Source organism: Dysidea avara, chromosome 8 (genome assembly GCF_963678975.1).
Source record: "Dysidea avara chromosome 8, odDysAvar1.4, whole genome shotgun sequence".
NCBI lineage: Eukaryota > Metazoa > Porifera > Demospongiae > Dictyoceratida > Dysideidae > Dysidea > Dysidea avara.
This window is the reverse complement of record NC_089279.1, coordinates 4,213,971-4,358,149: the sequence shown is the minus strand read 5'-3', so window position 1 is coordinate 4,358,149 and position 144,179 is coordinate 4,213,971. Positions and strand designations below refer to the sequence as shown.

At 38.3% G+C, this 144,179-nt stretch overlaps 3 protein-coding genes and 2 long non-coding RNA genes across 7 annotated transcripts; 2 read left to right on the top strand and 3 right to left on the bottom strand.

The window, feature by feature from the left end:
- Nucleotides 1-36,864: 36,864 nt before the first annotated feature.
- On the bottom strand, nucleotides 36,865-37,689 carry LOC136263840 (uncharacterized). Its single transcript, XM_066058466.1, has one exon. The coding sequence runs from the start codon at nucleotides 37,687-37,689 to the stop codon at nucleotides 36,865-36,867; it is 825 nt and encodes a 274-aa protein (XP_065914538.1).
- Nucleotides 37,690-51,392: 13,703 nt separating this feature from the next.
- On the bottom strand, nucleotides 51,393-54,935 carry LOC136264245 (uncharacterized). Its single transcript, XM_066058959.1, has 7 exons — nucleotides 54,904-54,935; nucleotides 53,591-54,786; nucleotides 53,361-53,534; nucleotides 53,118-53,306; nucleotides 52,865-52,997; nucleotides 51,964-52,811; nucleotides 51,393-51,905 (listed from the first exon to the last, which is right to left on the bottom strand). Exons 2-7 carry the CDS (start codon nucleotides 54,707-54,709, stop codon nucleotides 51,408-51,410), a joined length of 2,961 nt encoding a protein of 986 aa, XP_065915031.1. The 5' UTR covers nucleotides 54,710-54,786; nucleotides 54,904-54,935; the 3' UTR covers nucleotides 51,393-51,407.
- Nucleotides 54,936-54,943: 8 nt separating this feature from the next.
- Nucleotides 54,944-56,192, bottom strand: LOC136264244 (uncharacterized). 2 transcript variants are annotated; one of them, XR_010705018.1, is made up of 4 exons: nucleotides 56,052-56,192; nucleotides 55,321-55,552; nucleotides 55,084-55,269; nucleotides 54,944-55,023 (listed from the first exon to the last, which is right to left on the bottom strand). It is a non-coding gene; the product is annotated as an uncharacterized lncRNA (long non-coding RNA). The 2 variants fall into 2 exon arrangements; XR_010705017.1 differs by lacking the exon at nucleotides 56,052-56,192 and having other exon boundaries at nucleotides 55,321-56,035.
- A 1,121-nt stretch (nucleotides 56,193-57,313) lies between these two features.
- On the top strand, nucleotides 57,314-131,056 carry LOC136265225 (uncharacterized). Of its 2 annotated transcripts, XM_066060080.1 has the most exons (13): nucleotides 67,467-67,692; nucleotides 69,072-69,194; nucleotides 69,248-69,320; nucleotides 69,370-69,479; nucleotides 69,921-69,980; nucleotides 70,040-70,237; nucleotides 100,221-100,271; nucleotides 100,321-100,374; nucleotides 101,539-101,587; nucleotides 112,246-113,941; nucleotides 128,898-129,244; nucleotides 130,157-130,213; nucleotides 130,469-131,056. In XM_066060080.1, exons 1-13 carry the CDS (start codon nucleotides 67,582-67,584, stop codon nucleotides 130,750-130,752), a joined length of 3,213 nt encoding a protein of 1,070 aa, XP_065916152.1. In that variant the 5' UTR covers nucleotides 67,467-67,581; the 3' UTR covers nucleotides 130,753-131,056. The 2 variants fall into 2 exon arrangements, with proteins under 2 accessions (XP_065916153.1, XP_065916152.1); XM_066060081.1 differs by lacking the exons at nucleotides 67,467-67,692; nucleotides 69,248-69,320 and adding an exon at nucleotides 57,314-57,358 and having other exon boundaries at nucleotides 130,469-131,054.
- A 6,337-nt stretch (nucleotides 131,057-137,393) lies between these two features.
- LOC136264173 (uncharacterized) lies at nucleotides 137,394-139,859 on the top strand. The gene is made up of 3 exons (XR_010704993.1): nucleotides 137,394-138,309; nucleotides 138,364-138,555; nucleotides 139,071-139,859. It is a non-coding gene; the product is annotated as an uncharacterized lncRNA (long non-coding RNA).
- Nucleotides 139,860-144,179: the final 4,320 nt, after the last annotated feature.

Below are 144,179 nucleotides of genomic sequence, written 5' to 3'. Positions count from 1 at the left end.
TTTCTTAGTTTCTGGTGTTGAAGTTCATACTGTACCGACAAAAATAAGTATTTAGCAGCTGGGCAACCAGTATAATACTATAGGTTATCAGAAGTTTGCTAAATGCCTATCTCATTTGAAACATTTAACAATTCAACCGATTACGAATGCAGTAAGTGTACCAGCAGTGGTACGGTAAGACCAATGAACTTGTTCATGCACAAAATGCTGGAGTGTCGAATATAAAACATAGATAGGCATGAAGTATTGTAGTGGCTCTTTTTGTACTGTAATTTGTACTCACATATCCACTGAGGGAACACAGGTCATGTGTAAATGAATAAGTGACTTATGCAGTCAACCCCTAAACGACCTGTACTATAATCTAAACTTTATTTGCTAGCAAATCTAAATCTATACATAAATATTATTTAAATTATCAACATACCTGCATATATTAAAAGTGACACTTGCATCCATTGTCGACACATTTCCAATGTTGGGTCAATGAGGAGAAGTTCTACATAATTACATACGTATATGCATAGTAGTGAAACATACACTTACATACATGCACAGAAAGTATAGCATATTAATTGTGTACATAAAAGTAGCCCTTTGAACATGATATCAGATTATTGGATACAACAATCTGTACTACTTAGGTCCTTCAAGTCCATTGTAAACTAATCCTTTTTGGCAAGCACATGTTTGGAACTTTCTTACCACCTATATGTAGTTGCATTACACACTACATGCAGGATTTTGAAAACTAAAAGCAAAGCAAAAGCATTATACTGATACCCTTCCATTCAAAACTTAAACTGAAACCTGTCTTAGTTGCCATTTGTTCTCACTTTAAAGGCCAACTTAAAAGAATATGCTTAGTACAGATGCCAATCCACCTGTCTAAAACAGCAAAGGCAAAAATTAGCCTGTTTACATACAAACAGGTTCCATTGCTAGGCTTGGGGTGAAGTACATTGGTACTTGTCTTGAGTGCACTTAAGCACACCCTTTAGAGTACAATGAAGCCCTTTCATATATGTGCATATACATGTGAAATGCAGAAGCTGACATTGGAATTAATGGTCAAAGTGCAATAAGGTCTGACCTTAGTCCCTTTACTTCTGAGGCAAGTACACAAAAAATTAGGAATTTTCAACTAGAGTAGGGACCATAGCACATCGATAAAAAGTAGCACAGTAGGGCTATAGGCTTTAATATCATGCACTATTCCAGCTTGTTTCAGTACTATTTATTGATGTGCGATGGTCCCTACTCTAGTACAAAGCAATGTCGAACAGTGAAAAAATCCAGCCCGTAGCTTTAGCCATTATCAAGTTACGTTTGTCTGAAGGCATCAATCAGTCAGTTACTCAGTGAAAATTCTGTTAATAATTTTAAAATTCCGTAGCAACTTGTTGAAAGTGTTTCGGGTTGATCTGAAGAATTGTTTGGGCCTAACCAATACTACTTTATCGTCATTATCAGTTGCTACATGCTTATGGTGAACATAATATTCCTGGTTATGCAGTCAGGGAAACCTCAGTATGCTATGTCAATGCAAATATTTTATCATACCAGCACAACCACTCTCAATCTACTAACTTCTTTGTACATAACGAGCCAAAGGTACACAAAAGTACAATGAATAGTTGCATTCTTTACAAGGATCAAAGCATGCTAAGAATGTCAAGGATATTCCATTGAATAGACAATAAAATTGGCTTCCTGCATGTATAGTGTTGGCCTTCGTTAAAACCCGGAACGGACCGGACCGGACCTGAATTTTATTGTTGAGGAGCGCGTATCCAACTAAAATAAATTTCGGTGCGCTTGCAAGGGATACAGGAAGTGGACTATGTTCTTCATTTGCACTCAGGGCACGATTGTCTACTGATATCCAGAGTGGCTGATGGTGATTTCGAAGCAAATATAGTCATATACTGGTATTTATACAAGTTTGCGAAGCGGAAACGTAGCGTATTACAACTAGGACTGGATACTCTCACGTAGCTAACAATGGTGGCGAGATACAAGCTAGCTACTGTAAGACTGGTCACAAATCATATACCTGGACTGATCTACATACCGTACGCAAGGAAATTTATACGTGAGAGAATTTGACGAATCGGGTTTGATTAGTCAAAATTTCCTTGCGTACGGTATGTATACAGATCAGTCCAGTTAGCTATATTATCTGACCAGTCTTGGCTAGCTTGTATCTCACCACTATTGTTAGCTACGGTGAGAGTATCCAGTCCTTGTAATACTTGTAATACGCTACGTTTCCGCTTCGCAAACTTGTATATATACCAGTATACGACTATATTTGCTTCGAAATCACCATCAGCCACTCTGGATATCAGTAGACAATCGTTCCCTGAGTGCAAATGAAGAACAGAGTCCACGTCCTGTATCCCTTGCAAGCGCACCGAAATTTATTTTAGTTGGATACGCGCTCCTCAACAATAAAATTCTGGTCCGGTCCGGTCCGTTCCGGGTTTTAACGAAGGCCGTATAGTGTTTGCTGATTAAGCTACCTGTATTTAACACTCTCTTTTTATCTCATATCAACACCTTCCCCAGACTGAACTCCTGCTACTATCCAAGGAATTTCAACAATGGGGATGTATTCTGTGTCCAGCATGAATGCAATAAAAAAATAAGATAGGTCCTTGTTCCCATACCAGCATACCCATGGTCTAAGTCTTCAGACTCTTGTCTGAAAGACCACTTCATACCAGGGGATCTTTCTCTTCTATCAGTCTAACCCATTAATAGTGTAGGTCTTGCTAGGGCTCCTATACTGTGCATCCAGTGCATAGTACCACTGAGTCGAGAGGGGCGCTTACACGCCCCTCTATACTGTATCTATGCTATTACGCTACTAAAATACTGAGTGAGATGCTATCATTTCATTTACAGTAGTTAGCTTATCGTGAAGCAGCCGGATAAAAACAACAACAAAACAAAACAACATACCTTCAACCGGTTCAGCACCACTACGCGAATTATCCACGGCTTCCACGCCAACAACCTCTGCATCATTACATCTTTGTCCCTCACCTCGCCGAGCTAAACCCAAATTAGCTCACGTGCACCTTAATTGCATTAACTAGCGGCGCCAATCTTTTGAAGGTGGAGCCATACTAGTGTCAAACGAGGTGTCAACCAAGGTTTAGTCTTTATTTCAAAGTTCTGCTGCTTAATAAAGCCACTCACTCACTCACTCACTCACTCACTCACTCACTCACTCACTCACTCACTCACTCACTCACTCACTCACTCACTCACTCACTCACTCACTCACTCACTCACTCACTCACTCACTCACTCACTCACTCACTCACTCACTCACTCACTCACTCACTCACTCACTCACTCCTCTCACTCACACACACTCACTTTTATTTATTTTTAAATTTCACATTAATTTTTGTTTAGCTACAGTCACCCCTTACTGTTGATAGATTACAGTTCTACTGTAAGCTCTAAAAAAATTTACAGTTTCACAAGTTTACCATTTGCTATGCTAGCAATATTCATGAACAAAAGCCCCTCAGATGTGTTGCTACAGGTTAGCCCACTCCAAATAAATTCTCTGTTTCACGTACTGGACTCAAACATATTTGCATGTGGGTGGGCAGTCCATTTCCATTATAAGATTGGCAGCTTTTCAAGCCATTAGTTACCTGGCACAATCATAGAAAAAGAACTGCATAAAAGCATGTTTAAGCTTGTTCCTTCCTTTTTTAGGCTGCAAAAATAGCAGAAATGTGAAGTTTGTACCAACTTGATAGTACTGCTGACACGTGAGCTGATATGGTTTCAAGTGAGCCTGTCAGTATGCAATAATAACCGGATAATAATGGAAGAATACGGAATAATGGAATATTTAGAGCTGACAGTAACTAGATGCAAATTTATTTGGAGTCACCTTACAGTGTTACCACGAACTCAAAAATTTTACAACTTCATGTTTGCTACTTGGTACAGTAGTAATGATCATGTACACAAATGTGTAGCTACAGGCAACAGTTGTATAGCTGCAAACTTACAACTTCACATTTATTTATCGTTCACTACGCTAGCAACGGTTATACACATACGCCCTCTCAAATGTGTTACAGTGCTATCATCAACTCAACAATTTCTTTACATTCTATATTAAGGCCACTTCAACTAAATCTTTTGTTTCTCGGGCCCGACCGACCCTGTATTTTTCAGCATAAAATAATTATGTTAATCACGTGATCACCTTGCAAAGAGTGATAACGCCACGAAGGAGTTGCAAATTTATCTTTAAGCTCTCAAAAAGTAAATATCTCAACATATAGCTGCCTACTCACAAGTGATACAGCAACCGTAATGTAGCTTAGCCACCGTTTGACTTGTAATATCACTCTTCAGCTAGCAAAATGGCCTATTTTTATTTTTATTTTACCGACTTTTATTTGGCTGAATTTCGCCCGAGAAACAAAAGATTTAGTTGAAGTGGCCTAAATTTGCTATGCTAACCATGGTTACGTACGCACCTCCCTCACATGTGCAGCTTTTGGCTACTGTGTTACCACTAACTCAAAGAATTTGTAATTAAATTTTAATATTTTCCATTTGCTAAACTGACAATGGTGCACCCTATAATCTGTTGCTTTAGGCAACAGTGTTATTGCTTACAGCGTTGAAACCGGGTCGGGTCATCCGGGTCACATTTTCTCCGGGTCATCCGGGTCTGACCCGGTTTACAATTTATCCGGGTCTGACCCGGATTGGATCACGTGAGAAACGAAATTGTTCGTTTGACGACGTGGAACTTATAAACGCTATCGCGTAGCTCTTTCGTGAGCCACGCCCACTTATCGCATTACCAACATACGCTCAGCCACGCTCATTTGTTAGTAAGTGTAGTAATGTATGTAGCACGAAATTGAGGGTATCTATGGTGAGGGGTAGCTATTGTCAGTAGGTGAAGACCTTTTTTTTATTATTATTATTATTATTATTTACTCAACACGAATCGAACGCTCAAAATGTAGACTCGTTCGCTCACTCGAGACTAGCCGAAACACGTCTCGGCTTTAATTAATCCGGGTCACATCCGGGTCAAATCCGGGTCAGCAGTAGTGACCCGGTTTCAACGTTGATTGCTTACTTACAGTTGCACATTTTCCACTTGCTACACTAGCAATCATTATATCTCCATTAAATGTGTTGCAGCTATGAGGTGCGCTGCTTTTACTACTGTATTACTGCTAACTCAAAGAATTGAAAATTTGCCATTTGCTAAACTAATAACGGTCACATACATAATATGCACCTTAATGTTGCTATGGGCAATAGTGTTACTCACACCTCCCTCACATGTACTACTTTTAACTTAATTAATACCACTAACTCATGATGAACAAGAATTTTAATTTGCCATTTGCTAAACTAACAGTGGTCACATACATATTCACCCTAAAATCTGTTGCTATGGCAACAGTGTTATTGCTAACTTGAAAATCTTGCAATTTCATATTTGTCATTTGCTGCACTAGCAATGTTCATGTACACATTCCCCCTCAAATGTGTTGCTATAGGCTACAGTGTTACTGGTAACTAAAAACAGCCCTCACTATTTCACATTTGCTATTTGCCACACTAACAATGGTCACGCACACATTTCCCTCACATATGTTGCTTTGGCTACATTGTTACTGCTAAATTTTATTTGTGATTTGCTAAGCTAACAATGATCACATACATTCATTGTTAGTTCAGCAGATGACAAAAAATAATATTAAATTGAAAAATTCTTTGATCATGTGTTAGTGGTAACAATGTAGCCAAAAACAACACATGTGAGGGAGGTATGTATACGACTATGTGACTATTGACAATAATGTGAAATAGTAAAAGCTTTGTTGATTTGGAGGTAATAGATCATAGCCAACACATTTGAGGGGGGATGTGTGCATTACTAGTGTAGTAAATGGAAAAGGTGAAATTGTGTAACACTGTAGCACATTTGAGGGGGCATGTGTATGTATCCATTGCTAGAGGTGCATATACGTGACCACTGTGCCAAAAGCAACACATGTGAGGGAGGTGTGTATGTGACCATTGCTATGGCAAATATAAACAAATGCGAAAATAATTTATTTTATTATTATTATTAGTACTTTACAGTGACCAGCACTGAAGGTCTGACAGCAACTTGTGCTGCAAAATGCAGCCTCAGATTACCTAACCTAATTGCAAGGACTCAGACTTAAACAATAACTTATAGCAAATTGTAAGGTTTTTGAGTTAGAAATAACATTGTAGCCTATAGCAACACAAATAAGGGGACGTGTGTAATGGAACGGTTCTCCACCTTTTAAACACACTTTATGTAACAACTTTAAACAGGCTGTAGGACTAGGTGACCTACAGACCTTCAGCACTTGTGCCTTATAAATTAAAGTAACCATTGTTATGTTAGCAACTGGCAAATGTGAAATCATATTTTTTAATTAGCAGTCATATTTGAGGGGGCATGTGTAAGTGAACATCGCTAGTACTGCAAATTTTCATTAGCAGTAACACTGTTGTCATAGCATCAGATTTTAGGGTACATATGTATATGTCACCATTGTTAATCATGACAAAATATCAAATTGATAATTCGTTGATCATGAGTTAGTGGTAACACTGTATTTAAAAATAGCACTTGTGAGGGAGGTGTGTATGTGACCATTAAAATCAATGTGAAATTGTAAAAAAATTTATTGAGCTGGAACACATTTGAGGGGGTTACATGTATACATAACCATTGCTAGTGTGTATAGTAAATAATGAAATTGTGTAACACTGTAGTAGTGTTGTTTAGTTCTAAGGAACTAGAACTAAATCTAGTTTTAGTACAGCAATTTAATTCTAGTTCTAGTACACTAGAACTAAACTAAAATTGTGGTCTATTTTAGTTCTAAAACTAAAACTAGACTAAAATTCTTTCAATTTTTGATTCAAAAACTAGAACTAAACCAAAACCATTAAAACTTTTAGCTCAAGAACTAGAACTAATTGAAAGGTTTCTCAAGCAATCCTACATAAAAAGGTATTGTGCACTATATAAACCACTTAACACTTTTCTTTGAAGATGGTGATGCCTGCAAATGCTACTATAAAACATTGTTATTCAGCATTAATTCTGCTGATTTAGGTTATTTAAGCATTCTATATAGAGCTTCTGTTCATTTGTGCACGATGGCAAGTGGAAGTTGTGCTGAACCAGGTGGAAGGCCTAAGTCAAGTGGAGTGTGGAACCACTTCAGGCATGATAAGATCAAGGACAAAAGTGCGTGTACTGTGAAAAGTACTGATAGTTTGATTTGTGGTATATAAAGAATTTAAAGGACAATATTCTATAAACTTGAAGAAGCATTTGAAGACATGCCATACTGATGCTTATAAACATTTTGAAGCAGCTGAAATTGAGAAGACAAAGGGAGAGGTTCTTCTAGCCATTTGAAACAGTCCTTCTTGCCAATATGTAGTTTAGGATCTAAATTGTACAACCCTAATAACTGAAACAGTCCTCCTTGCCAATACGTAGTTTAGAATCTAAATTGTACAACCCTAATAACAATAAACATAAGGCTATTATACATTTCATCTTGCAATCTTTATAGGTGCTAACAATGTACCACTGAATTTAGTAGGTAACAGCAAATTCCGTGTAATAATTGAAGAATTGAATTCTCGGTACAGTTTGCTTCATTGATATAAAATGGGAAATAAAATTGAAAATTCTATCAAAACACCAAATCTAAAGTTTCTGGAAGTCTAGGGGGTGCTACCAAGGTTAGTATAGGTGAAGATATCTAACACTAAAACTAACACTAACTATAATTAAACTAATACTAACTAAAATTACAAAAATATGGGGTACCAGAACTAACACTAACTAAAACTGTGGTGGAATTGGGGTACTAGAACTAAAACTAACTAAAACTGTAGTGGACTATGGGTACAAGAACTAGAACTAAACTAAAATGAATTTGCTGTACTAAAACAACACTACACTGTAGCACATTTCAGAAGGAGTGTGTGCATAACCATTACCAGTGAAAAAAGTTACAAATGTGAAATAATCAAGTTATCAGTAACACTGTTGTCTGTAGCAACAGTATTTTAGAGTGCATACATGCTGTTTAGCTAATCACAAATAGCAATTAGTGATTTCTTTAATTTAGCGGTAACATTTAATGTAGCCAAAGCAACACATGTGAGGGAGGAGTGTACATGACCATTGTTAGTGTGGTAAATACATAGAAAATGTGAAAATGTAAGGTTTTTGAGTTAGCAGTAACACTGTATCCTATAGCTACACATTTGAAGGGGCATGAGTGCGTAACCATTGTTTTGTTATTGAAACTGTAAAATTTTAATTAGCAGTCACATTTGAGAGAGCATGTGTACATCAACATTGCTAGTGTAGTAAATGGCAAATGCAAAATTGCAAGTTAGCAGTAGCATTATTGCCATAGCAACAGATTTTAGAGCACATAATATGTATGTGATCATTGTTAGTATAGCAAATAGCAAACTAGCATAATTAATCTGAAATTATAAAAATTTTGTTCAGTTGGAGGTAATACTGTAATGCATTTGAGAGGTATAATATGTGCATAACCATTGCTAGTGAGTAGTAACTGGCAAATGCCAAATTTGTGTAACATTGTAACACATTTCAAGGGATGTGTGTGCATGATGCAAATGTGAAATTGTATTTTTTTTTAAGTTAGCAGTAAAACTGTTGCTATAGTAACAGTACTTAGTAGTGCTGAAAAAATTATTCAGTTTTTTGACTATTCAGTCAGAATGACACTATTCAATTCATTAACACTCTATTCAAATAATTGTTAGCACTTCGTACACTGTATTCAGATGGAAACCCACTTAAGATTGTGAATGAAGTGATGTTTCTATGCTTTAAAAATTCTATTTTAGAAAAGACACTGTTAGAAATAGTGCTTAGGCTTTAGCTACCTTGCTTCATAATAAAAGGTTTCAGTACTTATTCAATAGAAGTATAAGCTTAAAGAATAATTGAATATTTGGTCATTTGTTCACAACTATTCAAATAGTAAAAATTGCTATTCGTTTCAGCACTAGTGTTTAGGGTGCATATAATATATAATGTATGCACACTAAAATCTATTGCTATTGGCAACAGTGTTACTGCTAACTTGAAAAAATTTACAACTTCATGTTTGCCACCTGCTCAAATGTGCTACAGTGTTACTGCTAATTCAAAAAAATTGCAATTAAATATTTGTCATTTGCTACCATAACAATGGTTACATACACATGCCCCATACATGTGTTGCTATAGGCTGCAGTGTAACACACCCACCCTCAAATATTTAATGTGTTGCTATAGGTTACAGTGTAACACACCCACCCTCAAATATTTAATGTGTTGCTATAGGTTACAGTGTAACACACCCACCCTCAAATATTTAATGTGTTGCTATAGGCTGCAGTGTTACTGCTAATACCATAACAATGATTGCATAATCACGCCCCCTCAAATATACCATAACAATGGTTATGTACATGTACATGCCTCCCTCATTTTTGAGGGGGCATGTTTATGTAACCATTGTTATAGTAAATAGCAACATTTTTTACACTAACAATGGTCACATACATACCTCTCTCGCATGTGTTGCTGTGCACGTGGCTACAGTTCGAAGGTCCATTTAACATGGGTGACTGATGTGACCAATGTATCACACTACCTGTTGGTCAGGCCATTATGTGTGTGCATGTTGGTCAGGCCATTTCTGTTGTTCAGGCCATTATATCCCTGTCTAGATCTGGTACAAGAGAAGGCTAGGATTAAAAACAAAGATACAATAGTGATCTGACTCAAGTGTAAGCACTGAGCAGAATACGTCTGCCGGTACTGGGGATGCATCAGGAAGTGAAATTAGTTGGACTAGCTAGTTATCATTCCAGCGCTATCCAATGGTCACGTATCATATATCTGTTGCATAAGAAACAGTGTTACTGCTAACTAGCAAAAAGTTGTAATTACATATTTGCAACTTGCTCCACTAGCAATGGCTATGTATACGCCCCCTCTACAGTGTTACACAATTAATTTTCACATTTTGCCATTTACTACACTAACAACAGTTATGTACATATGTTCCCTCAAATGTGCTGCTATAATAGTGTTACCTCAACTCAATAGCTTTTTTTTTACAATTCACATTAGTTTTGCTATTTGCCATGCTAGCTAACAATGGCCACATACACAATGGCCACGTACACAATGGCCACGTACACAATTTCCTCACATATGCTGCTTTTAAGTACAGTGTTAATTCGTGATCAAAATTTATATTTGCCATTGGCTAAGAGCGATCATATGCATTTGTGTTCTAAACTCTGTTGCTATGTGCAACAGTGTTACTGCTATATGTAACTCAACATGCAACAATGGTGACTTACACATGTCCATTGTTATAACGGGTGTGCTATTCTACGCTATAGCTAGCATCTCTCTCTCTCTCACGCACACACACACACACTCACACACACGCACGCACGCATACACGTACGTACGTACGCATGCACACACACACACAGAGCACCTGTGTAGTGCACAGGTGTCCCAGTATTGGTTCACTGCTAGTATGGCAGCAGTGAAAGTTTTGCTTGCTTTGTACTTTTGCTCGAGGGTGCATAGGAGTCAGCTCAGGAAAATCCTCCTGGGGCAGGACTAGGAGGCTGTACCATGTCCCTCATGGACTCTGTGTGACACACACACACACACACACACACACACACACACACACACACACACACACACACACACACACACACACACGTACGCACGCACGCCCTCTCCAATGTGTTGCTATAGTAATAAAATAATTATCATGAGTTGACATCTCCTTTGACGCTAGTATGGCTGCACTCTGTATTATAGAAATATACGGGCGCTTCCAGATTATATTGTAATCTGGCACCATAGCACAATCTATGCTGGCACAAGGGGTAGTCACTTCTATACTTCCGGTTGAAACACTTGCGACTGGGATCAAAACTTTTGATCGTTAAAAAACCCTCTTGATGTCTTGATTGCTTTCTAAATCTTGCCTTGATCCTTTGATTTCCGCTCCACGCTTATATATATATATATATAAAGAACTTTGCGTGGGAGTATCAAAGCAAAATAGTGTTCTATATTCGCCATAAAGGCACAAGTGTTCTATATTGGGCAGTTATAGAACACTTTGGGCAGTTATAGAACACTTTAGTAGACCACAGTTCTTTATCAGGTAGTTATAGAACTGCTAGGTCTATTTTGTAGGCTGATAGCCTACTTCGAGTGAGTAATCACTCATTTTGGTCAGTACAACCAATCAACCAAGCCAGTGTAGGCTGATAGCCTGACTGTGCTGGCTGACCAGTCAACCCAACCAGTAAGATGAAAACCACTGGATTTTATTTATAGACACACTTGAAGATTTCGATGATGGTTTCTTGTGGTCAGCAGCAGTGAACGTTCTTAGTACGTTTTGCTCACATAAACGGACGAGTCCTAGGAATATCACGGAAATATGCTTATTAATATACCACAATCAAAAGCTTTACGTATTGAGAAGACGGACTAGACTCACAAAACGACTAATGAAGGCGTAGCACAGTGCAACGCAGGCGAAACACAGGCGCAATGCTTATTCTCCGATGATAACACCCCTCCATGAGTTTCTAATTGTTTCGTGTGTCTTGTGTGTACCTCAAGTTGACAGTTCTCTATACCAGATAAAGCACTGCCTTTCGCTCGTGCTATACGTGAAATATAGCACTCAAAGAGTGGTATATTTCCCGTATAGCACTCGCGGCAGTGCTTTATCTAGTACATATATATATTTGTTAATGTACAAACTCAATCATGAGTATATTCGTACATATGTAGTTAGCTACTTATTTACAAATTTATATAATTGTGAAATAAATCAAGAGATGGAGCTTGGATAATATGATCGTCTAGTTGGTTCCATAATTTTATTGTAAAAGGAAAGAAGGAGTTCATATAAGCATCTACCCTTGTTGGCAACTGCAGAAATCTTTTTCTTGATCCTTGATGTTAACCACAAATTAAGCCACGACCAGCGTCACCAGCCTGCAATTTAGTAATCGCTGTGTGACAGTGGACCATCCTGATGTTCTGCTTTACCCGTCTGAAGAACTAGTGTGTTTTATTGCAACTATACGTTTATCCTGGATTTGAATAGTAAGGCTGCATGCTCTTGTAGATTTAGTTTAAGAAGCTGCGATGCCAATTCAGTCCTCGTACCGTGGCGCGTTCTACCTCTTGGCCTGGACATTTAGAAAAAGAAAGTTGCAATTGCAGTGACTGAGATTTTAAAGATAGGCGGTATTACAACTAGCAAAAGGTCAGGCTCACTTGTGTATCTCAGTATACCTATAATAATCCTATATAGCTAGCTATATAGGCTATACAGTTAATTGACATGCATCATATTCTATATATTTGAATCAGTCGTTAGAATATCATAGCTACACTTGTTGACTTTGCTGTTTACTGAGTGTAGCTAATTATATTGGCTGAGTTGTATACCTGTACAGTTTTACTCATGAACACTGTAGCAGAGCAATTGCATGTGTGCCATGCATGCATGTATATGTTCCCTTTATAGTATTTGTATAGGGTCAGAATACTCCATGTGCCCTTCAGCTCATGATAGTGTAAGCTACAGATACCATGCTATGGATGTCATAGTTATACTGTTGAAGGTCCGCAAGATCGCCTTGGTGATATGTGTGAAATTTTAAACAAGTGTGACATTATCTATGAAGCTATAGAGCTATTAATTTCATTGTAGTTGTAGCTATTTTACCTATAATTTACAATTGGGGATGATAATTTCATCATACTAATGCCATACACACTGACAAATATACACTGACAAGTATATAATCACCTGCAGTGTCTGGAGTTAAGACACGTTCGGATGTGATTGTAGTAACACCAATAATAGATTGCTTATACCAATATTACATAAAAGCGTATAATTCAGAACTGTGCATGCACACTTACTATAAGGGGATAATGGTATACAGGTTGAATTGTTTATCACCAAGGATTTCAATAATATTATTATTCTGCAGAAAAAGAAAATGTTAAAAGCAGGAGGGAGACCATTTAAACAAAACGAGCACATAGGTGTACGTTTGCTAATATAGCATAATTATTTCACTTGCTCAGATGCCAGAGATGCATGTTACTATGTTTTGGATAGCAAGGTAGATCAACTCTCGACTATGGTTATTTAAAGAGTGCTAGGATGGTATTGTCATGACAAATGCCTATTAATGCAGCGAAATGCATTCAGGCTACTTATCTGTTTCAATTGTATAGCTATAAAGTAATTGCCAATAAGTAGACACATGATAATTTTGTCCGGGTTATTTTGTGAACAGTTTTGCACTGTATATAGCTAATACCTTACTCCCTATAGTGACCTCATGCTGTACGTACAACACAAAGTTTCAACTATGAAAAGAAAGTGAATGAACTACACATACCACCTTATAATGTTTATCTGTGAGTGTCCTGACTTTACAATTTTCTCAAGACATGCAAATTTGAAAAAATTGAGCACTTATCATGTTCTTTTCTGTCAAAGTATTTAACTGGGTACATAGCGGCTGCACATACACAATACATTTCTGATAAATAATTAGCTATTGCACCCTAGGAAACAATGTGTGAAGGCGCTGTGCATCACTGTTTGACTGTTTATTAGCTTCATAAATTGTTGTGGTTTTGTTTCTCCTGCTTTTAGGAGGTTTCTCTCCAAGGTTTCTCTCATGAATTTGATTGCTCTACTTTGATATTCAAAGTGCAGAAGTATGTATAGACTAAATTTTATAGTTAGCTACACTGCAAACACAACTTCAGGTAACTTTATATGTAATGTGGTTCAGTTAGAGGTGGTTAATCAGCTTCATAAGTTGTTGTGGTTTTGTTCCTCCTGCTTTTAGAAGGTTTCCCTCTTGCTTTTAGGAGGTTTCTCTCATGAATTTGATTGTTCTACACTTGTTATTTAAACAGTGGAAGTATATAGACTTTTTCTAGCTCGCTGCACTGCAAACACAACTTTAGGTAACTTTATAATGTAATGTAGTTCAGTTAGGTGGTTAATCAGCTTCATAAGTTGTTGTGGTTTTGTTCCTCCTGAGGTTTCCCTCCTGCTTTTAGGAGGTTTCTCTCATGAATTTGATTTATCTACACTTGTTATTTAAAGAGTGGAAGTATAGACCTTTTCTAGCTAGCTGCACTGCAAACACAACTTTGTAATGTAATTCAGTTAGGTGGTTAATCAGCTTCATAAGTTGTTGTGGTTTTGTTCCTCCTGCTTTTAGGGGGTTTTCCTCCTGCTTTTAGGAGGTTTCTCTCATGAATTTGATTGATCTACACTTGTTATTTAAAGAGTGGAAGTATAGAACTTTTCTAGCTAGCTGCACTGCAAACACAACTTTAGGTAACTTTATATGTAATGTAGTTCAGTTAGGTGGTTTATCAGATTCATAAGTTGTTGTGGTTTTGTTCCTCCTACTTTTAGGGGGCTTCTTATCTGTTGTAAAATCTGTTCTGGTAAATCTTGCAGAATGATGTTGAAATCTGTCAAAATCAGTGAAACCAAGCAAAATCATTCAATCTGTACACCAATATGATGACCTCGCTTACATAGTTATACATTGTAAATGAAAATTAATCATTGAGTGTATGCCTGCAATATATATACTCTTGTCAAATTAGAAGGTAATACGCATAGGATCCTGACTGTCTTTTAGTAATTTTTTTTAAAACAAGGAACTAGTCATTTCTGTATATCTCTGAGCCCATCATAAACATAGTTTTGTCCATTCCACCTTATCAATATGTAAAGTAGTTTCCTTGATAAAATAATGGTGTGTCCAGCCAGCTGGTATATGTTTTGTTGTAGAGAGTTGACATCAAAAGGCAACAGCCAACCAATTTTTTAATGAAACATGATTTCTGAGAAAATAAATTTCCTCAGCACTCATAAAAGTTTGTTGTTGATCCAGATTCAATATCTTCTGAGCTATATTAAGTGCTGCTGGTGCATCCAGGGGAGGAATACATTGAAATTTTGCACCACAGTATCCAAACGGAATCGCATCTCCAGGATAAGGAAAATGTTGCTGTAATTGCTGTTCAAATGTGTAGTGTGTGGTACTCAGCCGTGTAGTTTGCTGTTCTCAGCAGCTTCCATGAAGGAAGTCAATGCTTCTTGTAGGTCTCCAATACTTTCAATAGTGATATATGACTATGTATAGGTAAACATTTATTTCACTTGAGGTAAAGAGTAATGGCCATACTGTTGAAATTCATGAATATATTTCATTTAGCTTACACCAATCACTGTTACTACTTATACCTACACAAAATTGATGAAGTATACTACATGAGCAAGAATGTGGCTGGTACTTCGTTCCCTATCAACTCTACTGTGACTAGTCAGGCACCTTGAAGGCAACACAGAACTAAAAATGCAGAAAATCTTTGATTAAAGTGCCTCAAGGGGTGAAATAGATTAGCTAGCTTCATGTTTTGAGGATTTCCACATCATATATATTGAAAAGTACATTGATACCAGCACTCATTGATACGATATTGCAGTGAGCTACTTTGTAATTATTCCGGTGCTTAAATTGACATGAGAATGTGCTGCATGATACAGTTTTCATTATATACAAACAATTACTGGGATTTAATTATATTCATGTTATGTCTAAGGTTTCCCTCCTAGTTTTAGAAGGTTTCCCTCCATCCTGGTTTCAAAAGGGTATAGCTATAGCCCGCGTGTATACTGAGTTTATAGCTAAATAGACAAAGATGTTGTTGCTGCTTTGTATTTATTTGGGCCCAGAACGAATCATAAAATGAATTCACTCAGCATGCATATACACACCATGCAGCACATAATATATATAACAACTGGTACAATTATATTAATGTTTTTCTTAGGAGTTCTCCTCCTATAAGTGATCTGCTAAATCTGCCAGGTAGAGTATAATTGCAAAATCCTTTGAAGTGAAAAATCAACACCTAGAAAGATTTTGAAATCTGCATGTGCACCTATAGCTACAATGCTAAGCTTCTGACCCCTTGGCTAGGGAATAGACCAAGGCTCAGTATAAACAGTTCATGTATCTATATGAATAACTGTACACTGTATATCATAGGTTTTAGCTATGCACCTCACAATAGAGCAATTAGCTAACAGCTATATAGCAGATTCAGTGCAATACCAAGAGTTAATAATAGTGGTTACTGAAAACTGAAAGGCTCTTGAAAGCGATGGTTGCTTAACTGGAGCTGAGTAGACCTTCGATAGCTACTCTCGGATAGCTACGTACATCGTGAACCTAAAGCCGACAGTGACTGATTAAATGACTGTATGCAGCAGATACATGTATGGCACAACCAAACAAGCAAAATGGCTATTCGTTTACAGCTAGCTGTCTAAGCTAGCCAATTTTCATGCTGACTGTGTCTGTATGATTAGCTATGCTTATTCCACTACTCCACGAGTATAGCTACTGTGTAATGTTGGAAGAGTTAAATCTCCAAAGTTTATGAACGCATCCTTTTTTTAGGTGCAGCAAAACTATCACCCTTTCCATATAGCCACGGGTATAGGGTATAGGGTATAGGATAATCGCATATATAATAGCTAGCTGATCTCGTGAGACAAGTGCCCACGTACAGGGTACAAGCATAGCAGCGTATAGCTAGTGTGAGCACTAGATCTTACTTATCTATATAGTGACTAGTGTTAGTCATGAACAATACTGCCTAGTTAATAAAGAAATATGATTCCTAGCTTCCAGCATAGATAGTATATTCTCCGTACCGGTACGGAGAATATACTATCTATGCTTCCAGTTATATACTGAATTCCTCAAGGCTGGGCCTTGATCGTCATTTCAATTATAAGGTCTTGATCTCTTGAAATCCGTTGATTTGTCTTCTTGATCCCTTGATAGCAACAAAATTCTGGCTTTGATCCTTTGATTGCATTTTGATCCCGGTCGCAAGTGTTTCTACCGGAAGTATAGGAGTGACTACCCCTTGCGGCAAATGAGAATTTGCGTGAGGCGAGCAAAAGAGCTGGGCGAAAGGACCAACGTTCCTACCAGATGTAGTGGAGCACAGTGGTATATTTTCAACGTGATCAACTAACTGGAAAGAAGCGCGCGTAGTCACTGCCCACAAATCGCCAGCCGGGACGCCGACTCGAGATTCGCCAAAGTTTCCGGGACCGGCTTGTTGTGAACTACTGTAAGGTATGTGACTCGATAAGGTAACTACTGCATTATGTAAGCGAAATTATATCGCCTCAGTTTGTAATAGCTTATTAAGTTTACACGTTTCACTTTGTGAAGACCATTAAGTTTGAAATGGTCATGATGTAATGGGAACTGACGCCGGATGATGACACCTCTTATTATGAATTGCATCCATTCTGGCTGCATAAATCCTAATGTTGGGTAGCAGCATGAAATCAGTCTAAAGAACAGTCCATCCAGCTCTGGTAGCTATAGCTAGGTGTCAATTTGAGCTGAAAATATAGTGTTAAATATCAGTATAGCTTAATCAGCAAACATAGGAAGCCAATTTTATTGTCTGTCTCAGTAGTTAGAGGATACATCCTTGACATTCTAGCATGCTGTGATCCTTGCAAGGATGACCATTCAGTGCTTGAAATAGTGGTCAGACATCTGACATTTTCTGACCAAAATTGGTGTATGTCTGAACATGTTCTATTTTGGTTGGACATCATGCCGGTCCAACAAAAATTTACTCAGACAAATAATTTTTCATGGTAAAAGTATTCAATGTCTGAACAAGTTTTACAGATGTCTGATCAAAAATAGTTTAGTTTAGGTGCTATGTCCTAGCATTTTTGTCTGCTTATTTCAAGCACTGCTATTCACTTGACTGTTGTATACCGTTTGGCTGCTTGTATATGCACAAAGAAGTTAGTATTGGAAACACCGAGTAGTAGTATATTTTCCTGACTGTGTTATTGGAGAATAGACAATCAGGAATTTGACCAGCATGATACTGTATATTTCTTGTTATGCACAACAAACAGTTTATAAAATATGTTACTTAACTTTTGATATCAATAGTGTGTATTTAATGTTTAGTCCCCACTATATACAGTAGTCAGTAGCAAAATGGGATATTTTGAATCACCGTACCTGCTAGATTTGTGCATAAAGATTGTACATATCCACAGAGCTTGCATGAGTTTAGTTGTTGGACAGACGAATATGTAATTGCAGTAATAAACAGAGGCATCAGAATAAAGTTAACACAGTATTATCAAGAGTTTATAATGTGTTAGGAAGAGTATCGAACTTCACTATACGCAATGAAAAATGAGCCCATAAGGTAGTCTGCATACCTTTGTGTCCTCTCGTAAATCTGACCGCTGTTGATTGCCCAGATTTAACACCTTTGTTTGGTCAGGTAGTTTACATTGAATCCCTATGGCTAAAACCCCATCTAGATGTGTCACTTTCACTATCACAACTGTCGATGCATGGACATGGAATGTGCATGCAATGCCGACCATGCTCACACATGTGAAGTCAATATCTATGGCTTTCAAGGTTAGTTGGCTGCGTTTTTCTCTTTGTACTGAGTTCATCAGTGCATTGTGTCATACTTGTACAATGTTCTTTCACTCTAGCTTCAGTCTCTCAACGTGTATGCGCACGCCCATGTACTTATAATTAGTCACCAATCAATGCAAATCACCGAGTTATTTGAACGATGCCATAGGACTTTATACAAAAATAGGCGCTTGTCAAATTCCGTCCCATCCATGATGAAACCTTCAACTGAGCTGTCACACTTTGAACACATGGACGTTGAGCCAATACCACCAGTGGTAGAAGCTTCGGCTGTACAGTAGCTTCCACTTCAAGGCAATCATGTAGCTTACGGGCTCATATTTCACAGGGTATAGCTTAGTTCGATACTCTCCCTACACCATTATAAATTCTTGGTATTATGGAGATGCTTTTTAGCAGCGTCTAGCTATATCATTAAACCAACACTTGTCAGGTTACTGACTAGCACCTTGTACATATGTACAGTGTCATGGCCCAAAATAACCTCCAAATAGCATGGTAGCATGCTCCTAGACTGAGCCTTACCACTTTCACTTATACTCTGATAAACATGTAACTATGTTAACTACTGCATAGCCATAAGTTATGCTGAGTAACAAGCTGTACTACTAAGTATTCACTGTAAAAAAATTTGGAGTGAATTTCACTACTTATTTCACTGATTTCTGCCACAATGCTCACTATTTTTGTGTAGTGACGTTCACTACTTTTTGTAGTGACGTTCACTACTTTTTGTAGTGACCCTCACTACATAGTAGTGAACGTCACTACATGGTAGTGATAGTCACTACAAAAGGAGTATTTAAGCAGATCATGTATGCTGTGGTATTATCTTGTCACTGCAATTATTAAAAATTATCCAGGTTGCTTTGCCATTTTAAGTTACTCTTATGTTAAAATATTTGTTTTTTTAAACAGTTACTCTTCTTCATGTTATGCAAGATCCTGTGGTGTGCAATATACCTAGGTACAGAAGTTCTATACATGTAAATATATATAAATAAGCTTGGAGCTCTGATGTCATATTCTAAGGGTTATAGTGCATGCTATCATAAGTAAATTAATAAGTTGTAACAACTGACCTTTACACTACGTTTGATGGGAATCGTCCGGGTTTACCATTGTGACTTAAGAGATCCTTTTCCTAGTAGGCTATCAGCCTGCAAAACAGACCTGCTGCTGTTTGTATTAAAATATAGCCAGATAGTGTAGCTTTACTGATGGAAAATTTCATACAGTTATACACAATGACAGAAAAATTATGAAATTTCAAAGGTCAAAAATTGGGTCAAAGTTTGTCTGTGAAAAGGTACTATAGCCTTATAGTATCTATGACATCACGGCCAGCTACCGCAAAACAATCTTCATTTCTGTTCACAGAATAAAATCTCTCCTGGCCCCACATCTCCTTTTAACATGATACCCCCACAGATAACGCTTTGTTAAGCCATGAAACACTTTATGCAACATCAGGTAGCGAGATTTATCACGAGATAGTTTAATAATTATTGATTGTGGTTTCTATTTTTTATTACTTGTTGAAATCCTTAATATTACGTCTGGGTGATTGTATTCAAAAGCGGTGTAGTATTGACATTGACCATCCCTCCTGGATAATGTAGGCAATCATAATATATAGCGCTGCGGCCAAGTGAGTGTTGTGGTATAAAGGTATCGTCAGCTCCGCCTCAAGGTGTTCCTGTTGGTCCCTGTGTAGAAAGAAATTCATAAAATAAGCAGTAAACGGATCGCAAATAACATAGCCATGAAGCGTGCAGACTGTATTAGGGATAGATCCCTAAACATTCGACAATAGCACCAGGTTGGTACATTTTTTCCTAATTGTTCGGCCAGACACGAACGGAATTAATTTATTTCTGCCAAATTTTTAGGGAATCTACGGTATATATATAGCAATGATATGGGAAATAAATTACAGGTGTTAAAATAATTCATCATGCACAAATAAGCATAGAATGCATATAACTACAGTACATATGTGACTGACTGAGCAAAAAATTATTGCTTTTGCAAAAACAAATGCTCAAGAAACGTTATGAAATAAGCTGGGTAATAAATGTGTGAATAATATTATCTTGCTGTACAATTGCTTTGACGCACGATCAAATCAATAAAAACTATGTCATTACGGATTTTCCTAGTAGAAATAAAGTTTACCCATAGTCATAGGATTTTCTTTGTCCTCTTCTTTTTCCATAGAGGAGCTTCTTTATCTACAAAGAGGAGTACAGGGAAAGCACCATACCTTGGTGGATTGGACAATTCATGGTGAGCAAATTAAGTTAATCCCATTATCGTAGCATGTTTTAGCCGTGAGTCATCTATTCTAATACTGTGGCATGTATGTACATGTAGTAGGCTGTAAGTTACTGTGATGTTGGTCACTGACATCTTCATGACACACTACAGAAAGAAATAAAATAAAATTATGAAAATATCATTTAGATGTCTATAGTACAGTGTGGTCTACTGTAGTGTGTGTGTGTGCGTGTGTGTGTAGTTTGTGAATAAACAGTAATGATTGGAGCCCAGCCCACCTGTATGATTAGTAGCTTTGACTTGACAGTCTACGTATAGCATGGGAATTTGTTAGTATTAATAAGGATTAGTGGAATAATGGAATAAGCAAATCTTATTCTTTTCAAATTTTACAGACAGTCATACACTCTATACCAAATAAATTTTGTTTAAAGTGGAAGTTACCTCACAATTTCTGGTTTGAAGGATAGTTTTATAATTGTTGTAAAAACATTTGGAGAGCTATGCTAAAACAATCATCATTACATTGTAGACCAGCTCTTCCTCTATCTACATGCTCCTTTGTATGGCCAGTGACTTTATAGAGTCAATTGTAAGAGCATGCGAAAATACTTTCGGTGTCAGTTTATGTAAAATGTGTTGCATACTATTGTGAAATAAATCTAGAATCTATTCTTTAGCAGCATAAGCAGGGTGAAATCAACACAACTTTAGCCTATGCCAGCCTGAAACACAGCTGGATTTTGAAGTCCTTTTGGCCACCGCGAGGGGACATAAAACCTGCTGTGACATCAATAGGCAATGCAAACAATTCTTTTTCTTGACATGCAGCCCTGCTACAAATACCACTCACTTGTTTTACACAACTACAGAAATCTCCCTCACTAGTGTACAAGACAAAATTGATGCAGAAAGTTGTACTAACACTTTAGCATACCATACTACATCCACAAACAATGTATGCTGCCAAAGTTATGTGTGAAGTACTGGAATCCTGTAAACAAAGGTTCTAAACTACTCTACTTACTTTAGTGAATGTCTTCTGGAATAATACTTACACAACAGTAACAAATTACTTCTTGTTACAACTTACAAGGCAATGGCCTTAGTATGAGCAACTGCTACTTTAGTCATGTTTTTACTAATCACATGATGCAATAAACGAATTTTTGTAGTGGGACATATGGCTTAGTTTGCAAGGCTTCAAAACCATGATTTCGAGGTATCTGCCACCTTTAACAGTTCTGCATGGCATGCAATTGCAATGGACAAACAGCAGGTAGGTGAGCATTATTAAGAAAAGCCACAATAACCAACCATGTTTGGCCTAGTTAACTTGGCTGATTCTGAGCCTCTTTTAATATAATACATTTTAGCATTAATATTGTTACAAAACTAAGACCTAATTTTTGTAAACTAGACGGCCTTCACGTGCATCTGACTGAATCAAAATGTATGGTAGTAGCGTTTAAATAGGGATTGCCTTGAAAATTTTGTGTGCTGCCCAAAATTCCACCTTTAAAAATTGCCCTAGAGACATTTTACACAATAAAAACCACCTTTACGGAATAGTACTAGTCCATATAATCATTAATATAACAAAACACTTACAGGTAACCGAATATAGAATTTTTTTAAAAACCACCAAAACTCGAATTTTAGTCTTACTACCTCACTCACCAGGAGCGAATGCAGAGTTTGGAAAGAAAGGGGGCACCTTGCTGAAAAAAGTTGAAGAGCAGAAAAAAAAAGGTCACAACAATAATAGCTAGTTATCCTTTACCAAATATATTATATCACGTATGCTATGTAAAATAAAATCCTATTTATAGCTTCATAAGTAAGCTGCACTGCCTCATGAACATTGTGACTGCTTTATTAGAGCAATTGACTGCTCTATTAGAGTATCTCAATCTTGTATGCAATTTCTTGAGGGGGGGGATTTGGGGCGGGGAATTTGCCCCAAATGCCCCATCCTGAATCCACCATTGCTCACTAACCACAGTCGCAAGGATAGAGGCCAAATGAAGCAGTACAAAGACACCATTTTATGCCACAATAACAAACTCACTAGTGGGATGTGCCTGGGTTCCAACAAATATAGGCCCTCTGCGCCTTTTCTTTTATCTTCAATCAGGCTGCTTGTCTTATTCTTTATCCAATGAAACCATATTGAGACATTAATTTCCGTACCAACACATTCTTTCAGCAACATATATAGACGTCACAAAATTATTTCAGAGGTGGATTTCAGAAGTGCTTTAGTCCTGGCTACTATAAGACTAGATATGTGCAAGCATAGTGCAAGTTCGCGATTGGGATCACGTTTGCAATAGGTTTGTGACCACGTCCTTCAATTAAAGATCTAAGTAGACTAGTAGCGATAGAGTACAGAGATCACACCTCTTAACAATCTAGCGGTTTACTTAACAGTAAACAAAATGACCTCATCCCTTATTGGTCTAGCTAGCTGCATACCTCTTGGCTGACTCGAGATATACTAGTATGATATTCTAATAGAACAGTCACAAGTTACTTTGCAGCTGGCTGTGCTACAACAAAACTAAACAAACTAGTACTTTTTTAAATTGTAAATTTAAAAATGAAGTAAGGATCTATGCAACAAAAAGTGGTGAAACAAGGGATGAATGATAGTATTACAGCATAGCTCAGTGGGAAAGTCCCTACTTTGGCACATTAGCTATATATAACAATTATTTTGCTCAATGCCAAAGTAAGGATTTTCCCACTGAGCTATGCTGTAATACCATCATTCATCTCTTGTTTCACTAATTTTTGTTGCATAGATCCCTACTTCATTTTTAAATTTACAATTAAAAAAAAAGTACTAGTGTATTTAGAGTTGCACTGTCAAAGTTGTGTTTGTCTTTATAATGAATTTCAGAACTCTTTAGGTTGGTTTGCAACTATATCGATTAATCACAATAATTGTATTGCCATATGATAGTTATCACGGCAGTAAATCCAAATGATAAGATACATAATGTAGCACTGATTTTACTTATTTTCCATGAATACGGGTAAAGGCACGTCCTGTATACCCGAATGTATATATGTCATCCCTAAATACAGCAAAATTCAATCTCAGAAAACAATTAGAATACATGATGGAATAAACAAATGAATGCTTTAATTGTTCGAGTAATTCTGGCGAGGTAAGAATGTCTAATATTGGTGCTCATGATAATCACAAGCTATTATCATATCACGATAGTGAACCACTGCGATACGATTATCACACTATCGATATTATTGCACATCACTAGAATCAAGGAGTATAGATCAACAAGTTTACTTGAGCAAAGTAGGATGGTTGTTTGTGTGCTCATCCTATTCAATACTTGCCCAGGTGCTGTTTTCCATTGCTGTTACATGCCATGCAGAGCTGTTACAGGGAAAATCTATACATATATAAAGCTGAAAAGCCATCCATCTGTCTGTCTGTCATGCATTCCATGGCATCCAACGAGTATCTTACCAATCACTGCAAGAGTCAGTGCAGTTTTAACATCAAAGAAAGTACTCATCATCTTAGAATTGTATCGTTTTAAAATGGAGTTTCCAACTGCTGTCATTCGTCGTTTACAGCACATTGAATGCAAGGGTGTAACCTAAATCTTGCTGAAATTCTTTCTGTAAACCGCATGCAACCGCAGCTTTTATTCAACTTAAGCTGGTCTTTATAAACAATTTATAGGCTTTGACCACATTTGGTCAAAGCAGTAGAGTGCCAAATTAGCGAGTGTTCAGTTGTCAGATCGAAGCTTGGTGAAAGCAATGTCTCTTTGTTTTCTTTTTACCTGACCTTTTTGGTTACAAGTTTTTTTTTCTTACAACCTTTTAGTTACAATGTAATCATATCTGCTGGTTAGAGATCGATATCTTCCGTCTTGACTGAGATATTCCCATTCAAAAATTTTCTCCCCATAGTTTCCCATACAAATTTTACGAACTACCACACTACAGCGGCCATTTTTATGTCTGTGACGTAATTTCGGATAAGGCTCATAATGTGATACAGAAAGAGCCTCTTGTCACTGAAATTTCAAAAGCATCTCTGAAATTTCAGAAAGGGTCTCTGAAATTTCAGAACAATTTAAGAATTTATATCTGCAGAAATTTCAGAAAGGGTCTCTGAAATTTCAGAAGGGGCTTCTTATTTCAGAACAATTGTGAGAAAGTTTCTGAAATGTCTCTGGTCTTTGAAATTTCAGGACAATAGAAAGCATCAGTGAAATTTCAGAAGTGTTTCTGAAATTTCAGAACAGTCGCATGAAAACATTTCTGAAACTTCAGAAGAGGTATTTCTGAACACTTTAAGAAGGCATCTCTAGTCTCTGAAATCTCTGAAATTTCAGAATGTCTTATGAAAGCATCTCTGAAATTTCAGAAAGTCTCTGACGTCTGAAATTTCAGAATGCCTGAAGAAAGCATCACTGAAATTTCAGAAAGGGTCTGCAAAGTTTTAAAATGGTCTCAACATTATTATATTTGAAACTTTGGCTGTTAGTGTCATCTGTTCACCATTATTATGTCCCACAGGTGGAACTTGGAAAAAGGAAAAGCAGTGACACAGGTTCTACTAAAAAATCTAAAAAGCAAGCATCGATACAAGAACCAGCAGTAATTGCTTACCAACCAGGCCAGTTTGTGGCTATGTGCTGTGAGAAATACAAAAAAAGAATACAAGCCACAAATAGCAAAAATAAATGGAACTGCAGGAAATGTGAATATAACATGGCTTGATGGAACCTATGACTCAAACTGAAAAGTTTGGAAGACTGGAGGAAGAATCATAAAAGACACAGTTCCCATACGCGCCATTTTGACACAAGTGGAGTTTTCAAGTGACATGTGTATATCAAAGAAACTTAAAATCAGAACTGAACAAAAAATACTCTTCCACTGAGTATGTGTAATCTATTTGCTGCTAATATTAACATTTTATTTATGCTGTTTTTGCAATTGGTAAATATTTTACATAAAGAAAGACCTAAATTTGCAACACTAAGATAATTGCAAATAACTATCAAGACTCACGGTAGTGAGTCGCGCGGCCAGTAAAGCAGAAACGCGCGCCGCAGACAATAAATGACGCGACCACTACGTGAGGATTTTACAACGAACGTTGTCAAATTCGGCCTTCCTGTAATCCACCCGTCACTTAGAGCAGCTCATGTATTTTCGACCCCCATGAGTTTTCGGACGCGATATTTCCTAGAAGAGCAATGAGAGCCGATCATTTATGGCACTATTATGAAGACCTATCACTATAACCTCCATGTATAAAATTTGAAAGGATTTGGTTATATCGTGTGGCTGCAGTGACCTTCGAAAGCCACTGTCCAAAAAAATGGATGCTCGGACAAAGTAACGTTCGCTCGGACTCCTCCATCTCTACCCTTCCCATGCAACTTATATACTATTGTGTGGTAGTGATTGGTAGAGCTATCCTTGAGCTATCCCGTGATATAAGCAGATTAGATATTTATCAGCTACAGTTGCAGCTATCGCCTTTTTCCGAGACGTGGTAACTTGACGAATCGTCGGACACAAAATTGCAATTATAATCCCGGACATAGCAACTTATTGCGATTACTTTGGCATTTTTTGAGTTTAAGTATAGTACTAGCTAAGAAACATTTGAAAACAGCTATTTAGGCACCTGTAGAGTGATTTTTTTATCAATTCGAGATGGAAATAGTAGCTACCTCATATAGCTACAATACATTAGGCCTAGAATAGCTACATAAAAATGCTCAAACTTAGAATAATTTATATATTTGAACTTACTTGAGACAAGGGAGGTAAGAAATAAACTACAACAATGCACAGAAGGTCGCCACTGCTTTATCGCCTTAGTGACTGTTCTATTAGAATATATTAATTTAACGCAGTTTTTAAACTGGTTTTCGCACTAATTCACCCTTAGATAGTCTGCATATGCATAAAATTATACTATAGATGCAATTAACGAAATTTAATTAATATAGCATTTAATATACTCTAATAGAACAGTCACTAAGGCTATAAAGCAGTGGTGACCTCCTGTGTATTGTTGTGATTTATTTCTTACCTTCCTTGTCTCAAGTAAGTTCAAATATATAAAATTATTAAGTTTGAGCAATTTTATGTAGCTATTCTAGACCTAATGTATTGTAGCTAAATGAGGTAGCTACTATTTCCATCTCGAATTGATAAAAAATCACTCTACACAGGTGCCTAAATAGCTGTTTTCAAATGTTTCTTAGCTAGTACTATACTTAAACTCAAAAAATGCCAAAGTAATCGCAATAAGTTGCTGTGTCCGGAATTATAATTGCAATTTTGTGTCCGACGATTCGTCAAGTTACCACGCCTGGGGAAAAGGCGATAGCTGCAACTGTAGCTGATAAAAATCTAATCTGCTTATATCACGGGATAGCTCAAGGATAGCTCTACCAATCACTACCACACAATAGCATATAAGTTGCATGGGAAGGGTAGAGATGGAGGAGTCCGAACGAACGTTACTTTGTCCGAGCATCCATTTTTTTGGACAGTGGCTTTCGAAGGTCGCTGCAACCACACGATATAACCAAATCCTTTCAAATTTTATACATGGAGGTTATAGTGATAGGTCTTCATAATAGTGCCATAAATGATCGGCTCTCATTGTTCTTCTAGGAAATATCGCGTCCGAACACTCATGGGGGTCGAAAATACATGAGCTGCTCTACGCTATCCCTCTGAAACTCTGGAGTTGAACTCATCGTGTCACTAGTAACTACCACACAAGCAGTGAAGCAAATCCATGCCGATTGTTTCGTGATCGAGGTTGCCGACATCAAAGGGGAAGTTTCATTTTTTTTTTTTTTTAATCGCATGCGGTTAGACGCAACCGCAGGTGTATGCCTTGCGTTCCTTTGTGCATTCCGAACATTGATCGCCCTGTTATCGCTTCAGTATTCACTCAATCACCTCAAGATTCACATCATCGATTTCACCATACATGATTACCCTACAGTCGTGATTTCAGCACCAAACGAAGTTTCAGTCGTCCTCAGTCGACCTAGAGGCCAAATACAAATCCCAGATTGTTGTTTTCCGCAATACTCGCTTGGCATGTAGGGCAATGTGTCTTTAAACTGTTCTGAAAGTTTCGTTCAGATTGAAACATTTGTTTTCGAGAATGGCTAGCTAGTTTGAAATTTGAATTTAGTCGCCCCCACGTCATTTGCTCTCTAAGAATTTTACTCGGAATTTAAAGAATGACGCAGAGCACAACTGCGGTCACTGGGTATTGATGAACTGGCGCTCTATGTAGTTAATCAGTACATATAGCCACCAAGAAGTGTGCTGCCATAGATTATAGTCCATAGATATAATCTATGGTGCTGCATACCATCCTTCGTTTTGAAATTAGTCGCCCCCACATAATTTGTCCTCTAAGGGCGCGGCTTAAAGAATGACACAAGAGTACAACTGCGGTTACCAGTTGTTGACACAGGCTGTGAGTAATTAGCACATGTAGCTAGCTTAAAAGGAAGTGTGCAAAATCGCCTAATACAACTGTCACCATGCATTATTGCATTTTATAGCACCCCCACACAAAATTACACATGTAATTACAACATACAGAGGAGACACATGAATACCAAACACTTTTTACAACAATAATGTAAGAATTGTACAATAATGACGGTAATATAACTGCTATGCAAATGTTTTCCAGTGGCCCGCCATGGTAGCAAGTCTCACACAACGGCATGTATATTCATCCAAACACAATGGGAGTAACGAGTAAGTATGATGACAACAAGTTGGTATGACTCCATTTGTAGAATCCAGATGAGTGGGTGTGGCTCCAGTATGTCTAAACAGTTAACAAACATTCCTGTTATAAATACATGCTAGAGTTGCAATATAATAGTATAGTATTTAAATGCAATAATACATAGTCTCCATTGCATCACTATCAAACGACACTAAGTGGAGGATATTGTTGCATCTCTAGTATGTACACTCTATCAGTACAACCTATCTTAATGGCCACTAGTATAGAAAGACAACCACTCTCGAAAAGCCAATTCCAATTGAGAATTTATACACTGTTACCTGCTGAATGAGTGAAGGTGGTAATAAACAAGTTCCACTGTAATTTATACACGTGATCTGATCCTGTATATTCTGTCAGTGGATGAGATCCACTTGGCCAGGACAAAATGTGACTCAAGTGCCCTGGATGATCCATACTCAACCAACTTATGACCCAGTGGCACAATGGAACTGACTATTTATAGAGAATACAATTATATTTATTTCTAAGATGTGTGGATGTGTGGACACATTACAACACATTACATGTACATACAAGACATGCTACGTACTGTTTTAGCATTTCAAGTCACCACATTATACACGTACCAGTCAACAATGCTTCATAGTGCCCATCAGTAAACCTGAAGAAAAGTTACGAAAAATAAAAATTCACATAAGTACAATGAAACCTCATTAATATGGCAGGCTGTGGGACCAAAAAATTTGGCCTGAATAACAAGGTGGCCTTATTAATGAGGTCATAAGTAATGCTTAGCTATATTTGGGACCTACTAGAGGTGGCCAATATAATGAGGTGGTCTTGTTAAAGAGGTGGCCACTAAGTGAGGTTTCACTGTACATATAGTTCACAATATTGTGAACAATATTAATGGTTAACAATATACACTGAAACTTGCAGGTCACTTCTTGTGGAAGATTGCTCTCTACACAAAATGACACATTCAGAGATTGTATTTAGATGGATGATACAGTAACGCATTGTGACTTCAATACTCGTGATGTGTCACTGCTAGGCAGCAACCATATACACGGCACTGCCACATCGCACTCGCTCGCACACACAATTTTGTTAAAGATTTTACAAATTGATAATTAAGGGGTGTGGCAACTAGCTGTTTCGCTCGCAAGACTGTGTGGCAGCTGTTTCCCTTCTGTACAAGTGGCCACCAAGACAAGTCCACTGTGGATGAAAGCCAGGCATTAGATATTTGGTATTTCATGTGTTGAAGACATTCCAGGGCTTCTGGTAGTCTCAAATCTCACCACAGTTTAACTCAGGCAGTGTTGTGGTCACCACTAAACTACTGGAATGCTGTGTTATGTTCATCTTATGCTTGGCTACTATATTGTAGAACTGAAATGGATACTCTGAAAAATATATCCTATGGATAATGACTTCATCACTTTCTTCATCAGGAGCTTATAAGGACCAATAGTGAAACTTTTTACACTTGGGGCTGACAGTCAACTGCCTATGTCTGAAGCAGTGCTTTTGGTGCTCTAACAGATTGGCTGCCCCCTTGCTGCCAGCACTCACTGTCTCATACGCTGTCATACACTAAATCCATCTCTGTAGCCAGTTAGAACAGCATGCTTCTTACTTTTTTTTAAGGCCGCATAATGCAGCCACCTCTTTAAAAGGCAAGGTTAGAAAATTTTGTCCCTACGGCCTGAATAATGACCAGTTTTCACTGTACTATTAGTGATTAGTGATCATGGGGGATTATTTATTAAGATACTAAGATATACAAACGCTACAACCTCTAAATAGGCATTCCAGTATCCGAGAATTTTTAATAAAAAAATTCTCCGTATATTCCCCAATAGAACCCTGGCACAAAAAGACAACTCGTGTTGAACTTGGGATTGCTCCGTCGTCCGAGCTCCAATGAGGGTGAAAATCGCTGTGGGGTTTGTCCACACGCTGATCATCATGAAAATCTTAGTTTTATCGTGCGCGTTACATATAAGTAAGTTTTGTGTTGTTTTGTAATCTTTTCAAGCCTTGTAATATATGTAGAATACTTTAAAATTTAAAAAAACGTACGGTCGGGTGGAAGGTAGTCACTGGTGCTTACTTTAAAGTGCGTAGTTACTTCGCTTGGGTTAGCGATTTTCAGCTCCAGAGCAATTTTCTGATGGTTGTGTCATCAGCTCAAAAGTATAAACCACTTCAAAGTCGGCATAACAATGCCATAATTGAAACCACAACTCCACCTTAAGTATTGTTGCATCATTGTGGCACCTCCACTTTAGTTGTTTACCTTTATAAGTTGTTAACTTGATGTTTTTACCAACTTGAGATAGCCACTTGCCTATGGGCATACACCATTGTATTGAGAAGTGTGCAGTAGGTGAAACATATTTGCTCACCACAAAGCATACAAAGATCGCTGAGATCCAATAAGACCTGAAGTTACTCTCATTACATGTACAAACTTGCAGCTAGAAGCAACTGCAGTTTCAAGATAGTCCAGATTGCTAAATGGCTTCCTGATTCAATTGTGCCATCTTCCCCTGTAAAATGTATGGGGAGCCCTGGAGAAAAAATGTACCTTTTTTCAGTTTTTAAGCACTGTGCATGCCAAAGTAGCTAATTCCAACCCAACAAACTATATATTTCTGAGATCGGCAATCAATACTCTATCTATTGAGCATATAAAAAGCCGGTTTTTCCAAAATTAATTTTTAATATCAGTCTGGAATGCCTACTCTAAATATAGCAGTAAATTTTTTACCCTGGTCCAATGTCTCGTAATAATCGTGACTTCGTGAGAGACTCTACTGTGACAAATACATGTTTATCATGATATGTGCTAATCGCCTTTTTACAATTAAGTTTTACAACACAAATACATGTATAGTTAAACTCACCAATTGCGACTAAATCCCTTCAACACGAAAAGACAAGTAATGAGACAACCTTGGAGACAACAGCCACACAAGCCTATTCTGGTGCGTTTATTTAGTAGTAATATAAATTTTAAAGGCGTTTATTTACAACAGGACATAATTACGCGCCCCTCTATTGTCTCTGTACATACTTGCCTTTTCTTTACTATTCTCATTTCATTTCACAAGATCTCTTGGCAGGGGCGTAGCTTCTTCACTTGAATTAGTCAATGCTTGAAGTAGATCGAGATACTCTAATAGAACAGTCATATTTCTACAAGTGCCATATTTTTATATTGTAAAGTCTGTAAGTAGCTAGTAATTTAAACTATACAATCCGATGCTAAGCAGAAGTTGTAACTATGCTAAATATTGATTGCTGTGTTACAGCTGTTTTGTGACTGCTCTAATAGAGTATCTTGATCGTTTCAATGCAGTACAAGATGAAAGGCAAAGTGTTGTTAAGGGTTTACTAGTTAAAATGGGTGTTAGTTGATTGCAGTTGCATGCCACTAACAGGGCCGTCCAGAGAAATTAGAGGGCCCAGGGAAAAGAGTTAAAGAGGGGCCCAGGGGCAAGGAAGGGTCTAGATCCTGACTGCTCTATTAGAGTATATCGATCTTTCTTTAAACAGGTATTCAAGTGGCCCCTTTCGGGCTGTGGTAGGGGGCAAAATACCCCAGTTACCCCCAATGTGGGCGGCCCTGGCCACTAAAATTACAGTTATATTTTAATATTCTGTCACTGTAATCTGGGGTTTCTGTCAAAACCATGGAAACTCACCTACTGTTATCAACAGTGCATTGCTTATTCTAACAAAAAGTATTGAAATCCCATCCAAAAACAGCTTATAGCTGTAAAAAAAGTGCGCGTCCAAGTAAAGCAGAGTTAACAGCGACAAAAAGTAATGATATCATAATGCGGCCATGTGCGAGGTGTGCAAGTTGTAAAATTTCTATTAGCTAATCAGATAATACAATGTTATTGTTAAAGTGTTAATGAGAACTATGTGATGCTGCTAGTTTTTAAGTGTGTGAGCATCTTCATAAATGCCACATAAATTTAATTCTCAATAAAGCAATGTGTATAGATTCTCTGATAGTAATAAATAGTTTGAGTTTGGCCGCCTTTCCTGTATACAGCAATGCTATGAACAAAGGAAAGGTGGCCAAACTCAAACTATTTATTACTATCAGAGAATCTATACACATTGCTTTATTGAGAATTAAATTTATGTGGCATTTATGAAGATGCTCACACACTTAAAAACTAGCAGCATCACATAGTTCTCATTAACACTTTAACAATAACATTGTATTATCTGATTAGCTAATATTAATTTTACAACTTGCACACCTCGCACATGGCCGCATTATGATATCATTACTTTTTGTCGCTGTTAACTCTGCTTTACTTGGACGCACACTTTTTTTACAGCTATAAGCTGTTTTTGGATGGGATAAAATATACATGTAAGATAGGTGAGGAGTGCGCCCATTAAAATTAGATTTCTATCTCCTCTCTCGATAATCTATGATACATGTAGACAGTATAGTAGACACAATAGATGTGATTAAATTGTATATTTAGTTAGAATGGGATAGTATTAACTGCATGGCTGCCTGGTTTTTAGAAGTAGCATAACATCAATTTGTTCAGGGTCAGTTGCTACACCCATGCTTTGACACTATGTGATCCACGTATGCCAGTTCATGTCACATTTTCTGGTTTCACCCTGAGGTGAGCTTGCTTAAGCTTTTGTAGGATTTCTTCAAAGTGTCTACCTACCACAATAACATCAGCTAAATAAACTAAGCATTGCTGCCATTGTACTCCAAATCCACAAGGTGTTGGAATGTTGCCGGTGCATTACATAGCCCAAAAGGCATCACCTTAAATTCAAATAAGCTTTGTTGTGTGGTAAACGCAGTCTTCTCTCTGTTGCTTCAGTTATTTCCACTTGCCAATACCCACTTAATAGATCCAACATTGAGGCATATCAGGACAGTGATAGTGTGTCATGTGACCAAGGAAAGCCAATGCGTTCGGGTGTGCAACAGACTAGTGTGTATTTTACAGGAAGCAAGAATACGCGATTTTCATGCATTTGTACCTCAGTAACCGCTACACAGAAAGAGCCCTTTTTTTGTGAAACATCCTTTGGAGTGGGACATCGTCCACACAAAGTTTGAGCTAAATCAACCCAGCCATCTTTGAGAAAAGTAATCTTATTTTTTTGCCATTAATTCCATTTTCGCATCACCTACAAAAAATGCTATAACTCATGCAAGACTTATTGAATTCTTTTCCAATTTGAGAGTATATAAAGAGGATATTATAGTGCATACATCTTCCATTTGTGTATACATTGGTAGAAGTGAAACAAAGTTACAAGTGACTTTCAAAATTGCAAGTGTGATTTAGTCATGCCTATAGGGTAAACTACTAACAGAAACAACTTAAGAATCATTATGCAGATAGGCTAACTGTTGTAGCGTGGACGTTTTGTAACTTGAAAGTGCTGAGGGTATTGCAAAAACCAAACATGTGAAACAAGCGCAATTGAGATACTCTAATAGAACAGTCACTGAGAAGCAGAAAATGTACATGAAAAAGGTTATTGTTCAGGGTTCGAATCAGGGACCTCCATACCTATATAAATGCTCATACCTTTACCACTCTACCGCTGCTGCCAGTTGCTCATCTCACTTTAATTTCTACCTTATATAGTTCACTGCACTAGAACATAATTTCATAGATCTATCCATGGAACATTCGATGTGCATTGTATTAGAAGTGCTCAGAAAAGTGCACTCTATTAGAGTGCTATATACTACAAAAAAAAGTGTTTAAATAAACAGTCAGGCCACATACTAAACATGTATATAACAGCTATGCAATCAAAATACTCTAACAGAGTAGTCGGATTTGCTATTATTTGTTGTCATGCCTACCAGCTAAACCACTTATGCAAGCTAGTTGAATTTCCATATGTCAAGTAACTATCAAGGTACAAACCTTCAGTAATGTAATGGAAGTCTGTTTAATTACCAGTGAGTTACACCATGAAAACCAACCACCATACAAGCAATGTGCCAACATGTTTTGAGATACCCTTATACATGCGACGTTCAGCAGCTAGCTAAAACAAAGTTTCAAAATATATTCTAAAATCCAGTTCTTCTGTTTACTTGTAGGAAAAAAGATAGACAGAAGCCAGCTAGCATAGCCATATATACAAATACAAAAATAAATGATATCTAATCCAACTGTGAAAAAGGGTGCGGCCTTCCAAAAATAGACTAGTATGAAAAAGATGTGATATCAAAGGTGGTGTCCAAGAAATGGTTGCAATGATACATTAATTTGTAGTGCTACAAATTAAAGGAAAGTATATTGCAGCTATTTCTTGGCCATCACCTTTTGATATCACAACCTTTTCATACTATAGTATGTTCACTTTGAGCTGAATGCTCAAGAACATCTAATAACTTATGGATGCAATTGCACATGATCTTGAAATTTGGCTCATTTGTAGTACTGCTTGACTTGCTAAAAATATTTCAAAATCTTGTTGTTCAAATGTTTGACATAACATTTACGACCAATCAAAATTTTTACAACACATTTCCCATGGGGAAGTCATATAAGTACAGTGTCCATTGCAGTCCTTTCCCGAACTTGTAATGCAGCCAAACCACACGTGTCTGTTGTTAACACCTTTGCTGTTACCAATAATCATCTGGTTGGCTGAAATGTTAACTCTGTTGAGAAAAATCCACTTTTATTTTTTAGCTGTTTTTCAGTCAACATGAACATACTATAGTTTATTATTAAGAGACCACACCCATACCTAGCCGTACCCTTTTTCACAATTGGGCTGTTTTGGATTAGAGTCTTGTGCCCAGCCAGTGCACACTAGTAGCACAAACTTGACTGCACTAGCATACTCAGTGCTACTGCCGTAACCTCATAATACAGTAGCTAATGAAAAGACAATGCATACTGTGCTAGTTAGCTAGTTACCTACAAAATAAGAAATTCTGACAAGTAAATAGTTCTGAGTTAAAAGTTCAGTGTTTGTGCATTTACTGTTTCAGCCAAGACTGTAAGAATCACACATGCAGTTTTGCCACTACGTATATTGTAATGGTAAGAATAGAGATATGTAACTAATAGTTTGTGCAGAGTTGGTATTGTATCCACTGGGTATACCACACTAAGATGTCAATGTGTGTGAGTGATTATAGCTTCTCACAAACAATATAATGGCACCCACAAACTAGTGTAGTGCTGAGCGATAATATCGATATTTCAATACTCACGATCAAAAAATCGTTATCGCGATATGATAATTACAGCTTATTATCGCGATATTGCTGTAAGATTAGATGTAATTGATGTGAGGATCCCATGATAATTTGTGGTGGAGACGGATTCCAAGGTAATTGTGTTCTAATACTGTAGCCAGTGGAATGTCGGACATTTTGTATGTGAAAGTACTCTTGTTATGGTGTGTTGTTATCTGTAAAATTTTACATTTGTAGATGTTGAATTCCATCATCCAGTCAGTTGCCCATCTTGTCAGTGAGTTTAAATCATCTTGAAGTATTTTATGGTCTTGTGGTGTTTTAATGGTTTTGTAAATAAGGATATCATCTGCAAAAAGACGGATTTCACTTTGGATGTTGGCAATGATGTCATTGATATAAATCAAGAATAGAACTGGTCCAAGAACAGACCCTTGGGGAACACCAGATGTTACATCACAAGTGGATGATTTAGAACCTTCTACTATAACTTGCTGTGTGCGACCATGAAGAAAGGATTCAAGCCAGTGTAATATATTCCCTCTTATTCCATAGTGGCTTAGTTTGTAGAGGAGTCTTGAGTGAGATACTTTATCAAAAGCTTTAGAAAAATCTAGTATTGCAGCATCAACTTGTAAATTTGTGTCTATTTGTTTGGCAATGTCGTTGATGGTGATAAATAATTGTGACTCACAAGAGTGCTTAGACCTAAATCCGAACTGTCTGTCAGAAAGAATATTTTGATCTTCCAGATGCTTCATTATTTGACTTACTATAATGTGTTCCATTGATTTGCATATTACTGATGTTAATGAGATGGGGCGATAGTTTTTGGGTCAGATTTTTGGCCTTTCTTGAATATTGGACTGACATAGGCACGTTTCCATTGGGATGGTACAGTTCCAGTTTCTAGCGATTGTTTAAATATGTGAGTAAGCATAGGAGAAATTTCAGCTGCTGTTGTCTTTAGTACAAGTGGATGTATGGAGTCTGGACCAGGAGATTTTGATGGATCACAGTTGGTTAGAATGTTGTAAACTCCTTGTTCAGTGATTTCAAATGCTGGTAGAGATGGATGTAATGAAGGACCTTTGTCAGGAATGGTACTGCTGTTGTCATCAGTTGTGAATACAGATTTGAAATGATCATTTAAAACAGTTGCCTTTTCAATTGGGTGTATTAAAGCATTGCCATTTTCGGGATGTATCAATGTACCAATGCCATTGTTATCTTGCTTACGGGTTTTCAGGTAGTGCCAAAGAGATTTTCTGTTGTGTGATGATGATACAAGATTTGTCACATATGTTTTGTGCTGGTGTTTAAGTTTAAAGTTTACCCCTTTCTGCAGCAATTTGTATTCGGACCAATCAGTGTCACGATGATAGCGCCTGGCTCGATTATACAGTCTTTGCTTCTTTCGGATTAGCCATTTCAAAGTGTTAGACATCCATGGTAAGTGAGTTCTAGTACTTGATGTTTTGGTAGGAGTGTGGTCTTCAATAATTTGCTGAAGATTCTGCATAAAAAAGGTCCAGTTTTCCTCCAAGCTTGGAGATGACATGCGATTTGCTCGTTTCGTTTTGAACAAACCCTGGCACAGATCTAACCAAAACCATGATAGCATCACAGACATGTTAACCAGTCTTGAATGGCCTACACTTCAAAACAGAAGAACAATTGCTAGACTCACCTACCTATTCAAGATTGTCAGGAACTTACTAGCAATACCTGATCATTGCTTACCGTCACCAACTCCAGTGTCCTCCACCTGTGCTCAACATCCTCTCAAGCTAACTCAATTGCAAACAAGAGTTGATGTACAAATACTCCTTCCTCCCTCGAACAATTATTCAATGGAACTCCCTTCAAATTCCTAACATCGACACAATAGATCTTGAAACATTTAAGAACACTGTAAGTAATATAATATAATATGTGATTGTAATGCTCATTAGCGTGTTGCCCCTAGTGGGCTTTGCTACTTAACAATAATAATAATAATAACAAAGTCATTACCAATTAAGACGTATAATCGGAAAAAAAGTCGATTCACGGACACTCACCGTCTACAAATCAGACTTACATCCAATCAACAGTTTTATGTGTTCACTTTGTAGGTGAACTCATCTACTTTCTAAATATCCCCAGTTTATTTAATCAAATTCTTTCAATCACGAATTACAAATCAAATAAAATGAGACATCACTGGAGTAATAATCGATACGGACGTAAATGGTGTTTGTGAAAGTATACGGTACACATTTCCCGTAAACGTATCTCAAATAGCGTATACTTAACCAAGTTTCCGTATACTTAAATTTATGGTGCGATTATTACTCCAGTGACGTCTCATTTTATTTGATTTGTAATTCGTGATTAAAAGAATTTGATTAGGGGATATTTAGAAAGTAGATGAGTTCACCTACAAAATGAACACATAAAACTGTTGATTGGATGTAGACTAAGTAACAGATAAAATAATTGAGAATATGGGACATAACACACGTACATACTGAAAACTACACCATACTACTACTTATTACCTAACTATATACTTATTACTACCTACGTACTTAACTTAACCAATGTCAAAGTCAGGAAGTTCGTCCTCAGCAGTAAGCGAATACTGGCGGAGTATCATTTTTGCATTGTACCTCCACAAAGTCACAGACAGTTGCTGGAGAAGTTGGCGCCTAGCAAACTTTCGAGGTAAACCGTTTCTAACAGTTGTTCTGTCAGCTATGGATCCTAAAATTGATAGGGCATATGGTGACCAAACACCAAAGGTCTCACATACAAGAGGGATAAAATCTCCTCCATTATCATTCACAATGTCCTGGTATTGGTTGTCCTTAGCTATCTCACCAACAGCAGCGGCCACCCCAGCCTGAGAAGAAGCAGAAGATATGACAGCAGACTGAGTGGTACTCCTGACGGAGAGATCAAAATAGGCAGGACGACCAAGATGAAAGTCAGGGTGGTATATGTCACCAGGATGAGATTGGTCAGATGAACTGCCTTGCTCCCTAAGAACACCAGGGTGATCTTGGAGCAAGGCATGGTGTACAACAGACACTAAAGCATTATGATGCTGGATCCTCAAGAGACCATGGGAGCACCCCAGCAGATGATCACCAAACTGGTCAATGACAGATAGACAAGTACAGAGTGGTAAAGAAGGGAACAAAGGAATGCCAAGCCACAAACGTAAAGCTATAGTAAAAATCGTGAGGAGGAATAGCTAGACCCAAAGCAGGCTGTGGAAGTGCTTTAAGCCAACCACTGCTGGTGCCAGAAGAATGTGATAAAGCACGCAGACGTGCTTGATCACGAATAGTGGAACTGCTTACAAGCTGTTTAAAAAGTGAATCATCTAAAATGGCTTGAAGGTCAGTTTGAGAGGAGTTATGCAACACAGAAACAGACATACCTTCGAAGAAAGCGAGGGAACAATCCTCCCTGGGAAATGGCATAAAAACATCAAAAGTTTCCACTAAACGCGACACTAAAATACAGGCAGAATTACAGGACCCCATAAATGCAGGAGCAGCAGAACGCTCAGATTCACGTAGGCCCAAGCCTCCTAACCTAAATGGCAAGGTGGCTTGTGTCCAACTACTATCAGAAATTCCACAACACAAGATTCTACTAAGGCATTCTCGCAACCTAAGGTCAAAATGTGAGGGAAAGGAGCCCAAAGAGGAAGATGGCACACAACGTAAAAGGTGAGTGACCTTGCAAACACTAAGACAGCTCCTAAGCAGATGCAACTCTACTTGAGGGTCCTCGAGGTCAACCAATTTATCCTGAATTGCAACTATTTTATCAAATTGAACAGATAAAAAGGCATCGTAAAACTGTGGAGGTCCCCAAATAGGAGATCCAAGAAGCTCCAAACCACTGTTCTTGGGGTTGATACGCTTGATGGCAGGATGAAAGTTAGGAAAAGAACTGTCACCAGAAGGCCAGTATAGTTCACACTTGGATAGGTTGATGTAAAGACCAAAACTGGGACCCGACTCAGTAAAATGTGAAAGTAATGCGTGAAGACACCTATAAATGTGCCATCATCTAAATACCACAGGTTAAGAAGACATGTTTCACTAAAAGAGATGGAACGAAGAAATTGCACTAACATGCTATTATTACATAATTTGTGATGCCTATAAACTAACTATATACTATACCTACAATTATGTTTATCTACTTGTGATACTAGCATGCATGCGTCTATTTGTCATGACTGTGCATGCACTATGCCTCCAGTGTAGCTACCTACTACGCGCGAGACGAATAGTGTGGCATGCATGTATAGCCATAGCTGGCTATGTGCGTCATGCATGCATAGCAGTATATATATAGCTTATTTTAACAAGACCAAAAGAAGTAAATAGCTGGAACTATTCGTTATATCTACGTGTTATAAAAAGCTAGAAAACGAAGAATTATGGCAAGATTACGTGGTTGTGCTATATTTCAGATTTCAAAATTCCAGAGATTTCACAGATTTCAATTAAGATTTCGAAAGTGTTGTACGAGATTTCGAAACAGTTGGTGACCCCTCGAACAAATCACCCTGTAGGAAGATCAGCTAGAAGAAGTTACCTTGTAGATAGTTCAGCTACAAACAATTCACCCTGTAGAGAGATCAGCTAGAAGAAGTCACCTTGTAGAGAGTGTTCAGTTACAAAGAAACAATCATGTAGAGAGTTCTGTAATAAATATATGTATGATATATGGGTCATTCCATGTCAAATCACCAAGGAATTGTAGAGTCACCTCTTGGATTTTGATGAAACTTGGTGTGTTTGTAGTACCTATGGTGCTCATCACCCATACCAATTTTTAGCCTCATACGCCACATAGTTTCTGATTTATGACCACAAATATTTTGAATATTTCATGAAAAATTGGTTCGTCTTGAGTTACAAAATCAACTGTATCTCACCACTGTGTAATCAGTGATTAAAGACTGTTAATTGATCTTTCAAGTAATCCATAAACTATGGGATATCAATTTAATTAAGGTTCAAAATGGCTCCATTAAAAACTTTATTCCTTAATATTTCAAAAAGTGCTGTTTCAAATTCTTAGAATTTTTTAGTAAATAATTGGGTTATGGTCTATTGTTGGTAAAATTTTTGTGGTGGGGCTACAATGGGTTCAAGAGATATAATTAAATACGTTGTAATATGTAGTGGAATTTTGTAGTCTATTGTTGCTATATGGGAGTGTACACCTCTCATAACCACTCCTGATAAGGCCATGCCAACTTTGTCTTACACAATGAAGGTGTACAAGTACAGTGCAGCCTGTATTAGTGACCACCTCTATTGAAAGACCACCTTTGTGCTTCAATTTATTTAGTTGGATTTACTGTATGGGTAATTCCATATCAGTTCACCAAAGTTTTGCACATGACGCCCTCAGAATTGGACAAAACTCATTGTTTGGGTAGCACGAGTGGTCATATGTGTCCCTTCACCCATTATATTTCCTGTATGGCTTCCCAGAAATGGTTTATTAAGTATTCTATTTTTGCTGTACTTGTGACCATTCAAAGCATCATAACCTTGGTGTTTTTAAAATAAATTGTACCACTTTAAAGCTCAAAAGAATAAGCTTTCGTTAGGTAGCTATATTTAATTTGATGAAGTTGATAATTAGCCATGTCTCCTAATCTTTGACCTTTGCTCTACCAAAAATGCTGATTAGAATTTTTTTTCTGGATACTTGTCAGACATTCACCAATTAGTTGCAAAAGTTTCAGCAGGTGGTCTCTATGGGATTATCAGATAGGTACATATATATATAACTAGCGGTGCTTACGGTATTATAGCAGATATCCCATGTAGTATTGCATACCTTGAAGCCCATTCTGCTGATTTAGGTTTGCAGACACACAAGACTCTTTGATTCAACTGCAAGTTAAATTTATGCATACATAAACAAGTTTTGACAAAGGCATGTAATACAAGTTTGTTACTGTGGTGATACAGTGTGATGCTGTTTGGTAGCAAAAGTCATTTCGTTTTTGTCAGAGTACACACGACCACTTCTTGTCCTTGGGTCTATGAGAGTTAGAATGTCATCCATTGGTATAGTGTGGATATTCTGGGGCTCTGGGTACTTGAACGAGTTTGATGGACTGTGTATGTGGATGCAGAAACGTCAGTTTCACTTCCTTAGTGTCACTGCAAACTTCAAGCACACAAGCTTACCACTGATTCTTTTCATATCAACAAGTGACAAATCCAGCAATTGATTCTGGTGAAACTCTCTCTTTCCTGAAAACATCAGGTTATAAGTAAAATTTTATTTCCACTGTGCTATCTGAAATTGGCACAAAAGAGTACAGTTTTCTGGTACCAGGGATTGTACGTGAGAGTTGAAAGCAATATCCCTGTTCTCTCGAATAATCTTCATACCCAAGGTAAGCAGCAGGTATGTTGCTGCATGCTCAATCAAACAACTGACGTGGTGTCATGAGCTGGTCATTGTACTGCCTTTGCAAGCTATATAAGCTGGCTGCATTTAAAAACTATACAACTAAATAAATTGCAGTGGTCTTTCAATACATGTGGTCACTAGTACAGGTTGCACTGTACTTGGACACCTTCATTGTGTAAGACAAAGTTGGCATGGTCTTATCAGGAGTGGTTATTAGAGGTGTACAGTACACTCCCATATAGCAATAATAGACTACAAAATTCCACTACATACCACAACATATTTAATTATATCTGTTGAACCCATTGTGGCCCCACCACAAAAATTTTGCCAACAATAGATCATAACTCAATTATTATTTACTAAAAAATTCAAAGAATTTGAAGCAGCACTTTTTGAAATATTGAGGATTGAAGATTTTAATGGAGCCTTTTTGAACCTTAATTAAATTGATATCCCATAGTTTATGGATTACTTGAAAGATCAATTAACAGTCTTCAATCACTGAAAATTTTATTTTAAAATATTAACACAGTGGTGAGCTACAGTTGATTTTGTAACTCAAGACGAACCAATTTTTCCTCAAAATATTTGTGGTCATAAATCGGAAACTATGTGGTGTATGAGGCTAAAAATTGGTATGAGTAATGAGCATTATAGGTATTACAAACACACCAATATGGCTGGCTTTGGGGTATACAAATACAAAAAGAAGTGAAATCTAATCCAAAACAGCCAAGCTGTAAAAAAAGAGTGCGGCCCTCAAAAAGGCTATGGTGAAAAAAGATGTGAAATCCAAGGTGGCGGCCAAGAAATGGCTGTGATGGTAGGTTAATGGTAAAAATTTTAATAACGACAATTCAGATGAATTTTGTGCCAAGATCAAACGGCACCAAAATTCACCTGAATTGTCATTATTAAAATTTTTACCATTAACCTACCATCACAGCCATTTCTTGGCCGCCACCTTGGATTTCACATCTTTTTTCACCATAGCCTTTTTGAGGGCCGCACTCTTTTTTTACAGCTTGGCTGTTTTGGATTAGATATATTTTACACCATGCAATTACATTATGATATAGAAATTGCCTATAGTCTGCACATTCACTCTAGGTTTGCTAGCTCTATAGTAATGTTTGTAAATAGCAACGAGTATGCAGTGTTAAAGAATTGCTTCGCAATGTACACACTTTCAACAAGAAAGCAACTTTTCCAAACATACTTAATATAACAACTTTAAACAGGCTGTAGGACCAGGTATCTTACAGACCTTCAGCACTTGTGCTGTAATGCCTAATTTTAAAAGATAGACTACAGTTAACTGTATGCATCTCTTTTTTTAATATGCAAGGCAAGACATGGAGAGGAGAGCCCTAGCTTCAAGTGTGGTGTACTACCCTATGAAATCACTTTTAGTGGTTGAAAAAGGTGAAAAAATGTGTTTGAGCAAATTTTATGTGAGTCCAGTAGTCCAGTCCAGTAATCCAGTCTAGTGAATGGATACACCCCCGACTAGACATTGGGTGACCTGCGGTTCGAATCCTGGGGTAGGAGGGATTTTTTTTCCTTTCTTTGTCCCTTTTTTGTTACACCTTATAGTGTTAGCTAGGTCACTGTTCAGGGGCGGATCTAGGGGGTGAGCTTTGGGGGCTGAAGCCCCCCCTTCACTTTTAGGTTTTACTTGATCAATATGCTGAGGATTATAATGAAATTTTGTCTAGCATAATTATATGATCACTAATAATACAAATACTCATAAACCCACCTTATAAACATCTTTCCGAGGCATTATTAGTGGATTTATGCTGAAGGTTATGCAACAAGGATCCGGATCAGCATTGGAGGTGTACAAGATCGAAATACTCTAATAGAACAGTCAGTGTAAGCATAAAAGTTGGTTTTGTTATGGAATTTTTCCAAATCTGCCTGTGCCTATACATACAATGAAGTGCATTGGTCTGTTTAAAAGGCTTGATTCATCTACTTGTGTAGTTATTACCGGTACCGGTATACTTAATTCAGGTACACAATTTCCATTGAAAATGCTCTCAGATTCAATCTCATATCATTCAAATTTCAAAATTTTCCAGTTGCAACATTATTATTCTATCATGCATGCAATTGTGAAATATGTGCTTGGTTGTTTGAACCTACCCAAACCTTTCCATTAGCAAATGCTGCAGAGAACCATATATATATCTAAAGGCAGTATATAAAATATCTACAGGCAGAAATATGCATTTTATGTGGAAATTGCAGTATTTTAGCATCTATTTTTCAAAAATTTCCTGGGGGGGCATGCCCCCAGACCCCCCTAGTTCCAGCATGCTAGAAAGTGTGCAAAGCCATAGATAATATATACCTTACCCGGGATTGGAAACGGAGGCAATCAACACCTATCAACAAGTTCACTCAGCGTTGTAGTATCGCGAGTTTAGTGTAACGTAATTCCGTAATTCAGTCCGTGTTTTATAAAATGGCGAATGCTGGAACTCGTAAAAGAACTCGTGCTAGAAAGAAGAGCTCGAAGCGGAAGAGCGGAGAATCCGATGGAAATGACGATGCTGGTTCGTTGTCATTATAGCTAACAATAAACAACCAGCGCTGGTAGCAAAATTTGGGCATTTTTACAGCTTAAACATTCAATCACTGATGTGCCTGGCCTGGCCTTGTTTGTGTGCAAGTTATGTTGATGTAGCCATTCATTAGCTATACCCATAGATAATATATACCTTACTATGCTATACCATACCTGTCTTTTTCTTTCAATGCAGGTCCCAAAGCAAAAGATGCTTTTGTGGAAGCACTCAGAAGCGTATTGAGTGATGATTCATTTAAAATAATGTCCTCAGAAGCAATTGAAGCAAGAAAGGCAGCACAGATTCTGTTGGACTGGTGTCTTGATGCTGCCAACAATAACTGTTTTACAACATTTGTTTTGAAATTGTCAGAAGACCTGAAACAGGCAATGAGCTCTTGTAAGAAGAAATCATGCAATCGTGAGAAACTTTGGAGAAACTTTTTTCTGTTGCGCTCTTCAGAGAAATTTCGAGAGGACTGGGTAAATTTTTTGGACTCCGCTAATGTGGCTGCTACACCTATCCTGTATCAGCATTTAACTGATATTTTGTTCAGGGGATACATTGGTGATCATGTGACAGGGTGTACAGCTGAAACCAAGGTTGATCCAGCACCAGCTGTAACAAAACGCGAAGGCAATGCTCTTCGTTATGCTGCCGGCTATGTTTGTAGACATTTACGTAAGAAAATCGAACGCAGTAAACATGAGCTTAAGGAAGAGATGGTATTGTGCCTGATGGCTTTAACAAAGGACACACCCGAAGAACATAGTGAATGTGGCAGTTCTGAAGAATGGACATTAGCACTAGATAGAGGTGGGCTATGGTATGTTAAAGAAACAACATTTATATTGTTTATTGCAATAGAAGAAGAAGTGAGAGAATGCCTAAAAATGTTACTTGGTAGCAACCCAGCAGCTGGAAAAAAAGAGGAGATTGTTGAAAAAGTTATCTCCAGTGATGATGTTGAATTTTATTGGCTGATTTCCACTGCAGATTTCGAGATTGGTGAGAAGGAGGTACATAGTGCACTTCTTAAGGAAATAGTGCAGCTTTATGTGACTATCCGTGGATTTTCATATGCGAGCTTTTGGATGGAGAAATTTAAGCAGTCAGCAAAAAAGAGTACACAGCGGTCAAAAAGCTTACGTAGAGACTTGTATGATAGCAGCTTATAGTATATTATATTATTAACATTTGCAATGCTATGCATAACACAACTTTATTTTGTGATTACAACAACACAGTAAATGATACAAGCAAAATCTAATCAAAAACAGCCAAGCTGTAAAAAGTGTGCGGCCCTCAGAAAGGCTATGGTGAAAAACGATGTGAAATCCAAGGTGGCGGCCAAGAAATGGCTGTGATGGTAGGTTAATGGTAAAAATTTTAATAACGACAATTCAGGTGAACTTTTGTGCCACTAAATTCACTTGAATTGTCGTTATTAAAATTTTTACCATTAACCTACCATCACAGCCATTTCTTGGCCGCCACCTTGGATTTCACATCTTTTTTCACCATAGCCTTTCTGAGGGCCGCACACTTTTTTTACAGCTTGGCTGTTTTTGATTAGATTTCATTTCTTTTTGTATTTGTATACCCCAAAGCCGGCCTATGGCTGGTTTTGGGGCTTTTTTAACCCATGTGTTTTTTTTCTTTACTACAGGAAGAAGAAAAGAACTTAAAGAAGAATTTTAGTACTTCAATTATTTTTGATTTTATTAGTAATTATACAAATATATACATATATTTATTACATGCCCATTATGCCCCACAGGATATTTTTTGCAGCTGATCTCTCTACTGGGTGACTTGAAATGTAGCTGAACTATATACAGGATGGTTTCTTTGTAGCTGAACTCTCTACAAGGTAACCTCTTCTAGCTGGTCTCCCTACAAGGTATTTTGTTTCTAGCTGAACTCTTTACAGGTGATTTGTTTGCAGCTAAACTCTCTACATGGTGGTGTCTTTGTAGCCGAACTCTCTACATGATGGTTTCTTTGTAGCTGAACTCTCTATAAGGTGACTTCGTCTAGCTGAACTCTCTACAGGGTGATTTTTTTGTAGCTGAACTCTCTACAGGGTGATTTGTTTGCAGCTGAAGTGTCTACATGATGGTTTCTTTGTAGCTGAACTCTCTACAAGGTGACTTCGTCCAGCTGATCTCTCTACTGGGTGGTTTGTTTCTAGCTGAACTCTCTACAGGTGATTTGTTTGCAGTTAAACTCTCTACATGGTGGTGTCTTTGTAGCTGAACTCCCTACATGATGGTTTCTTTGTAGCTGAACTCTCTACAAGGTAACTTCTTCTCTACAGGGCGATTTGTTGTAGTTGAATTCTCTACAAGGTGGTTTGTATGAGGCTGAACTCTCTACATGGCAGTTTCTTTGTAGCTGAACTCTCTACAGAGTGATTTGTTTGCAGCTGAACTCTCTACATGGTGGTGTCTGTGTAACTGAACACTCTACAAGGTGACATCTTCTAGCTGATCTTTCTACAGGGTGAATGGTTGTAGCTGAACTCTCTATATGATGGTTTCTTTGTAACTGAACTCTCTACAAGGTAACTTCTTCTAGCTGATCTTTCTACTGGGTGATTTGTTTGCAGCTGAACTCTCTACATGGTGGTTTCTTTGTTGCTGAACTCTCTACAAGGTGAACTCTCTACAAGGTGAATTCTTCTACCTGATCTCTCTACAGGGTAATTTGTTTGTAACTGAACTCTGTACAAGTGCGTTTTTGTGGGTGATCTCACTGCAGGTTGATTTGTTTGCAGCTGAACTCACTAAAAGGTGATTTTGCTTGTAGCTGAACTCCTTGCATTGTATCTAGTTTCTAGCTGATCTCTCTACAGGGTGATTTGTTTGTAGCTGATCTCTCTACAAGTTGATTTGTGTGTAGCTGATCTCTCTGCAGGTTGATTAATTTGCAGCCGATCTCTCTACAAGGTAATTTGTTTGTAGCTGAACTGTCTATAAAGTGATTTATTTGTAGCTGATCTCTCTGCAGGTTGATTTGTTATAGCTGAACTCTCTACAGGGTGATTTACTTGTAGCTGAACTCCTTACATTGTGTCTAGTTTCTAGCTGATCTCTCTACAGGGTGATTTGTTTGTAGCTGATCTCTCTACAAGTTGATTTGTGTGTAGCTGATCTTTCTACAGGTTGATTTGTTTGTAGCGGATCTCTCTACAGGGTAATTTGTTTGTAGCTGAACTCTGTACAAGGTGCTTTTTTATAGGTAATCTCACTGCAGGTTGATTTGTTTGTAGCTGAACTCACTAAAGGGTGATTTGCTTGTAGCTGAACTCCTTACATTGTGTCTAGTTTCTAGCTGATCTCTCTACAGGGTGATTTGTTTGCAGCTGAACTCTCTATAAGGTGATTTGTTTGCAGCTGAACTCTCTACATGGTGGTTTCTTTGTTGCTGAACTCTCTACAGGGTGTTTTGCTTGTAGCTGAACTCTCTACAGGGTGATTTGTTTCTAGCTTATCTCTCTACAGGTTGATTTGTGTGTAACTGATCTCTCTACAAGCTGATTTGTTTGTAGCTGAATTCTCTGCAAAGTGTTTTGTTTGTAGCTGACCTCTCTTCAGGGTGATTTGTTTCTAGCTGATCTCTCTACAGGGTGATTTTTTTGTAGCTGACCTCTCTTCAGGGTGATTTGTTTCTAGCTGATCTCTCTACAGGGTGATTTTTTGTAGCTGACCTCTCTTCAGGGTGATTTGTTTCTAGCTGATTGCTCTGCAGGTTGATTTGCTTGTAGATGAACTCTCTACAGGGTAACTTGCTTGTAGCTGAACTCCTTACTTTGTGTCTAGTTTGTAGCTGATCTCTCTACAGGGTGATTTGTTTGTAGCTGAACTCCTTACATTGTGTGTAGTTTCTAGCTGATCTCTCTACAGGGTGATTTGTTTGATCTCTATGCAAGTTGATTTGTGTGTAGCTGATCTCTCTGCAGGGTGATTTGTTTGTAGCCGATCTCTCTACAAGGTAATTTGTTTGTAGCTGAACTATCTATAAGGTGATTTGTATGTAGCTAATCTCTCTGCAGATTGATTTGTTTTAGCTGAACTCTGATTTGTTTTTAGCTTATCTCTGTACAGGTTGATTTGTGTGTAACTGATCTCTCTACAAGCTGATTTGTTTGTAGCTGATCACTCTGCAGGTTGATTTGTTTCTAGATGATCTCTCTACAGGTTGATTTGTTTGTTGCTGATCGCTCTAAAGGTTGATTTGTTTGTAGCTGAACTCTCTGCAAAGTGTTTTGTTTGTAGTTGATTTCTCTACAAGGTGATTTTTTGTAGCTGACCTCTCTTCAGGGTGATTTGTTTCTAGCTGATATCTCTACAGGGTGATTTTTTGTAGCTGACCTCTCTTCAGGGTAATTTGTTTCTAGCTGATCGCTCTACAGGTTGGTTTGTTTGTAGCTGAACTCTCTACAGGGTGATTTGCTTGTAGCTGAACTCCTTACATTGTGTCTAGTTTCTAGCTGATCTCTCTACAGGGTGATTTGTTTGTAGCTGATCTCTATACAAGTTGAATTGTGTGTAGCTGATCTCTCTGCAGGTTGATTTGTTTGTAGCCGATCTCTCTACAGGTAATCTGTTTGTAGCTGAACTGTCTATAAGGTGATTTGTTTGTAGCTGATCTCTCTGCAGGTTGATTTGTTTTAGCTGAACTCTCTACAGGGTGATTTGTTTGTAGCTGAACTCCTTACATTGTGTGTAGTTTCTAGCTGATCTCTCTACAGGGTGATTTGTTTGTAGCTGATCTCTCTACAAGTTGATTTGTGTGTAGCTGATCTCTCTGCAGGTTGATTTGTTTGTAGCCGATCTCTCTACAGGTAATCTGTTTGTAGCTGAACTCTCTATAAGGTGATTTGTTTGTAGCTGATCTCTCTGCAGGTTGATTTGTTTTAGCTGAACTCTCTACAGGATGATTGCTTGTAGCTGAACTCCTTACATTGTGTCTAGTTTCTAGCTGATGTCTCTACAGGGTGATTTTTGTAGCTGAACTCTCTACAGGGTGATTTGTTTCTAGCTGATCTCTCTACAGGTAGATTTGTGTTGATTTGTTCATTGCTGATCGCTCTAAAGGTTGATTTGTTGCAGCTGAACACCCTGCAAAGTGTTTTGTTTGTAGCTGATCACTCTAAAGGGTAATTTGTTTGTAGCTGAACTCTCTCCACAGTGACTTTTGTGTAGCTGAATTCTGTGTAACTGAATTCTCTAGAGAGTGACTTAATTGTAGCTGAATTCTCTACACAGTGCATGACTTGTTTATAGCTGAACTTTCTTCAGTGTGACTTGTAATGTTCTGAATCTCTATAGTGATATATTTGCTTAACTCTCCACATGGTGACTGTCTTCTTGCTGAACTGTCTATAAGATTAACTGTTTGCAGCTGAACTCCCTACAGAATAACTTGTGATGTAATAAATTCTATAATGGAATAAATAAATTAGCCGAATGCTCTATTAAGGTGACTGTTCTATTAGAGTATCTCGATCTCGCATTTGCTACACGGAGTTGGCTTTCGAATCATAACTCAGTGGTTTGTAATTCGATTCTTCTGTACTACTGCAAGGACTTTCTATGAAGATTATTCCAGCTATACACCGATTTTCAGCTCATTGCTCTAAGCGGTTTGCCTAGTAGGCGTGAAAACTAATACTTTTTTATTCATAAAAATCGATCGCGTAATTGTGACACAGGTTGGGTTTTGTGTCATATCTCCGTGGTCTTTATCTTGATTCCTTTCAAACCACCAAAAGGCACTCCTACGATGGTTACTCCATCTACATAGCAATTTTCAACTCATTCCATGAAGCGGTTTACCCTGTAGGCGTGACAACAAATCGATCTTGTTTTACGCGAATAATCGGTCATAACTCCTGAACCATTCATCGGATTTGTACCAAATTTGATGCTAGGATTCGCCGTTGGATTCCCTTTCTGTGTGCCAAATTTCAAGGCGATCGGAGTACGCGTTTGCTTGTTATAGCAATTTTTGCAAGTGTGCGAAAAGACGAAGAAGAAAAAAAAAAACGAAGAAAAAAAACGAAACTTTGGCAGCTCGTATCTCGGAAATGGCTGGAGCGATTTCCTTCAAATTTGGAATGTAGACTCCCTTGGCTGGCGGGCAACTGTGTAGCAAATTTGGTTCCAATCAGATAAGTGATCACCGAGATACAAAGGTGTGAAAATGACGTTTTCGTTCTTCCTGTCAATATACTCACGGGTGTGGCGCGCCGGCTTCTTGGGCCGCACGACACACTACCGTGTGTCTTGATATTAATTGATAATAAAAATGGGATTTAAGGCAACAGCTTTTGCAGAAGTAATTCTAATACCATTTGTCGCCTAATGCTAGCCATATCACATTGACTAAAGTTGAAAGAAGTTTTGTTAGCCAGGCACTGAGCAATTCTACATACAAACACACCACAGTCTGAATTATTTGTCTGTTGTGGAACACCTTGCGAAGTAGAGCAATTCCATTCCGTGGTAGAGGCACAGTTGGATGATTTCTCTAAAATATATGATTTTAATGCTTCCAAACATGCTGGATTTGGTTCATGCAGCGGGTCATAATAAACAATCTGTAGGTCAGCTGTGCTTATGCTTGCTAAACACCAGTGTTCTCCAAGGTGCACTGGAACCAACAACAACCTCTTGCTAAATAAATCAGTTTCCTTTGTCCACCGGCACACTGCCTGGGAACCAAAACGTACAAGCTTTGGATAGAAAAATGTGCTGTATACGTAGACATCTGTGTTGGCCTCAGCTACTAATTTCATGTAGCAGTTTATCACCTAGCAAAAGAAAATGGCAACACATAAAAAATAAGTACTACACCACGAATAGCCTTACTTGGTCATTTAACCATCCGGTATCTTTTAAAGTCCAGAAGTCATGACGTGTTAAAGTAATGGTACAACACCTTGATAATTCTTCCTCCGCAGGTCCTGGTCCTAGTGCCTCACTAATCATATCATCATCAGTAGAATGGGCCTTCTGCTCAAATGATATGTCCATTTCTGTTACATCATTTCTATCGTGACTGCCAGCAAGTGTATCCTTTTCATCCATTTCAACAATGTCTACTTCTGCAGAAGTTTGCTGATGCTTATGACTTTTCACCTGATCATTCGAGCAAGATTCATGGGAGGCTTCTGTCACATCTGATGTTGCTTTTTCATTAAGTACTGGTGCTGGCACATCATTACTGTTAGGATTATCGCTTGAACTGGCAGGCATATCAACAGTAACAACTTTCTGTACAGGAATATCCAAATATTTTGAAGCTGTAAACAATTCTTTTCTTGGAGCAAATGACTTTTTTTTAACCTTTTTGGCTGCCAGTAACTTCAATTTGCTTTTGAACACTCTTGGTGGCTTTATAAGCTTAGAATAAGATTTGTCCCTACATTTAGCCTTGCACCGTTTCTTAAGTGGCCTGCTCTCCTGCTCTATATCTATAGACTGCTTCTTGCCATGGCAATTTCCTTTTGAAATGCTTCCACAAACAGAATTGATTACTTTCAGTGCCTGACTATTCTTACAAAAATCATTGACATTTGGGTTTTCATGTCTCCCTCCACGTTTCCTTTGGCAGCCAAAGTAATTTTCAAGAGGATCTTGACAAAGCCTCTCACTCAAGAAGATTTTAACTCCTGGTATGGTGAATATGTATTTAACCAGTTCCACAAATGATTTAACTAAAAAAGATTAATTGATAATTAAAATAATATATTATTACTGCATGCAATACCTGTGACAGTGATGCCAAGACGAGTTTCTCTAGGCATTAACATCATTTCCTTTTGTTTTGGAGAAAATCCTTCCCTTTCATAGACACTTTTCTCCCAGTTCTCCAAGTAAGGCAAAAATTCTTCTTCAAGCCACTGCAGTGCATAAGCAAACAATAAAGTACAACATCTACTAAGTAGTTCTCTAAAATGGTCTACTGTCTACAAACAATGTCACACCCCAATGCATACATTATAATAATACCAATAACATACTTGCAAACGAAAATCCTTTTTAGAAGTGTAGGGATCTTTGAATGATTTCCTGCTGTGGTATCCAGTAACAGCATTGGATACATTGAAGCAATCAAAAAACTTATCGATCATTTTAACAAACTTGACTGTTTCCTGTACTTCTTCACCATAATTCTCTTCAAGCGACTTAGCCACTGTCTCACTAAGAGCCTACACATGTATAATGCATTATACAGCATGCTAATCACATTCTTGTGAACTTACTTGTGCAGCTAAATCCACTCTCATCTTCGAAAACGTCGTTAAATAAACATGCTCGTACCTCAGCTTTTTCACTTGTCTAATAACTCCTCCTTGTTGGGGTACTGCTTGTGGTCCTCCTGTATCATCAAGGTAAAGTTGTTCTAAGTGCCCCCATGATATTTCTTTACCATTGCACTAAATGTAAAAGGAAAAATAACGTACTCTCATTGCAGCTATAGCTATCAACTTACCCATAATTTTCGTTTGTTACTGTTCCAGCTATTTCTAATTGTTTTTAGCAAATGAGGAGGATCAGATATGAAAAGCAAGTCACGTGGTCCCTCTCGTGCAAAAGGGTTGGGTACTTTGTAGACCATTTCATCTTTGGCATTGTGGAGTTTCCACAATCGACAATTTGATGATGCACCATCACACGTAATTCCTAAAACACGGAAGCCCATTCTCTCAAGCCTTGATATTGCCTCCCACACAGGGTCAAACATCAACTCTCCACTGAGGTTGTTACAAGCAAACTGCGCATATGGGTAGTTCAACTTCTGAAAAATGCCTCTCACCATTAGCACCAACATTGAACTTGCGAGTTGTTGTTCATGTTGTGTCTCACCTAAAGCATTCTCAAATTCAAGCAGTCTATTGTTAGTGTTGCCTAGATTGACAAAGCCGATTAAAGAACCCTGGTGTTTATCATATACAAGGTCAGTCTTGATATGAACTTCATCCATGACTAAGAAGACATATCTGTTAAGCTCGTTACTCAAAAAAGCAATGTCGTAAAGCTCTCGATCTGTTTCTGCAGAGAAGCCGATGGTAGTTGATGTATAGTGGGTGTAATCACGCAGTGTTCTTTGTGAAGGCAGTTTGATGCACCCTGTTTTCCGCAGTAGTTCATATGATTTTCCAGATAAATGTCTGAGATACAAGCTCCACTTAATGACTAGTGGGTGCCACTTCATTGACCGAGAGTCCTTTATAGAGCATGCTGTTTGCTGTTGGTCCCAAAAAAGGCATTGAAAAGATCCTTCTGGATACATAGAATGTACTTGCTTTGTGGTTGCATCCATCATAGCCTTCATATCATCATACAGATCAACATTTAAGGTTACACCGTCTTGGGTAGCTGCAGTTGAAATCTTCTCTTGTAATCGACAAACACGAAGCTTTGCTTTTTTGCTCTCCTGGTGTAGATTTCTCAAGCGCTCATCTTTTTCAGACGCACTCAAATTCGCATAAGTTGTATGACTGCTGGGATGAGTCTTCTGATCTTTTCGGCGACGTGACAGCATAGCTGATAGTGTTTTCTTGTATTTCTTACAACATATGCACAGCCTGGACTCTTCTGTACTGTTCATCAATATATCACACTCAACATGATAGATGGATAAGCTACCAGTCCTTGCGGTGTCCAGTGCTGCCACAGTGCTGGTTCCTACAAAAGTTATTCACATCAAAGTATTGTGAACACAACAAAGGTATGCACACATAAAACTTGTCATGCTCTATTGACTTTACATACAGTTAAATGTATGCAGAAAGGACAGCTTACTTGAATTATCTTTGAGTTCGCCATTCTGAATGTTTGGGAACTTCAAGAATGCATCATCACAGTTGCCTTCGCAAACCTTGCTTGTATGTAGAATGTTGATAAAGTTTGATACATGTGAAACTACAGGAAACATAAAATTTCCATTGCATGTTTAATATCGTACAGCAATCCAACCAATACCTGAATTAAGAGATGTCGGAATGTCTTTCAAAAGAGCAGATGAGGGCTTCAGAGTTTCTCTTTTATAATTCACAATCCATGAGAAGTCTTCCTTAATGGCTAACGATCTTAAAACCTCAGTGCCAGACTCAAAATAACCCAGTTGGAATATTCTCAATTCTGCATTTTGGATTGTATCAATCCACCCTGTAAAAGGAACGATTTAGCTAAGCATCTGCACACACTGTGTCACTATACCTGAAGGAATGCCATTACACTGTTTCAGTCTACTGTGCAAAATATCCAAAGACCTGACTGGTGCATCAACAAATGAGCACAAAGGCAGAGACACTTGAAATGACAGTGGCAGAGACACCTTCAGCACTGACACATCTCTCAAAGGAATTGAAACTGGTAGCCTCTTAGGTTTAGGCTGCCAGTGTTTGTTACTATGAAGTCTAAGCTTTCTGTGACCTCTCCTATCATTCATCTGTAAAAAAATCCAGTGCAAACTATAGCTATATGCATAATAATAAAGCAACAGTTCTGAAAAGGAAATACTTGCATTCACTTGAAGATTCAAGGATTTCGCCTACATCAGTACAAGTCAGCAGCCTTAAAACTATCCTATTTTGTTTGTATACATATGAATTACAGGAAATACTTAAGAAAGAAAGTTAGTAGCCTTTAGAAAATGACCTGTAGGCCTCAAAACTTAATACCTCAAAATCGCTTGTTTCGCAGTTGCGCTGCAATTTGATGGCATAAACGGTAAAACTAAGGGTTTTAAGTTGCATGATTTTGTCCGCTAATGTCTCAGCTTTCAAACAGTGTAGTTTACATCGAAAAATATCGCTCCCACACTGCTCTACGAACCCCAAAAGTCGAGGGTACGACTAAAAAGCCATTTTTTGCATAAACCGCGTCAAACGCTATTTGTTCAAAATTTTGACGATTGTATGCAAGTAATACAACAGTATTGTTCTTACCACCACGGTAAATCCTCTTCATGTTCACAACTAGTAGCTTATCTACCCGTTCTTTCCTTTCTTCCGTCGGCGAGGTGAAACCTTACATATCAAAGCGAAAGTGTTAATTATTACAATGCTGACGGCTCGCGATTTTTGTATTGAAGTGTCAGGGGCGGATCCAGGGGGGGGGGCTTTGGGGGCTGAAGCCCCCCCCTTCATATTTAGGCTTTACTTGATCAATATGCTGAGTATTGTAATGAAATTTTGTCTTAGCATAATTATATGATCACTAATAATACAAATACTCATAAACCACCTTATAAACATCTTTCCAAGGTATTATCAGTGGATTTTTGCTAAAGTTTATGCAACAAGGACCCAGATCAGCATTGGAGGTGTACAAGATCGAGATACTCTAATAGAGCAGTCAGCTAACTACTCTAATAGAACATTCACTAGAAACATGTAGTTGGTTCTGTTATGGAATTTTTCCAAATCTGCCTGCACCTATACATACAATGAAGTGCATTGGTCTGTTTAAAGGGCTTCATTCTGCTTGTGTAGTTAATATGTATGGAAATACTTAATTCAGGTACACAATTTCCATTGAAAATGCTCTCAGATTCAATCTTGTATTGTTCAAATTTCAAAATTTTCCACTTTCAACATAACATGCACCTATTCAGTGTTGTGCAATTGTGAGAATGGTGCATCATGTACTTGGTTGTCTGTACCTACCCAAACTTTTCCATTAGCAAAATGCTTCAGAGAGACCTATATAATCTAAAGGCAGTATATAAAATATCTACAGGTATGAATTTTATGTGGAAATGTCTCCAAATTGCAGTATTTTAGCATCTATTGTTCAAAATTTTCCTGGGGGAGCATGCCCCCAGACCCCCCTAGTTCCAGCATGCTTCGCATGCTGGGAAGTGTGCTTCACACACCTCTACCCAAGAGATTAGTACCTTGAGTTAGCCCCCCCCTTTTATAAATCCTAGATCCGCCCCTGAGTGTGTCCGGTTTCCAATCCCGGGTAAGGTATATATTATCTATGGCGAAGCACACCTCCACCCAAGAGATTAGTACCTTGAGTTAGCCCCCCTTTTATAAATCCTAGATCCGCCCCTGCTGTTCAGCTTTCCAGTTCCTGTTGCTGTCAGACCCCTTCAGTGCTGGTCACTGTAAAGCTTTAATAACAATAACCTGAATTTCAATGCGAAATCATTCTAATCAAAATGGCGGCCGGTCGGTTACCATGGCTATTTGAAATAGGGCGTGGTTTTTGAAAAAAGCTGACGAGCGCTAGTTTTGGCAGTGGTACGGTGAGTCATGTGATTTATTAACAAGTGTGTGCGTATATATTTAGCTCTGTTCGTGTTGATTTAATATTAAGGCGTACACTTCCAAACGCTAGTCTCGCGTAGCCAGACCGCTTTTTTTCTTTTGTGTGGGCGTCGGAAAAAAAAAAGGGTCTGGCACACCTACATTAACGTTCCACTGCAGTCAGGGTGAATGTTGATTGCTGCTGATTGGCGAAGCCCTAAACTTCTTAGACCTGTTAAAAACGTCACGCGCACCCTTCCGCTGCAATAGACCTTGTGCGTGCCAAGGTGTGGTCTGGCAAAAACCGGAAAAAGTTGCTACGAGAAAAGTGAGGGCAAAAGTATTGAGCGTTCTATTGCAAAAACCTTCCCTAGGCGGAATAACTTGCCATGCAGCAAATATGTTATATATTTTTACTCAGTAGCTTACTTTAATATAACAACGCTACTCTATCTTAGCACGACTCAGGGATTCCTTCTAGTCTGGCGCCGCCCGCCCCTTCGCAAAAAGTAAGGGTCTGGATACTCAATCATTTCTACCGCCCAGATTCGGCGGTAGCCAATTAAATGCGTGCCAATGACGTTCACACAGAAATCGCCTTAGCAACACAATGCTTTTGTACGAATTGAAGGGAATCATCTGACGTAACAAACGCATTACATGTGCTGTGTAATTGAATTCCTTTTGAAATGATTTGGTATTTGTATTTCACTAGACCCTTACTTTTTGCGAAGGGGCGGGCGGTGCCAGACTAGATTCCTTCGTGTTAGCATTAAAAAAAAATTTCGTAGGCATAGAATGCATACATTTTTTGCCCTCAAAAAGTGGCGGATGCATTATTTTGATGATGTAATAAAGTGCCATGCCCCTTAGCACGCACATGGTCTGTACAAGAGAACAGTATGCAGTGGTAAGGCTGCACTTTTTAAGTCTAAGAAGTTTAGGGCTTTGCCAATCAGCAGCAATCAACATTCACCCTGACTGCAGTGGAACGTTACACAGAATTCTTAATGCAGGTGTACCAGACCCTTTTCCCTGACACCCACACAAAAGAAAGAAAGAAAAAAGCGGTCTGGCTACGCGAGACTATCCAAATGCTATACTTTAAAAAGCAGTTTTTTCTCAACCTTTGGTACTAACGGACAGTTGATCCGACTTTTTTGCTTCGCTATCATTTAGACTGCCACAAAGACAATCCTGATAGGCTATGTGTGCAGTTAAAATTGATATGTATAATGTCTTCAATGGAGTACAACATGTGCATTTCCTTTGGCGAGTCAAGCATCACTTTCCTGGAATCTACTGTTGGGTGAGATGGTGTTACAAGCATCCTTCTAATCTGCAGTTGGGTCCTGTGGCCTTTCAATGCAGTAGAGGTGTACAACAAGGGGATCATCTAGGCCCCTTATTGTTCTCTCTGGTTTTGTTAGATTTGATGGAGTCTATGTGATATTTCTTTTCAATTATGGTATCTTGATGACGGAACTGTTGTGGGGTCACGTTCTGCTGTAGCAGATTTATTGGACCTCTTAGCAACACAAGGTCCATCCTCCTGAAAAAATGTGATTTTTTTGGCCAAGTGGAGATCTATCTTTTCCCACATTTCCACAGGAGGTAGGCCGTCCATTGCAAATTTCGGATGGTGTTGAGCTGCTGGGATCCCCTATTTTCGGCAGTTCCAAGTTCTTGATTTTACTGATTTCCTTTTTGACAAGGTTCATTCTTTACAAGACTTACTACCTAGGTTGGAAGATCCTCAGGTGGAGCTTCAACTTCTGCTTCAGTGTCTAAGTTGTTGTAAAATTGTTCATATCCTTTGCACAGTGCTTCCACATTTGCTGAGCCATCTTTCAGATTTTGACAACCAACTTTGTTGTAGCCTTTCTCGTGTTGTTCACCATTCACTTTCAGATCTCACTTGGCAACAAGCTACTCTTCCTATGTGGTTGGGAGGTTTGGGCATTCGTCAAGCCTCAGACATGGTCTATGCAGCTTACCTTGGCAGTTGTTCAGACTTCAAGGACTTAGTATTGGGCATCCAGAGAGATAGCGATTTCATGTTGGTGGGAGAAGCTGCAGCACAGCAAAATATGATTGGTCTACTTCCATCTACTTTCAGCTTCTCCCCTGCTTCACAAACAGATCTGCAGTTACATCTTGATGAGCATTTTTACTCTGAAGTTTTGCTTCAACAGAGTATACGTGATAGGGCTCGTTTACTAGCTTTATCAGATTCCTCTGGTTTGGCTTGTGCTTGGCTTCAAGTGATACCTTGTCTCCAAATTGGGTTAGCAATTCCACCTGCTGAGTTTGTTGTTGCTCTCCGGCTTTGGCTGGGTATTCCAGTTTTCTCTAATACAGATTCACCATTGTGTGTTTGTGGACAAATGATTGATCATTTTGGAGATCACCTGATGGGATGTGGACATGGTCCACTTTGCATAAGACAACATAATGCTTTGTCTGACCTTATTTATTATACACCTTTGGAGGATAATTCAGATGTCTGTAAGGAACAGAAGGTGTCTGGGGAATCTGCAGCTAAACCTGGTGATATTTTTCATCTGGATTTTTGCAATGGTCATCCAATCTACTTTAATGTTTCTGTTCGAAGTACCCTCCATTCTGGGGTTCTGTCACACTCAGCCATCACTCCTGGGTTCGCAGCTCTCAGAGGAGAGATGGAGAAAGATGCTAAGCACAAGGCGCTGGTAGAAGCAGCAGGAGGTGAATTTTTACCCTTAGTAGTAGATAACTTTGGTATTTGGACACCTTCAAGTGTAGAGATTCTTCGCTCAATTGCTCGGATTTCCACTGTGTGGAATGGGCTGTCCATAGGCAAGGCTTTTCACCAGCTTGTTGAACGGCTGAGTGTTCAATTATACCATTGTAATGCCAAAATGATTTTACATTTTTGGGCACTTCACCCCCACTCTGAAGATGATTGGTTGCAGGGTTGTTCGGTGGAGGATGAGGATTTGCCCCAAGATGTTGTTAGGGGAGATGACTGTGCAGATATGAGTGAACAAAGTTGTATAGAAGTATTATCTGGCTTGTGCAGGGACAACACAGTGTCTGATGATAACTTTCCTTCTGCAGTTCCTGTCACCAATAGGTTTTCATCACTGTCACAAATTCAACATCGCCCAACCCTACAGTGTAGCAAGCTACGTATGTAGTTATAAATAAGGAGATATAGTTGTTGGAGGGCAGCTATAGCTACTGTCAGTAGGTAATTACCTTTTTTTTAGTCTTCGACTTACAACAAAGCTGCTTTAGTACTAGTGGTAGGGCTGTAGAGATGAGTCAGTAATTATTCTTAGCAGGTAGCCAAGGTGGCACTGCCGGGCGAGGTGATGGAGCTATGCAGTTAAGCTGGCTCATAAATTTCAGCCCTAACACTAGTTCTAAGTACTGAAGCAACAAAGGAAAGCATCTATACACTACACAGTGTTGGGACAGTTACTTTTTAAATGTAACTCGTTACATATTACATATTAATTATTTACAACTGAACTATTTAGTTACAGTTACATATTACCAATATAATAAAGTAACTATAATAATATTACATATTATATTACTTTGTGTCCACAGCCTTATGCTGTCATGTTGAAACTACCACTTTATCATGTGACATGATTGCGTTGTTGGACAGTGTGCAAATCTCGAAGAAGCTGGTGAATAAGCTTCATTCAGTAGGCTTCATTACTTCGTAGTGGTTAGGCGTTACTCAGTGGATCACTAATGAGATTAGTAACTTTGTTACTTAAACTAATAATATTACATAATATTATATTTGTTACAGTAACTTCATTACTTAGGTAACGCATTACATTTGCAAGTAAATAACTTAAGTTATATTGCCTGTTTTTACAGCATATGTCGTTATATTACTTTGTTACCTCAAAAGTAATAATTATTATGTGCGTTACCCCCAACATTGACAATACAACAATAGCCTCTATCATGCTTTATCACTGCTAGTACACGTGTATCATAAGTGTATTCTAATAAATTAGTGTATGCACTAGCGGGGGGGTCTGACACCAACTGGAATACAACACAAATCACTTGTAACCACAAAATGGAATCAGATAAAATGGAATCTTGACAAATGTTCTTAAGTCCAATTATATCTGTATATTTCTTGTAAAATTATGTTGCATATTATCTCATGTGCTGTGTTGCAATCAGTTTAGTCCCTTGAGTGCTATGCACGTGTGTCAGCACGTTTGTACAAGCCTTGCCAGTGATCCAATTAGTCTGGAAGCCAGCCGAGTGCATAAAAGTGTTAATATACGTGTAGCCAGCTATGTAAATTTCAAAATTTGGAATCTTGGCTTGGAATCCGGAATATTTGCAAAATAATTGGTGAGATTTGGAATCTTACACACGATTTTGGGTGGTGTCAGACTGCTCACGCGCTACTTTCATGACTTGTAAGGAAGAGCAGTGCCGGCAGTTGTAACTCGATAATGGTGTCTCCAGTGTTGCAAGAGATGGATAATTCCTGGATTATTGTTTTAAAAGTGTTTCCAGCTTATCCCATGAGTCCAGTCCTAGTCCAGTCCGCGAAATAGATTAGGCCAAAAATTTTGTAGAATTCACTACAGTGATCAGTTAAATCCCAAATATATATTACTTCCTCAAGTGAGAACATAATGCATAGATCACAGATTTCTGCACTGAATTGGCTGCAATTGTTACTACGGATAAAGGTGGGAAATAATCAGATAACCTTCCAGAGCTCAATCTAACTAAGCATAGCTATTCAGCACTCCTTGAACATAATAGGTTAGTTAGCTGAAGCCCGTGCCTTTTTCGTGTAAAAAATGGCCAGGAAGGATTTTTATAGCACTGTTCATGCTCATGTCACCGGCTACATTTACCTCGTTGCACATGCAGACATACATCAGCAGAATGTCATAGACATTTGTATGTAGCTACACCATCAGCTGATTGGGCAGCAGTGCCAGACATTGTAGTGTCCACAACTCATCAGCCCCACAAACCACTAGTGTGATTTTAAGAACATCACATGAGGTCACATGACTCCATCATCAAATTAAAACATTATCACACATTATTATTAGTTCACAAGCGTAAAGTCATTGGTAGTTTTCTTCAAGATCTTGGCTTATGAAAAAGTCAAAATACGTTACTTACAACATAATGCATGCACACACACAGAGTAGATAACATCACAGTACAGCAAAGCAAAGCATGGCACAGAACAGCATGTATTGTACAAACAACACAGCAAATTAAAGTCAGTGTACAAATATACACCCTGACAGTGCCATTAATAAATAAATAAAATCTATGGCTAATTGTATTATGCCATCAGTACTGAAGGCATCAGACATGACAACAATGCCAGCAAAACTAGTAATGATAATAAAGAGATACGCAGGCAACCAAGGCGTGTGCAATATTATTTTATTGATAGTGGTCCCAATCAAAATGTTGGAAAGGTGTTGCTAAGCACTGACATATTTTTGGGAAGAGTCTATTACCTTGACTGCTAGTACAAGACAGTACAGGTAGCTACTGTTAGTGTCTGTATTCTCATTAAGCGCATATTACCTGTTAAACGCATGTTATCTGTTAAGCGCATACCTGTTTCTCGTACTTACCATATAGCCTAAATATTTCGAGGAGGGAAATTTTGGCTGATTCCGCAGTTTTGGGGGTTATCAGTGAAAATTTTAGCCTTGAAATATTTAGACTAGTGTTGTTTTAGTTAACTAAAACTAAAACTAAAAGTGGTTTTAGTTAAGGCTTTTACTTTTAGTTATCTGAAACTAAAACTAAAACTTAAGTTTTTCTGATTTGTCAAAAGACTAAAACTAAAACTAAAATTGCCTCAATTTTTATGCTGAAACCTATACTAAAACTAAATATATCATTTAATGTATAACTGAAACTAAAACTAAAAGTAGTTGCCACCTACAATTATAAAAGTTGTTGATTGCTTAAAACTAAAAGTACTTTGTTATATTGTAGTAACACACATAGCTAATTATTCACTATACACATACTATCTGCCAGTGTATATAAAAGTAACTAAAAGTGTTTTGCTATAAAGATATTTAATAATAATCATCACAAGGTTTAATGCTAAAAAAGTTACTACTGTGACGTTGTCAAGCAGGACATATAGCTAACTTAAGCTATCACAGAATTTAATAATAAGAGCTCTTTTAACATTAGTGAAATCATGTGCACTGTATTATACTTGTTCTTTGAAAACAAATCATGTAGGTAACTACAAGTAGCTGCTACATTCATTATTGCATAAACCAAACAAAGTGGATCGAAAGAATGTAACTGTGCATCAAATTATTGAAAGGGTGGCATGCACTGACTGCTAAATCAGTCTTCATATTTACTACTATTGTTTTGGCACTTGATGCAACGAATCATTTTGATTTTGGTACCTTATAGTTCGGTTGTTGAAGGCAAAAAAATGACCATACCCGGAAATAAATGGTACCAAGACAAATTTGGTATCATTGGATGCAGAATTTCTTGGAGAATAACATATCCAAAATCCTCTGAAATCCCCTTTGGGGAAAAAAAAGTTATGGGCATTTAAAGTTTCATGGTGATAGTTGCATCTTTTCAGTGAATAAGCTAACATTTGTCAAAATAATGTGTTTCCTTCATGGAAATGTAACTAATAACAGTCATGTGAACTAAATTAGTACTGTAAACCTAGTAATAATTGACCTTCTGTGTTGCTATTAGGATATGATGCATGTTTCATTGTTTAGGAAACATCCCTTTCTACCGTGAAACAAGTGAAGCCCACAAATGCATATTACACTTTTGTAGCTATATTTAGGCATGTAGAGATACTTGCAGGTGCTTTTTGTGTTGCAACTAGGACATGATGCATTTTTAATTGTTTGGGGACATTCTTTCCAACCCAGGAAAAAGGGAAGCTTTTATTCAAAAGTAAGTTCATAAATAGCACTTGTAAGAATTCTTTAAAGAAGTGAGATAATTTCTGTTTTAGTATAAAAGAAGTACCCTTTATGATTGTTCTACTCTGCATATAAGCATTATAAGGGTCAAGATTAGAAGAAGTACTTGAAAATGCATATGGTCCCACTGCAATTACCCATATGATGTCTGGAAAAGCTGTTTCTAGGGCATTGTGTGGACACTTCTTGGTAGAGGCTGCATTAGTCAACAAGCTACTGTTTCAAGTATTACCATACACAGCTAATGAAAATGAGACTGTCAACCCTAGTGAGGAGTCAGAAGCTGCGAATGAAGAAAATGCTGATTTATCAAGTGATAATGCAATATTGGGACTGCAACAACTTCTTTTGGAATTGCCATGGAGGCAGAAACCCTTGAAGATGAAAACTGGGCAGCATGCAATGAGTTGAAGATATGCCTGATATTAATGACGTAGAAGAGATTTGTAGTTCATATGAAAGGGTAGTAAACAAAAGTCTACCAGTCTCTGTAATCGCTGAGTCACAAGAGCTGATAAAGCTAGATAATTGTTTACGTAGCTATAAAACATTGCTTGCTGAAAAACCATCTAAAGCAAGGTTGTGGTTGCAGTATATAGAATACATTGAAACTTTTTATTTGAGCTGAAAAGACAAGAGATGGAACTTGCATCTGGTTTCAGTAGGAAGAATGTTAACTATATTTTCTGCTACTGGTCATATTAACTATGCCAAAAGTTCTTGCCTATATTTATACAACAGATGTTACAGTTACCAACTGATCACTCTTTGCTGTATCATTGCTTTGTTGAACAAGGCTTTCATGTTGTCCGTCAAGGTAGCAGGTTTTGGTCTGGACTATGGACAGACCTAGCAATTGAGCAAGTCATGATGAGATCGATCAAGAGTCGTGGAGGACTTACAAGGGGAAGAGGAATGACAGAGTCATTTCTCTTGCAATGGATTTACAGTATGCATAAATGTGCTGGGATCCATAATGCTATACCACCATTACAAATGCAAAGCACAAAACTAGACATTGATTTGGGAATTTCAAGGAGCAATCAAGATTTAAAAGATCTTACCAAAATTCAGGAATGGTTCAGTCAACATGAACCATTCAATGTGAATGAACATAAGCTGCACTCTTTGTCATCAGGTTTAACTGCTGTTGAAGGCAACAGTATTAATTGCCATAAGGCAGAGGAGATTGGTAGAAAGATACATAAACAGTTAGACAATGTCAGTGTCTTGGAAGCATCAATTAAGTGAAGTGAACAAGTCAAATATTTAGAGCAGCTATATCCGGGAATTCAAGTTGACAAACAGAAAGTCAATATAAATCCAACAGCTCTATTTTCTAGGCTGATAGCAATTGTTCAGAGAGAAGAAGACATGACTCCATGTTTTCATTACGAGCTCACGGCCATTCCAACTTCACCTTTTAAGGACTGTGCAATGTGTAGTATTACATGCAGGGTGCTTCAATAAAAGATCATGAGCATCAAAGAAGTGTGATAAAGACTTGTGCAGATATCCAGCTTGGCAGGTGAAGCTATGCAGGCTCACAATAACCAGAAGGTGTTTTCATCTAATGAGAACAATAAACTACAATTCATAAATTTGCTAAGCAAATATTGATGGCCACAGTGTTCAGAACAGCAGTGGAGATGCAGACACAATGATAGTTGCACATGCCCTGCAATATGTTGTACAAGGGCACAAAGTTAATGTAGTAGCAGATGATACTGATGGTCTAGTTTTGCTGAATGATGTATCACTGGAAGCATAATATAGCTAATATATATTTTCTTTCAGAAGCAAATGCTTTGCAGAAGAAAACAATGACTGTATGGAAAATACGAGATCTTAATGCTAAAGCTGGTGAAACAATAAATTATATCACATCTTCTGTTCCTCCATGCCTGGAGTGGTTGTAACACAACATCTGCAACCTATGGACTAGGAAAAACCAGCTTACTGCAAAAATCCCTGAATCAAATGAAATACAAGAAATATCATTCTTAATTAGTCGATGCGATGCAACAGCAGAGCAGGTAGGCAATGCTGGCATATGCCATCACTTATGGTGGCAAACCAGAAGAATCTTTAAACAAGTTAAGGTACTTAAAGTTAATGGAAATGATATCATCTTGCAAAACAACACTCGATCCTCAAAAGCTTCCGCCAACTGAGAAGGCAGCTTACTTTCCACTTGAAGGTCACAATTTGGGATAAGCTTACATATGATTACTTGGATCCTAAGCTGTGGGGCTGGAAGCTTGAAGGTTCTGCATTCACACCAGTAATGACTGATATGAAAGCCCCAAGACAGCTACTGAAAATTAATACAATATAAATACAAACTTTCATCTAAGAATCCATGTGGCAGTAACATATGTTCTTGTCGTAAGAATGGACTTAAGCGAGACACAAATAGAGACACATATAGTAATCTGTGATAGTTATATTCACTGGTATAGGAACCATAAATCCACTGATACAAATGTCGTGACTTACAATCAAAACATTATAACTATACAAATATGCATAGCATGAATTCATTTTGCATAACACAAGTGATAGTTCTATATCTTTAAACACTGCATACCAAAGCTACAGCAATATAAGGTCATGCTCAGTTTTGCATTTAATGTTAAAATGTCTGAAAAACTTCATTTGGATATGGATATTTACATGCGTGCTCTATTAGAGTATACCTGACTGCTCTATTAGAGTATATCGATCTTTTAACAAGTTTTTTAAGAGGGCTCATGTTACCTCTGTAAATCCTTCCCTGAGAGATGAAAGCAATTGTTGTGCTGTGCCATTACACTATATCACTCACTCATTTTGTCCTGCCACGTGACTGGATTTTGGATTTCGCATTGTTGATTCAGAGAAAACATATTTTAATAATTTAAAGCTTTGTTACTCACCAGCTTTGGCAGCTATAGGTATAGATTTTTCAGGAAAGATGGACAACCTTTAAGAGCAGCTAGTGGCCAAGGTTATCCCTGTAGAGTTTCCTGCCTTTTAGATAGTTTTTTTTTCACCAGTGTTGCTGTATCACAAGTCCTCAATAAGGGGTGGAGGGGTGAGCAAGAGATAGACTACAAAATGGACGAAGATGGCAATTGAGGTTACCAGACCACAAAACAGCCCATCAGCCAGAGGCAGGAAATAGATTGAAATCTCACAAAACAGACATACATCACATATTCAGCTCCCTGCTCGTCTGTCCAGAGTGTATGAACCCACCAAAGCACTTCCCTGTTGTTCACAGACCTGTACAGACATCTGGTGTGGTTACACAGGCCGCCAGAGAACAGTCCACCAAAAGCAGACCCGACAAGTTGAAGGTGAGTTTGATATGGAAATTGTTAGCCTGATAGTGCAGCAATTTCATGCTGGTGTTATCTCACTTTTGGCTTTTGCACCCTACGGTCACAAATGGTGTGTTAGGGTCCTGCTAGCAGAAGTCTAAATTTTACAGGGGGCCCCTGAACCCCTTGGAACCCCCCCTCCCTATGCCCCTGTTCACCACTTATCAGCAGATTTGTGTTGGTTTGGTTGCAACACCTTTACAATGCAAAATTCATCATACACCCCCATGGCTTGATCATTGAGTCTGTAAATTATATAACTAATACAAATAATAGTGATATCCTTCAAAAGCACCTTTGCTGTAAAAAAACGCACATCCAAGAAACTATAAGTACCTGTAACCCCATGTAAAAACAGCTCAAAAAGACTTCATGAAATTGACTGGAAACTGAAAGAGCGGATATCTGGAACGGCCAAGAATCAATGTTACTATGTACAGCTAACTATGATTACCACAGTTTTTCCAATCCATGCAAGAATACTTTGACTGTAAAACAGGTAAATAAAAGTAACTGGCAACAATCAATGTTACTACAACTAACTATAATTACCAGTTTTTCCAAATCAATGCTAGAATACTTGGTTGTAAAACAGGTAAATAAAAGTAACCAAAACAGCTGATATCTGCAATGGCCAAGAATAAAGTTTATTGTGATACAGCTAACTACAAATATTAATGAACTTGTAACGTTGAATCTTAATCATTCAACTGTGATCTACACATACACCCTTGCTACATCCTAAGTTAATTCTTTGTAACTCTAATTAGCTGATAATTTGGCCACCTTTTTTTCTCTACACTGACTAAAGGCGGCCAAATTACCAGCTAATTAGAGTTACAAAGAATTAATTTAGGATGTAGCAAGGGTGAATGTATAGAACACAGTTGAATAATTAAGATTTGATGTTACAAGTTCATTAATAATTGTAGTTATTTGTATCAACATAAATTTTATTCTTGGCCATTTCAGATATCAGCTGTTTTGGTAGCCAGTTACTTTTATTTACCTGTTTTACAGCCAAAGTATTCTTGCATGGATTTGGAAAAACTGTGGTAGTTAGTTGTAGTAACGTTGATTCTTTGCCGCTCCAGATATCAGCTCTTTCAGTTACCAGTTAATTTCATGTAGTCTTTTTCTACAGCTGAGCTGTTTTTACATGGGGCTGCAGGTACTTGTAGCTTCTTGGATGTACCTTTTTTTTACAGCAAAAGTGTTTTGGGGGGGAGATACTAGTAGAGATAAAAAGTTGTGATACAAAATTGTTCTTAGTTGTACAACTTTGCATTAATGCACATGATGCATCAAGGGCTAGCTGATGTGTATACATGTTAATACATGGTTTGTCATTATAGATAATTGGAGCAAACACTATGCAAACAATTAAATGTGTAGTTACTGGAGATAGTAGTGTAGGAATAACAACATTACTGATAGCGTACACTACTGGTAAATTCCCACAAGAGTATGTACCAACGGTAAGCATTGTTTATCTACAAGACTAGGAAAGTATAATACAGAACTGTTGTAGGCGTTTGATAATTATGCAGTTACTGTTATGATTGGTGGAGAGCCTTATACTTTAGGATTATTTGACATTAGTGGTATGATAATTATTGCCATATGCATTAATTTCATATAATTTTTACTAAGGACAACAAGATTATGACCGATTAAGACCCCTCTCTTATCCTCAGACTGATGTTTTCTTGCTTCTTTTTTCAGTTGTGTCACCTGCTAGTTTTGAGAGTATTAAAGAAAAGGTAAAAGCATAGAATAAGATACTATTATAATTAGGGCTGAATCAAATACTCAAGTACTCATTAAGGATTTTGATACTCGGATGGTAAAATAGGTATTTGAGTACTTATTAAGACCACATGCTCCAACTTACAGGATACATTTGTCATCATGAAGTGACGCTGTCACGTTTAGTTGCAGTTTCAAGCACTCTGCTAGTCAGAAACATTTACATGGGTACTTTTTAATTAATGATCCAGTACTCATGAAAAATAGCTGTTTCTAATATCATGTTTTATAAGCCCATAAGTAGTTTACAGTGTTTTCAAGTCACAGCAATAATAAGTGCACTGCATCAATGCTAGAGAGTACTTGAAACTAAAAATTGTTGATCGTTTCAGCTCTAATTATATCAAGTAGAAGGAAAAAATTAAGTTGTTTTAGGGATGTGTTTTATTCCACAGTGGGTACCAGAAATTACTCTCCATTGTCCAAAAACACCATTTTTATTAGTTGGTACACAGGTTAGTACTATATATATATATATAAAATTCTGTGGGTTGGTAAATAAACTTGTGTACAGATTGACTTAAGAGATGATATAGAAACACTAGAGAAGCTTTCAAAGGTAAAGATGAAGCCCATTACTGTTGAGATGGCAGAGACATTGGCAAGGGAGATAGGAGCTGTGAAGTATGTTGAATGCTCAGCTCTAACTCAGAAAGGAGTAAAGAATGTTTTTGATGAAGCCATACTAGCTGCTTTGGAACCACCAGAAGTGGTATGTAGTATAGTGTTATATTATACAAAGGATTTTCTTTGTATGTTGCTATATAATATATGACTTATGGTGTTTGAGCATAATATAAGGTACACATCTCAATATACGGAAGCATGCTTACCTAACTGAATTTCCAGTAACCCCTTGGAGAATAGAGAATGAAACTTTCAAGCCTCTCACAGTAAAATCCACAATACAGTCCGTAGATGATTGTCAGACAGCAGACTCCCGGGACTAAAATATACACACAACTCCTGAGAGTGCTGCGTGCTTGACGGAGAGTGCATATAATTAGTCATATCCCAAGTAATCATGTTATATAATAGTTAGACACCGACACCAAGACCAAGGGAACTAAGCAATTTAGTAACCCTGATGGCCTGAGGCTGTAGTATCCCAAGCACAGTGAGGGCGCTACTAAGGGCCTGAGAGGTTATTAAATCGCTTAGTTCCCATTGGTCGCAGTGTCTAACTTATTTAGACTATAGTTTAAAGTACATACCTTTATAGCCAGAGCATGAGTGTGGGGTGAAAGAGCAATGCAGAACAGCGGAATGGTTTCTTCCTGAAGTCCTTACAGCATCCACAAAAATAATTATTCAACCGGTAACCAAAGTAACGGCTAGAGGCATACACCGTTTAGTCTACTATTTTTGTCCAGAATTATTTGCGGAACACGGAGAAGGAGAGTATTACAGTATTATCAAGTACTACAGTGTGCCTTTCATGTTATAATTATTTATCATGTACAAAATTACTTGAGGGCGGGTTACTAAGTGAACACGTGTAGGTGACTAAGTGAGCATGTCAGGTGACTAAGTGATTTAGTAAACCTGAGAATGAGCCACACCACAGCCTAAACTGGTATATTCTATACCCCAGTAGATGAAATGATTATAGATAGCAATTTATAGTGAAACAGTACCTGCTGGAGATTGAAATCAGTCGAAATCCTTGTTGGATCAGACATTTTAGACTCTTTAGTGGTGCCATACCCACTTGTTCACGATTACTGTGTTATCCACAAAGGATACAAGAGTTCATCAAAAATCCTTTTATTAACTGAGGTGAATAATTGTTGGTTGATTTAGGTGCTTGTTATTATAGACTTGTTTACCATTTAGATAAGGATTTCGTGAAATGTGTAAAGTTACACCATGTATGGTAAGTGTAGCCACAAAGCGTGGTACACTGTATATCACTTATTTACCACAGTTTGCTGTGGTATATCAGTTATATACCACAGTGTGGCTTTTGATCTCCACCACATGTGTAGTATATATATCCACACAAAAACAGTCAAGCTGTGAAAAAATGGTGTGGCCTTAAAAAGCCTGGGTGGAAAATAGTTGTGAAATCAAAGGTGGCAGCCACGAAATGGCTGCAATGATGTTAATGCTAATAAATTTTAACAATGCACACAGCCATTATTAAAAGTTAACATCATTGCAGCCATTTCTTGGCTGCCACCTTTGATTCACAACTTTTTTCACCCAGGCTTTTTAAGGCCGCACCATTTTTTTCACAGCTTGGCTGTTTGAGAATTCAATTAGGGATCATAGAAAAAAGTAAGGAAACTAGGAAGGTCGCCTAACCCTGCAGATATACTAGTGGACATTTAATTTCTAATTCAGTCATGGTAGGTAGACTGAATTAGGGATTAAATGTGCACTAGTATATCTGCAGGTGTAGGCGACCGAACCCACACATGCCGCATCAAAAGAAAGGATGGTGCATAGGTAATGTTTTCGACTGAAGCATGCCCCAAACATCGATTACTGACTCGAAAGTGAAGTGTCTGTTATGCTTCGCTTTCAGCTAGGTTCAACAGCGCTAAAATGAAGAACAGGTAGGAGAAGTGCCCCTGCAATCAATCCAGTCACCACAAAAAATACGGACATTTGACGTGCGCCAATTACTGACTTGAAAGTGGCCATTACGCTTCACTTTCAGCCTGTTTCACAGCTCTACAAACAAAGAACTGTAGAAGAAGCACCTCTGCAATCGATCCAGCCACCATGGAAAATACAGACGTCCCCAGTAGGGAAGCCATCATGCTACTGCAAGTCAACACCTTTAGCTGTCAGCAAAAAGTAATGGGACGTAAAAGAGAACAAAAGTAAGTCCATAATGCATGCATTGTATGTACTGTGGTATGCCAAAAGGCACATCTCGGGATGACGCGACGTCAAACAGTAAAAAATCAAGTCTATAGCCTTAACCATTATTGAGTTACACTTGTCTGAAGGCATCAGGGCAGGCAGTTAGTCAGTGAGTAGAAAATTCCATTGAACAATTTAAAAAAAAAGGTTTTTGTAGAAATCTATTGGAAGCATTTAGGGTCGTACTGAAGGCACTTTTGGGCTTGGTTATACCTAACCAATACTGCCAAGGCACCAGGATGGTATTGTGAAGCTGATTTTTGGGCAATAGTTTTGGCCAGAAAGATCCAAACCTCTAATATGTATGATATATATTTATATTTATTAGTTTCTATCATTGCACAATGGGATTGTGTGACAAGCCAGAGGAATCCTTTTTTAATATCCTGCATGTACCCCTGACATAATATACCCCTGTAGCATAACATAAATTTATCTTGATCTGTTTGCCTCTGTTCTCAATCTTATCATGTACTGGTACTCTATTATCTTCCTTGCGTGACTAATTGTTATCAAAACCCACATAAATCAATGCAAGAGGAATGTATTATCCATAAGCGAAGAATCAAGATACATGGTAATGTGTCATGCAGCCCAAGAAGCCAGTTCACCACACCAGTACAGGAAAAGCCATATCTAAACCAAAACAGCCATGCTGCAAAAAAAGAGTGCAGCCCTCAAAAAGGCCAGGATGAAAAAAGATGTGAAATCCAAAGTGGCGGCCAAGAAATGGCTGGTTAATGGCAAAAATTTTTATTACGACAATTCAGGTGAATTAGGTGCCGAATCCTAGTGGAGGAGGCAATGCAAATTTACCTGAATTGTTGTAATTAAAATTTTTGCCATTAACCTACCATCACAGCCATTTCTTGGCCGCCACCTTGGATTTCACATCTTTTTTCATCCTGGCCTTTTTGGGGGCCGCACTCTTTTTTTACAGCTTGGCTGTTTTGGTTTAGATATCACTTCTTTTTGTATTGCAAGCCACAAAGCCAGCCATTAACTGGCTTTGGTGCTTCCTTCTAACTTGTTTTTTTTTCTTTTCTGCAGGAATTGTGGAACAAAGGAAGAAATGTTGTGTACAGCTTTTTGTCTGATTAAAAATATTTGTATATTTAACAATGAAAGATAATCATACTGTAGGTAATAAGGTGACTTCTTATACATAACTGAACTGTAGCTGAAACTCCCATTGTTTGTAGCTGAACTCTTTCCAGGGTGACTTGTTTCTAGCTAAACTCTCTACGTGGTGATTTGTATCCAACACATATTTCTACAGGGTGATTTGTTTGTAGCTGATCCCTATAGGGTAACTTGTATCTAGCTGATATCTCTACAGGGTGACTTGTTTGTAGTCTCTCTACAGGGTGATTTGTTTGTAGCTGAACTCTCTACATGATGGTTTCTTTGAAGCTGAACTTTCTACAAGGTAACTTCTTCTAGCTGATCTCTCAACAGGGTGACTTGTTTGTAGCTGAACTTTCTACTTAATGGTTTCTTTGTAGTTGAACTCTCTACAAGGTAACTTCTTCCAGCTGATCTTTCTACAGGGTGACTTGTTTGTAGCTGAACTCTCTACATGATGGTTTCTTTGCAGCTGCATTCTCTACAAGGTAACTTCTTCTAGCTGATCTCTCTACATGGTGACTTGTTTTTAGTCGAACTTTCTACATGATGGTTTCTTTGTAGCTGAACTCTCTACAAGGTAACTTCTTCTAGCTGATCTTTCTATAGGGTGATTTATTTGTAGCTGAATTCTCTACAGGGTGGTTTGTTTGCAACTGAACTCTCTACATGGTGGTTTCTTTGTAGCTGAACTCTCTACAAGGTGACTTCTTATAGCTCATCTATCTACTCTATTCATAGCTGAACTCTCTACAAAGTGATTTGTTTGTAGCTGAACTAGTACTCTCTACAAGATGATTTGTTTCTAGCTGATCTCTCTATAGGGTAACTTGTTTGTAGCTGAACTCTCTACACGATGGTTTCTTTGTAGCTGATCTCTCTACAGGATGACTTGTTTATAGCAACTCTCTACAAGGTGATTTGTTTGCAGCTGAACTCTCTACATGCAGGGTGGTTTTTTGCAGCTGAACTCTCCACATGATGGTTTCTTTGTAGCCGAACTCTATGCAGGGTGATGTGGTTGTAGTTGAACTCTCTACAGGGTGATTTGTTTGTAGCTGAACTCTCTACAGGATGGTTTCTTTGTAGCTGAACTCTCTGCAAGGTGATTTCTTCTAGCTGATCTCTCTACAATGTAACTTCTTGTAGCTGATCTCTCTACTGGGTGACTTGTGTCTAGTTGTACACTCTACAAGGTGATTTGTTTGTAGCAGAATACTCTGCAGGGTGATTTGTTTGTAGCCAAACTCTCTACAGGATGGTGTCTTTGTAGCTGATGTCTCTACAGGTGACTTGTTTCTAGCTGATCTCTCTACAGGATGGTTTCTTTGTAGTTGAACTCTCTACAGGGTGGTATTTTTTTAGCTGAACTCTCTCTAGGGTGATCACTTCACAGATAAACCCTCTACAAGGTGGCTTCTTATATCTGATCTCTCTACAGTGTGATTTGTTTGTAGCTGAACTCTCTACAATGTGACGTTTTCTAGCTGAGCTCTCTCTTGTTTCTAGCTGATCTCTCTACAGAGTAACTTGTTAGAAAAGCTGAAGTCTTTACATGGTGGATTTTGGTTGTTAAACTCTCTGCATGAAGACTTGTTTGTAGCAGAATTTCTACAGAGTGAATTATTTGTAGCTGAACTCTCTACAGGGTGCATGACTTGTTTATAGCTGAACTCTCTTCAGTGTGACTTGTAATGTTCTGAATCACTACAACAATATATTTGTAGCTGAACTCTCTATAGGGTGACTTGCTTCTTGCTGAACTGTCTGTAAGATTAACTGTTTGCAGCTGAACTCCCTACAGAATAACTTGTAATGTAATAGAATTCTATAACAGAGTAAATAAATTAGCTGAATGCTCTATTAGGGTGACTGTTCTATTAGAGTATCTCGATCTCGCATTTGCTACACCGAGTTGGCTTTCGAATCATAACTCAGTGGTTTGTAATCTGATTTTTCTGTACTACTGCAAGGATTTCTATGAAGATTATTCCAACTATACACCAATTTTCAGCTAATTGCTCTAAGCTGATTTCCTAGTAGGCGTAAAAACTATTACTTTTTTATTCATAAAAATCGACTGCATAATTGTGACACAGGTTGGGTTTTGTGTCATATCTCCATGGTCTTTATCTCGATTCCTTTCAAACCACCAAAAGACACTCCTACAATGGTTACTCCATCTACATAGCAATTTTCAATTCATTCCATGGAACAGTTTATCCTGTAGGCGTGACAACAAATCGATCTTGTTTTATGCGAATAATCGGTCATAACTCCTGAACCATTCATCAGATTTGCTCCAAATTTGATGCTAGGATTTGCATTTGGACTCCCTTTCTGTGTGCCAAATTGCAAGGCGATCGGAGTACACATTTGCATTTTATAGCAATTTTTGCAAGTGTGCGAAAACACAAAGAAAAAAAAATTGAAACTTTGTCTGCTCGTATCTCGGAAATGGCTGGAGCAATTTCCTTCAAATTGAGTATGTAGACTCCCCTGACTGGCGGACAACTCTGTAGCAAATTTTGTTCCAATTGGATAAGGGATTACCAAGATACAAAGGTGTGAAAATGACATTTTCTTTCTTCCTGTCAATATGCCCATGGTGTGGCGCGCTGGCTTCTTGGGCAGCACGACACACTATCGTATGTCTTGATATTGCAATTTCACACATTTTGTAGTTCTGTGCTGTTTTTATAAAACCAGGCAATTCTTGATATGAAAATGCTCTCCACTTTCTGTAGTCCTCATACTAAATCAGACCACAATTTTGCCAGGCATTCCCAGATATGAACCTTCAAAAACTGACTTAATTTCTTCATGTTTTCTTCTTAAGTTTCTTTGTTGTTTTGTACAAACCTTTTGTGATTTGAAAGAAATTGAGCTAAAGATCATAAATATAGTACAACGAAAAATCCTACAATGTAACAATTATGTGATTGAATTTTGCTAACAAAAATGATTACTTTCCATGACAAACCACTTTTATATTGTTATTTTATTTGAAGATAGCTAGGGTACAATAGGCTTATAACCTGTGCAAGGTGGGATTGAATTCCATACATAATGTGCTTACATAAAAGAATATCTGAATGCATTGATGGAAGAAGTAAGATCATGTGTATAAAGTTAGTGGATGAGATCATGTAGAATTAGTGTTAAGATCAAAGTAATGACAGAAATTGAGTGGAGTTTCTAAACCAGGCGCGCGCCCACAGCTGGCCCTTTGGCCAGCTATGGGTGCACACCTGGTTTACTGAAATTGTTTTCCGTGTGTGTGTGTTTGTATGTATGTATGTAACTTTGTTAGCTAAAAACAACCTTTATATGATAAATAAAGGCCATATAACTATATTAAACTTCTGGGAAGGTATAAGCTTTGGTTTAAGATGGTTAATACGTATACGGGTGAAATGAGTTTATAAGGATGCAGTGAAGGCCTTTCCCAATAGGCTCTACGGATGTCGAACAACCGAAAAACAACCCAGCTGGCCTCCTAGGCTACTGGGTACTTCGTGTTGAAAAGGGGGCGTGCCTGTACATATGTGAATGAAAATGAAGAACAGCTTTGAGGCTTTGCCTGAAGAATTTGTGTAAGAAAATTTTATAGACAAACTATAAACAGTTAAGAAGGTACTTCTGTGCATTACTAGTGGTTTACAAGGTACACCTCCTTAGCAGTGTTTAGCAATGTAAATTATGAAATATTTCATCAATTAGGGAATACAAATTACTATGACTCAATATTAGTGTAGTACACTGCTAATTAATTCCAGTTAGGTTTCTTTGCTGCATGGTTTTTAGATGTAGCGCAACATCAACTTGCTTTATGGATGCACTCTGATGTTGTTGTCGTGATACCAGTGTAGGCCACTTTAATTCCTTCAGGCAGTCATCAGTATTCTTACTCCACCTGTACAAAGTGGAGTCATATTTACTCTTTATAGCTCTACGCTAAACAGATTCTGACAAGTTGATATTCTTGGCAGTATATGGGTACCACACAGTGCAGCCATATTCCAGACAAGATCTCACTAAAGCTTTGTGTGCCAATGATTTCACAGCATCAATGCATGTCATACATAGCATGACTCAGTCTATCATATCCAACAATTAAGCGACTTTTAATAAAAAAATTTTATTGGCAAGATACACGCGTCTACACTGGAAGCAGGTTTTCAAGGCTCTGTTATGGAGCGTCAGATAACTTTTAAAGCTTTCCCAGGTTCTAGCAGGAATGGCCAGCATGACATCTACTTTCCCGTAAAATGTAACAGCTTAATACGGCCTTCTTCATGGTACAAAGTAGGGGGTTTGACATTACACATAGAACCATTGGCAATGAAAATATTGGCTCACCCCAACAATCCAGGCGCGAACTTTTTAACGAATCCAGGTTTTACTAGGCTAGATCTATCCTTTCTTGAATACTTCAGCTAGCTATACCGTTCGTGACGAACGTTTTACACGGTACAAATAATTTTATAAAAATCACCATCTCAATCCAATAGTCGCATACCCCGGCTGAACACTGATTATTAGTGACGCGCGCGCTATATTGCGTGGGCGAGTTGCAATGGAGAAGTATTCCGTTCCTGAATGTTTAATTCATCAACTTTTCAATGGTCAATAGTCCTTGTACATCATGCTAATAACTTTTTTGATCACGTGATACATCTTTGTATTTTGTACATGTAATCAAATAAATATTTTTAAAAATGGTCATTATAAAAATTTAAAGTTAGTTGTTTGCAGTTCTCCAACATATAATCCTGTGGAAAAACAGTCACATTTAAATTGGTGAATTTAAAAAAAATCTTTATCGCGCACACACTACACACACACACTACACACACACTACACACACACACTACACACACACACACACACTCACACACACACACACACACACACACACACACACACACACACACACACACACACACACACACACACACACACACACACTACACATTTCACTACATATTCACATAAAAATAAAACACTACAAGGTATGGTAATGGTTGTTTACATTGGTTAATTTTGTGGTGCGCCACATATAGCAACAAGGGAAATGTGTATCAGTGATCAAGACTTTAATTTAGATTGTAATATCATAATTAGATGGTCACACTATCTTTGTCAACTAGAGATGAACTGGCTTTTGGTAAAAAGCGAGGGGTAGCCAATGGGTAGCCAATGCCTTGGGACTCTTGTATGCTATGTGAGAAATCCAATCAGAAATACACAAATATATTAGAAACCAAATCCTAATCCAAAATCATGTAAAAATAATGGAGAAAGTGAGTTTAACAAAGTAGACAATGATCGATCATGAATAACTAGAACAAGATGTAGATCAACAACTGTACAGGTAGTTACTAGTTAGCAATATCACTAAATGCTTTTAAAAATACATAAAGATTGGGAGTCTCGTACACGCCATTTGGGTGCTTTGCGTGGGCGTTGGCAACCCCTCTGGTACACCATTTCTGTGTTTTGCGTGGGTGTTGGCTATCCCTCAGGAAAAATAAAATAATGAAAGACTATACAGAAGCTGATCTGTACAGAAGATGAGCCCTGCACAGCTACGTGGGCTTCTTTTTACAAAGCATACACTCACCTTATTTGCACATTGCCCAATCGTCATCATGGACGCTCCCACCGTGCACTAAAGTAATAGAAACAAACATCATTAAATAATATAAGCATTAATATTATTATAGCATAACACAGCAGCACAATATTACAGCATGATAAACAAACCAAAGTATTTATACAGAAAACTATGTCATAGACATTTAATCGTCTTTGAGCAAGGCCATTTTAACGAAGGCGCAAATTGGGCATGGGCGTGGGCGGGCAATTCATTACATTCTTTTCGCCGTTTATAACTATCACTGGCAAACTAATGCATATACAATATCAAAGAACGTATATATTTAAACAGTTGTATGATACTTTTAGACTGTTTTTTTCACTGTCAACCACTTCTTGTGCGTGGGCGGCCCACCACCTCTCCCCTCCGCACCCTCCCACCCACCCCCTATATGATATATGTGCTATACAGGTGAGCATATAAAAGTTGCTAAAATTAACAGGTTTTTGTAGAATCAGTTTTATTTTTAAAATTCTAATTGAACAAACAGTACATTTTCATACTGTAGCTGAATGACATTAAAATACATTGAATTGTCTGATATGTTTAAGCATAGTGATGCTTTCTGAACAATTCTCTGGATCAATCTGTCCAGTTTATATTTAGAGTTGATCACAGCACCCAAGTACTTTATCTTAATGACTCAGCTAATGCAGTCCATTGAGGGAAACTGGTTTATTTGTAATGGTAATAGCTTCATATTAATTTTATGAGGGTTGAGATTTAGTTGCCAAAGAAGAGATCAGTTGTAAGTATGGTACAAATCATCTTGGAGCTTAAAACAACAATCTGTGATGTTATTTATATATATATATATATGATGAACAACAGTGGTCCAAAAATGGAGCCCTGGGGAACACCAGATAAGACTAGGAGCCAATCAAAAAACTTGCCATTGATAACAACTCTTTGAAAACAAAAAAAAAGATTGATCCATTGTTATAAAATTAATGACCAGTGAGTTTGAGATACCCTAGCAGACGATAAAGGTATAACAAATGGAATTTTGCAGTGGATTGTTGACAGCAGCTGGGGGTGGTGGCAAGAGAATTCCATCTAGCCTAGGAAAAAATGCACCACTATCACCCCCTCCTATACTCCAGGTCCCTTACCTGGATTTAAGAGAAGGCGATATGAAATTAGTACAACCAATAACATTGTGTACACATGTTGTGTGTACGTCTCATACTTGTGTAAAATAAATGTGTATATGCTTTTGAGCATGTATCCTTTACAAACAACTTGTGCTGTAAGTGGCAAACCACCAAGTGCATTTGGCCAAAAATTTCTCTATGAAAGATGCCTTCCCCAATATATAGTTGCCAATGTCTGAATTGTACTGGACCTGTCAAGAAAACAAAACTTTAATTGCATGATCAATTTGAAAAGGTGAAATTTTGGTAACAAGTTGATGGCATGCACTATAAGCACCTTTAGCATGCACAGACAGTGCAATAGTAAAAGGTCAAAGTTTAGAAGAGGTTGTACAGTATCCCTTAGCACATAAACATACCAGCCAACTTGGAACTGGTATAACACAACCCCACACTATTAAGAAATGAGAAGTGTGCAATGAGAAAAAAAATCGCCTGCAAGATTATTAAGATACAGTGATTTAAAATCATATCAAAAAGCAAACCAATTGAGTGTGTGGTAGTGATGTGCAATATACCGAAAATTATCGACATTGCAATATTTTTTTCAATACTGATATCGTATCGAGTCTCAATATTTTTATAACTGATTAGAGGTGTACCGATATGGGTTTTTGGCATGTACCGATATCCGATATTGGTGCCACTAAAAGAGGCCGATAACCGATAGTCGATCCAATATTTGCATTATAGTTAAAAGTGTACATTTATCTACCCTACAACAACATGTGCATGTATTCATTGCTATACTCTGCCTGTGGTGGTACACAGCTTGGGTTTCTATTGTGCAATCCAGACAATTAGGCACCCACAAACATTTTTATGTATACTCCCATAAAGCCTTATACGGATATTTCTGCATTCTAATGGTTTGTGAGAAAGCTGATACTGTGACAGCAAGTTTCCTTGGTTATCCTGTGACCCTTCTTTTTATTACAAGGTATAGCTACTCTATAATAACTGCTTCATTTATAAAGACTGTGTCTGTGATAAGCTTTCCAGCAACAGACAGTAGAATCGCGTGTATTTATATGGCTTCTCGTAGCGTAGCGCTTGTTTCAGAGTGAACAATAAGCCACTGGCACTAATGAACCACATGAATAATGTAGAAAACCAATGCATAATCTGTTTATGTACAAACTATTGCTACTGTATAAATATCGGTAGCGATATCGGTCCTCCAGCTGTTCTGTACTGATACCGATATTGGTAAAAATTGCCATATTGGTGGCCGATATTATAGCCGATCCGATTATCGGTACACCTTTATAACTGATATCAATATTCATCATGTAGTCAATATTTTGCTACAATTTTCAATATATTGAGTAATATTTTAGTAATTTACAACTTTTGGTGTGTGATTGTGCCATCATGGTAGAAATGAAGATCAGTTCTGTACAGTTTAGGCATTTTAAAAGCGTCTACCAGTTTCCAAGGCTTGTTACCTTCACCACAAATTCTATTAAGCATAACCGCTAATTGTAAACATTTGCCTCATGCAATTGATCAAAAGAAAAAAATACCAAAAAGTATTAAAATTTCAATATTTTAACAATTATCATATCGATATCGTACCGAAACTAAAATCCTAATATCGCACATCACTAGTGTGTGGGATCTGACTTTATTCCAATAGTGGTCGAGTGTTTAGGGGTGTGGATTCTGTTTGCATCAAAGACATTGTGTGTAATTGTCAACCGTACTACCCCTCACAGTAGTGTTCCTCCTATACTTGCAGGGAAGAATTTACTTCAGCAACTTTCTGTTACTTTATGGTTGAACAATGCCTGAATGATTTTGAGGTATTGGGCACTTCAGGACATTGACATTGATGACCATCCCCTTTTCCCTTAGTTGTATCCCCCTGCTTGTAGTTGTAGTAGTAGTAGAATGTAGAGTAAGTAGATAGTTATGTAGTTTTATTGGTTGTTGTACCCTATATAATCTGTTTTGTTTTATTCTGTATTTGTTTCACTTCCTCCATTTTCTGTACATTGAAAGAAAGTACATGACAGTGTATTTAAAAGTTCTGTCACCTTGTTGGTAAACATAGATAAGTGGAAATTTACTGAAATTTGGACCACTTTTGAGATCAGGATTTGCAGATTCTCTTTAATGGCCTACGAGATTTATGTTTCATTGCTGACCCTTCGCTAAGAAACACATCTGTAAATAAGTGAGCACTAATAAAAAGTACAAAATGTGGATGCTAGAAGCTGACCTGGATAATCTGCACCTATTTTAATAACCAAAACCATTTCAGTGAGCAAAAGATTTTAGGTACGGAAAGCTTGTAGCATGATAAAAGTTTGTAAATGTAGTGATAGACATTGTAGTATGATTATGTATTGTGGTTTTGACATTATGTAATAGGTCATGTGAGAGATTTGTTTGTGTGTGTATGTGTGTGTGTATATGTGTGTGTGTGTGTGTGTGTGTGTGTGTGTGTGTGTGTGTGTGTGTGTGTGTGTGTGTGTGCGTGTGTAATTATAGTGTGTTATGTAACAGGTCGTGTGGGATGCATGTGAGAAACAATGTGATTGTGCATGGCATACATTGTATGATTTTCTATCAGTGTCAATCTTGCGTATATATAGAACTCTATATACTAGTATTTAAAAAAAAATTGTTAATGTAAAAATGAAGTAGGGATCTGGCTATGCAATAAAAAGTAGTGAAACAAGAGATGAATGATGGTATTATAGCATAGCTTGATGGAAAAGTTCCCTGCTTTGGCACTGATTGTAGCTAATGTGCCAAAGTAGGGGACTTTCCCATCGAGCTATGCTGTAATACCATCATTCATCTCTTGTTTCACTACTTTTTATTGCATAGCTAGATCCTTACTTCATTTTTAAATTAACAATTTTTAAAAATATCAGTTTGTTTAGTTTTTTGTTGTAGCACAGCTGGTTACAGTGTAACTTGTGAGCTAGCTGTTAAGTTCCTGTACAGCTTATTAAAGTATGTACTGTGCCAAAATTGGAAGCACATAGGCCCACAGTAGTGTGCATAGCTTATCTTTGATGTAGTAGCAGTAGCGCTCAGATCTATGACCTGTCTCAGTACGATGGTCTGCATTCTATTCACCCGGACCGGAAGTTGTTCGAATGAACAGGCCCTTTTAGTTGTCTGGAGCTTAGTCTCAACTAACAGGATGAAGTAATGCAATTTCCACTTGAGAACTATCCAATCACTTGATGATCTCACCATCCAGCCACGGCACTCAGTGGCTGAGTCAGTGTGTTCAGAGGAACAAGCCATCGAGTATCAGTCCATCTATTAAGTTGCAGTCCAGGCATTGGCAAAAGTTGAAGTGACAACTCAGTAGCCTCAATATTTCACATGCAGCACTCAAAATTATAAGTGCCCCGCTCTTTCAGCAGCATAAGCGTTTCTGAAATGATTTTGTGGTGTTTACAGAAAAGTTTTGCTACAGAAAATTAACACCTTCGTATGGTTTCAAAGCTTGAAGAAGAAGACAACCAACCTGATTGAAGATAAAAGGAAATTAGGCGCACAGGATGTACACTTGTCGGAACCCAAAAAGGCACATCCCACTGGTGAGTTTGTTGTTGTGGCATAAAATGGTGACTGTGTGCTGCTTCATTTGGGTTCTAGGCTTGCAACTGTGGTCAGAGAGTGAGTGAGTGAGTGAGTGAGTGAGTGAGTGAGTGAGTGAGTGAGTGAGTGAGTGAGTGAGTGAGTGAGTGAGTGAGTGAGACGAAATTTTAAGTTTTGAAGATTTTTTTGAAATTCTATATCTGATCACCAATAAGTGTTTTCTTGTTTTTAATGCTGTATTTCATGTTAGATGGACTAATATTATTCCGTGAAGGTGAGTTTCGTGGTGTAAGATGTCTCTAGGATGATTTTAAAGGCAGAATTTTAGGTGGGGCGCATCATTTTCAGAGGGATCCCTACTTAAACAGTACTACTGCACTGTTTGATAACACTACATTGTGACAGGAGTCTACAAACAATTCTTTTGACATTTTCAAGTTGTATGCCACCGTTTTGAAGTGATTTGCCCAGTTTTCAGCCTAACACATGGCTAGTTCCCTAGTGGCAGCACCTGAGCTGTTTAACTTCAGCCATCCCTCTAAATAGGGAGAAATGGATATGCCGATTCGATCGCTTTAGGTTAGCATCAGGAATTCACAAAAAGGAAGAGGCCTTACAAGTAAACATTATAATAATACTTGATGGGAAATACAGTGGATGACATTCTGCGATCCTTTCAGATCAAAGAAATACAAGACTCTTACATAGAAATTTGACAGTTACTTCATCTTTGACCGGGCTCGATTTAACATACGCTAACAAGAACAGGGTGAACCAGTTGATGCTTTTATCATAGCACTATGTGAGTTAGCTGAACATTGCTACTACTGCCAACTACATGACAAGATAATCATGGACAGAATAATGGTGGGCATCAGAGATTCCAACTTCTCTAAGAAACTGTAGCTCGATGACAAGCTAACTCTGGAACGAAGTATCCAATGTGTCTGCCAATCTGAAACTGTTATACAGCAGCAACCTTTACTTAGAGAAGAGCAATGAAGTGGACACATGAATGATATTCCTATTGGCTCTATTTGAAAGAAAACAGCTGTCAGTATGTCACCTCACACATGTAATGTCAATCACCTACAAACACTATGACCTGAGTTTGAACATACTGTGGTAAAACACCTATTCATGAACATAAATACTGTGCAGCATGAGATACTACATGTCGTCTATGTGGTAAATTGGACGATTTTCAAACTGTGTGTTGGAAGTTCAACACAATGCGTGTGAAATATACATGTATACAACCCAGTTTCACAAGCTTGTATTAATTTACCAAGCAACTACAATGACTAAAGTGACAATGGGTTCCTTGGTGCAGTGACTTCTGAGACACCACTACAAAATCCATGAGCAGTAACAATCCAACTAAATAGTGTACCCATTGAATTCCACATAGACACAGGAGCTGAGATCATGGCTATCTCCAAGGTCCTTTATCACAAAGTTGGTTCCCCTCTCCTGACTGCACCAGATCAAACCCTCAAGGATGCTACCAAGCAATCTCTCAGTATAAAAGACATGTTTGTAGGTTGTTTCTAGCCATATACTATCAAGCTCTCAGACGGGGCGAAACCTTTCTCCTTACATGTGCCCCACTGGGTAACTGTACCACTCATGGAAGCAGTGAAACAAGTTAAACTGTATGGAACAATTGTGTGTTATTGCTTCGATTCAAGAGCCAACAGCCTGGTGCTTGGGGACAGTGGTTGTTCCAAAACCAAATGGTCAAGTGTGAATCTGCATGGACCTAACCCAACTCAAGAAGAGCATCTGTAGAGAGATATTAATTTCCAGATGTAGAACAAGTTCTCTCACAGTTGGCAGGTGCCACAGTCTGGACACAAATTCTGGTTTTTGGCAGATAGTACTTGCACCAGAGTCAACTCTTCTGACAATGTTTATCACACCCTTTAGCCATTATTGCTTTCATAGACTTCCCTTTGGGCCCCTAAATATTTCCAACAGCAAATGGCGCAAATCCTCAAAGATCTGGATGGTGTTGTGTGTCTCATGAATGACATCCTAATCATTATACGGCAAGATGTAAAAAGAGCATGATTGCCGTTTACAAGCCTTGCAATCCACTGGCATGGCTCTGAACAAGGCAAAATGTCAATTTTCTCAAAGACAAGTTCTATTTTTGGGGCGGTTAATTATGGAACTGGCATCAACTTAGATCCAGCCAAGGTTTTGGCAAATAGACAATGCCAACTCCTAACAACATTTCCAAGCATAGATTTTTAGGCATGGTTAACCATCTCTTAGCAAATTTATGCCATGCTTGGCTGACAAGATGAAACTCTTGAGAGACTTACTCATGAAAGGCCATCATTGGGTATGGGGAGCAGTGCAACTGAAGGCATTTGAAAACTTAAAGCAGATACTCATATCCAGTCTGGTACTTGCTTTGTTTAATCCAAGATCCCCTACAGTGGTTTCATTTGATGTATCTTTTTATGGCCTAGGGCACATGCTGCTTCTATGACAACCACAAGGGAACTTACAGCCAGTCGCATACATACCTCGTTCGTCATCCACCACAGAGCATAGATATACTTCAATAAAATAGAAATCCTTAGTTTTAGTGTGGATCTGCAAACATTTTGCAGACTACTTATTATTATTAAGGCTTTACAGCACAAGTGCTGAAGGTCTGTAAGACACTTGGTCCTACAGCCTGTTTCAAGATGTTATATTAAGTAAGTTGGAAAAAGGGGAAAAAATCCATGACTAGACTGGGCAGCCTTGAACCTGTAGCCATCTGATTTATGCTCAAACACTTACAGAAGTCTGCCAGGTGGTCCAGGATGCTTTCTCCTTGTTAATTCCATGTATTTGTATCCATAGGAACCTTAGGGAGTGAATTATTATCTCAAAGTACACCTTGTGGACAATATTTATTAAGGCTTTACAGCACAAGGATTTACAGTACAAGTACTTATTAGGCTTAACTTTTCACATTAACACCGACCATAAACTCTTAGCCCCACTGTTTAGCACTAAAAGTCTTGATGAATTGCCAATTCAAGTTCAGTGGTTCCACATACAAATGATGCAATATCGCATGTTCCAGGAAAACAACTTCTCATTGCTGACATGTTGTCTTGGGTACCAACAGACCCCCCAGTACCAGTAATCTCCAATTTGAAGCCCAAACTCAAGCATTTGTCCACACAGTCCTACAAAGTATTCCAGCTACTGAACAGCATCTCGCATAAATCAAATAAGCATAGTCAACAGATGAGCAAGTGAAGCAATACTGCCAGACACAGTGGCTTAACAGAACCTCTATCTCTAAAGAAATTCTTTCATACTACCTTCACTGGAAAAAAAAATCACATTTGTGCCTGTAGTGCATATATAGTGCATATTAAGCAAATATTACATTCACTTATGTGCTCATCATATTTGCTCTAGAGTAAATTTGTTATTTGCTTCACATTTGTTGTTGAGTGTTGGAGAAGATAAACCAGATTTGCAGCACATGTGGCCTGTATTTGTGCAATTTCACGCGCATGGACAGATGTAGGATAGATGCTACAAACCTGAAGTGCATGTATAGACATATGTAGCATACACATGACAAATTTCACTTTTAGCTATGTACAGTAGTTTGATTTGACAATTAATTTGATTTGAAAATATAACATGAAAATAATTAGACAACTCCATTAACAGTTTTTTTCTACTTTCAGTTCAAATGAGTTTGTTACTAGCTGAAAAGTTCACAAGGCTTTGGTCTTAATATGTAGATTCTCCAACATAACTCTGCTTCTTGTGCTACAGCATCTATTTTGTTGTTAAGTGACTTTCCACATCCTGTAATTTCAGCTTCTTTTTTCTGGTGGACGATTAGATGTCTCATCTCTGTTGGTGCATTAGCTGCCACCAGAATCTTTCCCAATTACTTCATCGATTGCTCTTAGTACTTCTTCATACTTTCGTTCTGATTCTGTGCCGATAGTTGAAGAATTGTGTAGTGCTTTACACACTTTCTTTCTACAAAATAATATCTGTAACACATTGTAATACAAGCCACAGCAATTCTTACAATGTGCCTTCTTTGTCTTCTCCTAGAATGGCAGCGCAAGCTGACTGTTGTCATGTTTCTCTCCTGGCATAGGTGACGTTTCTGAAGTCACTGCTCCTATCAGAAAATGGATAACTGTACACACAGAACACACATTTATTGAACACACGTTTAATAGTAATATAGCTTCAGTACTACTTCATCATACTCTCCCATGTGGGAGAGTATATTGTAATTGATTTGCTGGGAATTATGTGGTTTCTTTTTTTTGCAGGTTTACTACTGGCGAGATACTCAGAGCTAAATGGTGATGTTAACTTGCAGATGAAACCTTTGTTAAGAATCTAAATTTAGACCTAGGCAATTTTGTTTTACCAACATTTTCGGAAAGTTATGAATGAAAATGTATGTGCGTCAGCTGCTATCTTCACGCCTGTGCTAGCAATGCTGATGCCATACACACTATTCAATAGCTCTTCAGCCAGGGGAAAAAAGTGTCTAGGGGGTAAAATCTATATTCTGGACCGTTGGGCTGCTATTCTCCTCTAAAGGTGCAAACTAATAGCTATAGTCACATCAACGTGATGATGCTACCCGAATGATTCCATCACTATTACAATACACAACTCACGGATGACCATTGGATACTTCAATTGTCGTTAGTTGCTCTCATACGATTCTAAACTAGTAGGAAGAAATCTATTGAAACTAATTAACTCTCAATTATGGTATGGATTTCTGCTGACTCAGTTTCTGAGCGGTACTTGCAGTGATTATCACTTAATAAAACTCCATAAACTATTCTCTCCTTTCTAGCCATAAGCATTGTTGCACGGAATGGTTGGGTGCAGAATCTACACAAAGCTATAAAAAGCTATTGAAACTCAGCTGTATACCCAGCTATGCATTTGTAAAGTCTTTTAATTAGTCATTACTAAGTTGCATTAGTTGAGTATTACAAGACATGCAAACCTTGTTAGCCAGCAGTACTGCGCGAGAAAGTTCTATGTCACAATTAATAAGCCACTGTAACCTTCCTAATATGATTCATAGCGTGTCAATGGCAACAGTGCAGTATACAGTGCTTGTAGCCATGCTTTGCACACTACAGTATCATTGTCAACAACATCGCATAATAGCTGAAAGACATTTAAATACATGTATTAAGCTTTTTAAATTCTCAAATCCTTCACAAAACAGCTATGTACATCGAATACTGAACTCATAGAACTGATGTGATTTCATCGTGTTGTTAAACCACATGTGTATCAGTTGAAGTGATTCTATTTGCAAATATTATCACATGGTTATCGCATGATTCACCTTGCATAATGGTGTATTGTTGTTACAGGGGTTTGCAAAGTTCTTGCAAATCCCGTAATTCAAACCTTCGCACATGCGCGTAATTGTTCTTACATTTATCTCAAGATTTATTTATCGCCATAAATTAGAATTGCCTAATTGTATCTACTGGTAGGTATATTCAAACGCAATACGGTACAATAGTTCATGTATTGTACATGTAGGCACAGATTTGTCACCTCGTAATTCAAACTTTGCACATGCGCATAAAATGCAGTTCAAATTCCAAGGCACAAAAGTGAGTAATGGTCATATTTACATGAACTACAGTAGCTACCATATCACATTTGAACATTATCATTATAGCAGATGACATTCGTTCAGGATAAAAGCAAAAACAATAACGTGCATGTGCAAACATCCGAATTACAGGATTTGCAAGAACTTCGCAAACCCCTGTAATACGTATGCATGTAGTACATGCTCAATTTTCCAGCCAACAATGGCGATATCATTCAGAATCACTGTAATGGATGCTCTAGAATGTAAGTAAACTTTGTTCTCTTTGTTCAGACAGTAGTGATTTCAATAAAATTGCGAAAATAGGAGGTGTGTATATACGTTTGTGTAGTGCAGTGAACATTTAAGCCATGTTCAGTGAACAACTTTCCTTCACTGCATGTAGAGCCCGCGTATTATCCATATGCAAAAGTAAATATCAACTATACTACCACGTCATTGATTTATTAATATTGTTAAGTTGTATTCAAAAACGATGTAGAGAGAATATACGTACATTGCATTGACAGTGTATACATAAACAATATAGACGCGATACATCTGTTTAATCTTTACATACTTTGATCTCAGCAATGTTATTCTTACTAAGCAAGACCATGCCAAGATAGAGCCACTCAATAGCCATTATATATATAGCATTCCATTATAGGAACTGTGGAAATGAGTGTTCTATTAGGGCATTTGGTCTAGAGTGTTATTATACTCTATTACAGTATTTCACCAGAATATTCTATTTACATGAATTTTCTCCTGTTATTCCAATGATTTTACATGTGAACATACCAAGGGTCCAATGACTTCTGATAATGGACAGAACACTATAATTGCAGAAAGTCTTTTCATATCAAAGCAATCCATAATTTAATGCAAATTCTACAGACAAGTTACTATCCTATAAACTATCACAATTCAAGTACAGTAGGACCTCGCTAGCCTGCTCCACCACTCCTGCTAAGAAAGCACTCAGTCATTCCTGGAAAAAAATTGACTGTCAATTGAGTATTACCTTATCCATAAACACTGTGACACTCAATACATTTGATACAGACAATAGTAGTTAGTAGATACTAGCTAGTATTGGCAGCATTTTACACAGCTCTACAGTTTTTGTTAAGCTGTGGGAGAGTATCTGCACTTAACAAGTGCTTTCATTTGTCATTTTATCAATAATTGCTTGCATGCATATGTTTTCTTGATTACCATCCAGTGAAGTCCTTTTACCAAATCTGGCAACAATATGGGAGTAAATTAAGTTTCTCAAGCAACATGTATTCATACTTGAGACTGAAGTGCTCGTGTAGTTCTTCTACAATCTCATCACGATATGTCATGGACAACTTCCTATGATCACTGAATGATTACTTTTAAGCAGAAAATGCAACTTACACTATTAAAGTATCTTGGTATGTGAGCAGTCCTTGTCACATCTTTACCAGTTAGAATAAGCCTTTGGTCTATAGTCTGGATACTTCTTGTTGTACTAGATTCAACACACGTTGGCCTTCTTCAGATGAAATATGAGCACTGAAATGTTATCACATAGCCCAGTAACTGAATTGTTTACATCGTTAATGTTGGTCACTCACTTGTTTTTCTCCCGCCTGGTTGATTATCAGTACTCTGTTGCTCTGAGTATTCTTCTCCTCCCACTAGCTAATGATTGTGAGGATGGTTTGGTATCTGTACAGGGTCTTGGCTGCCTTTTGGGATATATCTCCAACTCTACTCAAGGCCAATGTGAAAAAAATGGGCTTTAATTTGAGACAACAGATACTTGGGTATAAGGAAGAATTTGGTGTCAGGAATTGTTTTCACACCACCAAGTTCTTCGTATTCAAGCATGGACTGACAGCGTGTTACTTGCTGCACATGCATTGTTACTCCAAATATTGCTCTTTTCTAGATAATGCTCTCCTTTAGCTAGCAAAAGTGTGTGTGGTGTTTGCTCCCACATGTTTAAAGTCTTTAAACTTCATTTAACTGACGACTCCCCTGTATGGCTGAGGTAATGGCTTTGTTATAGCTTGCCCCAGCACCAGTGTTGTTCTAGCTGCTGGACGTCTGTCACTCGAAAAACATTACGGCCGCCCTGACAATGGGATCCAACGACAGTTTTTCTCAGCGGAGTTCCTCTGAAAGTGACAGTTTTTCTCAGCGGAGTGCCTCTGGAAGCATACTGGCAGGGATTCTGGGTTTCTTCCATGATTTTCACACAGCACCTGTTCGTCACTTTCCTGGCAAGCTGTAGGCAAAGAACTGATTCAGCAACGAAGCAATGTTAGAAGAAGCAATGGATTGGGCTAGTTCTAACCTACGTAATAAAGGTGAATTGGTGAGCATACAAGGCAAAAAGTAGACAATTGACATAGCCTGTGACACGCCGGGAAGCCTACTGACACTGGCTCATGAAATATGGACAAATTTCACTCAAAATTCTGTCAAATTTGCAAGATTAACTGCCAATGAATGATCAAATCGGTCCTATTATTCTCACTGTTTATAATTCATGCCGGATTCAGTCATCTCAGGTGTGTTGGTGTTGTTGTAGTGAAACAAGTGATCAGTGATTAAGCTGCTAGCTATATGTAGTACCCTGGATCTAATGTATCAGTTCTTTGTTTCTGCTGAAATGTTGTTGTATGGGTAGATTCTGTTAACTCAGTTTCTATATGCATCTACACATGAATATCTGATATTCTAAGGTACTATACAGATGCTGTTTGTTTAATTTCAAGAGTTACGACAATGGTATTTCCCCATGTGCAAACAAATAATCAAGTTGAAATTTGGTTGTTACCTACAACATGTAAACAGTGATATAAACTTATCTTTATTTGATTAAAAAACTTTTCATACTTCGTCTAAGATTTTACTAGAGCAAGACACCTTTCCTCCAAACAACTTACCAATATTTTATCTCTATGCTATACAGAGATTTGTGCGATGTAGTATTATTAATTTTGTTAAACCTGTACCACTGTATACTCACTACATGGATTTAGCAGTAATAAAGTTTCTTGCCTTTGAACTTTTTACTGCATGCAAATCATCAAATCCATTCATTGGTGGTTTGGAGAGACAGCATCATGGTAGGAGGTATACGTTCGACATGCATTGAAGCATATTGATGTGGCCTGTTCTGTATGTTATAATATCAGAATCTGCTGATAGAAAACGAATACAAGGAAATTTGTATGACAAATTAAAAGTACAATGATTTGAAAATCCACTGCCTCTACCAGCTCAGCTCAGTCCAACTTATTTTGGTATGCTACACTTAAAAAGCCATTTGGCCAGCATCACTTCTACTAGTGATTAAAATCAAGTACATTTCCAGCAACTGAACACTGAAACAGAGGCTGTTCTTGCTGTGTATCTGTCAGTAAAAAAAAGTTATTTCTGTAATTTTATGCATGACAACTCAACATGTGTTTGGTATAGTTGATTTATACTTAATACAGTGAGTTTTGTTCACATTTGTTCACATGATAGTGAGCTATAGTGCAAAGTGTACTTAGTTTAATGTGTAATTCATATTCACTTCATATTCATATCATGTATTTTAGCCTCCTTGCCAAAAATAAAAATAAATAAATAAATAAATGTGTATCACACATAGGGCACACTAGTAAATATAGGGTACATATATATGTGCCATGGGATTGCAGATAAAGTAAATGTGTAGCAAATGTATTACTAAATGTACTGCACAAAACCACTAGCATACACGTGTTGCAAATATCACATGTGATCTTTGTAATATTCAAATCATATTTGGGTTGTCTCACTTATGATGCACATATAGTTAACTATATTTGCTTCACATGTACTCTGTCGCACATATAGACAAACACATAATTTTTTCCAGTACTTGTTCATACAGAACTATCAATCAAAGATGGTTTGTTAATGAGAGGTTACCGAATTGTAATTCCACTGCAAATGCAGTTTGAGATTTTGGACAAACTACATAATGGTCACCTTGGTATTACAAAGTGCCGGGCTTGAGCCAGACAGTCTATTTGGTTGCCAGTACTTGCAACTCATCTTGCAAAGAAACTTAAGAACTGCACGGAATGCAAAACCATTCTTAGAGTGCTGCACCCATGTTGTCCTCTTTCTTACATTATCTCCCATGGCAAAAAGTTGACACTGATTTGTTTGAATGGAAGAAGATTTGATAGTGGACTGCTTTTCAAGGCTTGTTGAATTATCTAAACTGAGCAGACTGACACCAGATGACATCATTCTTCACACTCAGAGCACCTTTGCTCAACATGGTATTCCTGAGGTTGTGTAATCAGACAATAGTTCTCTATTCTGAGTGGATTTTTACAGGAAATTCACTATTAATTATCAATTTATTATATAAGCATGTCACCACCAGTCCATATTTTTCCCAAGGTAATGGGGAAGCTGAATGTGCTGTTGGTACAATTAAGAATTTACTAAAGAAGGAAGGGGATCCTTATCTGGCTCTCTTAGCATGCTACAGCACTCCTCTTGAGATTGGATACATCCCTACACAGTTTCTGATGAATAGGGCTCTCTGTACAACAGTCCCAACAACACAAGAGCAGAGAAACCCGAGATTTAAGACAAGACAAAAGAACACTTTTGATAAGCACCATGGAGCCAGAGATTTGCCACCTCTCAAGACAGGACAGTTAGTTTGGCTACCAGAAGCTAATGTTACTACACTACAAATATTAGGGAACAAGTTGCTCCTAGATCCTACTCAGTAACGACTCCACAAGGGAAAGTGAGAAGAAACAGTGATCTAATTCAACATCCACATATGGCTACCATCCTAATCCCCCAGTGAATATGACTTCTGACCTGCAGTTTGCAGAAGTATGAGAGTAACAAATCCTCCCAAGTTGATAATATCTGATACGAATGTGACGTAATCTCCTGTAAAGGGGAGATGTAGTAATAGACACTGTAGTAAAATTATGTATTGTGATTTTGTAATTATAGTACATTATGTAATAGATCATGTGAGATGCATGTGTGTAATTAGGGAGGGATATTGTGACTATCCATGGCATATGTTGTATGATTTTCTATCAGTTTCAATCTTGTTTATATACCACTCTATACATAGCACTACAAAGTTAATAAATTTTGTATTTGAGGCTTTAGAGATGTATGAGAATGGCAGTGAATGTGCATTAGCAAGTGCAAATAGTCGGTACCAGCATGGCTGTATAGGTCTATGTTGTATGGACTGAACTAGTTGACTCACACATGTACATGCACCACTAGTAGCTGTATCATGCCGACACATTCTGTGGCATGCACTATTGTGTCAATTAATTGTGAGTACATGTTATATGGTGTCAGAAGTGACTCTGAAAGAACTGCACTTACAATGTATCACTCCAGCCTCCACTGCCATTTAACTTCAGTTCTCTGGATGAATGACCCAAGTGGCATTGACATTTTGAACAGTTTCGAGTAGCGTCTGGATTGTGCAAAGAAGACAAAGACAAGTAAGTATGCTTCTGTATTGTTTGGGCAAAGATGCTGATAAAGTCCTTACTTCCACAAACTTTTCTGGCGAGAATTGCAAGAAATATTCAGAGGTGCTTGGAAATTTGAAGGCCATTATAAGGTGCATAATAACGTAATATTTGAGCATGCATGTTTCAATGCCAGAGTGCAAACTGAGGAGGAATTAAGTACATCACTAGTCTCTACAGCATGATAAAGCACTGTACGTATGGCACACTGAAAGAAAGGATGATACAAAACCAGCTAGTAGTTGGCATCCATGATAGAAGTTTGTCAGAATGACTCCAGATGGTGAATCATTACCCCAAGAAACTTGTTTGCCAAAGAGAGGCAGTTAAAGAGCAATAGTCATTCTTAAAGAACACTAAAGTATGTCAAACAAAACCTACAGGTACACCTATCCACACTAAGACAAAAGTGTCACTGTGCTCCAGATGTAGTAAAAGTCATGGTAGAGACCACTGCCCTGCTAAACATGTAACTTGCAATTTTCATGGACATTTCGGCAAGATGTGCTTCTGTAAAACAGTGGAAATGCTATCTAAAGACACTGCTTATCTTGAAGATGATGCCCAAACAGAAACATCCCAATGTTACCTTGATGCCATAAGCGACAAGTCTGAACAATCCATCACAGCCTGGTACATCCGAGCAATGATGAATAACAATAAAGTGGTATTTAAGGTTGATATAGGAGCAGAAGTCACTGCAATTTCCAAGGAGGCATATTATCATAGTCTCAGTATGAAGTTTGAGGGGTACAACAATATGGCTCCCATAAAGCAACAACCCACTGTATAGGCTTAGCTCACCACAAAATGGCCAGGAGGGTTTAGGTCCTCTTGGAGTGAAGAGTGCTAATTGTGCAGACTGGCCTGTGAAAATAGGGCATGTGGGCACATGAAATTTGCCTAATTTTTCAAGCTTTCATGGCTCATAACTTTTGATACCATTAAGCTATGGCCATGAAACTTTCAGCACTTACTCATTTAATTGGCAATAGAATGTAATTATAGAATGCAGATATTCTATTCCAGTACTGAGATATGACCCATTGTGTGACAGGGTGTAGTTTGTGCCCACATGCCCTATTTTCGCAGGCCCAGTCACAATTAAGATTGACAATTGGATACAACTGTTTTAATGATTGGATCCTCTACTTGCTCCTGACGGTAGACCTACAGATGCTTCTCGCTAGCTAGTAGATGGGAGGTAACACTTTGTATACAATATTCAATATCCTCTTGCTGTGATAAACTCTGGACATCTGAGGGGGTATATTGAGGTGCCCTGGAAAGTAGATAAAGGTATTTATCAGAAATATGAACAACAGTGTAATTAAACCTAGAGTCTAAATTGGAGTACTCATGGGGGAAAGATTTTCTAAGTGTTTGCAAGTCAGCAGTGGTACAAGGGGCTTGCGGTCTGTCTCTGGTGGGGATGCAATTTCCAATAATGTAGCTACTGAACTTCTTCACATGCCCAGGCAATAGCCAGCACCTCCTTTTCTATTTGGGCATATCCACATTCAGGGTTTGTCACAGAACAAAAGACATATGCGACTGGGTGACAAGATGTACCCTTTGCCTGAAGAAGTACTGCCCCAAGACCAAAGAATAATGTGTCTGCATATATTTTAGTCTACACCTTGGTCTGGGCCCCAAAACCAAGCTTGGTTGGTACTGTACACAATGGGGCAGAGAGTTGGGAGAGTTGATAACTCCCATGAACCTCCGTAGTTCAGTAATATTTGTAGAAGGAGGCATTTCATTGATGGCTGACAGCTTCTCAGGATCAGCAGAGATACCAGATTGGTTGATAATGTGACCAAGGAAGGTAATTTCTGTTTTACCAATTCATCAGTTAAGGGTCATTCCAGCATCATGAATTCTATGCAGCACAGCTTGTAGTTGAGTGTCATTTTTCGGTATTGTCACCACCAAAAACTAATATGTCATCCAAATGACAAAGGACTCTGGGAAATATAACTCATCTGCTTCTGAACATTTTTGGGGTGCTAGATGTCCCAATGGTTAGGTTATTAAAACAATAACACCCAAAAGATGTAATAAAGGTAGTAAGATGGCCTCTGTTCTTAGCTAAAGGCACTTGCTATTGGCATCTAACTTTGAAAACATCCCCTCCTTGAAGTCGAGCTAAAGTGTCTTCCACATGTGGCATGGAATGTACTTCCCTAAGCATGGTCTGGTTTAATGGCTTTACATCTATGCATATGCGAACCCCTCCAGATTTTTTTTAGACTACTACCATGCCAGTACACCAATTGGTTGGCTGATCAACTTTACTTATAACTCCTGTGGCCTCTATTGGTTGAGCTCTTGCTCAACCTTATGTCTTAGGGGAATTGGCATCTGGTAGGGTGAGAACAGTACATATGGCTTATCATCTTGTTTGATGTTTATTTCATACAAGTACACAAAAGTTTTTGGAATTTTTAACTAGAGTAGGGACCATAGAACATCAACAAAAAGTACTGAAACTACTGCACAATATTAAATCACACAGTAAAACAATAAGAAGTGTTATATCCCCATTGTGCTACCATAATGGAAATGCACAGTAGGGATATAACACTTATTGTTTTACTGTGATTTAATATCATGCACTACTCTAGCTTGTTTCAGTACTATTTAGCAATGTGCTTGGTTCCTATTCTAGTTGAAAATTCCAAATTTTTTGTGTACTTATCTGTTACCTTTTTTTGTGTACTTATCTGTTACCTTTTTTTGTAAAATAAAATTACTGGTGAACCCACACATACTGCATCAAAAAAACATGGTGCCGCGCTCCCCAGCTATCAATTATCTGAAAAGTAAGATATCCATTACGGTTCGTTGTCAGCTATGTATGTTCAACCCGTTAGACAGCATCACAAATCAAGAACTATTTGAAAAGCACTTCTGCAATCAAAGTAGCCACTATGAGAAATACAGACAATTTCTGTTATGAAGGAAGCCATCACATGCTACCACCAAATCAATACTGTTCGCTGTCAGCAAAGATGAATGGGACACAAAGGAGGACACTGGTAAGTCCATGAAGAATGTATTGTATGTACTCCAGTATGCCAAAAGACACATTTCCGGCCGAAGCAATGTTGAACAGTGAAAAAATCAAGTACATGACCTTATCAAGTTACGCTTGTCTGAAGGCAGTAGAAAATTCCGTTTAATATTTTTTTTAAATAAAAAATCCATAGCGACTTGATGAAAGTGTTTTGGGTTGATCTTAAGGCTTGTTTGGGCTTATTTTTACCTAACCAATATTGCTTCTTCATTATCGTCACGGCAAGGTGAGGCTAGTTTTTGGTGATGCTTTTTCATGGGCCATGCCCACACCTTTGTGGTCCCTACTATACAGTACTATTGTACTGTATGATTCAGCTTTTATTGTTCCTGGCCCTTGAAATAGTTTTGGGAACTGAAGGAATACTACTGGTAGTGTCACCAACAGCATCGACCTTTGTAAGTAGTAATATGCTTATATAACAATATAGCAAAGGTTTTGCTGTATCGCGAGGGTTTTTACAAAAGAATAGTGTTAAAGGTAGGTTTTTAGTGTGCATTCTATTGGAGTTAGTCATTCGTGTAAATAACTCATGGTAGTCGCACGCCCTACTTTCCTTGGCCGTGTGACTCACTATCGTGGGTCTTGATTATCAGGAGGTGCTGGATGCTGTCCAGTTCAAACAGATCTGCTCTCCCAAGGCTGTTGTGCGAGTGGCAAAACGATCAGTGGCTCTTGGGGAGGGATGTATTTCTTCTGATAGTGAGGACAATTCTTCATAAGTAAGTAATCCCTGTTGTATTTTAGTAACACTGCATGGAATTTTGCTGAAAACGTTGTATTCTTCTTCTCCTTCGCATACTTGTTAGCACGAGCCACCCATTTTTTGACTCTTATATCTTAGACTGTGATAGTTCCACAGCCTTGGATTGGCTGCCTGCGAGAAATGCCGGTTTTAAGTATTTATTGTGTTGTAGCTCGCCAATGGTTGAAGCTATGTGTACCAAATTTTCACATGTTTTACATCAATTCCTTACCTTCCAGAGCATCCACTGTGCAAGTAGCCAACAACTAAGTTTCCCTCCATTTTAGATAGTTTTTAAACCGAGGTTGACTGTATCAGGCGAGCTGCAAATTGGGTGGGAGGCAAGATGGTGTTCAAAAATTGAAAAGGAAGGCCAAGGGATGAATTAGGCTAAGTTTTGGGCCATTGAGGTCTCAAAACTGGCTAAAATGAAAGGAAATTCACAGCAGAGGTACTTATTCAACACCACAGAGCTGTACAGCCACATACAGTCATCCCCAGGCTGACCAGAGCTCCATTAAGGCCCCACACCACACGTACGGATCGCCACTGGGCTTGGGAAAAGCAGCCAGCAAAACCAGACCAACCACTCAAGTCTAGCTGATTTTGATTGTGGAATTAGATAGTTTATTCATGTAGCTTTGTGTCCTGGGTGAAAAATTGAATCTGTTGACATGGGCGATAAGACCGGTTTTCTCAGACTGGGTCACATATATGCAATGAGACCTCTGAAGCGTTTCCTAGATATTGTATATATGGACTGAACTAGTTGACTCACACAACACTAGTAGTTGTATCTAATTGAAATTGTACACATGTAATTGCACATCAGCATTATACCCCTGGAGGGTCCTGCTGATTAACAATAAATAATAATAAATATCATGCTGACACATTCTGCATCTATGCTTTGCCCAAATAATTGTTGTGCTGATCATTCGTCATTTAGTAACTGCCAACTTAGCAACTACACTGAGCCTAGCCTAACCTGTAAACCCAAACCCATAATTAAATGCTCCATCTCACTCAATATAATGAGTCAAAGCATCTCGTATCTTTGATGGTTGGGCATCAAAGCCATGAGCAAACCACGTTCCCATGATATTGGGCAATATGTGAGTTAAACCCAAAATGGTGCCTTTGAACGCCCATGCACGCTAAAGTGGTATATTTCATGTTAACATTCCAGGAACAGTGCAATTTGTGATATGTACACTGGCTTTTCCTTTTGATTTGTGGTATGAAAGTGATACATACTGAGTTGTAGAAATAATTGAGCAGGACTGATAATAATATTGTGATATCTTGCTTTCATAGACCAGAACAGGAGTAATACAGTATTTTAAAAAACTGCGAGAAGAATCAAAGGTATGAATAAATACATAATTCATTTATATTTATTTATTCATTAAAATAGGCAAAAAAATTGGAAAAAGAAGCTTTTAAACAAAAACACAAAGAAGAATTACAGGTATGAATAAATACAAGTTATTAGCATGTAATCATTTCTTTACTAAAATTAGAAATCTGGAAGCTATGTGTGAAATATGTGACTGAATTTTGGAAAATCATCCTTATGGGCACGCACATTTGGCACATTAAATATTTAGTTCTGAAACACAGCATTATAAGTTAAATTCATAAACATTTAAGGATACAATAAACCATTGATACCTTGAAAATTTTTAGAAATATTTGAAAAGTGTTTTCTGATGCTAATTTAAAAAAAAATCTAATTGTTTCAGGCATGACCATAAGGGTGATTTTCCAAAATTTGGTCACATATTTGATATTAAAGGTGGTGGCTACATGCACAGAAAAGGTTGTAAAGGAGAGTTACAAATTTAGTAACACTATATCAGCCAATTGCTTTTTTCACATTAGAAAGGCTACATGTGCATTTTCTTCTCAGGTCAACTGTTACATGTGTTGGCACTGTTAGCAGTCTGCAAGATTTCATGCAATCTAGTATGCATATTAACTACTACATTCCTTTGACCTTACACTGAATAGTCTACTTAATTGTTAGCATTATTTGTTCATATTCATTGATTTTAAGATGATTGTATGTATGTCATTCAAATTTAGGTCCAGTGCTTAAAAATGCATCCTCAAGAACCTGCAAAGCCCTTAAACATAAACACAAGCAAAAATGCTTCAATAAACCAAATGCTTTAATTACAAATGAAGTGCTTGATTTAATTACTTGAAATTAGGTAACAATTTACATCACCATATTTGTGAACCTAGTGTCTTATGTATTAATTGTCATGTAAGTATTCATTCCTTTAATTTGCCTTCAGTACAACTGAAAAATTTCTTGTTAAATGCCCACTTGTATACATGCAAATGCAAAAAGCCATAGCATCAAAATGCTTTGTCTGATAGCACATTTAATTTTGGCTGTTAAATGTTTAAAACTTTTTTTGAGAGCTGGTAGCCTTGTTCTTTGAAGGCATTTTCATAATATTTAAGAGCTGGCAGCCTTTGTTCTTTGAAACTATTTCCATAAAGTACTTTATTACCAGCACAGACACAATGCTGCACAATAACAAATACTTGTAAGCACTTTAAAACACCTCAAAATAAGTGCTTATAAGCTCAAGTGCTTGACTCATGACTGATTTCATTACAGGAGAACCAGAAAAAGGAAGAAGAACACAGAGAACACCAGAGATTACTCAGTATGTTTAACAAGTTAATTAATCATAGGGTATAGCTGTATGCTATAGCAAAACAACTAAAACTAGTATATATATATATATATGTATATATTAAAATGAAGTAGGAATCTAAGCAATAAAAAGTATTGAAACAAGAGATGAATGATGGTATATACATGTACTACAGCATAGCTTGGCCTACTTTGGCATTGAACAAAATATTGTTACCAATGTAGGGATTTTCTCACAGAGCTATTCTGTAATACCATCATTCATTTCTTGTTTCACTACTTTTTATAGCTTGGATCCCTACTTAATTTTGAAATTAACAAGTATAAGGAAAATTAGGAATTTTAAGTTTGATTGGGGATCATACAAAAAGTAGGGAAACAAGGGAGGTCACCTACACCTGCAGATATACTAGTGAAATTTCATCCCTAATTCAATCATGTGCTTATACTTACAGTATTTGTGTACTTTTTGTAACATTATTATGACTGGTGAATCCACACATACCGCATCAAAAGAAAGGATGGCGCCAGAGATAAAACGTTTGCGTGGACGTGCACACCAACCATCAATTACTGACTCACAAGTGAAGTGGTCATTACGCTTTGCTTTCACCTATTTTCAGCCTGTTACACAGTGTTGCAAATAAAGAACATTTTAGAAATGCCTCTGCAATCAATCCAGTCACCATGGAAAATATGGACAATTCCCATAGGGAACCATGCGTCGTGCTACGTGAATTGACATTTTAAGCTGTCATCAAAAAGAAATAATCCGTGATGTGTGAATTGTACATACTGCGGTATACCAAAAGACACATCTTGGGACAAGGCAACATCGAACAGTGAAAATATCAAGCCCGTAGCCATAGTCGTTATCAAGTCATGCTTACCTGAAGGCATCAAGCAGGCCGGCAGGCAGTGCAAGCAGACAAGGCAGGCAGGCAGGCAGGCAGGCAGGCAGGCAGGCAGGCAGGCAGGCAGGCAGGCAGGCAGGCAGGCAGGCAGGCAGTTAGTCAGTAGAAAATTCCATTTTTAAAAATATTGTAACAATCTATTAAAAGCATATAAGGTCGTACCAAGAGCTCTCTATTATTAACTCTTGATAATAGAGAGGCACTTTTGGGCTTGGTTGTACCTAACCAATACTGCCAAGGTACCAGGATGGTATCTGGTTTTGGGTGATATTTTTGACCAGATAAACATTATATGAAGTTTCCAATTATTCTTTAAACTTGTGTGTCAATAGTTTTTTTGTAATACAGTAGGATCTTGATTATCTGAATCTCGATTATCCAAACCCTTGATTATCTGAACAGTATATGTGAACTGCCCTCTACTTTCTATTAGACTAAGTGCATGTTCTATTAGTGTAGTTGAACAGAACTCTGTGTGTAAATGAATGGGCTTCATTTATCTAACAAATTCAGTTATCTGAATGCATTTACGATTGAACTGGCACACAGGTGTTTGGATAATGGAGGTCCTACTGTAAAATAATTCATTACTGATGAACCATCGCATATCGCATCAAAGGAAAGAATTGCACCAGATACATTATAAACTTTAATTATGTGACTCAGCTATGCAGTAGTAGCTCAAGATAGGGGGCGTGGTACAAAGCCTAGTTTTCTACAGAGCTATAGATCATTGAGGGTGTGATTTCATCATATATGATATTCTTGTATTGACGGAGTGTGTAGGTATAGTAGCACGAGCTAGAAGCTTAACTCTTGGACAAGTAATTGCTTGAATAATGAATATCTTACAGTAGAACTGACTTAATAATACAACATGGGTACAACATTTTATTCAGGTAGATCACATGAGTAATACATTTAGGCAATATAATTACATTGTACATTACATCATTCAATATATCATATTTCTATGATGGCTTTTAGACACAGCATTTATAGCACAATGCCTGTCACTTTTAGGGAGGAACCCTATTAAACCATACAGTAAGTACTGCACTGTTTGATAGTATGTTCATAATTTAACCATCCAGTATCTAAACACTAGTATTAACTAAAGCATCAAATTCATATTATACCTGGATCTGCAAAAACAGACATAATAGCATATTTTCGAATTCTTTAATATAAATTCCTTATCTACATGCCAAACTGGTCAGTGAAGTTTCAACTTCATAAGCTGAGAACTTGGTACTACAAAGTAGTAAGAACAGAAGAACCATTGGGAAAGTACAGTGAATTACAGACGTTTATTAAAACAGATGTAATGTATACGTATATGAATGCAATGATAGCTATACAGATTTAAAAATTACTTGCACTGTTAATTGAATTTGCCATATATCCATTACTTGGTAAGTTTATCCCTGTATTCTGTTTTCACCACAGACAATATCAAAATCGATGAACAGATATTGACAGTAGAGCTGGGCGATATCACGGTATTTATTGATATCGGCGATATTCACATTAAACGATATTTATTAAATCATGGACGATATTATCGCGTGCATGAAAATAATAGAATCAATTATAATTGAGCTGGGGTAAATGGCGGAACTCGAAGAAGGTGATGATGAGAGTGACGAAAACACTACCAAAAATTCGTCGAGTGATTTTGAGTTAGTCTCAAAAAAGAACACAAAGGCACTAGTATGGAAGTACTTTGGATTTGAGGTGGACGCAAATGGTCAGCCTCTCTCAATGGAAGCACCAAAATGTCGATTATGCTACAATAATGTAGCGGTGAAAGATTCTAATGCCACTAATTTACACAGCCACCTGAAGCATAAACACCCGGAGGAATATTCTTTAGTGCAGCGTGCCAGTGAAAAGGGGCGGAAGAAAGAGAAAGCACCGGATCCGAACCAACCATCGCTCACGGCTACATGGGATAAACAAAAGCTATTATTGATGTCGTCTAGGGAGCACAAGCAGTTGACAAAGTCAGTGGCTAACTGCTTAGCCAAAGATATGCTACCTTTGTCCACAGTAGATAAACCTGGTTTTCGGGCAAAGTTGTACAAGTTCAATCCAAGGTTCCAGCTACCTACTCGGAAGCATTTCACAAAAGTAGCAATACCATCGTTAGTGTCACAGGTTTGAGATAAAATTGAAGGGCTAATTGCTGGCAGAGAGTTGGAATACTTCTCAACTACAACTGACCTCTGGACATCAGTTTCAGGAGACCCATACATTACTTTATCTTGTCACTTCATTGATAGCAACTGGGTGATCAAGACCTATTGTTTACAAACACACTACTTACCTGAAGACCACACTGCCATTAATATTTCAGAAGTACTTGCTGAAACCTTACAACATTGAAAACTAGAAGAGAGCAGGTTGGTTGGGATTACTACAGACAGTGGCTCAAATGTTAAGGCAGCCTGCGAGATCCTTGGGTGGCTACGACTAAGTTTTTTTGGACACAACTTGAATTTGGCAGTTAATAAAGGCCTAAATGATTCCCGTGTCCAACGAGCATTGAGAGCGTACAGAAGTATGGTTGCAGCCTTCTCTCATAGCTGGAAAAAGAAACGAGACTTGGTAATTGCACAAGGGCAGAAGAACCTTCCAATTCACCAACTCAAACTAGACGTTGTAACACGCTGGGGGTCTGCGTACGATATGGTGGAGAGAGTGCTTGAACAGATTGAAGCCATTAGGATTGTTCTTGGTGCTGACAGGAGCTCATCACATTTGATTCCTACTTGGCAGGACTGTGATGTTCTACAGGCTGTTGCTACAGCACTTAAACCTCTGAAGGAGATGACTGATGCCCTGTCAGCAGAGAAGTGTCCTACCATATCAGCTGTAAAGCCACTGTTAAATCATCTCTCCACAGAAGTATTGGTTGATAAGGAAGATGATGTTGAGTTAGCAAAAGAAATAAAAGAAAGGATTAGAGTGGATATGGAGATGCGATATGTTGAGCCTGTACTGGATGCAGGTGTGGACCACCTCTTACAGCTTTCTTGTTTTTTGGATCCGAGATTTAAATTGGCATATGTTAAAGATAGAGTAAAAGTTTTGGAAGATGTGGAAAAACAAATGCTTGAGTGCTTTTCTAGTGAACGAATCACCACCGAGTCAACTGATGAGGATACTACTACTGATCAGCCTCCAGCCAAGAAAGCCAAAGGCTTGAGCAAGATACTTGGTCGGTGCCTTGGTCATAGTTCAGCTGCCCCTTCAACACCTCAAGAGAAAGTGAAGCAACAACTTGATCAGTATTTGTCACATCCTCACCTTGATGTTGAAGAGTGTCCACTTGAGTGGTGGAGAAATGAATCAAGTTGATACCCTCTGGTTGCTCAACTAGCAAGAAGGTATCTGAGTGTGTGTGCTACAAGTGTTCCAGCTGAACGGGTTTTTAGCTGTGGAGGGAACATCGTATCTGACAAAAGATCATGCCTTAAACCAGACAAAGTGGACAGTTTAGTGTTTCTAGCACTAAATATGAAAGACTAACATTACTTGAGTAACATGACATACATTACAGACTACAGTACAATAGTTTGATTTTGTACACTTGTAGTAGCCACTATAGCTGTGGACTCTGTGTAGTACATATCAGTAGTAGTCTTGAGTACCTACATAAAAAATAACAGATTTATTTGAAATAATACAATATCGTGATATTTAGTAATATCGTTGCTCATAATTGGTGATATATCGTTGGTGTAAAATTCTTGATATCGCCCAGCTCTAATTGACAGGATACAATCGTTCCACTGTGCCATCAAAAATGCTCTTTTTTCAGTGTACTACAATAAAATTGTCGAGGGCATTGATTAACTCTTAGTTATAGTAAGTCCATCGAGGTTTTTATTGCATCATTCTAACACCTCCTCCTCAGACATTTATACTTTGAAGATGCTACTTGGAGTGTCTTACTGTTTTAGAAAATGGTCTGCCAGCAGTGAAAAAGACATTGTAGCTATGCGTCATGCCATTGCTAGTGATGGTGCCATGCACAAGGCTGCATGGGAAAGCTATATGATAGCTTACTTTCCTCTCAAGGCTTAGTCACTGAAACGGCACTTTTATTAGTGATACACACTGCTATCGACAAGAATTGGTTTATGTAAGAGAAAACTGTGAAAAATTAGCGACAATAGCTACTGTAAGGTTGTACCAGATGGTTGACTAGACACCGGAGTATATCCTTGCAACTATTCAAGGAAAGTCTATACCACGAAGGAGAATTAACGGATTGGCATCACCGTGCCTCATGTAAACGAAGTGAAAGCAGAGAAAGACAGCTATCAAAATTACTGTGACTGTATAATGGTGCTGGCTTGTCAAGTCGCACGGCAACACAGCCCATTTTCTAGGAAATTAAGACACCAATACCTGCCTTAGCACTCCAGTTAACTCTCTGGTATCGGAATAGGGTGGTGAAGAACATGTCGGTTTGGTTGTGCTATTGCTTTGTTGACAATATTTCAGCGGTTAACAATAGTTCTTGGTGTGGATGACTAATTAGCTAACGTGGTTAGTCGCGAGTTCTCTTATTAATTGTGGTGGAGTCTCTTTGGGAATAAAAAACTTCTATTTTAATCAAACTTCAAAGCATTGCTAACATACCATTTTCTAATGTAGTAGTTTTTAGGACTGATGTAATGTTTATGCTTAGAAGTATCACATTGTCTGTGTAACTATTTTAGGTAATGTATTAATGAAAATGTAAATGGCGTGTGCATGTTAGTGTGCTGGCTAGACCAGTGTTAATTGAGGTGATAATAGCAGAAGATAGGTGCAGCTTTCTGTATAATATCTGAGAATCAATCATTGTTACTATGCAGCTAATTTTCTTCCTACGTACATTGCTGGTGCTGTAACCAGGTTGCCTTACAGACATCCATTTTCTAACCCATAACTCAGATGTCATGGTACTGTAGTGTTGATAAAAGGTACCTCGTAAAACAAGCAGACGATTCTAGTGGATCGTTGTAAAACTGAAGAATATTATGCTGTAGTGATAGAAAAAATTGCCTTTTCCTGTGATTTTATAAGTCGCAACTGCCCCCACTATTTAATCCAGCAGCAGTGCATCCGCCTACCTCTACAGAAAGTGCAACAGTTCCAGTAGTATCCCAGTCACACGTCAGTACAACAGAAACCCCAAATACTTGTCCAGATGTTCAACACACAGATCAGCCATGACCTCATGTGGATCATGAGGTGAGTGTACGCACCAGCGTTGAAACCGGGTCGGGTCATCCGGGTCAACCAGGTCACATTTCCTCCAGGTCATCCAGGTCCGACCCGGTTTACTAATTATCCGGGTCTGACCCGGATTGGATCACGTGAGAAACGAAATTGTTCCATTTGACGACGTGAAAACTTATAAATGCTATTGAGTAGCTCTTTCGTGAGCCACACCCACTTATTGCGTTACCAACATATGCTCAGCTACGCCCATTTATTAGTAAGTGCAGCATGTAGCATGAAACTTAGGGTATCTATGGCTATTGTCAGTAGGTGATGACCTTTTTTTTTTTTCTTTTTTTTTTTTTGGTCTTCAACCTACAGCTAGGCTTAACTTGCAATATTTACTCAACACAAATCGAACGTTCAAAACGTAGTCTCGCTCGTTCACTCGAGACTAGCCGAAACATAGCTCTTATCGCACGTCTCGGCTTTAATTAATCTGGGTCACATCCGGGTCAAATCCGGGTCAGTGGGTCATCCGGGTCAGCAGTAGTGACCCGGTTTCAATGTTGGTACGCACAGATCACCCTAGTACAAACACTGGACATTGTGTTAGCCAACTTCCTACACTCATATTTTTCAGAAGACCCATTAACTTGGCAAAACTTTTGGGACTCATTCAAACCTGCTGTAAACTTTAATGCTAGTTTACCAGGGTCCAGAAATTCAATTATCTTAGGGCACAACTGTAGGGTAATACAACATGATTAGTGGCAGAATTTCCTCTCACGGGTTATAATTGTACTCACTCAGTTACATTGCTGAAACAAAGGTATCGGCAGCCATACAAGCTAATTAATGTCCACATGCAGGTTTTTTAAAAACTTCGTACCCCTGTGAACACACTCTCTGGTCTGCAAACATTTTACGACTCAATAAAAGTCACACACATAGCTTGACAAAGTCCCCAGAGTCATACACTGCACTGCTTATCACAATTATGCTTGGAAAACTACCCAGTGATATTAGAAGGAATCTTGTCAGAGGTCGTAGCAATATAGGGTGGACCCTTAGAAGTAGCATACTAAAATAAATTCATATTTAGACAAGAATCTACTGAAGTAAATCTAATCACACAGACACAACTTCAATTACAATGGTTTCACTTCACTGGCTTCTGGCATCACTTATCTCACACAGCAGATACATAGAAGCCCATGAGTTATGTTTACTATAAAAGACAATGCTTTCTCAGTATGGTTATAAACCCACAAGAGCATACTGCAATTGTTAAATGAGACAAGCTCTGCTACAATTGCTTAGGCTACCACAAGGTTGTCATTTGCAACTCTAAGTTTAAATGTAGAACTTGTGAATATAAACACCACACTAGCTTGTGTACCAATTCAGGTCCACCGAGTGACGCTAAAAATAATCCAGAAGATTCAACACAAACAACAGAGTTATTCACCCCAACAGATTCAGAGTCAGACCCTCCTCACAAACTAGCTTTTGTCTTTGAAGACAGCTGTAGCTATGGTCAGCTCTCCAAATGTTACAACAGAAGGGACATCATCTTTGATGAGGGTGCACAAAGATTATTTGTTATGCAAGAATTAGCTACAAAACTGAACTTTCAACCTTATGGCAGAGATAATATATGCCTGGCTTCATTTATGTAGTTCCAAATTGTCTGCACACAGAGGTCTATATAATTATATGAAATGCACACACTAATCTCTGTGCTAGTTGTACCCAGAATTGCTCCACCTATACAGAATTTATTGCATACAAACCTCAAACACCTTTCCCACGTAACGGAAATTGGACTGGTTCATCCAGTTACAGATGACAAGAATTGTGAACTGTCTATCCTAATAGGTGCAGACTATTTAGACATTTGTAGAAGACCATGTTATTAGGGGAAGGGGCCAACTGCTGTAGCATCCAAGTTAGGATGCTTGTTGTCTAGACCACTGCCTGGGATGCACTCTCAGACTTTTTTTTCCATGTATCTGTACAATTGCCAGCAGAAATACCTAACACTGAACTGTTCTGGAACATCGAGTCTGCTGGAACACAACCAACAGTGGAAGACCCTAATAACTTTCTTGAGTCATATATGAACACCAAAATCACTTGTCAACAAGATGGCTCATACAACTTGAAATTTCCTTGTAAGGAAAACCACCCTCCACTACCCACGTACTATAATGTCCGCAACAGAAGAACATGATCATTGGCAAGAAGACTTGCACAAACTCCAGTAACTCTCAAGATTTATGGTGATACAATATCTAATCCAAAACAGCAAAACTGTAAAATAAGGGTACAACCCCCAAAAATCCATGGTGAAAAGAGATGTGAAATCCAAGTTGGTGGCCAAGGAATGACTGTGATGGTAGGTAAATGACAAAAATTTTAACAACGACAATTCAGGTGAATTTGTTTCTGAGCCCTATAGTGAAACTTGGAGGAGGCGGTACAAATTCACCTTAATTGTTGTTATGAAATTTTTGCCATTTATTTATCATCACAGCTATTTCTTGACTGCCAATTTGGATTTCACATCTTTTTTTACCATGGCTTTTTGGGGGCCGCACCCTTTTTTTACATTTTGGTTGTTTTGGATTAGATATCACTTCTTTTTGTATTTGTATTCTCCAAAGCAGGCCATAGGCCAGCTTTGGGGTTTCCTTTTACCTGTCTTTTCTTTACTACAGGAAGGAGAAACAAGATGCAAAGGATTAATTTTAAACATGCCTTTTTATAATTGTACAAATTTTAGATAAATGAACTTTTCTCAACAGCGGCCAACAGGATGTAACTATCCAACTTGTTACAATTTTGGACAGTTAATTAATCCTTGTTACAAATTGCTATGTAACTAGTTATATATTATTATAATTACTTTAATCTACTACATAACTTAGTTACAAAGTAGCTGAACCCTCTGAAGGGTGACTTGTTTGTAGCTGAACTCTCTACTGGGTGACCTGCTTGTAGCTGAACTCTCTACTGGGTGACTTGTTCATAGCTGAACTATCTACAGGTGACTTATTTGTAACTGAATTATCTACCAGATGGCTGAATTCTTTACTAGATGACTTGTTTGTAGCTGAACTCTTTACTGGTGCCTTTTTGTAGCTGAACTCTCTACCGAATGAATTGTTTGTAGCTGAACTCTCTAGTCTACAGGTAACCTGTTTGTACTGAACTCTCCAGAAGGGGGTTTGTTTGTAACTAAACCCCCTACAGAGTAACTAATTTGTAGCTGAACTCTTTACAGCGTGAATTTTTGTAGCTGAACTCTCTACTGTATGACTTTTTGTAGCTGAACCCTCTACAGGTAACTTGTTTGTAGTTGAATTCTGACTTGCTTGTAGCTGAACTCTAAAGGATGGCCTATTTGCAGCTGAACTTGTAATTTGTTTGTAGCTAAATTCTCTACAGGTAACTTCTTTGTAACTGAATTCTTTACTGGGTGACTTGCTTGTAGCTGAACTCTGTACAAGCTTGTTTTGCAGCTGAACTCTCCACAGGGTGATTTGTTTTTAGCTGAGCTCTCCTACAGTGTGACTTGTTTGTAGCTGAACTCTCCACTGGGAGATCTGTTTGTAGCTGAACTCTCTAAAGGTGACTTGTTTCTTCCGGTGGCTTTTTGTATCTGAGGTCTCCACAGGGTGATTTGCTTGTAGCTGATCTCTCTACAGGGTGGCTTTTGTAGCTGAATACTCCACAGATGATTTGTTTGTAGCTGATCTCTCTACAGGGTGGCTTTTTGGAGCTGAATATTTCACTGGGTGATTTGCTTGTTGCTGAGCTCTCTACAGGCTGAACTCTCTACTGGGTACTTGTTTTAGCTGAACTCTCTACTGGGTGACTTGTTACATAGCTAAATGCTCTAATAGTGTAACTTACTAACGATGCTGTATATGCTCTAATAGGGTGACTGTACTATTGGAGTATCAACTTCTAACAAGTATCAACTTGTTTCTTGGATAAATACCCATTTTGAAGGAATTGAGTGTTGCATGGGCGATATAGAGACAAAGGTCACGTGTAGAATGAGCTGTACAGGGCACCAAAGGTCAATCTGCAATGAGTCCACCTCTTACAATTTCATGTTATTAGGTGTACCAATTATGTGGAAAGTTTCTGTAATCATGCTTTTATCACAAAGTGCATAATTTTTCTGCTATGCTACTCTACTAGTTATTTGTAACAAAGTTATATACTGTAAACTTAGGCTTGCACTAATTATGTCCAGTTTTTACAGATATGTCACATTTCATATAAGTAAAATCCTTCACATTGTGAACCTGAAAGCATTTCATTGGGATTCGAATTTAAATGAAATGCATACAATAAAGATAGTTTTCAAATGATACAGCTGCATCATTTGCCCCTGCATCATTTGCCTATATTCTGGAAATTTGCAGATGTGTATATATATAATTTTACATTCTTTTTGTATCAGCACGCACATGTATCTACATGCATACATGTACATAATGTGTTACTTCCTATTTAGGGCTTGAAAAAATGGCATATGCTCTTGCTCTAAAGAAGGGAAAAGCTAAGGCTTTGGGAATCAGACTTCTACTGTTTGGTCCAGAATTTGTTGGAAAAACGTGCTTGGCTGCAACACTTGTCGGCAAACCTTTCCAAGAGGAGAGAGCAACAGAAGGAGCAGACCTACACATTTGCAATGCAATCAGCTGGAAAGAAATTTCAGACCAGGAAATGTCACAATGTCTCCAACATAAATATTTAAGTGACTTGAAATCATCAGCCACTTGTAAAGAAATAGTGAAACATGTCGAAATATCTCTTCCTTCTCCTGTTGCCAAGCCCATATCAATGCCTATGTTTGTGAAGAAAGTTTTCAAATTGGCTACACCTACCAAAGATAGTGGAACAAGTAACATTCCTACTCAGAGTCAAGCAAGTAGTGCTGCTCTAATTGATGATTCTGAAATAACCAAAGCTAAACATACACCAACTTTTGATGGTAATGAAGGAATAATAGTAACCCTCCTCGACTTTGCTGGCCAAGTGATTTATCACAGTACCCACTCTGTGTTTATCAGAAAGGAGAATGTAATCATGGTAGTGTTCAATGCTTCACGACAGCTGTCAACCAATGTGAAGGTTCGATCCAGCACACTTCGAAACAATCCAATGACCAACTCTGAGAGTGTCCATTTTTGGATGAAAACAATCCACTCCATCTGTCATGAACCAGGTGATGAAAATGATATGGCCACATTGCTTCCAGCTATTTTGCTTGTTGCCACACATATTGATCTGCTTGGAGATTTGGCAGAAGTAGTAAAAGAGCAAATAATTCAGCAGCTTTTTGAGGAACTGAAAGGCAAACCATATGCAGAACACCTTGCAGGTCATCATAATGGTCTCTTGAATGCTCTACGAAAATACTGCATCTTCATCAGCAACAAAAAGAGAGAGAAAAGCACAATCAGTCAATTACAGTGTGCTGTGGTCAATTTGGCAACCCCAATCCTATCAAAGGAGCATCCTGTGGTTTTTCTAAAAATTGAAAGAAGGCTGTTGTCTGTTGACAAAGGAATAATTACCACTGATGAGTTTCATGCAATCAGTAAGGAGTGTGGCTTTCCTGCAGAAATTGAAAGTGAAGAATTTCTTGGAATACTGGAAAGTTTCCATAATCGTGGAATCATTTTGCATTTTTCCACTATTAAAAGTTTGAAGAGGCTTATTGTTATCTCACCACATTGGCTTACAAAACTTTTTTCTTACTTGCTGTTTGCTCATCCTTATCAGGTCAAAGGTGGAAAGCGTGACAAGGATTTTGAGTTGTTAACCAAAAAAGGCATTCTGCTTGGAAGCTTTTTGTCTTACATGCTGGATCTCTTTAACAAATCTGAAAAGGAAGTTGATTTCAGCATTGCTCAGGTGGAGGCTGTGGACCTGATGAAAAAGTTTGGCTTTGCAGCTCAAATCAGTAAACGTACCTATTTCCTTGAAGAAAAGTATGATTTTACTCGGGAAGATGAACTGTATATAGTTCCATCAATGTTACTGGAGGATGACAGTACCGACAAGCTGATACCAACTGAAGAAGATTTAAATGCCCGGATAGTTTATTTCTACTTCCCTGATGAGTTTGTTGCACCAGTAATCTACAACCATATGGTGTCCATGTGCATTAACAGAAATGAAGACAAGAAGGAAGATTTGATGTGGTAAGGTTTTAGTTTGTTATTAATCTATCACCATATATGTTGTTTATTGCCATATACAGTGTTAAAAAATTTGAGGAACAAATTTTTGAACTTTTGCAGCATGCTATATTTGCTAACTCCATCATGTACATATATTATACAATTTTGTTAAAATTTTGACATGCGTTTAGCCTTTGAAATTTTGTTCCACAAATTATCTAGTTATATACACAGTATGGTCACTTTTAGCATAGCGTATTGTGTGTTATACAATATGAAATACATTTTTCTTAAGCGATCAAGCATCATAAGTCACATTTCATTGAAATCCTTGAGAGAATTTTGTACTGCTTGTCTCACTGACATACAGACTGATACATTAATGGCTAATGGTATGGGCTTGATATCTTCACTAGCTGTTTAGTGTCATTTTAGGACCAAAATGTGCCTTTTTTCCAGCTGCAGCAATTACAATGCATGAATCATGGACTTACCTTTATCCTCATTTGTGTACCATTTCTTTGTTTACTAGAGCATGTAGGTGTTGATTCATGGGTAATGCATCAATTGGCTTTTATTGCTGAAATATTGACCATAATTTTTTGTACGATGCTTCCTACATTCAAAGTGTGCACATTGATTACATAGCTTGTTCTTTTGCTGTTGTTTGTGAGCAACACTGTGCAATAGCTTAAAACAAAGAGCATAGCCATAAAAATTTAGAAACAAGGGAGGTCACCTACACCTGTAGATGTACCATATGCTAGACTAGTGGACATTTAATCACTAATTCAGTCTTGGGTATAGACTGAATTAGGGTTTAAATGTCTACTAGTACATCTGCAGGTGTAGGTGACCTCACTATTTTTTATGGCTATGTTTCCTAATTAGATGGAAAATCCTGATTATTGCTATACTTATTTGTTTACACTTTTAATAACACAGTTATGACTAGTGGGTCCACGCATACAGCATCAAAAGGAAGAATGATGCCAGACATGCCATTAATTAATTTTTCATCTGAACATGCGTCCAATTATTACTGAACAGTGATATGCCACTATGCTTTGTTTTAAGCTATGTTTAGCCTGTTACACAGCATTACTAATGAGGAACATTTCATGAAGGAACTCTGCAATCAATTTAGTCACAACAAAAAACTCAGACAATTCCTGCTACATAGGGAAACCATCATACTGTGCTATCGCAAATCATACACTATGATAATAATGTATAGTAGGGACCACAAAGGAGTAGGCATGGCCCATGAAATAAAATCACTGAGAAAGTAGCCTCAATTTTCTCTGACAATGATGAGGCAGTATTGGTTAGGTAAAACTAAGCCCAAACAAGCTCTCAGATCTACCTGAAATGCTTTCAACAAGTTGCTACAGAATTAAAAAAAAATTATTTAATGTAATTTTCGGCTAAGGCTACAGGCTTGATTATTTTATCGTTTCAGCTTGAGAGGTGCCTTTTGGCATACCACAGTACATACAGTGCGTTCTTCATGGACTTACCAGTGTCCTACTTTGTGTCCCATTCATCTTTGCTGACAGCGAAAAGTATCGATTTGTCGGTAGCACGTGATGGCTTCCCTTCATAACAGATATTGTCCATATTTTTCATAGTGGCTATTTTGATTGCAGAGGTGCTTTTCAAGCAGTTCTTGATTTGTACTGCTGTGTAACGGGTTGAACATAGCCGAAAACAAAGCGTAATAGATACTTTACTTTTCAGATGATAATTGGTAAAACTGGGGCGTGCGGCACCATTTCTTCTTTCAGTATGCATGGATTGCAGAGGCGCTTTTCAAACAGTTCTTGATCCAAAATGCTGTGTAACGGGTTTAAAGGCATGTCCACACAACAAAAATAATGCGAATTGAATGCGCATTGATTCAGATTATTCGCGTCCACACAGAATGCGCATTAGGGTGATTCGAATTGAAAGTGGATTACACGAATCCACCTCCACAGGTGGTTTGAATACGAATTGGCTGCAAATTGGGATTTGCTACATCATAATAATGCAGCACATGAGGGCTTGACACGTTTGTGCGTGACCTTTGTAAACAACACAGGATAGAAATACAGAAGCACTCGGTGTGATAAAAGCGCAGAGACGTATCAAAGCAGTGTTTCATCATCGTATCTAGCCCTTAAAGTTTGAAAAAACAACGGTCCAATACCCATCACGCACCATCAGCAGATTTTCGTACTCTATCCGTAGAAATCCTTCTGGTACATTATAAGTGCTACTACGAGCTATTTCTTTCAGTCTATTATTAAACTCACTGTTCTCTTGGTTGGCGCAAATGAGTGTTTTCTCAACTGTTTAATTATCCGTTTATCACACTAGTAAATTCAATAATGTGCATTACACGATAATGCGTGTGGACACCAGACATGGGGCCAAGTACATTTGAAAGTACTTAAGTAAAGTACAGGTACTTTTGAATTTTCCAAGTATAAGTACAAGTACTCTGGCGACAATCAAGAGAGTACTTAAGTAAAGTACAAGTACATGCTGGAAGTACTCAAGTAAAGTACAAGTACATTTTATTGTAGCAAAATATATACTGTATTCAGTGTATTGTAGTATGTAAGTGTACCTAGTGGGGTTGGTACTTTCAGGTTTTTGTCAACTATTCACTCTCTTAAACATTTAAAATGCACTAACTTAAGCAGCAGCATTGTTTTTATTTGCCAGAATTCTATTACATCATTAATCGTGGCTACATGATACATAGTAAGGTTAGGGAAGGCACTAGAAGAATTGTACAATGCACCTTCATGCAATTTTGTTAAGTACCCACTGTGTACAAACTATGTACAATGTTTGCAGTACTTACAAGTACTTAAGTACTCAAGTACATACAAGTACTTAGCAAAGTACTTAAGTACTCAAGTACATACAAGTACTTAGCAAAGTACTTGAGTATAAGTACAAGTACACCGGGAAATTAAGGAAGTATTTGAGTAAAGTACAAGTACTTTCAAATCTGTACTTAAGTGTACTTAAGTATAAGTACTCATGTACTTGGCCCCATGTCTGGTAGACACATTCAATTTGGATTCAATACGCATTGCCTGAATTTGTTTTGCATCCGGTTCCTAATTCGAATTCGTGTGGACATGCCTTAATCTAGCTGACAACGAAGTGTAATGGATACTTCACTTTTCAGATGATAATATATATAGCTGGGGCGCGCGGCATCATTTTAAACGTGGTATGCATGGATTCACCAGTCATTGTAATTATTTACAAAAAAAGTTAACAAACAAGTACAAGTCCAGTCCGCGAAATGCATTAGGCCAATCAAACCTATATAGCTTTAGCCATTATTAAGTTATGCTGATCAGTCAGTCAGCAGAAATTTACACTGAATAAATTTTCTATTCAAAGCATTTCAATCACACTGAAAGCATTTTGGCTTGGTTATACCAAGTATTCTACTCCCATGTACCCCTGTAGAAGGGCGTATCGTGAAGTTATGACGTAGCACTTCTGAGTTCACTCATTTTTGCTTTGTATAATTAATGATGTCATTAGCTGAACATGATATCAATTGAACGTGTGCCTAACAACGTTGCTAGTAACCAAATCAATTCCAGCTCTAAGCATTTCTCACCAAACTGCAATCATTCCTTCATGGGCTAAGACCGCTTTGTAGGCATTTCTTGCTAGGCCTTTTGCGAATATGGCATTACTGAGCATCACGAGTGTGAAATGGTGTTAACGATTCTTGTACTTTTATGGCTGCCCGTACGTCACAAACCTCAATTTCTTGTTGTTACATCATAACTTTATGACATGTCCTTCTACAGGGATATATGAGAGTAGAATACTCAGTATATATGTATATTATATTATGAACTCTTGGTTATACCTAACCAATATTGCCAAGGCACTGTGAGGCCTCAATTTCTTTGTGAGAAAATGCAAACTCCATGTCCCTAATGTGCAATACCATCACACTGTATGACTGGCTGTACTGTAAATACAGAATAGCAACCAACACAGTATACAAAAGCAAGTTGCGGGAAATTTCAGAATAAAATAAAGTTGTATGTTTGCAGTATAGTACAAAGTTGATTGTGCATTATATAGGTATTGCAAATTGGCATGTACTGTATACAATATGTGACCAGATTTCACATAACCCGGCTTCCAAACACACAAAATCAAACTTACGTTTTTACCAGAAATTGATTGCTGGTTTAATACACTATCATATTCCACTGTGTATTCCCTTCAGGACTGGCAGGTCTGGTTTCTGCAGCAGCTTTCTTCCGACCCTGTCAAAGCCATGAGTGGAAGATTGGCACCATTAAATGGCCATGGCTTTGTTGTAATGGTGTATAGTGAGCTGGGACTTCACAGAGAGCTCGCCAATAGTGTTCTCAATCAATTTGGAGTGATTTGAGGGCCATGTAGGTGCCCAAACTTGGCCTCTGGATTCCATTCGTCTTCTTGCTCTGTTTTATACTCCTATATTAAGCCCACCCACCACCCCCCACTCCTAACAAAGCTTTGTGCATCGAAGCCGAGTTTTGTTAAATTCAGTCACATATGTTCTAGTAGAGTAGTCAAACTTTAAATGATAAACACTATACATTTTGATTTCATTAGGCACACTAAAGATTTAGATAGGTTAATTATGGGGTGTAGCTATGTGATGCTGCAGGATTGTACATCATTCTGTGCACATGGTCAAATACATTACAAATTTCAATAAAGTTTGTAGATTCCCTAATAATAAATAGTGTGAGTTTAGCCACCATTCATATATGGGTGGGTAGTATTGATCAACCCCGGTATTTTAATTATCAAGACACACGGTAGTGTCGTGCGGCCCAAGAAGCTGATGCACCACACCATAAGTATATTAACAGGAAGAAAGTATGTCGGGCACCACGCTACTGCAAACCTTATACAGAGTCTCAATTGGATACACGAGAATCCACTCTAGTAATGAACCTTTACACAGCAAAATTACAACAATAGTGAGCCTACGTAGTGTACTAATAATGTCCTTGTTCACACTTCAACGCGATGGCGTGGTCCCTCTCAGGCTCACGTGCGTCTCCCCTCACATGTGCTCTTTTGACTTGGCCTTACAACCTCCCCCTCCTTAGCATGGCGCGCCCCAGGGCTGTCAGTATTCTTAAAACGTAGCGGCATTCTGACTACTGTTCCACTACGAGTTTTTGTTATAGTCTAGGGGATCTGTTGTTTCTCACTACTTGCTGCTGATTGGCTCCTCTTAGCAGGTTGATCGTTGTTACTGCCTTTACCCTTATTGATGTATTTCAGTACTCTGCAACATCTCAGCCACTTAGAATGGCCTACCCAGGGTTGTTGTACACTCTCCATACCAGGGTGGCACTTAGATAACCTCTGTCTTGACACATTCCATGGTTCAGCATTCTTATCGTTTACCAGCTTAATGACAGCATTTGTTGATGATAGTGATTGCACCTCAAATGTTCCTCTGTAAGGTCAATCCAACTTGAAACGTGGCTGTACCTTCAGCATAACTAAGTCTCCTTCCTGTAAATCACGTTTTCTCACACCTTTATCATATTGTGTCTTCTGCCCAATCTGAACTTTCCTAATACTTTTGCCTGCCAACTCTCTGGTAGCCTTCAGATCCTTACACAACTCCTTGGCATATTCTGTAGCAACAGTAGGGTAATGCACTGTAGGAGCACTAAAGTCCAATGAAGTTGGCATACGTGCATCTCTACCATACATCAATACAAAAGGTGACTCACCAGTTGATGAGTGTGGGGTGGTACGATAAGCAAACAGTACCAGTCCTAGCAACTTATCCCAGTCTCTCCCTCCTTTACTCACTAACTTAGCTAACACTTGTTTCAGGGTTCTGTTGAAACGTTCAACAAGACCATCGGTCTGGGGATAACCTCTAGAAGTAGGTAACTGTTCCAATCCCATCAGTTTAGCAGTCTCTCGTATTACATCTGATAAAAATTCTGCTGTGCGATCATGAATTGTTCGTGTTGGCACACCATGTCACCACATTAAGTCTAGTAAACATCTAGCTACAGTCTCTGCTGTACAGTCCTTCACAGGGTAGACTTCTGGCCACTTGCTCAGATAATCTTGAAACACTAGTGCATATTTACTTCCTCTCTTACTAGTGTCCATCTCGAGGAAATCCATTCCTATGCACTCAAATGGACTCAAATGGACCACCCACCTCAATACTCTTCAGGGGGGTCTTCCAGGGTTACCTTGGCCCTGCACTGAAGCACATTCAACACAGGATGAACATTTCCTAAGTACATTTCCTATGTACATCTGCCCTCATTCCTGCCCAGTAGTAATACTGGTTCAGTCTCTTGTTCATTCTCTTTGCAGCAAAGTGACCTGCATAAGGTGCATCGTGATGTTCCTCCAGTATTTGCTCCCGGAGGTGCTTAGGTACTATGAGCCTCCTACAGTCTGGCATATCTGCTCCATCAAAATACAACACTCCTTCTACCATATAGTACCCCTTTTTGGCCTGAGATAACACTACCTTAGCCTCTATAGGATCACTAGGTAACTCCTTGGTTTCTAGGAACCTGACTAACTTCACCAACTCACTATCCTCTTTCTGCTGCTCTTGCACTAACTGTAAATTGTTGGGCCTGTCCACTGATGAACCCTCTAAAACTACAAGGACTGCATTACTGTCCCTGACAGCATCTGCTGATGCCCTCGATAAAGCATCTGTGACCACGTTTGCAGAGCCTGGTTTGTGCTCTAGCTTGAGTGTTGGCAAGAATCTTGCTATCTGCAAGTACCAGTGAGCCAGTATTCCTTTGCTTTAGCTCTTCAGGTAAGATAGATAGGACTGCACCAGTGCCTTGTGGTCCGTGTACACTGTCACTTGGTTACCTAACAGATATACTTCAAAATGTTCCAGAGCATACACTAATGCAGCCACTTCAAGGTCTGTCACACCGTACTTCTGCTCTGCTGCAGTTGTTGCACGGCTGGCATAGGCGATTGGTGCTCGCTCTCCATCCTGTGTACCTTGTTCCAGAACTGCTCCAAACCCACTAAGCTTGCATCTGTCCACATGAAAAACTCCTCCCAATCTGGAGGGTGTAGCACAGGTGCAGAGATAAGGCATTTCTTCACTTCTTCAAAAGCCCTTTGGCAACCTTCCATCCACACAAATGGTACAGGCTTTCCAGTAGACTTCTCATATCTTGTATGATCTGTTAAGGGCCGTGAGATGGCTGCCACATTTGGAATATGACAACAATAAAAATTTGTCAACCCAACAAAACTTTGTACCTCCTTAGTAGATTTTGGTTCTGGGAACTCTGTAATGGCCTGAACATTCTTTCCATTAAGCTTCACACCCTCTGGTGTCAAAGTGTGGCCCAGGTACTCAATTTCTTTGGTAGCAAACATACATTTTGAAGGCTGCAGACAAAGGCCAGACTCCTGTAGTTGCTGGAACACCTTCTGGAGATGATCCAAATGCTCCTCAACTGTCTGTGAAGCAATGAGTGTTTCATCGAGATACGCAAATACAAAATCCCATTTCCTTCCACTAAATAGCTTACCCATCAGCCTTTGGAAAGTTGCTGGCACATTGGTTAAGCCAAAAGGTATACGCCTGTATTGGTAGAGACCCAGATGACAGATAAAAGCAGTTTTGGGTTTTAAGCTATCTTCCATTTTCACCTGATGGTAGCCCTTCATCAAGTCCAGTGATGAAAACACCTTTGCATGTCGTCTTCCTACAATGTTCATCAGTTCGTCAATACGAAGTAGAGGGTAACGGTCAGGTACAGTGTCCCTATTCAGAGCCCGATAATCAACACAGGCTCTCAGTTCTCCACTTTTCTTCCGGACTAACACTAAGGGGGATGAATGAGGGCTGGTACTGGGTTCAATACAGCCTGACTGTAACAAATTATCCATCTCTTCCTGTAGCTCCCTACGTAATGCATAAGGCAGCCTTCGAGCCGTTGACTTCACTGGTGGTGCAGTGCCAGTATCAATGGAATGAGCTACAACACTTGTCTCACCTAACTCATCATCAGTTAGTGCAAACACATCATTATACTTACGGACTATCAGTCTAAGGTCATCCTTGCCTTTGGAAGTGCAGGTGTTACCAAACTGTAGTTCGCTGCATAACTTCTTATCTCTGCCTTCCCCTGCAGATTCACTCTGACACACTCTCACTATCTCATCCGTCTGATCATCTACTCATACTGGGTCATCCCTTTTCACAACAGCAACCTCTTCCATGTTGCCAATAACAGTCCTCTTCTTCACTACTATGGGTTAACTTCCCCAGTAATGCAATGGTCTTATCATAGTGTTGACATCCTCCAGTAAAGCTCTGTCATATCACACTGTTCCTTAGCCAACTGCTCCTAGTTAGGTGATATCAACCAGGTTCCTGCAAATTCTCCTTGAGCATCAACTACTGCTTTAGTCCACTTCATCTGACTGGGTTTGATGTGTACTGTCTCACCTAAGGTTACCTGTAACACATTAACCACATTAGCACTTGACCTTTCAGATCCATCCCTTGAGGTAGGTTCAATAGTGGTGCCATCTGAGTAACTCACGTGAAACCACGTTCTACAAGAGCATTCGTCCCAAACAGTACTCCACAGTCCTTAAGCTCTCCTTTCCATAGTGGTTGACTGGAGTCAAGTACAAAACATGGGATAGGGCAGGTCTTGCCAGTGGTTTCCACCTGCACATTCAACACTACCACACCCAGTGCTCCTAGTCGTTGCCCAATTGCACCCACTGGGTGAGTTCTCAGAGGCATATTCTTGGCTACACAAGTTGCAGTAGACCAATTATTCAACTCTTGGATTCTTGGTAGAATTTGTTGGCGCACTATGCTGACCTGGGAGCCATGGTCTAACAAGGCTCTAGTCTTGTAACCCTTGACAGTAACATTGACTTTGTAAGTAGATCCAACCATTGGTGGGCACTCAGGGGAGTTTCCTTGGTCACTGATTCTGTCAGCTGATACAACTTGGGACCACAATTCCTTGTAGTTAGCCTGTTCATCCTCACACTCTCTGGTGTCCTTTTCGTCAATACTCTCTTCTGTAGTTAAACGTCGAGATCCCTTAGGAGTCTCAGTGTTTGGACACATCTTTGCTACATGTCCTTTCTTGTCACACTTGTAGCACTTGACGTGTTTCAACGAAAACTCACCTGCCCCTCTGGTGTCCTGCCCCTTTTGTCCACTTCGTTCTCCATCGGGTGTACCCTTGTTTACCGGTGGCTTTTCAAATGATTTCTCGATTAAGGGTGCTCAGTACAGTTACACGTATGGCTTCTGAGGTTAGCACAGTTGGAGTTTACCAATGGATTCCCATGGTCACCAGTAATTATCTAATTAGTCTGTGGCTTGTTTATCGCGCGGCGCGCCCAACGAGAAAATGTCTTTTATGATGAAATAACCTGCCACATACGAAGAAAGAAGAGCGATATACATGAAGGAAGCGAAGTAAGTGTTGCATCTTCTTCATCGTGGTCTAATGAATATAGCGATCCGTAATTTATCGACTATCTTCCGGTTACACATTTAAGAAACAATAACTGTGGCCACAGAACAGCTGCGGGTGCCTCAGTTTCTACACCTTGATACTAAAATTAGAACTAGTTCGTCATTTTAGACCCGATAGGCATGAAAATTTCAGATGGGCAAGCATGGTATTTATGCATTAAAAGAGCGTTTGTCGTTTTTTGATAGCTCCTTCTGGCGAAGAATGGCGTGGAGGTAAAGAAGACTGATTAGTGCCAGCACAAAAGCGGAAGAAGAGTATCTGATGACTGAGAAGCCAGAGAACAAAAATAGAAATGCACGTTTGTTTGTACAGTTTTCAATAATGTATTTTTAAAGAATCAAGTCTCTAGGGCATAAACTGTGGGACTAGTTCTGGTTTGAAGCGAAAATTTATAAGTCGCCTTCTACAGTGAGTTAAGACATGGGATTTGGACTAAAATGTGCAGTAGTGATAGCTTATTGCAAATAAAAAGAGTTTAGCAGAATAGTTCAATCCGTTCGTAAGTTATAGCAGAAAATATAATTTACGGGAAGCCATACACACAACTGTACAGAGCACCCTTAAGTCCCTCTTGGCTGATCCATTATTATATCCTCCTGACTTCCAAGTCTTTCCCCGATCATTCCCTCTGCTTCTATGCTCTCTTTTCGCTAGCCATGCCTCTGCCCTTAATAGATGTTGAAGTAGGTCTTGGAGCGACCAGTCCTTGATTTCCCCAACCTCCTTCTGAAGAGTGAAGAATATTTATTCCATAATATGGAAATGAGATTGTTGTTGGAGAGCTGGTCCAGCACCATTCTCTGGTGATCCTTCATAGCCTCTAGAAAGCCTTGAGTGGACTTAAAATCCTGGTACTGTAACTCGTGACACCTTAAATATGCTGTGCGTGGATCCATGTGGACTCCATAGTGGCTCTTGTAAGCCTGCACAATTGACGTCCAAGATTCCTTATCTTCTTGATTTGGTGTCCTCTGCCATGTAGACTTCACTGACCTGGTTAAAAACCAAGAGATCCACTGTGCTCTCATCACATCCGTCCATTCACAGTCTCCGGTGGCCTCACAGAAATCTGCTAACTACACTTCAAAAATCTTCCTTGCCATCTCCAGTAAACTTGCTCACTCTGTCTCTCAGCTCCTTGAACCCTGGGGGGTGTTTAAATTTCTAGAAGGTTGAGCTTGTGGGGACGCTGCATCTAAGTTCAGCCTTTCCCCCCTTGATACCAATGAGGAACCAGATCTAGCTGGAGTGGTGTGTAGAGTTGTGGCTGGATTTATATGTGATATTGAGCAGGTGGTTGTGGTGGTTGTGGTGTCAGAGTTTGTGCCTACCTTCACTGCTACTGGCAGTCATAGCCTTTAATATCTGTATTACGTGGCCTGGCTGGTGAGCCGAGGTGCTAACAAATTCTGGTGCCAACACACTTAGTGGCTTTGTAATCTGCAAGCCACTGCCCCTTAACTCAAGCATGCCATGCTCATCACTTGCTTGACGCGCATCTGCCAGCTGGTCACGAAGGCGCACATTCTCTAATCGAAGCTCATCCTTCTCTGCTGCCATACACTCCACCAAATGCTGCCACTCCTGGAGCAACCGTTCATAAATACTCAATTGCGTACGCATGCTGCTGAGCGTTATCTGCTCCTCAGCCAGTTTACGTGTGAGGGTACCCTTGCGCCTGCATGCTGTACACGTACGAATGCCTTACTGGACGTCACTGACAATAATGTGTACAATTCTAATGATGGGCGGTCGCATACTTTGATGCACTCGATGTGCTCCCACTGCTCGCATACATCATGCACCAGGGCTGCATCATGGTCTTCCACTTCTTCATGACACATGCTACATGGAAACACCTTATTGAGTGCTGCCTCTTCCTCCATCTCTATGAGTAGTTGCCATGGCGGTCACTTCTGTTCCTTTCTTGATCCTTAATCTTCAATCTCGGTAGGGGACCTCCAAGCTGTTGGGCACCACACTACTTCAAACCTTACACAGAGTCTCAATTGGATACATGAGAATCCACTCTAGTAATAAACCATTACACAGCAAAATTACAACAATAGTGAGCCTATGTAGTGTACTAATAATGTCTTTGTTCACACTTCAACACGATGGCGTGGTCCCTCTCAGGCTCAAGTGCAACTCCCCTCACGTGTGCTCTCTTGACTTGGCCTTACAGTAAATGCGATTTTCACACCTTTGTATATCCGTGATTCCTTATCCGATTGAAACCAAAGTTGCTACAGAAGTGCTGGCTAGATAGGAGAGTCCACATTCCAAATGTGAATAAAATCGCTCCAGCCATTTCCGAGATACGAGTGGCCAAAGTTTGGGGTTTTTTTCTTCGTTTCTTTCTTCGTTTCTTCTTTTTCTTCTTTTCGCACATTTCACAAATTCTTCCATAAAACACAAATCCGGGCTCCAATCTGGCTGACATTTGTCACACTTAAAGGGCTCATTACAGCGGATCTCAGCCACGTTTGGTAGGAATCCGATGAACATTCACGCAGTTATGACTGTTTATTTGCATAAAATAAGGTTGAAGGTCTGTCATGCTCACAGGGTAAATCCCTTGAAGAAATGAGCTGAAAATTGCTATGTAGATGGAGTACCTATCGTAGGAGTGCCTTTTTGTGATTTGAAATTAATCCAGATAGATATGACACAAAACCCAACCTGTGTCACAATTACGCGATTGATTTTTATGAATAAAAAACTATCAGTTTTCACTCCTACCAGGCAAACCACTTAGAACAATGAGCTGAAAATCGGTGTGTAGCTGGAATACGTATCATAGAAAGTCCTTGTAGTAGTAGTACAGAAGAATCGGAGTACAAACCACTGAGTCATGATACCAAAGCCAACTACGTACATGTAGCAAATGCGAGATTGAGATACTTTAATAGAACAGTCACTCTAACAGAGTGTTCAGTTATGTTTAAAACTTACTCCATTATAATTATTACATTGCAAGTTATTCTGTGGGGAGTTCAGCTACAAACAGTTAATCTTATAGACAATTCAGCTATAAGCAAGTCGCCGTGTAGAGAGTTCAGCTACAAATGTGACTAGATCTACAAAAACCGTTCTTATCGCCCAAGACAGGAAGTTTGATTTTTTCTCACAAAGCTTAATGAATGCACTATCAAGTTTTACTGCCACAGTCGACCAGTGTAAAGTGGTCTGCTTTTGCTGGCTGCTTTTTTAAGCACAGTGGCAAGCCGTACGAGTGGTCTCGAGTCTTGATGGAACCCTGGCCACCCAGGAGATGGCTGTGTGAAGTTGTACAGCTCTGTGGTGCTGGACAATGACCTGTGCTGTAAATTTTCTTTCATTTTAGCCAGTTCTGAAGTCTGAATGGCCCCTAACTTGGCCTAATTCATCCTAACACGTTTCTTTTCAATTTTTGAACACTATCTTTCCCGCCTTCCAGGGCCCCCGCCTCCCACCCTTCTGGAGCTCACCTGATACAGACAACCTCGGCTTAAAAACTCGCCTGGTACAGACAACCTCGGTTTAAAAACTATCTAAAATGGCGGGAAAATTAGCTGTTGGTTACTTCTTCAGTGGATGATCAGGAAGGTAAGAAATTGTTGTGAAACGTCTGAAAATTTGGTATGCATAGCTACCACCGTTGACCAGCTACAACACTCTGAATATTTAAAACCGACGTTTTTCGATACTTTTAAATGGGCATTAAGACCGGTTTTCCCAGAAACAGTCACAAATATGTAGCTGTAGAGATTCAGAACATCATAAGTTACTCTGCAGATAGTTCAGCTACAAACAACTTACCCTCTAGAGAGATCAGCTAGAGAAGTTACTTTGTAGAGAGTTCAGCCACAAAGAAACCATCAGGTAGAGAGTTCAGCTGCAAACAAATCACCCTGTAGAGAGTTCAACTAGAAGAAGTCACCTTGTAGAGAGTTCAGCTACAAAGAAACCACCATGTGGAAAGTTCAGCTGGAACCAAATCACCCTGTAGACAAACAAGTCTCCCTTTAGAAATATCAGCTAGATACAAGTTACCCTGTATGGATCAGCTACAAACAAATCACCCTGTAGAAATGTGTTGGCAACAAATCATCATGTAGAGAGTTCAGCTAGAAACACGTTACTCTGAAAAGAGTTCAGCTACAAACAATGAGAGTTTCAGCTACAGTTCAGTTATGTATAAGAAGTCACCTTATTACCTACAGTATCATTCAATGTTAAACATACAAATATTTTTAATCAGACCAAAAGCTGTACACAAAATTTCTTCCTTTGTTCCACAATTTCTGCAGAAAAGAAAAAAAACAAGTTAAAATGAAGCGCCAAAGCCAGTTAATGGCTGGCTTTGTGGCTTGCAATACAAAAAGAAGTGATATCTAAGCCAAAACAGCCAAGCTGTAAAAAAAGAGTATGGCCCCTAGGTACCAAATTCACCTGAATTGTCGTAATTAAAATTTTTGCCGTTAACCTACCATCTTGGCTGCTACCTTGGATTTCACATCTTTTTTCACCTTGGCCTTTTTGGGGGCCGCATTCTTGTTTTACAGCTTGGAGTATGTATAATCTTCCATTGCATCAATAGCCTCATTGTAGACTACGCAGTGTTTATTCTTCAAGTAGGAAATCAAGTTGGAGGCATTAGCCAACAAACCTTTTAGACGGAACCAACAAACATTTTAGCAAGTTCTGCCTTAATACTGTTTAAATAATTTTAAAACCGGTTATTTCCGGTATTCTCCCGGTATGCTGGTATGCGGTATTACTGAATTTCAAATATTTAGTGCTTCGGTTACTAAATTGTAAATATTTAGTGCTTCAGTTTTAAAAAAATATTGCACACCAAATAAAAATTGCTATATTGCTGACTCCTACATTCATATATGTCACAAGAATACTACTTACCTGTACGCAACTTATTTTCAGCTAAACTTTTTGTATGGGTTGTTCTATACTGAGGATTCATGACAATCAAGAAAGATTGCTAATTGGAAGTATGCCAATGTGCAGAAATACACTAGTTGTGCATATACGTAATACCATTGTGAATGCGTACATAATTATCGCTACACGGCAAAACCCATTTACTGATACTGACTGATACTTACTCCGTATTTTACTCCATATTGCTCAATAGTTACTCTGTCTTTCTGTCTTGGAACCATTATTCAAATTCTGTCTACATTTTCACAGTAATAGGCTACTGCTATGACTAGTGATCTACTTTTGCCTCAGGCTAGGCTGCATACTTACAAAAATTGTTCCAAGATGGAGTAAGAATGAGTATATATGGAGTTATGTAGTATCAGTAAGTATCAGTATGCATGAGTATTGCTGTGATATATCAGCTAAAAATTCTAACTACTTCATATACATATACATGTACTGTGTATGAACTTATATTTCAGGTTGAGGAAGGACAAAGTTAAGATGGTCCTTGGCAATGGCCAGTACTACACTGTTAGCCTTGCAGAAGAGAAATTCAGCATACAATTAAGCATCATTTTGCTTCCTGACACAGAACACTCTGCTGAGCTTCGAAAAGATTTGCTGCAATATTTTATGTCCAAGCTTGATCTTGTGGTGGAAGATTTTATGTCAGCTGCAAAGAAGCCAATTGCATATATACCATGTTGTTTCTGCAATCACCTCCATCTCAGGTTGTTATTGCTACTACAAGGGAAACAGCAACACTGTCCTACCAAAAATAAACCTTTGCTGCTTAAGTATTATCGCACTCTTGTTAGTGATGAAGGTAAATATTTTGTTAATGGATTCACTGCATGTAGACACGTGCTTTTATTTCTTGCCATTTTAACTATACTTAATGATCAGTTACAATAAAAAATTATGTCTACTGTCTGTGTGCATAACTTAAAATGGAAAATAAATAAATAGCTTTCCTTATATTCCTTGCTTATAGATCTTCCGTGCCTTTTGCGTGTACGGGCTTCCACTGACCAAAGGTCATGATGGTATACTATACAATTTTTGGACCGAAAATGGTTGGCCTGAGCCACTCAACTTTAATTTATTATAAAGTATTACCCAAAATAACTACATGTATTTCCTTTGAACGACATGTTGTTTGAATTTGTGTACTTATTATTTTGTTCATCAATAACCCACTCCCCAACCAAGAGTGAATAGTATTTGTATAGCAGAGAGCATCTTACTACATACAATGCACACACCAAACAAATGCATTGGTCAGTGGAAGCCAAACAAATGCATTGGTCAGTGGAAGCCAAACAAATGCATTAGCAGTAAACAAATGCATTAGCAGTAACATCTGAACTGGTAAAGATTTGACCTTATCAACATGCAGTTCTCTGTCAACAGTATAGAGGTGTTAATCATATTGGTGAACTATGCACAGTGTGATAGCACAGGACAATCACTCTCCCCTATGAACTATGAACTCTTGAACATCATGAACTCTTGTTGATAGTAAGCTCTTGCATCTAATATTAAGGCCTTTGTAAATGCATGAATTTATTAGGCTTAAACCAACTATTATATAGAAATGAAGCTGAAATGTTTAGAAATAAATAATATTTAAAGTTATGCAGTTAATGGTTCAATGTATGTGTGTTGATCATTCTCCAACAATAATAATCTTTTGAATGCATACAGTGTGTAAGTTTGTATCACATGTTCTGTTTAGATGATTCATATGCAGTTATGAGAAGTGATCCTGTTGTATCAGCCAAGTCTAACAAAAGTTAGTTGTACTATAATTTCTGTGTATTCAGTGTCTTGCATGTGCTATAAAATGTTACTGCATATAGTAAAATATTGCCAATGATTGACAGTATCAAGAATGCTGCTCAAGCATTGTAAATTGCAAAGAGCATAAACTGTTGTGAATTTCTGTAGCCTAGCTATAGCTAGTATCATTTATGCAATCATAGCATAGTAACGGTATGCTAATGTCTTCGTATAGGTATTTATATAAGTAATGCTCTTATTCTTTTAGAGCAGCTTTCATATCCTGAATTGCTGAAGTGGGTAAAGAAGGTACCACAATGGTACATGGTGGCAACTTTCCTGTTGCCTGAACAAACAGCTCATATAGATATGAAAGAGATTGAAGAAGATGGACAAGGAAGTGCAGAAAAATGTCAAATTGCTTTGTCTAAGATGTTTTTTAACAAGTGTAAGGACACAGATATTACGTGGAAGAGAGTTCACTCAGCATTTGTTAATGCTGGGGAAACAAACATTGCTGAAGAAATAAGGCTAACATACATGCTGAATTAACTTAACTTTTGTTTGCTTACCTAAGGAATTTTGCAAATTTTTATGCCACAAAATGCATGTAGTACTACACTTTGATTTTATATCTATATAGAGTAGATTATGTAGATACGTACAACAGTTTGCACTATAGGCTTTGAATACTTGTAATTGCTTTACATCTATTGTTTGTAATAATTAGTACCCTATTTTATAGCACTTTTATCCCACAAAAATTTTGTATACAATAATTGTGTGAGAGTTATATAAGTAAATGTTGCTAGCATTAAAGTTATTGATAATTTTAGCCAGTATTATTTTATTACTGTAACAAGTATGTATAATGTGTTGTTTCACCTTTGCCTGATGTTATGGGTTTCATGCATGAACATGATCTAGAGGTGCACCGATATGAGATTTTACCAATATATCGATAAACAATATAATTAGCTTCACAATTACTGATGCTGATATTCTTTAGTGTTGGATTGCATCTGTTTTCAGTATGGACAATACAATTTAATGTTAATATGTAAAAAGGCATGTAAAAATTAAAGAAGACCTGTGGAAAAGATGTTATTAAAAGGTCTGAGCAAAGAAAAAAAACAGCCTGACTTGCAATTGGTAATCAAACCTTGGCCTCTAAAATAGTTTACATATTTAAACCGATATTTATTTTGGTGCACCTTTAGCATGATCAAGTATTATGGTAATTATAGTAGTGAGTTTCACAATAACTTGTACGCTTTTCTTTATCTCTGTTTATGTATTATATGATGGCTTAATTCACAGTCCAAAAAACATGATACTCTCAGACTGAGTATACTGATAGACTGTTTACTCTCTTTTATCTATTAATAAGTAAATAGTCACTTAAAACAGTGTAGGCTTGCGTCGATTATGCCGGCATAATAGGGGATGAAAAGCATAATGGGCAAATTTCCGCCACCATAAGTATAACTTCTGCTATAACAGTCACAAAGTCAAGGGCTATAACCTGTTTTGAATGGTGAAACGATTCCTGACGAGTAGTGAAATGCACTAGTCTTCTCATTCACAAGTTTACACCAGCGTTGAAACCGGGTCGGGTCAACCGGGTCACATTTTCTCGGGGTCATCCGGATCTGACCCAGATTGGATCACGTGAGAAACGAAATTGCTCGTTTGACGATGTGGAAACTTATAAACGCTATCGCGAAGTTCTTTCGTGAACCACGCCCACTTATCGCGCTACAAACATACGCTCAGCCACGCCCATTTATTAGTAAGTGCAGTATGTAGCACGAAACTGAGGGTATCTATGGTGAGGGCCGGGGTAGCTATTGTTAGTAGGTGATTAGCTTTTTTTTATTTGGTCTTCAACCTATCATTCATTTCTCCCACATTCAATTCGACTTTGGAACACACTACCTACTAACTTAACTAATGCACCTGACTTAAACACATTTTGTCACGCACTTCATCTTTATAGAGAACAGTTATTTTAAGTTCACATCTTTTCACATGCACACAACACTCAATTATGAGGTATGTGCATTAATTAAATTAAATAAATTAAAACCTACAGCTAGGCTGAAGTTGCAATTCTAAAAGTTTGGATCCGCTCCTGTTTACTCAACGCGAATCGAACGCTCAAAACATAGTCTCGCTAGCCGAAACATAGCTCTTATCGCACGCCTCGGCTTTAGTTAATCCGGATCAAATCCGGGTCAGTGGGTCATCCGGGTCAGCAGTAGTGACTCGGTTTCAACGCTGGTTTACACTCGACGGAACCTGTCATTGCTTTTCATTGTGGGTTTTAGTTTTATAGGGACACATGCAATTATGTGCGAACTAGTACCAAGGAAATGCAAAGCAGTTTACAGCTATATCTAACGTGTATCACCGTCTGATTTCGAATAAAATATAATGTGACCGGATCTGCAAAAACAGGACATAATCGCATATTTTTTTGGAATTCCTGTTCATTAATTATTATATAATCTACTTAGCCAAGTGTACCCACTGGCAAAGTTTCAGCTTCATATGCTAATAACTTTGGGAGTTACAGCCCTACAAAATAGTAACAGAAAAATCGATATGTACAGGAAGTATTAGTCTGGCGCGGCCACCCCTTCGCATAAAGAGGAAGGGTCTGGTCACTCTAGCATTACAAATTTGTAGCGGTGGAATGTAATTAAACAATGACATCACAACAATGGCAATAAGAATAACACGTCTGACGACCATACAAAGTAAGCAGATCTCAGTTACACCGTATAGACGACTACCAGCAGCCTCAATCATTATCTCATCTTCGTGAAACTTCGCGATAATCTCTTTCACTCATTACGTAATTCCATAGTATCTATGGTAACTCCGCCAGTATTCGCTTACTGCTGAGGACGAATTTCCTGACTTTGACATTGGTTAAGTTAAGTACGTATAGGTAGTAATAAGTATATAGTTAGGTAATAAGTAGTAGTATGTTGTAGTTTTCAGTATGTACGTGCTTTTACTTTAATAATATAAGCACTTCTAAACAAACGTCACAAAAATTCAGTAATTACCAACAACGCGATCTGATTGGTGTTACCTGTTTTCGGTAACAGGCTACAAATTTTGTATGCTAGAGTGACCTTTTATGCGAAGGGGCGGCCGCGCCAGACTAAGGAACGAAGTATAGGGAAAATAAATTACATACGCTTACATAAACGGTTGTAACTTACCAACGGATTGAAGTACAGAGCTAAAATGTTCACCATCGTGTTCGCCATGAACAGGGGAATCAGTTACTGGGTACGTTTTTCCTTTACTCGCCCTTCACTGCATACAAAGGCGAAATTCGTGAAGAAAAACCGATCACGTACAATCGGTTCGACGTGACGTAAACAAACGCTCATACCTTATGTATCCTTGGGGCTACTGCGACTAAACAAAGACTTTCTAACTCCTCTTGAGCAGGAGAATAAGATGATATCCAGGTTTTTATTGTTAGTCCCTTCCTTCATTAAGAAAGCGGTTAAAAAATTTACGAAATTTTTTCAATAATACGCAAGTATTTCACCAAATGTATTCGGCTTGCGCTCATCCTTTTCTTCCGCTGCTGCGGCCTTTTTGGGTTCATGTAATAGTGTTCGTCTCCTGGCTTCTCATCTTCTATCCCAGGACTTTCATGATCTAGTGTTTCCAAATGAAGAACATGCTGTTGCTACCTTTGAAAGGTTTACATCTGATATCTTTATTCCCTCTGCTACCCAGCAGGACTTACAAGCTCTGTTAGATCAAAATCAGTATGACCAACTATTTGCTTCTTTCAACACCCGAAACCGTGCTTGACTTACTGCTCTCTCTCACTCATCTGGTACTAGCAGTGGATGGCTCAAAGCTATTCCTCAAGTCTCCCTTGCTCTGGCCGCTATTCCTGCATGGTCCTGAGTTTGTTGTTGGCCTTCGTTTGTGGCTCGGAATCCCTCTATTTCCACTTTCCCCATTATGTGTGTGTCTTACTTCCATTGACCAATTTGGTGACCATCTTCTAGAATGTTCTCATGGTCCTATGAGAATTCGTCGCCATGATGCTCTAGTTGACATTGTTGTCATGCTTTGTCCCAGAGTCACTCAGGAGTTTTGAAGGAACAACGTGTTTCTTATGAAGATAATTCTCGCCCAGGTGATGTGTACCACCCTGACTTTCAGCATGGTCGTCCAGCTTATTTTGATGGGTCTGTTCGTAACACTACCCAGCCTTCTCACATTTCTTTTTCTTCTTCTTGTGCTGGGGTAGTTGCTGCAGCAGGTGAGTTAGCCAAGGACCAGAGACATCAAGATGCTGTAGAGGAGGTAGGGTGTGACTTTGTCCCACTTGTTGTAGAAACTTTTGGTTTTTGGTCACCATTTGCGCTTCAGACCCTTCGTACCATCGCTGAACGCACCACAGCCAGAAGTGGTGCACCAACCAAACAGGCTCGTAAACATTTGTTACAACAACTTTAGTTTCTTTATGGACGAACAATGCCCGTATGATTTTACGGTACTGGGCTTTGCAGTGTGAAGACTCTGATTTTCCTTTCCCCAAACCCCTGTTGTAATTAATTGTGTTTGTAGTTTAGTTGTAGAGTAATTTGTATTGTAACTGTATTTTTTCGGTGGGGTCTATTCTACGGAACGGAACGGAACGGAACGGAATGATGGACTAACCTACGGAACGGAATGCTTTCTCAAATTGAAGATTGCAGCTTACCATTGCTGTACAAGTTATCGGTGGCACTTCCTACTGGTAAACAAACGTACCCCAAGAAAGATAAAACGAACTTAAGGATCGATTGTGGGTACTTGCTGTTTATCTTCGGATGTATCAAGTAGGGAACTTAACGCATGACTTGTTTTTGCTAATCTGTGAGTTGTTTTTGCTTACTTTGACTTTAGAATGTACAATCTGGGGCTCAGCCTTTCTAATAGGCATAAATCCGGCAGTATGTAGCTACACTACAAAGGAAACAAGTATGGTGACAAGATGAATCAACTCTGTCAGGCTAAACAGAATCTAAAGGAATTTTGTGCAGTGTGTGAGGAGCAAACATTCAGATACCTCAAGGAGGCTATATTGTGTGAACATCAATGATTCATTAACAGAATAGTGGACTACACAATGTCAGATATCTTAGCCTGAGTAGTGAGTTGAATCCAGCTAGGATGGGGTCTATTTTGCAGAATGGAATGTTTTCTGAATCAAAACTTACAGCTTGTCTAGCCGCTATCATTGCTGAAGTTGCATTCATCAGTGGAACTTCCAGGAAATGGAATAGGATAATAATAAAATATTAATAGCTGTTTCATGCAGTGCATTGTTCTATTACCTGATATATCAAGCAGGTCTCTTCAATTCATTTATTGCATGACCAAGGCAAGTTTTGTTACTACAATACAGTAGCTGATTGGATGTCAGTTGCTTCTGGTGATCTTGACAAGATAAATAGTTTAGAAGACCACTCAATTTCTTCTGTTTCAGAGCGTAATATCCACAGAGAAATTAACTAGAAAGTTACTGGTGACAGGAAGTCTAGGTGATCATGACTTTATTCAGTCTAATAAACATAATATATGGTTGATTGAGTGAGGTATCACTTGCAGAATGTTCAGACAACCAGCGATGAGATGCATGCATGGATCCATTGAATTTTTGTTACAGTTGGAGACATTAAATATCCAAAAGCAAACTGACTGTATAATATTAATTCACTTGCTTTATATTTTCTCAATTTTGAGCCTGTATACAAATAATTAAATTTTTCTCAGTCCTAGAATAAGATGGGAGAGAAAATTTATCTTTGTTTACCTATACTGTACAACTTCAAAGGAAATGAACAATAAAATTAGTAAAACCACAACAAGGTGAATTACAGATTTAAATACAAAATATGAATTAGAGCCTTTAGATAATTATTGTTCCAAGGAAAATTGTAGATGGAAAAAACAAGGACTGGTGAGATCTTGGTTATTTAATAATGACAGCAGTTGGAAATTAAAAGCGTGGTAACTTCTTGTTCTTGAATATGTTGCAAAGTGGAGGTACAAATCAAAATGGGATATCAATTTCATTATGAAAAATTTGTATACTTAGCATTACTGTATTCATTTGCCCTCCACTTAAATATGCTACAACAGTGTCGGTACATTGGCAGTCTACCTTGAAATCTCAACTCTAGAATAGATCCAACACAGAGCAGCCCGCACTGTAACAGATACATGTGATCCCACTGTAATTTCATGGACTGGGAATCACTTGAAAATAAACGAACAAATTTAACCTGTTTTGTATAAGTGAAACATGTGAAATGTTACACTTAAGAAATCCTAGGATTCTTAGGTGGTATGTAATTAATGTGAGCGTTCCATTTCCGGTCTGACTAGATACATTGAAATTACACACACATCTTGGTCCAAATCACATTTGCCTGGTGGCTATGGGCATGGCTTCACATGCATAGCTAGGCTTATAATTGAGATTTAGTTGATCTTGGAGTTTTGGCATTTGGCCTGATTCAAGGCTAGCAGTCAGACACATCCTTGAATTTGTGCAACAGACAAAATCAGTTCACTATTGAATACAGCATTAGTCCACTGCACCGGCTGTTAATAACTCCATGCATACAATTCAGTGATGTTTGCAGAATATAGCCCCTTTGCGATCTGCCAAAATATTTGCTCCTCTCACACTGCACAAAATTCTTCAAGTTTTAATTCAGCTGGCTCTTTCCTGTTATCAGTGTCTTCCTGCTTGCTTTATTTGTACACTGACATATGACTTGAAAAGCCGGCCCAGACTGTTTTCTAAAGTCAAAATGAGCAAACCAGCTCACATAAAGTGCCCTTCTTGGTATATCCGTAGATGAACCAAGGATGAACATCACTGATACAGCTCATCCCACAATTAATACTTCGTTACTAATGACAACCAACAAGAACCCACAATCGATCCTTTAATTCTTTTCATCTTATGTTTAATCACCCACTGGAGGTGCCACTGAAAACTCGTAAGGGAAGTTTCAGCAATGGTAAGTTGCAAGCTTCAATTTGAGAAAGCGTTCCGTTCCGTAGTTTAGTCCATCATTCCGTTCCGTTCCGTTCCGTAGAATAGTCCCCACCAATGTATTCAATGCTTTATACTGTAAATGTGACTGAATTTGACCATATTGAAAACTTTTGCGTGTTTTTGAAACAATTAAATTTTTCCTTAAAAATGCGTGTTACCGTAATTTATGTGGACTCCGCTTGTACTGTTTGTTATCGCAGGAGGTGAAATGAGGAACGTCCAGAGTAGAATAGCCTGTTTAACGAAGAACTGTAGATGACCAAGCAATGCTCCGTTCCTATATTTCTTGGAGAAACCAAACGACGCTACGTCAGGCCATAGCATTGCCGGACTAGAGCATTGAAGTGAAGCCGTGAGGACCGAAACGACCATACAGTCAATTGATTCAAGGAAGTTCCGTTATGTAAATCGAGTATTCCAGGTGGAACAAGGAACCTCAAGTTGTGGTGGGCGCTTCTGTCGGTATAAAAAGTACTACTGAGTGGTTCAGTGTAACTTGGATTTGATGTGTATTTAGCTTCTCTGTTATAGTTGTAATCAATGAAGTGACATTCTGTCTACTAACTATAACACATCAGGGTATACTAAGAGTATGCTGTTTGTATTTCCTTACAGTAGCCCATCTGACACATTGCATTGTACTGTTGAGAGTAATCCCATACAGTGAAACCTGTTTAAGCTGCATGGTCATGTTTGAGCCAACATTTCTTGACCTCAATAGACAGGTGGACAAACTTCTCACTTAAGGTAAAAAATCAAAATAAATTTTATGTTGACAGGTGGCCTTTCTGTACCTATACAGATGACCACTAAGACAGGTTTCTCTGTACTCATGCTGTCATAATTGACACTTCAGGATATTTTTAAACCTAGTTTTGTTGGAGTGCATAATTTCTTTTTCTGAGGTGAAAGCTGTAGCCAACCCCACTCAGCAGGAAATCCCTTCTTCAGTGCTGAATACTGTTGCTCCAGAAATGATGCTTCCTCATTTCACACTTTGATGACAGGTAGCAATGGCAGATGTACAAGTAGTGTGCTTCGAGATTTCACATTTGTTGCAGTTACAGCCCAGTCGAAACCATCCCGAACCCATCCTACTGGGATGTATGGTGCACAGGGTATTTACCAGAAGTCTGACATAGCAAAAACAATTCAATTCTTACTTGAGTGTGAAGTCGTGAAATAACCGATATGAAGTACTACTAGTTTACCAACATTATCATGAAGCCTTTCATACTTCAAAATGTAGAGGTGTAAGTAATTTATAATTGATCATTCAGCAATGGTATTTGCGTATGTCAACGATCAGCACATGTAGAACCACTAAAAGATTATTCGACACTCTACAGACAATGTGTTGTATTTATTTTCTATTTCAGTAAGATATCACACTTTAAATTAAAAAATAAAAATTTTGGAAGTTACCGCAATGTCATACTCCTATACAAACAATGATTAGTAATGTATTATACTGTTGGTGTCAAGCTACCAGTGGAATAGTTACTTCAACTTCTCAGCACATTCAAATACCAGTCCTCCTTACATTGAATCTATCCAGCATAACTACTGGTCACCTGAACACCTGCAAAAAGATGTGTTTGTGAATAACCAGTAACTATGTTATGTGCAGCATAAAACTTTATACTGTAGGCAGAGAAATTTTCGAGTAAAAATATTTTCATGGATGCAGACAATCCACGAAAATGTTTTTACTCGAATTTTTTTTAGTACTGTATCACAAAGTTATCTTTCTTTGGTTTATTTGTAGATACACTTTTGGTGATGTACCCGGCCATATTACTGGAAATTGATGGCCTCCAATCAGATTGTGGGAACAGGGTGTGGCACCAGAATTAATTACTTGCTGACCAAGGGACTCAAGCTGACTCAGACGCAAAGTGGCAAAGCTCGGGAATTACAGCAACCAAAACTGAAATGAAGCACTGGACTGTAAATAATGCCAGCTGTTTATAGGCACCAGCAAATTATATTTGCGTGTGGCGATACGACACCTTTAATTAATGCATTATAAGCCCAAGAACTATTCTAATACTATGCTTACTTTAATAACCTTTGTAGCTGGATCGTAGCTGTATAATTGAGGTAACAAATTTTTTGTGGTAAAAGTTTTTTGTTAAAAATATTTTCGTGGTCTCAGACCAACCACGAAAATATTTTTACCATGAAAATTTCCCTACCTACGTATGGTATGGTAACATTAAAGCACCTTGTATACTTTTTAAAGATGCACCAACTCAATAAAGCAGTGTACATGTCTTTAGCATAAATACATCAAATACTATCCTGACTTTCAAGTGATTTACACGTATACAAAATGCCCAAATATCATTCAAATTAAGACATACTTCCTGAAATCACCATCACACATAGGATCTGCTGTACTAAATCCTCTGCAATTTTTGGTATAAAAGAATACCTTAGTTTCTAAATTAAAAGAACACTACTGTAAAACCTTTATCTAGAAGGATAGAACGTTTTTCACACATTAATAGCCGTTTATACTCGATTCACCGGGATTGATAATCATTTATGCAAAACAGCCGGCCTATTATATCTGCTTAGGAAACCTTTACAGATGTCCCCACCTCACATTCACACACAGTTGTCATGGTGAAGTGCTAAACTCACCGAATCCTGGCTGAAATGGACAGATAGAGGTCCTGGTGAGGCGAGAAACTTGGTACGCGTCGTGAAATGTTAGTGTTTACGTTCATCGCTTCACTTCAACGTCAAATAGCGGAGCATCCCGCCAAGATAAATTCAAAGACTTTAGCATCAAAATATACCCCAGACACTGGAGAACACGATTGTGACCGTAAAATTGTTCTACCGTACAGCAAATATTCGCAGGAACATTTTTCGCACGATAACCCAAAACCACAATACAATTTCCATACAAAAACTATTGGGAGAAATCAATAGTGACTATCGCAAATCGAAAAATAGCGGAGACTTGCCCTATAGGTATGGCGCTATAAATTTGTACACGTGTAGTATGTTAGCTTCTGATGTAAAAGCCGACCGTTTTTTTAAAGAAAGGTACTTGCACGAAGTGTGAAGAGCAGTAGTAAACGAAATTTTCATTGTCTTCCCAATACTCGTAATACATTTCCGAATTTATTTTTGTATTTTGGGGGCGTGGCCCGGTTTCGTTTTTTGTATTGTTCTTTCATTGAGAGTTTTCGTTATGCAAAACCCGGCTTCGACGCACAAAGCTTCGTTAGGAGATATGGCAATTTTAAGCAATCATTGTGTAATAACTTCCCATTGCTTACAGCTGTGCAAACAAAATTTGCACCAAGTATGCATCTATTTACTAGCTATTACTGAGTGGGTGTATTTTACCCAAAATTAGTCCTGTTTTGGGCAGCTTTTCTCGATCGGGTAATAATATCACAGGTGGTAGTAATAGGGTGGGGGGTGGTGGGTGGGCTTAACATAGGGGTATAACATAGGGGTATAAAATGAAGCGACAACCCCTACAGGTAGTATCAGAACATCAAGACTTAGGAATAATAGTGGATTCTAGCTTAAAGTTCCATAGCCAAGCAACTTCTGCTATAAACAAAGCCAATCGTGTATTGGGATTAATCAAAAAATTATTTAACACTCTAAATAGAAAGACCCTTCCAATACTCTACAAGGCTCTGGTAAGACCTCACCTTGAATATGCTAATGTTGTAAGGGGACCCAATTATATTGGAGATTGTGACAGGATGGAGAGAGTGCAAAGAAGAGCCACTAAATGTGTTCAGGATCTGTCCAGTTTGGAGTATGATGAATGTCTGGTTACCCTCAAGCTTCCTACATTGTCATATCGAAGGCATCGTGCTGACATGATTATGCTATATAATATCTTACAAGGGAATTTTAATCTTCAACCTGAATTATTTTTCCACCTGAATTTATCAAGTGCCACAAGGGGACATGACTTCAAACTTTTTAAACCTCATGCCCAAAAGAATGTTCGAAGTAAATTCTTTTCAGTAAGAACCATCAATTCATGGAATAATTTACCCAATTATGTAGTGTCGTCTAATTCTACTGACAACTTTAAAATTTTGATTGATAACTTTTATTCTTAATGTAATTGTTTATTGTAATGAGCAGGACTCACAGGCATAATGCCTTTTTCTCCGTATTTAATAGTAATAATAATAATAATAATAAAGAAGACGATTGGAATCCAGAGGCCAAGTTTGGGCTCTCCGTGACCCTTCATGGCCCTCAAATCACTCCAAATTGACTGAGAACACTATTGGCGAGCTCTCTGTGAAGTCCCAGCTCACTACACACCATTATCACAAAGCCATGGCCATTCAATGGCACCAATCTCCCACTCGTGGCTTTGACAGGGTCGGAAGAAAGCTGCCACAGAAACCAGACTTGCCAGTCCTGAAGGAAGTAAAGTGTGGAATATGATAGTGTATTAGGCCAGCAATCCATTTCTGGTAAAAACGTAAGTTTGATTTTGTGTGTGTGGAAGCCTTGTTATGTGAAATCCGGTCACAAATTTAGGCTTATGCGACTATGTTACTTTTTCGCAGATCCGGTCACATAGCTATGATGATTATGATTACTGTATTGAAAGTTTGATTGAAAGACAATAGCTAGCTACAAGAGAAGCTCTTATGATAATAAGGTTAGTGATGAGTCAGTATAGCTGAATGATGTCTGGACATTAATAATAGTGAAGTATCTGCAGGTCTGCAGTGAGACTGAGGTTAATATCAAACCAGGAAAATATTTCAAAAAGACCGAGATTCTCTAATAGAACAGTCAAACACTCTAATAGAACAGTCATTGCATACAACAGAGAGAATAAGAACCATTAAGTGTTTACCCCAGGAGGCTAATATGTTCTTGGCATGGTGGTGCAAATACAAGTTGCATAATATTATACTGAGCAGTTGCTGTCCTTTGAATACCAATTGCTAAAACTCAGAAGAACTATCATAATATTATATTTGCATACAAAACTACAAAGATATTAGATAATAAACTGTCTATAGCTTCTAAGGGACTATAGATTTGTCCCCAGATCCCTTGCTCTAAAATGTCTACAACCTCTGTAGCATGCGCACATCCATTTACAAGCTATTGCTAATTTTTGCATGTTGAAGTTGAAGTAACACTTTTCATTCACATTCCATCGCATAAAGAACTTCTCTTATTTAGAACAAACGCACAAAGTAAAAGCATAATGCATTTCTGAAAAGCATAAAAGCAAGCATAATAGGCAGAAAATTGGGGAAATGCTAAAAAGGATAATAGGCAAATTTTGGAGCATAATAGACTGAAGCCTAAAACAGTGAAGTTAATTGTTTCTAGCTGATCTCTCTACAGGGTGACTTGTTTGTAGCTGAACTCTCTAAAGGGTGATTTGTTTGTAGCTGAACTCTCTACAAGGTAACTTCTTCTAGCTGATCTTTCTACAGGGTAATTTGTTTGTAGCTGAACTCTCTACATGATGGTTTCTTTTCAGCTGAACTCTCTACAAGGTAACTTCTTCTAGCTGATGTCTCTACAGGGTCACTTGTTTGTAGCTGAACTCTCTACATGATGGTTTCTTTGTTACTGAACTCTCTACAAGGTGACTTCTTCTAGCTGATCTTTCTACAAGGTGATTTGTTTATAGCTGAACTCTCTACATGATGGTTTCTTTGTAGCTGAACTCTCTACAAAGTAACGTCTTCTAGCTGATGTCTCTACAGGGTCACTTGTTTGTAGTTGAACTCTCTGCATGATGGTTTCTTTGTAGCTGAACTCTCTACAAGGTGACTTCTTCTAGCTGATCTCTCTAGAAGGTCATTTGTTTATAGTTGAACTATCCACAAGGTAATTTCTTCTATCTGCTCTCTGTACAGGGTGAATTGTTTGTAGCTGAACTCTCTACAAGGTGATTTGTTTGCAGCTGAACTCTCTACATGATGGTTTCTTTGTAGCTGAACTCTCTACAAGGTAACTTCTTCTAGCTGATGTCTCTACAGGGTCACTTGTTTGTAGCTGAACTCTCTACATGATGGTTTCTTTGTTACTGAACTCTCTACAAGGTGACTTCTTCTAACTGATCTTTCTACAAGGTGATTTGTTTATAGCTGAACTCTCTACATGATGGTTTCTTTGTAGCTGAACTCTCTACAAGGTAACTTCTTCTAGCTGATGTCTCTACAGGGTCACTTGTTTGTAGCTGAACTCTCTACATGATGGTTTCTTTGTTACTGAACTCTCTACAAGGTGACTTCTTCTAGCTGATCTCTCCAGAAGGTCATTTGTTTATAGTTGAACTATCCACAAGGTAATTTCTTCTATCTGCTCTCTGTACAGGGTGAATTGTTTGTAGCTGAACTCTCTACAAGGTGATTTGTTTGCAGCTGAACTCTCTACATGATGGTTTCTTTGTAGCTGAACTCTCCACAAGGTAATTTCTTCTATCTGCTCTCTCTACAGGGTGATTTGTTTGTAGCTGAACTCTCTACAGGTGATTTGTTTGCAGCTGAACTCTCTACATGATGGTTTCTTTGTAGCTCAACTCTCCACAAGGTAATTTCTTCTATCTGCTCTCTCTACAGCGTGAATTGTTTGTAGCTGAACTCTCTACAAGGTGACTTCTTTTAGCTGATCTCTCTAGAAGGTCATTTGTTTGTAGTTGAACTATCCACAAGGTAATTTCTTCTAGCTGATCTCTGTATAGGGTGAATTGTTTGTAGCTGAACTCTCTACAAGGTGACTTCTTCTAGCTGATCTCTCTAGAAGGTCATTTGTTTGTAGTTGAACTATCCACAAGGTAATTTCTTATAGCTGATCTCTGTACAGGGTGAATTGTTTGTAGCTGAACTCTCTACAAGGTGACTTC

Coding starts and splice junctions, on each gene's coding strand:
- LOC136264245 (XM_066058959.1), bottom strand. CDS start 54,709: ATGAACAGTACAGAAGAGTCCAGGCTGTGCATATGTTGTAAGAAATAC. Junction 53,535..53,590: donor GTAACAAACGAAAATTATGG/GTAAGTTGATAG, acceptor TTTTACATTTAG/TGCAATGGTAAAGAAATATC. Junction 53,307..53,360: donor GAGTGGATTTAGCTGCACAA/GTAAGTTCACAA, acceptor ATACATGTGTAG/GCTCTTAGTGAGACAGTGGC.
- LOC136263840 (XM_066058466.1), bottom strand. CDS start 37,689: ATGTCTGTGATGCTATCATGGTTTTGGTTAGATCTGTGCCAGGGTTTG.
- LOC136265225 (XM_066060080.1), top strand. CDS start 67,582: ATGAACCCACCAAAGCACTTCCCTGTTGTTCACAGACCTGTACAGACA. Junction 69,195..69,247: donor CACAAGAGTATGTACCAACG/GTAAGCATTGTT, acceptor GAACTGTTGTAG/GCGTTTGATAATTATGCAGT. Junction 129,245..130,156: donor CACTCTTGTTAGTGATGAAG/GTAAATATTTTG, acceptor TGTTCTGTTTAG/ATGATTCATATGCAGTTATG.